At 39.1% G+C, this 121,896-nt stretch overlaps 1 protein-coding gene across 8 annotated transcripts; it reads left to right on the forward strand.

The window, feature by feature from the left end:
* The first annotated feature begins 33,952 nt into the window (after positions 1-33,952).
* On the forward strand, positions 33,953-121,626 carry lrrc7 (leucine rich repeat containing 7). 8 transcript variants are annotated; one of them, XM_030083290.1, is made up of 33 exons: positions 33,953-34,185; positions 73,855-74,057; positions 76,225-76,342; positions 77,096-77,174; positions 78,112-78,201; positions 79,511-79,567; positions 80,490-80,553; positions 82,032-82,106; positions 82,234-82,378; positions 82,625-82,697; positions 82,979-82,996; positions 85,334-85,463; positions 86,016-86,131; positions 86,689-86,758; positions 92,598-92,697; positions 93,401-93,525; positions 94,123-94,341; positions 94,882-95,004; positions 98,933-99,044; positions 100,886-101,099; positions 101,935-102,441; positions 105,587-105,811; positions 105,929-106,151; positions 106,359-106,712; positions 107,255-107,500; positions 110,538-110,750; positions 112,229-112,396; positions 113,426-113,545; positions 113,738-113,942; positions 114,435-114,709; positions 116,008-116,100; positions 120,052-120,126; positions 121,516-121,626. In XM_030083290.1, exons 1-33 carry the CDS (start codon positions 34,161-34,163, stop codon positions 121,624-121,626), a joined length of 4,971 nt encoding a protein of 1,656 aa, XP_029939150.1. In that variant the 5' UTR covers positions 33,953-34,160. The 8 variants fall into 8 exon arrangements, with proteins under 8 accessions (XP_029939150.1, XP_029939151.1, XP_029939152.1 ...); XM_030083291.1 differs by having other exon boundaries at positions 93,401-93,519; XM_030083292.1 differs by lacking the exon at positions 82,979-82,996.
* The last annotated feature ends 270 nt before the right edge of the window (positions 121,627-121,896 follow it).

A 121,896-nucleotide genomic window follows, 5' to 3' on the forward strand; every position in this document is an offset into this window, starting at 1 on the left:
TACCACTACTATTATTACTATTACTACTATTACTACTACTACTACTGCTGCTACTGGTACTACTACTAATAATAGTATTAATAATAACAAAAACAATAACTGACTACTTCTTATAAATATGTTATTTTTAAAGCAGTACAGATAATAAAGTATGCCCCAGTTTTAGTTGTTGTGTGAACATGTATTCTGAATGTAAAAATGTGCTTCTTCTGATTTCTACTCACATTTTAGCAACGTAACAAACATTTTTTCTGTGATGTTGCAGAGAGAAATGCATTTAAGAACAGAGGTGTTTATATTGTGTGTTTGTGTGTGTGTGTGTGTGTGTGTGTGTGTGTGTGTGTGTGTGTGTGTGTGTGAATGCGTGGGCAGATTGATTATCACATGTCATATCAAGTGGATCATGCTCTGCAGTCTTCACTAAAACAATTCCTCTGAGAACTGAATGCTCTTCAATCAGACAGGTTTACAAGCGATGCCCACCTCAGACCCTCTGAGAATGATTTAAAGAATACAGTATTGGCTTGAGCCAAGTTTAATGTAACAGTCATTGGGTGACTTTCTCTGCTTACTGTCCTTCCATTTCTCCTCTTCTTCCTCATTTTTCACTCTCTTACTGTCTGCCGTTACCATGGAAACCCATCCTACTCATCTCAATGTGCTGAGTCAGGAAACAGAGGGCATAGTTTGACTGGGGTGGCAAAATCACTAGGTGGCATCTCAGACCCATTAAAAAACCCTGAGTTAAGCCGCTCATCACAGTTTGGAGATATCAGAGGACGTCTCTGCTTTTGGCAGAAATTCACTGACATCTCAATTACTCCTGCAGCTCCCACTGTTTCCCATCTCTTTTTCTTCTTCCAAAAATGGAAAAATCAAGAAAGCTTCTGGTTTAGATTGCAGGAAGGAAATACTTTAAAAGCTCTGCCTTGCTCCCACATTTTCTAATTTCAATAACTTTTACACACCTCAAATTAAATTAAAAAAAAAAAAAAAAAAAACTTAACCATTAGTAAATTTGGAGAAGTAATTTGCAACTTTCATTCCATAAGCAAGCACGAATACGAAAGCCTTTATTTATGCTGAAAACATGGGCAGCAAGTCTCGAAAATGACTGGACTGGAAAGTTCATTTGATGAGTGATTAGCAAAGTTGTCAGGTGCCAGATACCAGTATGAGGCCATGTGTATCTGCCACCTTTATTTCACACTCAACACTTTGATCAAAGTGTTTGCAAAGCAATGGCTACAGCAAGAAAATAAAACTCCAATTTGCTGCTCTAATTTTGTTCTTTCCTGTCAATGAGGGAAGCTGTTTCCTGCCTTCTTTATCAGTAAAAATGAGCTTTTACTGGCTCCAGACATGCAATTAACAGAGTGCAGAAAATGATTATTTGCACATCTGAATAGTAACTTAACTGGAATGGGAAGATGACTGAAAAATTGGTGTTCAATACAATGCTGTTCCACTGCTGTAATTGTTCTCTGTATAAGCTCTGTCATTCAGCGATACTCATGTAAAAGTGTAAACTGTTTATACATGTTTCACAAAGTATTTCATGATTTTATCACATTTGATTGCATTGTGAAAATTACAAAAAAATAGCTTCATTAATTCAGAACAAAAAGTTTGAGTCTTAAATTGTGGGTATATTTAGTAGTTTATTTTATATTTTCAAAAAACTGTCTCTCATTGGTGAGAAGACGTTGTATCTACCCTTGAAATGAGCCCTGTCACAAGCTGAAGGAACACAAAGTATAATTTAGCTTCATTGTTAAAATTTCTGATCTAAGATAGATATGTTCATTTTGTTTCACTTACGGAGTGTAACATCGTTTTGATGTTTTTAATTGTTTAAAGCAATTTTCCTGTCAGAAATAAACCCCTAAAACTTATACTTATAAGGGAAAGTGTTATAAGGCACAGTTTTGTTGGCTAACCACCACACCATTCATACAAAAGAAACTCGCACACAGGATGAAATTGATATTTTCATCAGTTTATAAGTAAATACAATTTTATGAAAGTTCAGCATATTTCAGAGAAGGTTTTCAAAGACAATAGGATATTTTTCTCTGGAGAATACAGTACAGAGGGTTCTCCATTCTGTAGATTTTTGTTTTTTGTTTTGTATTTGTGGTTCATATTGTGGCTTCTGATCTGTTTCAGAAACTATTTCAAAGAGTTTGTTCTGTTTGGAAAATCAAACTGAAGTCATTCAAAGCAGAGAATTGTATTGGTGGTTAAATCGAAATTTTAAGTGCAACTCACTCCGGTAAAATAAAACAAACAAACTCCGTCAGTCCGTGATGTCCATGAAATTATGTACATAGTCAGTAGGGAACGCTTAATTTTTAAAATGTATCCCATGGTTGTAATTTGAGCCATGAATGACCACTGTGGTTGTTTGAGTTGGAGGACTCTTTGTGCACACTCTTGGACTAGCCCTCAAAGTCGGCCATGTGAAGACTAAATCAGGACATTCAATTCTGAAAAAGCAGAAAGACAGCTCAGATAACAAGGCTAGGAAGACTGGATGTAATCATCCCAGGGCACAAGATGGTAAAAGTGGTCTGGGGTCAACTCAACAAAATTAAAGATGCAATATGTACTGTAACATAAACTGACACTATGGCCTGTGGATTGTTTCAGTTCTGATGCAAGCAAGACTGATGATGATAAACCACAAAACACAAATGTACTGGGTGATTATTTATCACAAAACAAAAGTGAGCCTGAAAAACTCCACACTTTGGGGTCCACCTGCTGATCTTTCCCACCTTAAAACAGAGCAGCGATGCAAAATGAATGCTTTTTTATTAGGTATGTTTGGAAAATTTGACTTTCTAGATGTATTGCTGATGTGCATATGAAAATATTTTTTGAGGTGGACATCCCAGTAATGAAAACTTGAAATATAATCTCCATCCTTTAAATGAGGGGTAAACAACAAATAAAAAGCAAACTACTAAGCAAAGGATGGATTGCATTCACAAAAATATTAATTTTAATCCTAATAGAGAGTTACTCTAATAGAGAGAGGCTCCCTTTGGCATATACTTTCAGCTAAATGAAAAGAAACACTACTGGTAACCATGATAGAATCCTTGAGGAAATCCATAGTTCACAATGCTTGACAACGGCAAATTTTTTATTGTTTTTTGTTTAAATTTTATTATTAGAATTTTTGTTTAATTGTGCATAGACTACAGTCATTAAGTGGGGATTATTTGAGGCTGATTTATAACAATACATTGAGGGCTATCTTGCAGAATGCAGAGTTAAGGTTTGTCTTGATAATAGCATAACAGTGCTAGAATAATTACAGTTTAAAAGGCTAACAGGGTGACGAAGTGATGAAGTTAAAATCGCTAAAAAACATTTACTCAACAGCTCAGGTAATCAAGGAGAACATTCCAAATCGTCGGGTCAGCAGAGGAGAGGCTTGGTCCTCCGTGCAGTGGAAGTTGGTTCTAGAGCAAGGGTCTCCAACTCCAGTCCTTGAGGGCCGCAAAGCTGCATGTTTTACATGTCTCCCTGCTTCAACACAGCTGATTGCAATGAGGCTGGTTAACAGGCTTTCTGCTGGACTTGGTGATGAGATTCAGGTGTGTTGAAGCAGGGAGACATGGAAAACATGCAGGTTTGCGGCCCTCGAGGACTGGAGTTTGAGACCCCTGTTCTAGAGCCTCGAAAGGTGTTTGTAGCTGCAGAACACAGAGTGTGAGAAGAGTTCTGGGGAACGAGGAGTTCCTGAAGAGCAAGGCGGGCATGACCATGGAAGCACTGGTGGGTGAGGAGGGAGACCTTGCACTCAATTCTGAGTTGGACAGGGAGCCAATGAAGACATTTCTGGATGTGACTGTGTTTACGTACCTTCATCAGGATGCTGGCAGCACTGTCCTAGATGTTGGATGATTTCTAGTCTCTGTAGGCCAGGGATCCCAATGAGGACTGTGTAACAGTAGTCCAAACTGAAGGAAATAAAGGTATGGACAAGCTTCTCTGAATCTGCCAGAGTGAGTGTTGGGCACAGTATGGCGATGTTCCTGAGGTGGGAAAATGACGTCTTGCAGATGTGTTTAATGTGGGTGTCAAAAGAGAGTTGAGGGTCAATTTTAACACCCAGGTTAGTGACAGATGTGGAGAAGGCAATGTTTTGGCCTGAGAAGGTGATGCTGGTGGTGGTGTAAGAGCGGAGCCAGTGCGGTGTGCCAACAAGGATGGCTTCAGTTTTTGGAATTGTTCTGTCTGCAGGAAGTTGAGCTTGATCCACACCTCTATCTCCTCCAGACAGGTGGTCATCCTGTGTGGCATTGGAGAAGGAGCAGAGGACAATCTGGACAATCTCTGTATTGTTGATAATTGATTAATAAAAACTGGACCGTGCATTCCTCATAGCTTCTGCATATACCATCCTTTGGTGTTTTCTGGTGTTCAATATTGACCTTCATGTGTGTAATATAATGAAAGCACCTCAGCGACAAAAGAACCATGCTATCAAAATCAGAGGAAAAAAAGGTGTTTTTTCAAAGTGAAATTTGTTTCTTTGGGTGGGTCATTTCATAGAGCACTGAATGAACCCAAAAAAGCTTAAAGTTCAAGCTCTGAAAAATCACAAGCAGAGGCAGTTAGGGAGGTTTCCTAAGCTATTTCAGATAATTTCTTTCTAATAATTCAAGGGTTGCTTAACCTGTTTATGAGTTACTGTCCTATAAAACAACAGATAAGAAACAAAAAGGAAGAATGTGACTGTCATTCTTCTCAGCCTGTGAACTGAACAGCAATGAATTGGTGTTTTAATGAAGTGTTAATGAGACCATTTTCCACACTGTGAGATCCTCCTTTAATGGCATACCCTGACCTTGAAAAGCAATTTATGCACCATGTTTATGTGTCAAGGAAACATTGTGGAGCAGTTTCATATCAGCAATTCTGAGGAGTTCTGTCTGATTCAACAGAGATTGAGAACATAAATTCTGTTTGGAGAAGCTTCATTCTTGATACCAAAGTGAACTACATTTGTTTATCTCATACTGCTCAGTTCATCGTTCAAAGCAATAATAACCTGCTGATATGTTTAACGAAGACATCTGAAGTTAATGATGAGGTCTGAAGTTAATGATGAGGTGTGACAATTACAGAACTTAAGCTGCACCCAGAAATATCATCCTGAAAGTTTTGACCAAAATTTTGACTTTAATCAAGACAACTAGCAAAATGGGCATTTATGATCATCTGGATGTGTGCAGCTAGATCACTACAACTGATCACTACAGTGATCAGATTGCTATTATGAAAGGTTATGAAAATGGTATAAGAAAGTTGTACTGGGTCAGTGTTTTTTTTTTCTTTCTTTCTTTTTGGTGCAACTGTAAACACAGCTACTACTGTTACGCTGGCATAGCATGCTTCCTCATTCTAAGCTTTTTTTTTTTTTTTTTTTTGATAGGCAATCCCCAAGAGGTTGCTTAACTTTCTCACCAAAGCATCAAGGTTGTATAGAGGATTTTCCATGGAGAGAGAAATCCAGTGACACTTAGTCCTTTTTGAAATGCTGCGCATGCGTGACCCACACCCCCTCCTCCCCTGCTCTCTCCGGAGGACTGCCTCCTCCTTACGCAAAAAATGTCATGTAGCAACTTAGCATCATTGCGCTAACACATAGCTATCAACGTGTCCTTTTGAACAACACAAACACAGCGAATATGAGTAAAATCCTGTACTTGCGCCAAATCCTGTCCCTGAGCCGTCCCTGCTCTCGTTGGATCAGAGGAGGACGGGGAGGTTTGTGTGGAGCTGCATGACTGGAGCAGACGCTTGGAGCTCACAGCTGATCTGTGTGTGCGCTGCAGCATGCAGGCGTAAACAAACTCCCCCTCCTCCTCTCACTCGCCGGACTTTTTCATGCAAGTCTTGTTTTAGGATTAAAACATACATTTTCGCCAAATGGCAAGCACGTTGCAGCTATGATTAAGAAAAATTGTCTCAAGTCTACAGGTGAAAAGGTGTTGATTGCGGCAGCAGAGCTTAGCATGGGGGAGTGTTGTGCCGACAACAGGAGGGGGGGTACGTAAAGTGCGTAGGAGCATGACAGTTACGCTAAAAATGTAGAGAGGTTGATTGACACGTTAGAAAACCAATAGATAACAAGGCTACCTCGTTATTGATTGGCTAAAGTAATGTTGATTTTACAACCTCCAGAGTTGATTAATTTTTATTTTATTTTTTTTATCATGATAAAAACAAGGCTGCTACAGCTTAGTAACACCATTTTTTTTTTTAGCTTTAATTCATTTTTGTTAGTAATAAAGATCTTGTATACAACCTTCAAACAAGAACACTTCTTCAAACCACAGCAACATTCACCACTTCTGAAATAGTGGACATGGACTATTCACAACTAAGGACAAGGAAAGGTGTCATTATGAGAAGTGAATACTTTGCAAACTTTACAAAGTCTTGTGCAGCCTCAAATAAGTGTGACAAACCAGCTGCACAAAAAATGTCATTGTTTAGTTTTAAGATTTGGATTATTTGCTCATTGGCCAGGGAGTAAATTTGAAAACGAATTATTCAGGAAAGTATAAACGATATGTGGTATTCTCTGTAGCGGTCTCTTTTATCAGCTCTCTAGAACAACTCCGGATAATTCTCAATCATACTGAACAATTTAATAACATAACTTTGTTGAGTATGCTCCGGACACTGGAGGAAAACACGGAAATAGCAGGGGTCAATGCAAGACGCTTACAACATTGCAAATGATAATATGTATAAAAAAGCAGATGAACAAGGGCAACTGCAATACAACAAAGGAACAAGGAGCTTTTTCCTTGAAAATAGTGACCTTGTTCAAATTCAAAGATATCAGAGAGAGGAGGACCACAGAAAAACACATGCTCACTGCAAGAATATATGGAAAATATATTTTGCAAAACCTCTGGATGGGAATGCTATAGAAAGAACACTTGAGCAAAAACACAATTACCATTGACTTTGCTTGTTGATGGACAGAGAACCAAATACCTAAAAGCTGCATACTCAAAAATACAATTTGAATACAGTTTCAGAGATCTGAAATAATGTTCTTGCTGTGTCCATTGAGAAAGAACATGTTATTCAGAAATGTCTTCTCAACCATCAAGCTTTACCCTTCAAACCAACAAGGAGACAGCATTGTGCAGTAAAAACTCTGGCTGAAAGATCCAAGCTCCAATATTCACAGGACACATTGTGGAACAGAAACATGGGGGATACACAAGACATAAAAAGCATAACATCAATCAAGATGAAAAACTACATTCTGAGGAAGTCCAAGATCCAGAAGCCCAAGTGCAGGAAGTGTATGGAGGTTCTTCAGAGGAAGAGTTTGAACGCAAGATAAACAGATGGTCTTTGAAGGCCATGTGGCTACAGAAACAGAAATGGCAGAAATAATTGGTTACTGTAAGTAATAGGACTACATGATGGGGCATCTGCAATGTCAGTATACATTAAAAAGTTAAAGTGATAGATTGTGCCATATGTGACTCAGTGAACAGTGTGCATGCATGTGTGCATACTGCATATGTGTATGTGCATGTGCATGTGTGTGTGTGTGTGTACACTGTAGTTCTTTGTCTTGCTGTGTTTGCCCTACGATGGACTGGTGACCTGTGAAGTGTACCCCCTACCTTTGCTCATAGTTAGACAAGTGCCAGTTGTGGCACCAGTGACTTAAACAATACACAGATAACACAATAAGACTGGAAAATAAATAAGGGTCCTCATAATGTCTTTGTCGAGCAATGGGTTGTGTTTGTTTCTGTAGCTATAAAATGAGCATCTATCTGTCAGCTATCTAATGAAGAAGTGTTTTAAATATATCAACACTTGTATACCCAGAGAAATATTAGCATAAAGACAATGAAAGACAAAAAAAAAAAACATGTTTGTAATGGTTCATTTTAGGGTGCCACATTTATGTTATGCCCTTTTCATTTAAGCATAAGTGAAAGTGCACCCTTAAAAAAAGGACTTAATGACAGATATTTACAGTCAAAGTCTTCCACACTTGCAGATAGCTTTCCATCTCAGCATGGCATTGAAGGATTTCTAGAAAAACCTACAATTCATTATAAACTTGTAAAAACAGGGGCCATTTATTTTAAAATAAACCAAAAATTTAAAGCCAAAAGAAGAAATTGACTCAGAGCTGCAAACCATATGCTCTCTCATCTAATTTAATCCAGAAATCAGGAACTTTTCTTGATATCAAAGGTTTGCGACCTCCATGTGACCAATCAGTAACTGAGCACAATGTAGTCAAGAACAAAGCCTGAAGGAAATTCGTTTGAATCAATAGGTTTGAGTGAAATCCAGAAAGCTTTCATGTTACAATTTCTACAGACATGAGGATTATTAAAAAATGTCGTTGTAGGTTTTTTTTTTTGTTTTTGTTTTTTTTATTACCAAAAAACAATGTAGTAAACCAGGCAGCTGTGTCTGCAGGCTATGATTTAATTGACTACAATGGCTTTTTACTGTTTACATTGCCACAGAAATAAACACAAGCACACCACTACCTCATCTCCTGGGAGCTATGTTTTTCTCGCTGATTCCCCCGCAGACTCAGTGGGGGTCTCACCAACATGACTGAGCTGTAATTAACACAATGACAGGAGTTGAATGGACTGTGGACTGCATGAGTCAGGTGTGCACGATGTGAAAATCGAAGCATTTTTTTTAATGTTGAGACACAGTAGAACAAGAAACAGCGAAGGGCAATAAGCCCTATTTTAATGTTACATTTACAATTAAAGTGTTTTCGGTATTGAAAAAAAATATTAATTTCTGAAGATACCCCAATCAAATTATAACAGGCCAAACAGCTTGTAAAGTGAAATGTGGTTAATAATGTCAAAATGTTTTAACTTCTTTTTTTAAATGGACAACAAAATTTCAGTGTTTGAAATGTTTGCAGCTGAAAGTAAAGTATCCAGAGAGTGGTTATCAGTTACCACCACTCGGGATCAATTGCATTGATTCACAGGCTTCAAAATAGTCAAATGTGAAGCACAACGAATGGGTGTACATGATTTTAATAATTTTATGCATGCATACTGATTTTTGTTTTTACAGTCAGCATTTTGAACCCTAGGGTTTTTGGAGGCAAGGTTTGCCTAAAAATGCCGATCCATTTTAAATTAACAATATCTCCACAATTATTGGAACGATATGTATGATATTGGTCTGAATTGATAGCTAAGACCTTACAGAATATAGTTCCAGTGTCAGAAACACTGTGAATTTTAACATGCCTCAGCAAATTATGATAAAGTAGAGGGAAAAAAATGAAATTTCTACCATCGCCTAATTTTTTTTTCAGATTCCACATTGAAAAACACCATGACAACAATGAAGCCAGCCATATTGATGCACGGACTGCATTCAGCAACTCCTTGACTACAACTGTACCAAGTTTCATAAGAATAGCACAAAGCACATAGATTTTATAGGGTTCAGTTTGGATAGTACCAGGCGAATCCTCCATTTGGCCACTTGGAGACCAACCTGTGGACCACAGGGATAACTGGCTTGTGGCAGCCAAGCGTTCATAGCAACGTCGCTTTTTGATCCTTCGATGTCGGCTCTTCCTATCATTGTGAAGCAGAATTCACCAAGCTTTGGATTGTTCACCCACTAATAAGGAACGTGAGCTGGGATTAGACCGTCATGAGACAGGTTAGTTTTACCCTACTGGTGATGTGTTGTTGCAATAGTAATAGTAATAGTAATAGGATTACTATTGCAACAACACATCATTAGTAGGGTAAAACTAATCTATCTCGCGATGGTCATAAGCCAGCTCACGTTCCCTATTAGTGGGTGAACAATCCAACGCTTGGTGAATCTGCTTCACAATGAAAGGAAGAGCCGACAGCCCACTACAGGGGTCTGTATATATGCAATGCACCCTTTGGTTCTGACATTTAGCCACTATAAGTTTCTGCACAGCTTTTGTGCAGAAACTTATAATTGTGCACAGTGTTGTGTACAGTATAAAATACCTTTTTATAAATGACTGAACATAACGTTTAGTTTCCAACTGAAATATATTCATAATAATATATTCAATACAAAAATAGCCAATTATATCACAGGGAAAAAAAATCCCCTTTGAAATCTGTAAACAATAAAATATGCAAAATGCACATCAAGAAAAAAAACAAAAAAACAACATACATTGAGCTGTAGAAAAGCACAATGAAGAGAAATGTGCATGTTTCAGAATCAAAAAATTGGCAAAAATATCAGAAACAATCCATCCGTCTCAGTTCAGAGGGGACGGAGCATTCTCTACGGGCCCTTATGATAGTAATTTTATCATTCAAACAATACCTCATGCTACCATCAAACAACACACTAATGCTCACTTTTATTGAGCCAAGCAAACCTATATGCCTCAGAAAGGAGAATAAAGTCAAACCAGTTCACAAACTTGTTCTGAAGAACAAATACACAAACACACACACACACACACACACACACACACACACACACACACACACATACACACAAATGCAGCTGCAGGTGTCAATGTCAGAGCGTCCGCTGTCCATGGTGCTGAAAACTCAAATAAAAAATCACTGGCTAAATCTGTACCATCTTTGATACAGCTTGAATATAAAATGAACACAGCTGGTCTAAAATTACACAATCTATTCAGATGGATATAGACTCAGCTATCTATATCTTTTGGAATTCACGTATATTAGAGAAAAAAAATAGAGTCTGCCGTCTCTTATAGTTGAGAGCAACACAAGGTACATTCAAATAGGCAGGTGTTTAAGACCACAGCATTCTGATAAAGATAATATTTTTGAAGGTTTCACTGACTCACCAGTGGCTCCGATGTTAGGTTTTGGGTAGTACCGCTAGCGGCTAGCATAGTGTTTAGCATACTGTTTAACTTCCCTCCAAAGAGTTCAGATCAATTGCAAAGAAAAAACTTGTTAATGCCGCACAGCCAATCAGCGCTGGCTTACAGCTCTGATGCATTCAAGGACAGTCGTAATGTAAGAATTGGCAAATTGGAGCCCACAATCATATGCGTATACCTTCTCGGACACACTGCACATTTTATTATAATAATTTATTTACGAGTAAATATGAACACATCACATGAAACGGGGCCCTATGACCTTGTGGGCCCTGGAGCGACCGCCCCCTTGCCCCCACTCTGCCATTCGCGTCCGTCTTGCTCTGCAGTGCGCACCAGCACATCTGAGATCCAAGATGGCGGCGATGCTCGTGTGGTTATGCTCGAAGATGTCTCCCAGCTGGATGAAGCCTCAGTCACGTCCGACATATTGTTCGAAGGCTCGAGAGACGTAGAACACCAACAAATGTGATTTGAGCTCTCAGGGTTAATGACAAGCCCACAGGATGGCTACAAGAGCCAGCACATAAACATTGTGGCGCATGATGCTCTTTCACTATTCTAGAGAATTATGAAGTTAATTTTGGTCAGAGGAGAGCGTGAAATGGTGGAAAATGACCACAAAATGGTAAGGAAATGAAATATTTTGTGTTTGGTATGAATAGTTTTGAGATTTGGTGAAGAAGTGTGTGAGAAACATGAAATCTGAGGTGTTGGCTGTGAAATCTGAAGATCGGTTCTCTGGGTTTTTTTGCCCCTGAAGGGAGGTGGTCGACTCAGAGAATATTTTGCCTGGAGTCACCTTGAAGTACAGCTTTTCTAGTTTCATATGATATCCAATATGTTGGGATGGAGCAGACGGACCGTGCGTTCTGTAGCGTTTTGTGTCGGCAGGTGCGGGTGAGGGGGGGGCGTGTCGAATTGTTGCATATGGATTTTAAAGTTGTTATAAAACAAACACTCGGTCATCAAAGTGCAGCTGGAGTGTTCAGTTAGTGAGATTAAGGCTTTGTGTTTGAGATACAATTGAAAGAAATCATCCTCACAGCATTGTAGTCACTTTTTACACATGTTGAAGTGGAGCATACAGCTGTTGGACCCAGTACCGGTCCGTCGTGCCGAAAGGGTTGAAGTGTTTTGTATAGTAGTTGAAGTGATGTAGTTTTCCCAATGTCTACCTGTTATGTGAGCACTGTGTTAGTAAAATTAATGTATAAAAAAAATCTTCTCCAATTTCTAAATTGTGAGCAACATTTGGCACAATAGATTGTTTTGTTAATGTCTTCTATGTCTTCTTCGTTTTTTTTTTTTTTTTGTCTGCGAAGAGAAGGATGGCAGAGCAATGAAGAACTGTGGAGCAAATCCAAAGTAATTGAAGCAAATGCTAATGAATCCCATGAGCAAGAACCTTCAGTCTGAGCTGAACTGAACAGACTTAATGGCTTTTCCAAACATCTCCTGAGGCCACATTATAGGAACATTCAAATAACAAAATCCCATCTTAATCTCACTTAAGGAAGCAATTTAGAATTTCTCACAGAAAAAGATAGAGTTTTGGAATACAATGACAATCATGGTGAACTTCACCAGCCTATAAATCACCATCAGTCCTGTATTCATCCTTTCACCCATATTCTATTCAAATTTTTTCAAGGTATCTTAGTGAGGAATGCAGACTGTCTGAGCTGATAGAGATTCAAAGGAACAAAGTACCCAATGAACAGGTCACTCTCTCTGACCAGTTCACAAGCTGTCTGTTACTTCGGGTATTTTCAAATGTGTTCATTTGCTCTGTTGCAATTTCACTAAACTAAAAAAAAAGGCACTTCATAAATCACAAAGCAGCCCACATGTGCTGGCAGCAATAAGATGGAATTTCAACAGCAAATAGTATCAACAATAATCTTTATTCACATTAACTGTGATGTGTCAACAGTGTCAAAAGCAATTGTGCGCTTTTATTAATTGTCATTAGTTCATAACTCTCTCAAGGACTGAAAACATCAATGTTCAAAAAATATTTTTTTTTTTTGTTTCAACATAAAGATCCTGCAGCTGAACCTAGAGTAAACTGAATGAGCCATGAGATTGACTCATAGTTCTGATATGTTTCACTTCTGTAATAAACTGTAATTTTTTGTTACTGCACAACAAAAACTCCTAATTGAAGTGGTTAAAATTTCGTATATATATATATATATATATATATATATATATATATATATATATATATATATATATATATATATATATATATATACATAAAATGTCATAATATCTGAAAAAAAGTCATTGTGGTTACTATGTGTAACCTGTTCATATAGGGCGAACACCTGCAGACTTGGCACAGAAGCATTCAAAAGGCGTATCTCATCGGACTGCAGACGACTAATGTGTACGCATGGAGATTAAAAAAACTGGAAGAGAAATCTTTGAGAAGAGAGAAGAGAGAGTGAGGACTTACTACTACCACATATTTTTGGCTTAACTGGGATCATTTGGGGAATTCCCTCTTTGGCCAGAATACAGGAAACTGGTGCCATTTGGAATGGTGCACTGGTCCAAGTTTTTTTTTTTTCTTTTTTCTTTTTTTTTTTCTCTTGATTCTCATGTATTTGATAGTTGGCATGAAAGCTGCATTGATCATTGGAGGTGTTTCCTGGAGACCCTGTCTGAGCTTTTGCTGTTGACCTTGTGTCACCATTTGAAGGGGCCATTAGAGAAACTTACCAGAGCAATCTTTCAGGTATGGAGGAGGAACTATACTGCAAGATTTCAGGGAAAAATGCCACTCCTGCTATTTTGATTTGATTTCTGTGTTGTCAATGCTTTACATTTGCAGTTCTGATTAGTCTTATCAATTCAAACTATAGATTAATCCATATGTTTAAATGACGTTAATTTATGTGACAAATGACAAGAAACTTGTCTAAATAGTAACTGTTGCTATATAATCTTGTCGTTTTCAGCCACACCAGAGAATTCAATTATTCTGAATTTTGAGGTTTCATTGGGAACGTCTGTCAGTTTTCCTGACATTATGTATATTTACTAAGAAGTAAATCAATAATAATAAAAAAGAAAAATTATAGGGGAATCCCCAAAGAAATTCTAAAAATATTTGCACTCTTTCTTCTTGCCCTAGGTGAAAGTGAACTGCTATCTGTCACTATTTCTGGTGTTTTTCAAATAAATATGTACTTTGATGTTATAGAGGAGTGGTTTTACTGTGGCCTCACTGCCCCAAAAAATTCCAGATTTGATTCAATGAATGGATAATTTGATTGGCTGTTCAGTTCCATTTAAGGCCTTCAAGATAAAATAGGAAAAGTTTCCTTACCAGTATGAAGGAATGAAAGTTGCATTGATTCTCTCATCTATGGCTGGCAGTTGAGCTGGTTCAGGATACAAGTTTAAATACATTATAGCACTTAGTTTTTTAGTTCATTACACAGACAAAAATATGTTAGCCTCACTTCCCTCTGTCACTCCAATATCAGTATCATATTCGGTCAGCTGTTTAATTCTGGTGTGATTTTTGAAACCAAGAAACTTGTTATTTTGAAGAATATAAAATTGTTTTCATGTAGAGTATAATTTGTAGATTTTCCAAACAAAGCATGGGTTAATGTTTTGTTTTTGTTTTTGTTTTTTTTAATACAAATGATGGCTTGTTGAGACAGCCTCACTACTGCTTTGCAGGATCAACATACAAATGAAGTGAATACATTGCAAGCATATTATGTGCACTTGCATGGCCAGTGTGGACAGCTGTATTGATTGAAAATAGAAGTGTAACTTCTGTCACACCCACATGTGATTAATGATGGAAAAATTAAACAGATGTACTGTTTTATTTATATTTCCTCCCCATTTTTGATCTATTGAAAGTTACAGTTTTGCTTCTTCTTGTTGTTACTGCTTTTTTAGTTTCATATGACTGAACTTTGGAACTGCGTCCCTCTGCTGACAGATTTGTAATCGCACATGTTATGGTCTTTTCTGAAAGAGTCTCTTGGTATCTCATTTAACTTTTAGCGTGAGTGCAAACATCTCAAAATGTCCATCAATCCAATTAATGATTCATCGACGGTTGCCTTATTGCTCATGTAGCCTTGATTCTAGACATGAATGTATTCATCCTTCTCTTCTCTCTTTATCTGTTTGCTCCTCAGCTGACTTCGCTTCCTCACGTCAGGTATCTATTCCCTCTCAGCAATGGCAGAAATGGTCGCCATAGAAACAGAGAGCCTACGGTACTGTGAAAGAGAGTGAGAAGGAAGAGAAAGGAAAAAGGACCGAGAGAGATAGAGTCAGGGTAGAGAAAGGGGAGGGCTGACGTTAAATTCAGCTCTTCATTCCGACTTGCAGCACCACTATCTACATCGCTTCCTTGATTTTTCTTTCTGGAGAATCTCAAGCATTTATTTCCTTTTATTCATTTATTCAACGTGGTTTCCCATCTCACTGTGTTTGCCACTATGTACTTAAAGGGGACGAATACAACTCTTATGAATTTTTTTGTTCACAACTTTTGTTCTTTGAAAATTAACTAATACAAAATTGAGAGTGAGGAATGTTTAGGATCTAATGGAAGAACTATTTCACAATCACAAAATCTTTTTCACAATGGTGCAGAAGCCATTTTTAAAGTACCTTTTCACAGAGTCAAGTACAAAATGAGAAAGATTCTTTTCCAGTGTCGATGTTGAAGAATATTATAATGGATTTGTTCTTAGGCTGTTTTAATCTGACCAAAGTTCTTTTTTACCTGTATCAAAATACGACTCCTATTTTTATCTTGACCAGCAAACTTCACTTTTCCAAAATACTCAAGCAAGTTCATCAACCAAGAGCATTGGATATTTACTGAAGATGAAAACAGAGTAAATCATGTTTCCGCTTTCATTATTCTAAAGACAGGGAAAGTGTCTCCAGCAGTCCACTAGATATTGAATTCCTTTTTAATGTCAGTTGATGCTGTGCTCCACACACAGAGCAACAATAATACAAACACACACACGCACGCACGCACGCACGCACGCCCAGTCTTGTATTTCTATCCTCGTGGGGACCGTCCATTGACTCCCATTCATGTCTAGCCCCTAACCCTGACCCTTACCCTAACCCTAACCCACACCACAACACAGCCTAACCCTAAAGAAATGTTTTTGCACTTTTACTTTTTTCAGTAACAACAACATGGTCAAGAAAACACTGTTTCTCCTACTTAGGACCGGAAAAAGGTCCCCACAAGGCACGTCGTTCCACGTTTTGCTATCCTTGTGGGGACATTTGGCCCCGACAAGGATAGAAATACGAGAACGCACGCACGCACACACACACACACACACACACACACACACACACACACACACACACACACACACACACACACACAGGGTACATGTGCACGCAGTATGTGCAAGCCTGGCTTTCAATATTGTAAACAAGGATGGTTCTTGCTTGAGGAAAAACTGCTTGTTAGCTGAGTTATTTACTTGTTGCCGTAGACGCTGGGTTGATTTAAGGCAAGAAATCAAAGTCGCACAGTATTTCTCCTGACTGACTGGAAGGCTGCCTTATTATTAGACACTTTCACTCAGCAAGTCTTAAAAAATAAACACTGTCTTTTTCATTTCATTGTAACCTAAAATAGCAACACCCAAGTGGATGCATCGATGAAAACATAAGCGCTAACATGTTAATGTCCTACCATAGTGTAAGGTCTGTACAGAAGTGGGAGAGGAGGGGTGCCTATTTGTGTGTGTGTGTGTCTTGCTGTGTTTTAATCTCATTCATATATTCATCAGCAGGCAGAAGCGCTGACGTAAGTGAGAAGGAAAGGCACCGGGAGAGTGAGAGGCAGAGTGAGATAAAGTGAGGAGGAGAAAGAAATCCATAAATACATACATGCATCTCTCTGTCCATCTAAAGCACTGTGTTTTTTTAATAATATACATTAAATATTACAGAAAGTGTGCTAAATTGGAGTGAAATAGGCAGAAAGAGAAGCAACAACACGAAAGGGAAATGTCCTGGAAAGATGGGGACATTTAGAGTAGAGAACAGGGAAAATCAATTAGCTTCTCTCTTCTCTTCTCTTCTCTTCTCTTCTCTTCTCTTCTCTTCTCTTCTCTTCCAGCAAATCACTGGTGACTAAATTTTTTTTCGCACAAGATATTACAGATGGCAATTAAATCTTTAAAGCCAAACTGAGATTAAATTAATATAAACAGAAACTCTTAGAAAAACATCCTTCCATCAGTTTGAAAATTTAATCTATTTGTCTCTGTCACTTCTACATTTGTTGTGCATTTGTTTTAACAAAATAAAAATAAAGTTTACTAGAACTACATACTTCAAATAAAGATAAACATGACATATTAGTTGAAAAATTTTGAAAATACTATATCGGAATCATGTGATAGTTGATAATTGCAGTGTGACAGAAGGAGGAATGTGAAGATGCATATCTGATAATGGGTCCTGCCTGTGCCACAGTTCATCGTCATACTTACAGCAGCTTGCTGCATCAAAACAGCCAACCAGGTGTGACGTGTTGTCTTTGCTTTAGCAGCAACAATAAATTATCTGATGTGTAGTCACTAAACATGACAGAGAATATGCGTGACTATCATTTAAAGATAAGTCATTCTACTAAAGAACAGCATTTGCTGTGTTTTCTGGGACAATAAAAAAAGGAGATTATCTTAGTGATTATGTGTATGAAATGAAAAAGTGCAAAATTGCAGGCATCTGCAAAGATTAACACCAAGAAGCATACTTTCAGCATGTAGCATATATGTTTTTATGGGTCATATCAATCAATATCAGTTGTAGACGTTAGCCCCGTTTACATGGGTCCAAAAATCCACCTTATAATGACACTGTGAGGCAAGAGTGATGCCTCATATAAACACCTGAAGACAGTGGATCGTGTTACATGGGAGGATTATTCCTTATGCACATACAGTACCCTCTCTCGTACATAGAGTCACATGATGGTGTGCTCAGGAAACGGGAAGCAGGAGTTTGAAAAGTCATAATCAAAACAAGCACAAAAAGTGGACAGTGATTGAGAAAAAGTTTTTGATAGAAACCCAGACCCAGAGAGAGCAAAAAAATTACTGAGAGGTGAGATGACCAACAGTTGCGCTACATCGAGTTATTTAAACAGCTCTGTGATAGGTAGCAGGCAGCGCCCCTCTACTGGAGAGGTGTATTACGAAGCTAAAGATCAGAACCTGAAAAGTGGGAGAGAGACCTTTTGCGCATGTCAGAGATACTGTATAATCTGTTTCAGCTGGGATCTGCATATATGAGGAGTGAAAGTGGATCACTTTATGTGGCGTCCATGTATACAGATGCTTTTAATACCATTGTTTTTAATCAGGTAAAAAAAAAAAAAAAAAAAAAAAAAAACCTATGTAAACGGGGCCACTGTTTTGAAAACAAAATGGGGGTGGGAGTGTCAATAAGAATAAAATCTAAACTAAAGCAAAGAGGGTGATGTGGCTGCTTGAGAGGAGAATTTGTTTTTCAGTTTATATTTTGAAGAATCTGGATCTCAACAGGTGATGTCCAGGTTGGGAGGCTGGGATCCTCTAAAATCCAGCTGGCCTCCTTTTGGAGCATGTCATTGTAAATGTCCCTGATGGTGCGGTAGTGGTCTGTTTATGATGTGCTCTGCCAACCTCGTCGCCTTTCGCAGATCTGGCCTGGCTTCCACTGTGCATCTGGGAAACCACACACAGTGCAGCAGTATGGCACGAGGCTCTCAGTGACTGACCGATAGAAAACAATCCGGAGGAGAGAACAGAGGCAGACTTACTTCTGCTTTCCTTTGATGCACAGTTCATGCTGATCTTTCCTCCCCTGATGGGAATTGTATAGTCCACGAGAAGTCAGCTGAGATACAGACACCAGAAAACAATGTAAAGCTCTTCACTGTCATCTTCTTGACTTTTAAAGCAGCGTGCTTGAAGTGATGTTTCGGTTCTGTGGTTTTGGTGGCGTTAATGTGTTTGTTTCTCTCAGAACATCAGCTTGTCACATGTAGAGTTATTGTGTGGATGTGGGTTATTTCATTGTTGTTTTTGGATGTCCTATTTTGATGCAGTACTCAACTAAATCATGAGGTAGTTTGAAATATCTGAAGTGTCTGTAGCAAAGGAAAATCAAAGTGAAGTTAATATAATTCATCATGTTTCATCAAGACTTTTATTTTTTTTTAAATCAGTAGGTATTTAACACAACTGCATTGCTTCTCCATCCTTCTAATATTGCTTCAGGGCTTTAAAAAAAGAATTGTAGACGCTGGGCTCACTTTGACACTGAATAAAGGACTCAATACACCTTGTATCACACGTTAACCATTTGGCCAATACAGTGAAGGACTCATATTTAGGAATAATTTAGATTCATATATTTATCTGACAGGTATGATGTACGAAGAACTTGCTAATGGCATGTTTAACTGCAAACCCATGCAAATTAATTGTGCTTTCAGTTTGAAAGCAACTTGGATGTGATTTATGACTTAAATACAGTTCAAATGACGGTTTTGCATGCATTAGGCTCTGTTTACATACAAATGATGTGATGGAAACAGTATTGCTTCATTTTTTTTCTTCTTTTGTTAATCGAAATTTGAGGTTCTGTGAGGAACACAAACTATTTTATGACAAAAGTGTGGAAGTCAAAGGTTTGTTGCTTTACCATACTGATGAAGTTACGGCCTAAAGCAGTAACTACAGTCTTTCTTTTTGTAATCCTGGATGAAAAGTTACAATGAGAGTGACAATGAGGACAACTACACATCCTGTTCAGACTTACTGCACCCAGTTTCAGTTCAGTTGGAAAGATCAAAAGCGGCCTTCCTCTCTCGCCTTTCCACATTGAGGAGGAGGAAACTACATCTCAAGTCCTTCAGAACTTGAATCAGCAGCTCCACATGCCACACCGGTTGATTTCAGGCACTGAACATTTTTGTCTTGCTGTGTGCTGTAAGGTGGTGAGAAAGCTGTTCACAGTTGAGTGGCTTCACTAAGTTACACCAAGCTGTGTACGTATGACACCTCTGCTTTGAGCCTGCAGGTGTTTTCAGACTTGGCAAACCTAAGGAAATGTTTTCACAGAGTTATGGGATGTTAAACTACTGCCTCACTCAGGGTGTTAGAGGAAAATATGTGCCAAGTCTCTCATCCACAAAACAGTCGTCTGCACGTTGAACCTTTAAGCCCAGTGAAAGGGAGTCACTGATGGTAGCATATCACCACTTTAAAATGACATACTCTTATTTACAAAGACTGTGCACAGTAATTTAACTGCTTTTAAATACGGATATAGCTTACATACCCCCTGATACTGTGTGAAAACAGAAGACATGGTCACATTTCCTGTGATTTTTACAGCCAACAGGAAAGCTCAGAATCATAATTCACAGTTCAACCTCAAAAATGCTTTTCTCTAAAGAAAATGGAAAACAATGAGTCATAATAGATACAAAATGAAGATGAAATGTACTGAACTCATACTGCAATTCTTCTATAGACTGCAAGTTTTTTAAGAATTCTGAACTCTCACTTTCAGTTCTCTTTTGTTTGGCACATGGAAGGACAGAGAATCTTTCTCAAAGTCCCCCGTTTGAAATGCTAAGCAAAGAAAAACTATTTACTTTGGTCACTTGGTCAATTACGTGATAAGGCTTTAAATTTGAAGCCACACATTGGTCAACATGTAAAACCAGGAACTAATGATCTGCTTGATGGTGTAGTTCCGCAGTTATTTATTTCAATTTATCCTTTATGAGACAGTTTTGCTTGGTCTGGTTGAAAATGTGTAAATTTATTTCTCAACAGGGGGCAGTGTAAATGGTTCGTCCTGAATTACTCCTAGGGTCGACGATCTTGGAAAACTAGCATGTAGCACGAATGTAGCATCTCCCCAAGGCTCCGCCCAGCTCCCACCCCATTGGAGGAGCTCCCGTTGGGAGCGAACGCACTGGACGTGGAAGCGCCACGCGCAGGGAGTTTGTGATCGCCTCCAATGTTATTAACCTTTCTGACTGCCCGCACACAACGCGCATAGGAGCGCAGCGCGCCCGCTCCTATGCGTCTTCTATTTTTCACGTGAGCCGCGAGCGCCGAGAGCTCCTTGGCAACGCGCGCTGAACCAGGGCCAGTGCACGCCATTGAAATGTACGCGCAGGGGGCTGGTAGAACGGCGAAGGGATTTGATTGGTTTCTTAAGAGCGGTCCACGCCTTACGATTGGTTGGAGTTTTTACTGTCCTTTGGCCGCTACAGTTGTCAGATTTTTTCCGCACCTTTTTCCGTCCACATAAAGTATTGACTTCTCCCAGAGGGCAAGGAGCATTTCACTCAGTATGACAAAAAGTGCTTTTGGACAACATCGTCTACCCTAGCTTAAAGGGGCCGAATGATCGACCTTAGCTTCTAAACTGAAATTAAATTTTCAAACTTTGAAGCATCAAAATATGAAGTGAAATCAAAGATTAACAGACACTCAATTTGCTTTGCAAATGGACATATATTACGTAAAACAAAGTAAATTGAACATTAGACACTGTGCAGTGACAGCCTGTAATGACAGCTGATTAATTTGTTGCGTTATTATTGGGAAAGGAGACAGAAGGGCAAAACAGAGAGAAGGTAAATTAAGATTAGTTATGCAGCACAATTTGCGCTATTTCAGAACCATGTACAGCGCCATGGATTGATAACCGACCTGCAGAGAATCCAGCATCACAACTACAGATGGGCGATTTCAGCACCATGGACAGCGCCACAGACTTGACCAACAATGAGCTCAAACCTGGCCCAGGTCAGATAAAGGTTAAAAAGTAAAGCAAACTAAACCAACTGAGTGGGAAACAAAGGCAAGGAGCATTTCACTCAGTATGACAAGAAGTGCTTTTGGACAACATCGTCTACCCTAGCTTTAATTTCGGTGGATCGAGAGGAAATTTCAGTAGGTCACAGAGAATTGTACATGTGTGTGTATGAGTGTGATCAGTGACAATTTGTCTGTATACTCCCTGTCAACTGTCCTTCACAAATAAAAATGGCCTTTATTTATATATATATAGTTTACCAACTTACAAGTTGTAGGCACTATCACCATTCTGAGTGATGTTGTTGTGGATACAGAACTTGAGCTTCTCTTTCAGACATAGACTTGTGGTCTCAAACATGTGGTGGGCTTTTTCTTCTGGAATTCACTCTGTACTCAGTTTGATAATATAGTTTGTGCAAACCCATCACTCGGGCTTAATTATTTGTTGGTCTGCCTGGTAAATATGGCCCTTCAGTTTATGTATTCTTGTCCCAATTTTACATTTTTCTTTTGGTGATTTTTTTTTCCTTTTTTGCTGCAAGCTGCAGCTACTGTTTACAAAATACTGCGAAAAAAAAAAAAAGAATTTCTTCCTTTTTCGTTTACATTTTGTTTTAGTAAAGAACAAATTTGTTCTCTGTAAATTGTGAACTCACTAACTCAAAATATCCCTTACATAGAAATGAAAAAGAAGCAAATTAATGACAAAAATAAATTTTACTTCAAATAAGCGATAACTGCAAGCAAAACAAAGCAATGTTGATTAAATAAATAATTCATCAGCAGGCCAAGACGCTCCACTCAGCCAAAAATCAAAAAGAAAGAAGAAGGGGAAAAAAGTGAATTTGATTTCAGGGAGAACATATTATTATTGAATTATTGATCCATACAACAAAATTTAAATGATTAAGAAAATATGAAGACTTTAAAATACAATGATTTCTGAGATAATAAGCCTTCAGCTAGCCTTAAGCTTTCAGATAATATGGATATATAACATCAAATCTCAGTGGACAAATGAAGCATCTGAAATGTAAACCACATGCAGCTGGAAATTGATTATCACATTATCATGGATTCAGAACCAGCAGTTTGCAGAAGGTTGTGGGCAGATACTGCTGCTGATCGTGTTACTGTGACAGCAGATGGACAGTTCAGTCCCAAACCAAATAAATAGTTCATTTGTACTGTATCCTCTGATCCAGGTCACTGAACCTTGCAGAGGATCATGATTAGTTCCCCATCAAACTTCCACTTTGCAGAATCTATTCACTTCAGTCTAATCTTATAGTCTAGTCTTCAAGACCATCATTAGAAACAAACTTTGGTTTGTCTAACAGACTTTGATCTAATCAGTAGTTCACTCATATTGCCCTGTCTTATTAATATGAAGTTGTTCATTTACGTCAAATACTGTACTGAAGATCCGCTGTAGGATAAGCTTTAAATGTCTTCCTTTTCCAACACACATGATGTGATGATTGTTTAGATTAGTTTCTTTAGATTCAGTTGTTTCGGAACAGTGAGACATTGAAAACATCCAGCACTGTGGTCATGTAGGACAAGGATTGGAAACAAAGGACAATGATGTCCAGTTTAGATGTCTGCTCAAAAGGAGCTCAGTGTAAAATATGAGTCTTCCTCGGGCTTGTAGAAAGTCAGATAATGAGACAGTCTTTTCAGCCATCTAAAGCACGGTAAAGGATTACACTCTGCTGATATAACACAAGGCATTCTTCTTCCTCACAGCAACACACGTCATAATTTTATATCATCAACAGAAATGTCAAATGCCATCTTTCCAAAGATTTAAAAACCACAAAGCCTAATTAACATGTAATTCTCCCACATATCTTTGTAGATGCAGTGTTCAAAATAGAAATTTGTTTTAAACCCAACTCATTCTAAATACAAGAATCAAGCTGTCACGCTTTACTGCACTCCAGTTACCTAGCAACACCCATTCACAAAATACCATATAAGGCGTAATGCAGTATGGAGACAGAATGTATTCTGAGATTCACAGAGCCAGGCACGGTGAAGACGATACAGAGAGATGTGGCTTTTCAGAGTAAATAATGAACCAGGGAAAATCTTTTTCTGCACGATGGAGGTTTTGCGGAGAGAAAATAAGAGCTGGTTTTTCATACGAGAAATTTCCACAATATTGACAGCAAAGTGGAGTTTGTTTGACTCATGCTTCGTTATTTTATGTATCAATAAGTCCAATTATAAATGCATTTAATCGCTCATCTCCAGTCTAAATGAACTACTAAATAGCAACCAGAGGTGTGCAAATCCTCAGTAATAGTACTTAAGGTCAGATATATCAGTAGTTACTGAAAAGCAGTAATACATTGAAAAGTTAGCAAAGAAACTTGCGTTAATTCAAATGGTCTAACACGGGTATCGAATGAAACTGATTCAAGAACTTATGACACTGAGACGACGCAGCATCACAGCTATTGTGCATACGGGCTTATATTACCCTTTTTAATTGTTAATACAATATTACCAACACTGATGCTCAGTTTTGTTGTCGTTGGGCTTATTTATGAGTGATATACACAATACAGTTCTGCTGTCATGTTTGATCAGAGCTATAATACTAATTTCCTCCCATCATGATATCTGGTGTATTTCCTGTCTCTCCGTTTTCAGTAAGATTTGTTGAGCCAGCAATGACTAAATAAAATAAAAAGACAGAGCCAGTCAATTACTCATCTCAGTAGGAGTTACTAAAACTTGATCTCCTCCTTCACCTAATGTTCAACAGATCACGAGGCTTACAACGCAGTCAGTAGCAGGTCATCTGCACAAGAACACTTTATCTTCAGGGAGATTTAATTGGTTTAACTGTTTCTGCAGCAGATCTTTAATATTATTCTGAAGAAAATTCTGCTCTCATGTTTTTCTTTTTCGATAATTTTGTACTAGGCATCACACTGGCTTATTCCACTTTGTTTATGATGGTTACCTACATGTGCACCAACATCTAATTAAAAAATATCAGTCTTTAAGTGACGAAAACATCATTTATGGCCGCTCTGACTCTATTATAATGGTAGTTATTGTAAAATCTAAAAGAAAGCGATGGATTTCATTGATATGAGGTTTCAATACATGCTACTGTGTTTTCTAATTATGGACAATCAAAGGGTCCAGTATCTTGTGTCAACTTTGACACTTTGACCATAGTGCTCCAATATCAGTTTCTGGCAGCTTGACATCAAGTGGGATCAGCCTCTCTGCAGGTAAGCTATTCAGGAAAGGAGTAATAATGTTAGCTGCATGGTGATACTTTAGGCCATGAGGGGCGGACAGCCTTTTTAATGTAGAGTGTCAGTTTGAAATTGAAATTTAAAAATGAGACTGAAATAGTTCAAGGGCTGAATTCAATAATTTAATGTTGATTAATGAATTACATAAGGAAATGTTTAGATATTTAGATGTGTAAGTGTATTTAAATGTGTTGTTTAGAATTTGTTCCCCAAATTCAAATAAGGAAAAAAAAAACAATTTGTAATTTTTTTTTTTTTTTTGCCTGTTCTCACGCTGACCCCAATGCAAATTTAGACAACTGTTAAATCAAGGAGGCAGTGAGAGGCTTACATCCAGTATCAGTTCCTTCATTCAGTCAGTGTGACTACATAGTGGTTGCAAAATAACAACTTTAATATCCAAAGTAAATTGAGTTTGTTTTGTTTAGGGTTTTTTACTTCTTCTTTTGGTCCTTTCCATAAAATATCTTGAAAAAAAAAACCAAACTTGTGTATACTTTCACACGTGGGATACAAAAAGCTTTTAATCTTGAAGCAGTCGTATTGATATATTTAATTTTTGCAGGTTTAAGGAGGAAATCCGGTGGATTTGTGGATTGTACGTGGTTTATGGAAGGAGCTAGGGACAGCTGGAGAAAAATCTGTTCAATAACTCACTGCCATTTATCGTTTTTGAAATGTTTGCTCTGTTCTCAAATGCAAGGATGTTGTGTGTGTGTTCGTTTGTCCACATGCGTGAGTAAACCGAGTCACATGAAAGAAACAAATGAAAGAAACAAGAAAGACTCATCAATTCTTGGAGATAATGGTAACTCAAACTTCCTATTGATGTTAAAAAATGTTATTACTGAAAAAAAATACTCATAGAATATGCTAATCAGTACTGGATTATTGATGCAAATTGTTGTGTTGTGCCTTGTAACAATTATTGTAACAATTATTCAAAAATAGAGATACAGTATCTTTTTCAAGTTTCTGCATGTACAATGTTGGCATGCAGGCAGATTTTACTTCTGGTAGAACCAGCAAACCTATTTCAGTATAGAAAATCTTTACATGTCTCTTAGACTTTCTATTTTTGATTGTTGCAAAGATTTTTTACCAGCTTCACATTAATGCCAACAAACATGTTTTTTTTGTTTTGTTTTTTTTACGCAAAATGTGACCTGCAATACTCTGTTTGCAAACATTTGCTGTACAAAACTGAACCTGGCTCAGAACGAGTCCACAAGACAAATATTTGGTCTTGTTGATTATAATGTTAGTCTGAAATCCTATAGCAAAATATCATTGGAGATCTGAATCCACCAATACTTTCTACTCTCTGTTTTTCTACATATAAATTATCTTTGCCATTGTACAGAGGCCACCTTTTACTGGGTGAAACTGTATTTGTTGTGTGGTAGCATTACCTCTGTGGACGTCTTAACAGGAAGCAACTATTCAGGCTTCAGTGATTTGATGACACAAGTGTTGTTGGCTCTGCACCAGGCTGTCAATTCACTGTGTGTCATCCTACTATCTGCAGGGTCCCTTCTCATACTCCTGTTGTATTGTCTTGCTGCGATGCAATTGTGCATGGAGTGGCGCCTGCATGTACATGTTGAAATTTTCCCAATCTGAGTGTCACACGTACAGATGCATGCACATACAGACACACACATGCACACATCTATTTGATAGAAATATCAACAAACAAAAGTTGTCTCAGCTGGCTGACTCAAGTAATATACTTCCATCGAGGGTGATTTATGAGCCAGAGCTTGGCATCTGCTGGTAATTGTGCTCTATCCGCAAATCTGGGAATTCTGCCATTAAGTTATTATGAGCATCTTTGTATTGTTTGCTAATGACAGTCACCAGATACACACAGTTGTTGAAGAAGCTTTAATTTGGTGACACCAAAAAAACAAAAGCCAAACTAAATTTAAACACACACACACACACACACACACACACACACACACACACACACACACACACACACACACACACACACACACACACACACAATTGTTTAGAACCTTTTGATCTATGCTTTCCATACTGGCTCTGTAAACCAGAGTTGTCCAAAATAGGACCTGTGGGCAAAATCTGTGGAAGTCAGGGTTTCCTGAAATAGGATCTGTGGGCAAAACTTGGCTGTGAGATTTTTTCTGGCCCTCCAAAGTGTTACACTGAGATTTTTTTACATCCAAGTTCTACCACATCTCATCTACACCTGGAGGATATTAAGCATCATGTGCTTCTGAACATGGTGTTCAGAAACAAAATAATTCCTCTTGAATTAGTTGAGAGAAAAGCCGAACATTATTTCTACACGCAGATGACAATACAAGCACAACCACATCTGTTTCAACTGTTATTCTTGCAAATGTAAAAGTCAGTTGGCTCTGATGAATTGCATTTTTGTCACTAAAATTAAAATACTAAACAGATGTAAATCATCACAGTCAATGAAGTTCAATGTGGGTGTCCAGTTCAGATATTCATGATCACCTATAAGACTATCGTCTGTCAGTATTAAATGTTAGCAAGATGTTGGATTTATTCACCAAGATTAAAAAAAATTATATCTGATGTGTTTGAGAGTGGTGATTGAATAGTAATCAAAAATGCCAAATAATAATTTTATTCTCACCCCCCCAAAAAAAAGAAAGAAGAAAAAAAACAAGATTGTTAGTGTATTTTTATCACAATGCAGCCTCATTGCTGCCACAAAGCCCACAGACAGAAGTCCCTCACAAAGACACATGACATCGAGCCCTGTAAACCCTCTTTGTATTGATTTTAAATCACTGAAGAGCATGGTGTTTCATAAAAGAAAAAGGCTCTATAACATAACAGTTAAGAGTACAATGCGACCAAAAACCTGATGAGGGATTGACATGCTTATCCAGCAAATGTTCAAGGATTTGTGGTTTGACATCTTGACCTTGCTTAGGAAATAAAATACAAAGTGAAAAAAAAACACCTTTTCATGACATCGTCACTTTAATTTAAGTATTGAAGATGCACAATAAATATATAATCCTTAAACAAAATGCTACAATTACTTATCTAGCAATCTATTTGGTTCTCTCTCCCTCTCACCTTCTCACTTTGTGTGTGTGTGTGTGTGTGTGTGTGTGTGTGTGTGTGTGTGTGTGTGTGTGTGTGTGTGTGTGTGTGTGTGTGTTTCTTTCTTGCTGTTAGTCCTGGCAGCCTATGCAGACTTGTTTTTCTGAGGAAGTGGGGCTCCAAATCTCCCTGTACCACCTTCATTTTTACCAATGACAATAACTTCTGAGAATGACTTCCCAGATGCATCTGTGATCATCTATCGGTTCAGTAGCAAAGTTCAAGTGGACACAGCATTCAAACACGGCATGAAAGCGAACCAGAAGAGAAGGCTCAGTCGATGAGTGACAGAGTGATGGGCTGGCAGGCTTCCTGGTTTCTCACAGACTGTTGTCAAACTCAGTCAATCCCAGTGCTGCTGTCTGGGTTTAACTGGAGCTTCGTCCCGGCACAGCCAACTGGCACAGATGGCCTTCGAATGTTATATCACTCTTTTCGGTACAGTTGAGTACAATAGATTGAAGAAAAAGCTGCAATGTCAAAGGTTAGTTTCAATTAGGACAGAAACAACAGTAGCAAGAAATGTATATTTCACATGACAAACAGAACATTACTCACGTAGTTATTAATGTAATCACATTTCTGTCATTGTGTTGACCTTCCACAGTGTGTGGGAATTCATAAATTTGCACACGCTAAATTGACTGAAAACATGTCTTGACTGAGATCGCCCAATAGAAATAAACCTCCACATGAAAAATGTGATGAGTAAGAATACAAGACAGCTAATAAATAGTCTCACCCTGAAAAATCTGTTTTATATCATTGAGGAAATTACAAAATAGGATGATTGTTTTGTTTAATTGTCTTTTGTCTTGTGATTTTAAAAACTAAGCAAAATATTTGATTTTGATCTCTTTCTAGAAAATGGCGAGCTTCTTGAACACTTGAGTTTTCAGCAGTTGTCATACATTGCTCACTTACTGTGAAAATTACCCAAATGGCATTAATAGTGATTATGTTGGGAAGTGAATGTGGTTTTGTTGTGGTTGGCACTCTTGAGGAATGGTTTTACACTTTTTGTGTGGGATGTTTTCCCTGTGCCTTCATATATAAATTGGGATGTGCACTTCAAACGTGGCCTGACAACACGATCTTCATCCTCCCACGCCCCCTTAACCTTGACATGGAATTTACATCAGGCAGAGGTCAGTGCATTTTAGAGTAGTATAATATCGATGACAACCAACATTCCCAACTGTTTTTCTAGCTTCTTTGTCCCCATGCCCAGGCAAAGTAAAACCAAACATTTGCTTGTATCCAGGCACATATTTGCACAGTCTTCACTTAAGGTGATTCGCCATTGCTGTTGTCTTCCAAATGTTTGTCTTCTTTGTTCCTTCGCTTGTTTGAAAAGCACAATACTGCATAACACTGGACAATGGTCATTATTCCTCTGCTTTCTATGCATCCGAATCACCAAATTCCATACTTCATCAATGCAGAAGACAGACTGACACAGATCGTCCCTATCAGTGTCAAGCATATTTGGCCCTTAAAGCTAGGGTTGGTGATCTTGGAAAACTAGCATGTATTCGAATGTAGCATCTCCCCAAGGCTCCGCCTAGCTCCATCCAGCTCCCACTCCATTGGAGGAGCTCCCGCTGTTACGGGGGAACGCACTGGATGCGGAAGCGCCACGCACGGAGTTTCTGATCGCCTCCCATGTTAACCTATCTGTAGGGCTGTCACAATTATTACAATAATCGTCAATCATGATTATTTTACATATTCGTGAATATTTTTCATATTCGCGATTACCATGAATTATCTATTTTATCCACAAAGTTGCATAAAACTCAGAATCTGACGTCATGGTGGAGCGCCATGCAGCAGCAGCCGCAGCCGCATGCAGCGTCGCAGTCTCACTCACCCTGCCGTTTCCCTCTCGTCTTGGCTGGAGGGTTAGCGAGACTAGGCTAATAACACGGAGGGTGAGGAGGACCTGGCTCCGAAGGCACGTATCAGGGCACCGCTGTGGATGCATTTCAGTTTTCAGCCCAACTAAGGGAGCCCAGTGACGTAGAGGAAGCGATGTGTCAATTTTGCTGTAAAACAGTGCCGGTCAAAAGCGCTAACATGCTAATGCTAATATTATAATACTACAGCAATCATCAACTGGCGGCCCGCGGGCCAAATCCGGCTCAACGAACTGTCCAGGCAGACCCGCGACTAGATTCCAACACACGCACACACAACAACAACACACGCGCACACATGCGCGCACCTCCCAGGCCCACCGCGACCGCGACCACCCCCCAATATATTCGTCAATCGTGATTTTTTTTCCCTGACAATTAATCGTCTCCAAAAATTCCTAATCGTGACAGCCCTACCTATCTGACTGCCTGCACAAAACGTGCAGGGGAGCGCTGCGGCTCGGTGCTGCGCACTATGCAGCACGCCCGCTCCGCTTTGTTCAATTTTTCACGCGAGGGGGTGGGGTGATTGGTTTCTTAAGAGCGGTCCGTGCCTTACGATTGGCTGTAGTTTTTACTGTCTTTTGGCCGCTACAGTTGTCAGACTTTTTCCGCACCTTTTCCGTACACATTATGTATTGACTTCTCCCAGGGGGCAAGGAGCATTTCACTCAGTATGACAAAAAGTGACATTTGGACAACATCGCCTACCCTATCTTTAAGTCACACACCTGGGTTTTAAGCTTCATAACTTAAAAATGTGTCATGAAAACAAATAAAACATATACTGTATGTAGCATTAGTGTATGAGATTTACTTATTTTTCCAAGCCCAGCTGTAACTACACCACTGATAAGCCTCAGCCAGCAGCTTGCTGGCTCATCTGTGAATTGGTTTCTCCAGCTCGAGCAGATTAGCCTTCTTTGTTTAAGGCATCACGGTAACAATTTCTCTCTGCTTCTCTCCAGTTCCTCACAAGTTGCCACACACTCTGTTCCTGTTTTTTTTTTACTCTCTCTTGTATCATTTTTAGTTTAACTTCTGCTGTGTCGCATTTTCTATTCCATGACATTTAGCTTCCACCATGTGGTCCTTTTGGTGGTCCTGCAGCATCGTTTTGTTAACATCTAGTGGTACCAGGTGATATGTACCAGCATCTTTTGAGATTTAACCCACTTCTGAAAATACATTCCAAGACCAGATAAACGACTAAAACACGTGTGATCCAAGCCCTGTGTACGCGACAACGATCAACTCAAAACGGAAGCTTTTTTGTGATTTCAGTTCAGACAAGTTTCGCCTTTAGATGACATTTTGAAAATGATTGCTGCACACCTGTGATGACATGACAACAAAAACTTCATATGCTCATGAGTCTTAAATGGTCAAAGCCCCTGCTTTGATGCATCTAGTGAACTATAGATTAAAGGTGCATTAAGGAGTTTTACAACCTTAAAAATACTTATTTTCCACCATAAATATGTTACACATTTTTAATGCCGTGTACAATGTGCCCTGACATATTCATTACAAGTACCTCTAACAGCGCTAAATTGTCACTTGAAAGTTGCAGTGCCGGTCCGGCACCAGCATTTTTTTGGGGAGAATTTGAAAGGAATGATGTAATGCACGCTCCGGCTAGTTAGGTTTCATTATGTCCGCCATTACTCCGCCAGATGCTTAGTGAGCAACAACTGAGCAGGATCTTCCAGAAAGTAAGAAAAGACTGGCTTCTAGCACTGCCACAGCTCCAGCACAGACTCCACCAGGTAGAAGAAACTTAAATCTTACTTGAGCGCTTCTAAACGAGCAAAGACGCAATTCCCCTCTTCCGAGCACGCGAGCCACAGGGACGAGTTTTTCACTAAGCTGCGTTACGCCCAAGGCCTGCAGGGGATGCTGTTTCACATAAAACGTGCAAACTCCTTAATGTACCTTTAATATTTCCGATATTGATATTTTTTATATTAAATGTTTGTGTTCTAAAATTAGTTCTTTGTGTTATAAGATCAACATTTATATTCTGTACACTCTAGGTCAGTATGTTGTAGTTCTTTTATCTCAGAAGAAAGTAATTCTATTTCTCTATTATTATCCTCTTACGTTTATATTCACTGTTTCTTCTGGCTGTGTAAATTCTCCGGTCAAAAACTGCACTGTTTTCTTTTTTAAAGCACTGAAAAGAGCAACAAGTGTATTCATGAAATATTTGGAATTTGATGGGTAAACCACAAGGCACGGAGACATATTTACCCCCATCCCTCTTCAACACATTACACCCAACTCCTATACGTGATGGTGTTCTGGGGATATATGTCAGTGATAAGTCAGTTTCACCATTCAGAAAAAATATTTTCACACATTTGTTGGTCAAAGCAAGAAACACAAGGAGAAGAATTATGTTTATTTGGAGTATGTCAATGAAATATTTAAATCAATTTCTTCATTGAATTAATCGTTTATTGATTGAATTAACTGACTCTGAAAATACAACCTTTAGAAAATGGCTCTAAATGTAGAACTTTCTGAAAGCGCTCCTACTCCAGCCTGAGGAAACGGCGGGAGAGCTACTACTGCAAATACACACCACTGTTAGTTAATTTGCTCAAGCTGGAGTTGACAGACAAAGTGAAACATGGTGGCCTCCAGAGTGGCATGATTCCATGATCATATTCTATCGTCTATTTTGGTGATTTTATAGCTGAGATTCGCCCTTAATAGCATCCAGTTCAACATCAGTCATTATGGATGTCATGTATTTTCCATTGTTAATGTTCATAATGTTCTCTGCACGCATATGTGTGGTTTCACTACAAAAACGACCAACAGTGCCAACTGGTGACCATGTGAACCTGAAACGTTTCAGAAACAGAAGTACAAAATCAAAGCATTCTCACTTGAAACTTTGTTGTTTAGAGCCCAAAATTATCTGTATCCCGTGTATAAATAAGCACTACCCCTGTGTTCCTCACCAGTTCGTGCAAAAATTGTGCAAATAGCTTAAACTAATTTATTGATGTAAAATAACTTTACCAGTACTTTCAGTTTTGATGATCCTCAAAAATATCTTTATTTATTTAATTAATTGTTTTTAATTAATTGTTTACTGAAATGGGGTTATCATCTTACCTGAACTGAATTTTGCAAGAATGGACTTATAAATAAATAAATAAATAAATATTCCAGATATTCTCCCTTATCAATTTATTTATTTATTTTTGTAACACAAGCTAAGCTATTTTCGTCTTTGAAACATATCTCCAGAATAATGGGAGGCAGCATGGCAACAGCCAAACTTCACGTGCTTATACGATTGCGCGCGCGCGTTGTGACACAATGAGATAAAAGACGAGTTACTCTCTCTTCCTTTCTCTCGACACACACACACACACAAACACACACGTATGCACGTTAACAAAACACTGTGGCACACACGTGCACGTCCTTGCGCACGCGTAAACGGCACCTTCCCTGGCGTCCTCGTTCCATCTTCATCCATCTCTCCTCGCCCCTCTCGCGCTCTCCCCTCTCTTTCTCTCCACGGGGGACAGATGGGAGGAGACGCTCCTGCTGAATGCATTTTCCTGCAGCGGGCTTTACGGTACCGGAGAAGAAGGAGAAGCGCACCGCATCGCTCCGGTGGTCACGTCTCCGTATCTCCGGTGTGATTTTCACAGTCGTATGCTGCTGGCCTTTTCTCTCTCTCTCTCTCTCTTTTTTTTTCGTGGTGCCCGCATCTTTGCTTCACCTCTACATCTTTCTTTTCCGTCTTAATTTGCATGGAGAAGAGTGACAACAGTGTGTAGTGTAGCCGGCTTGGACGTAAACCTTGCACAAAGATGAATCACGCAGCTCCGGTTGTCGCGCGCATCGTCTCATCCGTTTTCTGGCTCCGGGGGGACTAAAAATGCCGCTGGTGGCGCGGGTACCTGTCCTGGTTTCACACCGGTCCGGTTCGTCCCGGTAGACTCATCCTACCCGGTGCTGCGGTGTCCAAAGGGGGCCACCAGAGTGATTTTCTATTTCCAAAGCGGATCCTCCACCAACAGCCTGACAGATGGATAACTACTCCACTTTACAACGTAAGGCAACACCGACAGACACATACCTGCTGCAGTGCTGCTCGTGCAAAGTGCGGTGATGGTGGGCATTCCTTAATCATTATCCACATTAAAATCGGCAGCGGGGGGACTCTGGAGCAATAGATGTGACCTTATTGTCCAAAATTCCATTTTAAAATCCAATTATGTACAAACCATCCCGTGAAAATAAGAGGTTTATAAGGCATTTCTTGATTTGCCCATGACCATATGTATTTTTTCAGAAGACACTTTGAATGGCTTTATTCTGATTCTGTGTAAGTGTTGTTACTGAACAACAGCATTGTGTAAATGTGTACAATTTTCTATTCATTCAATTCTAACAGAAAAAGAAAAAAAAACATCTTTATAGACCTTGATCCACTGGCATTTCCAGATCTGTGATGAGCTACTAAAAGAGCCATGACTGCAGGAAGGAGATGAGTCTCTCTCTCTCTCTCTCTCTCTCTCTCTCTCTCTCTCTCTCTCTCTCTCTCTCTCTCTCTCTCTCTCTCTCTCTCTCTCTCTCCTCTGTGTGTGTGTGTGTGTGTGTGTGTGTGTGTGTGTGTGTGAAAGAGAGAGAGAGAGAGAGAGAGAGAGATGATATATGATGCAGTGTCACATACCCTATCTTGACATGCAGCCCCCAGCTGTTCTGCCATCACAGCTTCATGCATTTGTGTACCACATTACCTTGCACACACGCACACACACACACACACACACACACACACACACACACACACACACACACACACACACACACACACAAGTGCACCTGTTAATTCCACCAGCCTGAGGTATTGTAGCTTATTAGCCTATCTTGCCCATTGTTTAGCTGTATCAGTATGTCACGCTTGTTAAAAGCTTGTAATGACAAAGGCTAGTTAACCATGTGGCTAAATGGTTCATTGCTGCAGTTAAACACCTGTAAAAGGTTAAATCTGTTCAATCTGCATCATATTTCTTTCTCCTGTGAGTGCTGTGAATTGATGCTCAGTCTTTGCTTCATGGAGATCTCCTCCTGACTTGCAGCACACTGAAACAACATGCAAAAATAGCTTTTTGTAATCAAAGGGAATGTTTAATTACAATCCTCAATGCAACATATTTCAAAGCATCTGTGTCAGTGGTGCTGCTAAGATACTGTTATTGATTTTTTTCTTCAGCAAGACAGTCACTGCTAATTGGCATATTCTGTATAACTTTCAAACCAGGTCATTATTTTCAGTATAAGTCTCTTTCATTGTCTGCATTGAGCAACACAATCAAGTTTCTCATTGAGTACAGATTTTCAGCTAAATAGTATAAAGTGATATTTGGTGAAGGAATTGCAGAGGCCACTGCACCAAATTTAAAAAATGTGGTATCAGTGTGGCAGTGACAGTGATGGAATCCGCTGCTTTTACTCAAATACTATGCATTTTTATGTTTTTTACTCATTTTCATCTTGCACTACTTTCCATAAAACTACATTCAACATTTGCCTCAAGTATTTGTCATTGATGACTTTGCTTGCTAGAAATCTTCATGCATCTGAAGACTGTTTTAGGCAGAAACACTAATCTTCTTTTGCCATTTTAGTCTCAGAGTGAATCCATTATTCATGAAAAGTGTCATAGCAATGCTTGCACCAATTTAAACAAAGATAATTTTCTCAGGGAACAGTTTTCAAATGATTTTTGTAGCTGAAACGCAATCACTTTTTGGCTTGAATCAAGAAACTGGCAGTTATTTTTGAAACATACATCAAACAAGTTTGTTTAAATGACTGCAAATACTTGCTGTTCCAAGAAATAAGGGTCACAAGGAAGAGGTTTTTGAGGACTAATTTCCAAGTGAAAAGACTACCTATGGGACAACTTATTTTGTATACTTTGTTGATTATACATCTCTTTTCTTAACTGGCCAATAGTAAGAGTTATATTTTATAGATAAAGTCAAGATTGTTTGAAAGCACTGGTCGTGGTTGAAAGCATTGGTTGTGTTTGAAAGCCTCAGTCAGCTTTTGGTTGCTGCCATATTAGCCCAATAATTTTATGGACAGTTGTCAGAATAGTAGCTCATTTTATAGTAATCCCATGATTGATTTGTTAATTTTTTTTTTTATATATACAAAGTGAAAGTAAACTATTGCCCAATTTGCAAAACTTTTTTTTCTGTATATTATCTCGCTAAGTGGGTAAATAGGAACCACATGAATCAACTGAACTGAATGCTAAAGAAATTACAGTGTACCTGTGTTGCCCATCAGAGTTGCTGTGTCAGGGATGTGTATAAATTGCTTAAACAGCTTCAGAAAGGTATGTTGTGGTCATCAATAGGTCTACTGCTTTGATAAAAGAAAGGCAGTATCTTTGCCTGAAATTAGTTAGTGAGGTAAATAATGTCATGTTACAAATCATAAACATTATGTTGATTGGGATTTATCTATCACATTCATTTCCTGGTTGATGGGCCTGCTTTTGCTCTCTTATATGAAGCTTTTCAACTGGCTGTCTCATTTAGGCTTGCATTTTTTTTTTTATTAAGCCCTCTCATGCATACAATAAACATATGTAAATGCAGCTCTTCCCTACTATTGCTGAAAACTCAAATATAACTTTTCTTATGTATAACAACAACCCCAAAGCAACAATAGATATAATACATATCATAGATGTGTGTGCGTGTGTGTGTGTGTGTGTGTGTGTGCGTGTGTGTGTAAAACTATTGAACAAAGTAAAACATTCCTGTCAGTGTGTATGCATTCTGTTTTTTTTTTTTTTTTTTCATTTAGTCTTCATTCTATGGCAATTTCTGTTTCGTTTGGGGCCATTGACTTGCAGCTTTCATGTTAATGTGGTGTTCTGTTTATGTACATCTAAATTAAGCAACCATTGTGTTGAGTGCAATGTCGATTGCTTCAAACAGAAATGAAATGCATTTGCATGTCTTCTTCAAATAGCAAAGTTGCATGTGGAGAGAGGAGGAAGGTTGGCTCCGGCTCTTGCTGCTGATCCACTGTAGCTCTGTCAGGACTCTGCTGCTCCTGCTGCTACTGCCACTGCTGCTGCTGATGCTGCCGGTTGCCTAGTGACTGTATCCATGGAACCGGCTCCCATCGTCATGGTGATGGGCCACGAGAGAGAGAGAGAGAGAAAGAGAGAGAGAGCGAGAGAGAGAGAGAGACCTAGGGAGGGAAGGGGGACACAGATACCAGTGCATCTGCAGTGTGTGCTGTCGTGATGAGGATGAATAGGGATATTATCATCATTTTCATGACAATGAAGATTATACTATTTATTATGACAGCGAACAACTGAAATATATGACTTTGATTATCTCGTTATCATAGCACCTCTTCGTCAGTGGGACATGTCATGCAGCAATGGCACATTTTGACCTCGAATTTGATGTGCAAGAAGCAGACAGATGAAAAATTTGAGCAGATTTTACAAGGTATGGATTGTCAAGACATCTCTTAACTGTAGCTTTTCTACTATGTTCCTAGTTTGCAGAGGTTAGTATCTATGCTCATCCAGTGAAGGAAAAGTAGTAAATTGATGACAGTCATGAGCAACCAAAGCTTCAGACAACTTCGAAACCTACCCACATTAGCGAATTAGCTTTGAAACGGTTTATCAATCTGAGGCAGTTTGCTTTCCTTTGAGCATTAAAAAGACAGACAGACATTACAGTGTTTTGCTAACACCACCAAATCCATGTTAGGAAGTATTTGCAGGATATTAGAGAAGCAGAGTGGAGAGTGGAATAGAGTAGAAGGAGGGGGCAGAAGAAACAGAAACATTATCCTCTTCGTCACAGCACGTTTTGTACTGTAGGTTCACATGGGCTGCATGAAATGGTCCAAACTGGTCTCTCAGTGGATTCATCTCATTCGTTTGGTTCATTTATATGGTTTAATGCGATTTCTTTCTTTTTTTTCTTTAGCCAGCGCGAGTACAGATTCATATGGGAGCATCCTTTCTGTCCCTTTCCCAGTCTCCATGACAGTGTTGCGATGGTTGCATCATTCAGTTTTCTCTCAAGGATGACATCATTACTTGGCTCCAATTCCAGTTTCTGAATCCCTCACAGTCTATCAGGAAAATTAAAGTTGCTGTTAACAGCAGTGATTTTTCTCCAGGTTGTTTTCAAACATATTAGTCTTTGGTTTGAGTGTGGGTTTTGCCTCATCTCTTAGGAGTTAACATGCTCTCACTGTCCTTGTGTGGGTTTTCTCCAGGGACTCTCACTTCCTACTACAGTCCAAAAAGAAAGATGTCAGGATAATTGTTGAATGTAGATTGCCTAATAACCGAGAAGGAGTCTGTCTGTGATTGTTTGCACTATGATGGACACTGCTTGTCCCCATAAGGGCTGTTGTGACTGGTTGTAGTGCTCTGGGAGTTTGACTTCCATAAAGTTGCATAGAAGGTGGATGGATGTGATCTCTGGTTCAGCCTCGTCAAAAGTGGCAGATTTCTCCATTTGAAATTTTAATTAAGCAACACAGTACAAAATGAAAACTGTATCAATCCATGAAGTACATGAAATGAACAAATTCAGTTCAAATTTTGTATATTTGCAAATATGTCACTGGCTGTATGAACATAATAAAATTTAAAGCCATTTTTTATTGATAAGAAATCAAATGGACCCTAGAATATCGTCTTAAAGCATAGCTCAATGTACAGATTCTTTTTCTACTGTGCTGCATTTTAAAGCAGAACTATGAAAGTTTTTTACCTCAATAAATGTTTTTCAGAATCCCTGTGGTAAACAAAGACTTGTCACGGTGATTCGCCGGCCCCTCCACTCCCCCCGGGGTCTGTGTCCTGAAAACAGCGCTTGCAACTTTCAGAGGAGCGGACCCGACTACATCTCGCGAGAACAAACCTGCTTTACGGCACTCAGACGGGATTACAAGTATAAAAGCGCATAAAACAAACATGAAACCCTAGCTAGCATTAGCAACCCCACCCTTAGGTGCGCACGGAAGGTAGAACCAAAAAGACAGAAAAAAACTTTGTGTGACGAGCAGAAAAAAAGGAAACAGGAGTGGGACGGTCTCTGCACGCGGGGGTGGGGGTGGGGGCTGGGGGGTGAAGCGGAGAACGTTTACGACAGTGAGCTTTCACAGGAGACCAGTAGGGGGAGCGCGAGAGCAAAAGTTGCTTAATACTCCTTTAAGAAAACTTGAAGGTGTAATATACGATGTTCTATTTGCTTTGAGTTCCGGGTGGATCATCAAAATAACTGGTGGGTCTGTTTGTCAATCATTCTGACGAGCTGCCTTCGTAAGACCATTCGCAGTAAGGTTCTCCCTTTTGCGCATGCGCATTCAGAGTACTTATGTAGCCGGTGAGCTTCGATTTCAGCTTGTACTTACTGATGGCGAGTCTGACATAATGAAACTGTAACTGTTTCGGAAAATAAGCAGAAACTGTAAAAAGAGCTGTGCACGCCCAGAGAAGATGAGGTCGTGCTCGCACGCTTCCGCCATTGATAGGCGTTTCCTGGGAGAAGCAGGAGAGCAGGGTGGATGGTCTGGCACATGCACATTTTTCAAAAAGTGAGTAACAGATGTTTGGCTTCGTCTTTTCAAGAAAATCCTGTATTACACCTTTAAGAATAGCTCACACATTGAGATTTCTTATTTTTGACAAAGCCTATCATGGTTCTGTTGTGTACAGAAGAAGAAGCAATATTGCACATGAAAGTGCAACCGACCACATTGCAGTAGAGTCATGCAACTGTAACTTGCCAGGGTTCACTTTAACATCCAGTGTCTGCAGCAGTGATCCTCCATGCAGCATCGCTTTTGTAATACTTGAATGGGACAGGCTGAGTAGCCTCTGCTATTTTTTCTGTATTCTCAAAAAAAAATAAAAAATAAATAAATAAATAAATAAAATAATAATAAAATCTCCTCTCATCTATTGTGACAGCTACAAGAACACTCCAGAAGATGAACTGTCACTGACAAAGAGAGAGTGAGCCAAGAGTATTTCAGCTGAGATCGGCAGAGTTAGAGTTAGTTTCATTTGAGATGGGGTTGGGTTTTTTGGTGCACAACAACTAGTTTACATTTATAAAAAAAATAAATAAAAATATTGAGATAGCAGTAATACAACATTGTCACACTGTATATTTTTTTTCCCCCACAGATGAGCAATTTGCCACAAACTGTAGGTGACCATGCCGTTATTAAATAGCCCGACAAGGTGTTTCACACTGCCCTCAGCTCAGTGTGTGTGTGCATGTGTATCTGTGTGTGTGCGTGTGAATAACTCTTTCACACTTGACCAATATGTCTCATGGTGTGACCCTGTGTTTCTGCTGAATCTGCTGTGTTTTGTGTGTTTGTCCCTGTGTGTGACTGCCTCCATGTTGTTTCCGTGTTGCTGGCCTGCTCGGTTTCGTTCTCCGCAGAAATGGCCTTGCACTAATCCGACTGTTTTATTACAAATCATTATGAACTTAAAACAACAGTTTGCTATGATCACGTTTTTGCACCTTAATTTGACCTCAGTTGCATTTTTTACTGTTAACACTGCATTTTTTTTAACACTGACATTGGCCCTTTGCCCAGAGTTAGATGAGAATGGGTCCTGCACCTTCAACAGGATAGAGTGGCACAGGAGTGGATGAACTGATAGATAACAGGAGATCATGTAAAATGTGTATTTGAGAGGTCGTGGAGCAGAACAACAACTGAATTTGCATGTTGTGAGTTGTCAAAATTCAAGTTTTTTCATGTACAGACACTTGCACAAGTGACATCAATAACAGAAAACATTGTAAAAGTCTGTTTGACAGCAAACTTAGAAACTCATCAATGAAGAGAAACCCAATTCGCATTTTAGACAATGATACCATTTCTTTTTCAGGGCAATTAACAAATTCACTTGAACCTTTTTAACTGGAAATTTATTACAGATTCTCAGAAACACATACACAAATAAGGTGAACAATTAATTGGAGTAAATCACAAAAGCAAAACTAACCGTCCTTTGTGACTATAAATGAAAAATTATGTGAACGAATGAATGGATGAATGAATGGATGAATGATAAAAAGGACTCAAAGGATCAGCTGAGACACCCCAGATTCCTTATTTTATTTGTGAAAAAACACATCAAATGTGATATTTGAGAAGAGGCTGTTTCAGCCAAAGTGAAGAGGAGTATGCATTTTTCCTATATGAGCTGGTCCAGAGTTACGCAGCAATTATGGCATGGCAGTTTGCCTACACAACAGATTATATCTCATATCGTTTTACCAGATAGATCATTTACAGAAACAGTAATGATGTGCATGTACCAATGGGATTCAAAAAGTTATGCATTTGCAAAACTATGAGGAAGATGCTGTGATCACGCTAGAAAGTCATAGGAGTAGTCAAGCTTTTCCTGAGGCTGTGGCCGAACTTCAGTCTCCTCTTAGCCTAACAAAAAACCAGAGTACGTCAAGATGCTTGAATGTGAGAGAGACAGAGAGAAGAGAGAGCAACCCTAAGGCCTCTATTAGAGTCTTTAAAATCCTCTCATCCGTTTCAGACGCATGGCATTGAACAGGGAGGTAATTTGAACCCGTTGAGTCTTTTAATAAGTGGTATTTTATTATAGCAAACAAAAAAAAAGAAATGATGAGATGAAATAAAAGCAGTTCAAAGACAGAGTAGAAGGAGAAGAGGAGGAGGAAGAACAAGAAATGTATACCTGCAATCAACTTGTTATTAGGGTGACAAGCGACCTCAATTATGTATTTTTGTGCCACATCAGAGAGAGTTGAGAGAGGAACTTTTGAAAAGCAGTCGAGTGGAGAAGGGAGAGAAAGATGGGTGAAGGAGGGCGTAATCTCTCTAAGTCGACAGCATCTGCTGGCTGTCTTGCTCTGTCTGTCTCAGCTCAACTGTCATGACTATCAGACAGGAAGAGACTGAGCGATTGCTTGTCCCTGGGTTCGCTCGGGTTTATCGCTCTTTGGCATTTTATAATTTCTTTGGGACAGATTTTTTTCCCCTTGCAATTACTGTTTCTCTATGCCTATATGTGTGGTAGATGTTTGGTAGAATATTGGAACTTTTTTTTTTTTTTTTTTTTAATTTAGCGTTGTTTCTGTGACTTAGTCTCAAAATAAATCCCAAAAAAACAGTGATTATTTGGCCAGCTTCCCCCATCTGTCTCTTGTTTTTTCATATTCAGTCTGTTGTTTCTTTCTGGAAAACTAAAATCTTCATTAAGTAAACGTCACACTCCTGCAGCTTGGCACTGTGGTCCCCTGCAAAAATCTCTCAGTTTCACTTTCTTTGAGTTTTATATTTGGTTTATCCAAGAAAAAAATCTTTAGTAGATAATAGTTTATAATAGTTTAAAGGTGCATTAAGGAGTTTTACAACCTTAAAAATACTTATTTTCCACCATGAATATGTTACACATTTTTAATGATGTGTACAGTGTGCCCTGACATATTCATTACAAGTACCTCTAACAGCGCTAAATTGTCACTTGAAAGTTGCAGTGCCGGTCCGGCACCAGCATTTTTTTGGGGAGAATTTGAAAGGAATGACGTAGTTAGGCTAGGTTTAATTTTGTCCGCCATTACTCCGCCAGATGCTTAGTGAGCAACAACTGAGCAGGATCTTCCAGAAAGTAAGAAAAGACTGGCTTCTAGCACTGCCACAGCTCCAGCACAGACTCCACCAGGTAAAAGACACTTAAATCTTACTTGAGCGCTACTAAACGAGCGAAGACGAAGTTCCCCTCTTCCGTGCACGCGAGCCACAGGGACGAGTTTTTCACTAAGCTGCATTACGCCCAAGGCCTGCAGGGGGCGCTGTATCGCATAAAACGTGCAAACTCCTTAATGCACCTTTAATAAATCAGCTTGAAAATTGGCAAAATAACATATTGTGTGTCTGTATGTCATGTTTAAAAATTATGCATATAATTCTCCCAACTTTTTATGTTGTGAAGAACATAAGTGCAGATTTCACCGTAATGCTCAATATAGTTTCCCAGAATTGTCCATGCTCTTATAGGTCAAGTTCCTAGGTAGTACTAATCCTCCACTGATTAGTATGTTGCAAGAAGCAGTGGGAATATCACGTTTCAAAGAACTAAATTGCTCTCACAAGGTTCAGTGGGAGTGGAGATTTTGATTGATCCCTGTCCCAATAATGCCCCCCCCCCAAAAAAAAAAAAAAAAAAAAAAAAAAATCTAGAAGACATGCCTGGTGAGAGGTGTTTTGGGGGTGGGGGGTTGCTTCAGACTGTAGCCTTTCTACTACCCATGTGAGAGCTGTGTCCTGATACCTGGCATTACGTCGGATTTGTTAAAGTAAAGCGTTGCACTCTGCCAAGGTTGTACTTTATGTCTTCTTTTATTTGTGATCTTCATTTAAAGCACCCAAGGTCTGGCAAAAACATGGTTAACTTTTTTACTTTCTGTGCTAGTCCTCTTTGTTCTCATTTAAAAAGTCAATTGGTGATTTATCTCTGTGGATGATTCAAATAATAAAAAAAAAGAATCCTACAACAGCTGTGATAGCATTTTCTAAATCATGCCTGTCAAAAAAAAAAGCTTATATATGATTTTGCTAAGTATAAATCCTTAGTAAAGCTGGACTTTTAGATGTCTGTTAATTCCTTCTGATCAGAAAGCTACCCAATCTGTGTGTCATAATAAAACTCCCTGTACTATGCCTTCATTAAAAAAAAATAATAATAATAACTCTTGTCTCAGTTGCACCCCCAAAAGATTAAGTGCAATATGGTATTTTTTTTTTTTTTTTTTTTTTTTGCTTAAAAACATGCTGGCACAAAAGATGTGTGATAATGACTGAATTGCAACTGAATAATCTGTTAAGCTTGTAGTTCCAGCTGTGGTTTTCTTTGAGCACTATGTGTGTACTGGGAGAAAGTGTTTTAAAATCAAAAGTCAAAAAAATGTGAGAGAGATCAGGCATTGTAATAATCCATGACATTTTAGTGACATTTTAGACACCAACTAATTTTGACTGGTTTGTGGCACAGAATATAAACGCAGAATATAAATGTCTTGTTTAATTCAGTCATGCAAGCATGTCTGACATTTATTCATGTAATATCACAGAGACAGTAATTGCAAAAACAAACTGCTGTTGGAGCCCGTTTTGAGACGGTCTCTCGAATGACTTTGGTCATTGATGAGCTCATCTTTGTCATGAAATGTGGTGTGGTAATTTTGTTTGACAGTGTTTTTTCTTTACGTTTCAGCAAAGTCCCCAGGCTTACTATATGCACCCATGTGTGGAGAATGTTAATAGACCTCTCAACTCCACGTGACTCAGGGAAGACCTCAGACCAGTGTGTGTGTGTGTGTGTGTGTGTGTGTGTGTGTGTGTGTGTGTGTGTGTGCGTGCGTGCGTGCGTGCGTGCGTGCGTGCGTGCGTGCGCAATGTGTCACTCTCTACTCTTATGAGTACCCATCCATGCACGTATGAGTGTACTGAGTGTGCGGAGCTGCATGTGACTATATAAATTGCATGTGAGAAACAGAAAGAAGGATTGCTGACTATTTTTCTCGTTAGTTGAAAGAACTAGAAAGTTTTGTTTATAAATTAATCACTGTTGGTGATTTACTAAAAACATTTTTTTTTACATTTTCATGCAGCATGATAGCATCTCCTATCATCACAATTATCCATAATAATAATGTGAAAATCCTAAATGAATTGATTACCAGGGTTCTCTCAGAAGAGACAAGGCACTGACCCATACAGCTACTAGAAAACTTAAAGAGCACACATTATATAACAGTCCACATATACTTTCCTGGACATATTTTCTCGCAGAGACATCTAGTGTTGATTGAATTAATATCTAAACAAACATTAAATTGGAGCTTGTCAAGTTGAGGGGCTATAGCTAATTAGCTTCTCAGCTGCAGCTCATTAAATAGCACCTGCTCATGGTTTAAGAGTTTTAGGAACCGTGAAAGACCTATTTCATCTTTTTGATATTAAAAAAACAACAAAATCACAAGCCGCTGGCATTATGTTGATAAATTCAAGTACATATTAAGACTTTTGCTAAATTTTAAACTTTACACTCCCACATTTTTCTTATGTTTTGGAGACTAAAAAGCATTCTTGCATGCTTATAATAACATCTATTTAAGAATTTCATTGTGTTCACAAAACGATGGAAGGCGAGAGAGCTGCAGTTGTTGGGCAACCAACTATTGTAGAATATGTATATAAGGTAAAAGCCACAAAAGTATCACTTTGAAACCCCCTTTAGTCATAAAGTTGAGATGTTTAAGAGGCTGGACTGCATTTTGTCATTGAGTATATCCACAAGTAGGGTTGCACGAGCTTGAAGCAGATGTAAAATAGAGTAGGTTTGTTGGAACATGTTTAGGTCTACTGAGTTTGGTTAATATGACATTGTATTGTACAAGGTTCCTTTCATTGGTGTATGTCTTTGTTTCTTGTTTTGCAACCATTGAAAAACACACTTTACAATACAACACACACTGTCATGAGGGGGTGCATGTGTGTGTGGCACCGTATTAATAACGACATGTGCAAATTCACTTTATTTTCCGTTTAATTTTCTGACGACACGAAGCAACTCTGCTTAAGAAGTTGAAAACAAACGTATGTGATATCTCTGGGTTACAAAGCACCAATTTGATTAAAAAAAAAAACAAAAAAAAAAAGGAAAAAAAGAGTATTAAGAATATGCCTTTGCTGCCGAGGCAGCCGGTGTTGTGCGGCGGAATCCTGGCCCCCCACTGGTGTAAGACCGTTGGCATGGGCAGAACGACTCCGTCACTGACGCCACCTCCTCTCCTCAAGGGGAGCATCAACGGAGGAAACGGTGTGGCGTCTCCATTTAGTATTCTGTGCTTTGCACGTATGGCACTTTATGGAATCAAAAGCAGAAGTTAGCGCCCTGCGTACATAGTAGCCTCAAGGCAGAGAATTTTGCCTTGTTGCACTTTAATAATCAAATTACTTGTGGAATCATTTCATTCCTATTCTGGTTTAACTATCATTCTTTCTACACGCTTTCCAAACACTCAACAGCAAGCGGGCTCCACAAAATCATGTGCTGTGAAGACACTTTACTGTTGGTTTCAGGAGAAGTCAGCGGTGATGCTGTGTTGAAAAAAAATCTAGGAGGAAAATAACTGCATTTGTTTGTAATTGCAGCTCATGATGTAAAATGCTTCAGAATCGCCGTGTGTAGAAATGAGATCACGTGTAGATGTGAATCGACATCAAGGTGTTTTTTTGTTTTTTTTTTTAACAGTTTGTCATGTAGACGTACTCACAAGCATAAAGAAACAGACTGGAAGTGAGACTCAAAGCTTGGCTTCTTAATGCATCATTGGCTCTCTCTTTCACTCTCTCCCTCCCCTCTCTCTCTCTCTCTCTCTCTCTTCATCCATCCCTCTCTCTCTCTCTCTCTCTCTCTCTTCCTCTCTCTCTCTCTCTCTCTCTCTCTCTCTCTCTATCTTCCTCTGTCCCTCTCTCTCTCTCTCTCTCTCTCTCTCTCTCTATCTGCATCCGTCTCTCTCTCTCTCTCTCTCTCTCTCTCTCTCTCTCTCTCTCTCTCTCTCTCTCTCTCTCTCTCTCTCTCTCTCTCCCCCTGTTATATGCAGTATATCAAGGAATGTGGGCCAGCTCCCACAGGTCTTATGGGCTCCATAGGTGCCCATAAGAATGCCTGAAAAGCAGCTGTAGCATGACAATATCGTAGATCTAAGTGAGGTTATTTTTCTTTATGCCACTGTGCGTCCTATACTTTTAAGCATGAAGTGTTTGGCTTGTGTCAACTAATGAGGGTGTATTTCAGTTATTAGAATCAGAATCAGATTTTTTTATATATATTATGTTATATATTTCTTTAATGAATATAACATATATTTGTGTTAAGAATATAAGCATTCATTTAAACAGTGTCTTTGGATTTAGAATTTTTGAAACTTAGGGAAATTTTTCTGTCCCTTTAAGAAGGATTTATAAAAGTCACATAATGACCTCACTGTTACAAACCATTTGGATATAATGTCAATTTAAGTAGTAGGCCATACCCCCTTGCTGATATCAGATCTCAGAAGTTAAGTTGGGTAGGGCCTGGTCAGTACCTGGATGGGAGGCTGTGAGGGAACACCATGAATGCAGTACAAGGGTGAGTGCAGATTGGCAGCCTTTCCTCCGTCAGTCTACCTCAGAGTAGCTGTGGCGACAGATGTAGCTTACCACCATCAAGTATGGAATGAAGAGATATTGCAATTGTAAGTGACTTTGAGTTCCCAGAAAAAAGTGCTATGTAAAAGCAATGCTTTATTTTTATTATTATTATTGTCAACTATAAGTGCTGTTTATGTCCCCATTTACAAAGTGAAAAAAAAAAAAATCCTGTTTTTTGCTTCTTTTTCTTCATTAGAAGTGCTATGTACTTGGATGGCAACATTTTGAAAATGATGCCCATTTTTGGCTGAAACACTGAAAACATTGGGGTTTTTTTAAATGCTGTTTTTTTATATTCAAACCCACCTATGTATGCATGAAGGGAATGGTACACTGCCAATATTGAAGCCATTTCTAAACTGTTTTGTTCTCCTTTTTCCTCACTCAGCATATTCAGCATAAAATGTGTCTCCACTTGTGATCCAGATGAGGGTGTAGTAAATCAGAATCAGAATACTCTTTATTGTCATCGCAACAAGTTACTGAAGTTACGAGTTACAACGAAATGCACGCTTTATTGGAAATGTGTGTTAAATTCAATGAGCAGAACTTTTTTTTTCTTACAGTAAATTGTGCACATATACAGCAGCAACATTTCAGAAAAGTTGCATTTTCTGCATTTACTCTGAGGTAGAGTTGAGGTGTATTCAAAAAGTTGGATTTTCACCGTACGGGTACAGTTGTGTAAACGGACATCCAAATCCCCCAAAAACTTTTTTCCTCTTTCACTTGAAAAGTTTTCATGTAAACAGGGCCTTAGTATTGATTGACTCTATTTTTTTTTTTTTTTTTTTTTTTTTTTTTTTTTAAAGATGTGGACATATTCAGTCAGTTTGTTGGTTAGCCTAGATGAGCTAAAGTTACACAGTTGATCACAGCTGTCATTTTTTGTTGGTGACAGTCAGGTATATTTTATGTGTTATGTGGGGAAACTGATTTCATTCAGGAATGGATACGTCTCCTTCTGTAGAAAACAGTAACGCAGTGAGAAAGGGACCCACCATGATGGAGAATCACTTGCTGCTAAAGCTTACCTTGATGACAAAACTGAAGAAAAACACACTAACAATAGCTGTTTTACTCATTTCCTGATAGTAATCACATAGTGATGAATTAGTGGAATCGACAGAGGATGGAAGGGTGGTGAGACAAAGGGAGGATAGAGTCTTTGTTTCTTCCATAGAAATGTGTGGCAGTGGTGTATTATTTGGCAGCGTTCTTGTATGTATGCAGCTCAAGTGTTAAGATTCACATTAAAAGAACTGCAAATAAACTGTCACTTAACTCCTCATTCGTGCCTTGAAAATGTTCCACCGGGTAATGCATTATTAGTGCAAATATATCTTCAAAGTGTTATGAATCGTGATGGCGAGGATTGATGGTGTGCAGATATGTGGGAGTAAAGTGTCTAACCCTTGACTGACTGGAATGAATTTGCCTTATGATGCCCACGTTGACTTGGAGATGGCATCGTGTTGAGACATTTTCCACCATGACTTTTGTGTCGTGACTAGTGGGCTTCACAACAGTGCGTTCTCACAAAGCTGCCTCCTCACTCTGACTGTTCTCCTCCTGTCTCTCTGTCCAGACAGCGACGCTGTCTGCAGTTTCTCTTGCTCTGCAGTGAGGTGTGTCTGCTGGATATTGATAGTAAGCAGTGGTGATATGTTGGTGCAGAGACAGATAACATCCTCATAGTGAAGCACGCAATAATCAGTGATAAAGTACATCACTGCATTGAGTTTACTGAATATAATGTGTATGCGATTGCTTTGGTTCTGCCGGCTTTTTCTTTAACTCTGTCAGGTGAGGGAAGTGGCTTTGCATCTCTTGTACGCAATGTTGCAGATTGTTGTTTGGTTTAGTTTTTTTTGTTTTTTTTTGTTCTGCAGAATAATGGAAAACAAAACCCATGTGTCCTGGGAATGTGTATGTCATACATAAGTATCTTGTATTTGTTACTGACTATTGGCTAAACTGTGAAGGCTGCACCTGTTGAAATTATACAGATCTTTTCTATTCAACATTGTATGTCTGCTTGAAAACATAATGAAATACTCCAGAAAAAAACAACTACATGGAAATCAGAGAGTGAGTCTTGCTTTTATATCTTCTTTGACATTTTCAACCGCTTAGATAAATAAGAACATAAAACTCATTGCATGTTAGCAATACATAGTGAGCATGAAATTACCATCTATATCTACATCAGGCCCTGTAAATTCACACACTGCAATCATTAACTTTTCGTGCTGTTGATATTCCATACCAGCACCGCTGTTTTACAGCTGTGAGCTGCTGAAAGCAGAGTGGGAAAGCTTCATAGCTCAAAGAGGTAGACATCGCCATGCAAGTTTTCTTTTGTTGCACTATTCAAATGAAATATTTGTGAGTCTCACAGAGCATAATTTTGATCATTCGTAGTTGACTAGGGTTGATACTGTTGGCTGCCAATTTACTAAATGCAGCAGTAACTTAAACCCCATTTACACAATGTTTTGTGTGAAAACACATGTTCGTGTTTTTTGTTTCAGAAAAGTTTTGCTCTTGGATTGAAAACGATGTCCATTTACATGGAAATGGCAGAAACCCTGAAGACGATGTTGTTTTGTTGTTGGACCACCCGCAACTTTTTTTTTTTAAATGGGGTAAAACCATCTGTATTCACACAGACAGCAGCACAATGTAAATATCGAAGCCCCTTTACAATGAATTTCTTCTTTGCTTTGGCCCACGTAGTGCCTGTATGAAAGACATAAGTTGTGTCCCCACATGTGCTCCAGATGATGGTGCAGTAATTGTCCACCTTATTGGAGAAGCACAGCGAAATGAAGAGCAAACACCTCATTTCCAGTTATAAGTAGAACTTTATTGTGCAAGCGCAACACTATTTTCAAAGATGCACATGTGCAGCAGCATTTTCTTGGTGACAAAGCCATAGATGGATCATTTTCAAGAATGTCCACCTTGGAAGCTGTTTTCAAGAAGTTTGTTTGAAGAGACTATAACAGTTATTACTGTCATTATGTTTCATCGCCACACGGTGGCATCTCATTAATTTGCTATATTCTGTAGCTCTGTCTCTTTTTCGACCCTTTTTTTGTTTGTTTGTTGTGTATTACACTAGTGTCGTGGACGCGGCCATGTGTACGTGGACCGCCGTGCTCACTTCAGCAATGTGTGGTAGAGTTGATCTTATTGTTCCTGACGTAAAAATATATATGTGTGAGAACCAGCAAGTCTGTGCTCATTGATTCATCAGGCAGCACGCATGCGTAGACAGGGTTTCTTAGCCGACACCACTACTCATTACATGACCAAATAAAAATGTCAGAAGGTTTCCTCAGTACCATGACACCTTGCTATACGTCATGGTACTGAGGAAACCTTCTGACATTTTAATGTGGAGTTCCCTGTATAGAAACCACACTAGATCTAATTAATGACTCTCATCATTTTACATATGAAGTGTGTGTGTTTGTTACGTTAGTATGGATGCATTGTTTTGTAACTGTTTGAGATTTGACATTGGGAAGTTTATTCCCAAGCTCCAACTGGTCTGTAATGCTGCTGTCTGTCTTATCACCAGGATTTATCAATCACCACGCACCTGTTCTTCAGCACCTTTGCTGAATTCACACCAAATGCCTGATTGACTTCAAAATTTATCTTAGTTGTCCCCCATATGACTACTCTCATTCAGAATGTCAGGTCAGCTTCGTTTGAGTACTGCAATATTCAGTCCAGAGTCTCCAGTTGGTCAGGCACAGTTCAGGGTTGTGAGTTGCTGTCGTGAACCCCAGCAGAGCTGGCTGAGGGCTTGGTACACCCTGAACAGGTTGGCAGTCCATCACAGAACAAACACAGACAGACAGGCAATCACACACAGACATTCACATTCACAATACTGGGCATTTGGAGAGTCACCTATTAATCTCAACCTCCTGTTTTTGGACTGCTGGATGAAATGGAGTGCCAGGAGAAAAAACATGCACACACAGGGTTAATGTGCAAACTTCTCACACACAGCCCTTAAGCCTGGAGTCAAATTATAGGTAAGGGTAGGTAAAACAGGGCTGCCAGCTATTATATATGGAGATTCAAACATGCTTATAACTATACTCACACTACATCCTGTATCATGTCAAGTATACATTATTATTGGATGATACCTGATTTCCCAGCTTTTCAATTGAAAAATTGTTGCTATTGATTGATGTGATTCACAGTTTGAAGAATTGTTCAGAATGCAGTTTAAGAAATAGCTAGGGGTGAAACATGCAAATCCATATTGGAATTGGTGCACATTTTACAGCAATAGGTTTGGGGTTTCTAGTTTTCTTCATTGCTTTAGAAATCTTCTCAGTTTGTAGATGAAAGATTTAAAAAATGAATAGAAATATTCGTACAGTATCGATATACATATCAATGCTGTTGTCCTTCTGGTTAAATATCCTGCTTTTTTGTTTTTGTTGTTATTTTGATTCCTGGTTTAGTCCTATTCTTTGTATTAGTCTTATTGCCATTTTTATCAGCATTACCAGTACATTACTGCTAGCATTACCAATAATATAATACAACAAGTTCAATCATATCTGTGTTACTGATATGCCCTAAATTTATTGATTAGTGTTTATTATCATCAAATAAATCATATTTTAAAGGTGCATTAAGGAGTTTTTCAACTTTAAAAATACCTATTTTCCACCATAAATATGTTACACATTTTTAATGATGTGTACAATGTGCCCTGACATATTCATTACAAGTACCTCTAACAGCGTTAAATTGTCACTTGAAAGTTGCAGTGCCGGTTCGGCACCAGCATTTTTTGGGGGAGAATTTGAAAGGAATGATGTAATGCGCGCTCTGGCTGGCCTGATTTAGTTAAGTTTCGTTTTGTCCGCCATTACTCCGCCAGATGCTTAGTGAGCAACAACTGAGCAGGAGCTTCCAGAAAGTAAGAAAAGACTGGCTTTTGGCACTGCCACAACTCCCGCACAGACTCCACCAGGCAAAAGAAACTTAAATTTTACATGAGCGCAACTAAAAGAGCGAAGAAGGAGTTCCCCTCTTCCGTGCACGCAAGCCACAGGCACGGGTGTTTCACTAAGCTGCATTACGCCCAAGGCCTGCAGGGGGCGCTGTTTTGCATAAAACGCGCAAACTCCTTAATGCACCTTTAAGTTAAACTTTTCCATTTGGATAAAATTTACAATTGAGGATTTGCTGTTAGTTCATAAGAGCTTAGGTAGAACACACTTGAATTGTTCCATTTTTTAGCTTAAAAATATCTAGCACATGTTATCTATTTTTAAATATTCATAAAGACGTTTATTAAAAACAAAGATGTTCGGCATCGGCATCATTGGAATGTATTGCAAAGCATGCGACTCGGACTCCTTAGCTGTGTCAACTTAAATTCTCTTTGATAGAAAGTCTTGCTAAAGATGTAATGGTGGTCAAATTTGTGAGAATTGTTTTAAAGTGTTGGAATTTTTTTTATCTGGTGGAATATTAGACCAACCCTATAAATTCGTAGTGCAATATGCAAACCTCAGCTCCTATGTGCATTTTTTCCCCTGATGGATACACCTAAGCTTGTGTATACTGAGCTTATATTTAGTCTAAAATAACCCATTATAAAATTGGCTGAAATTACTTTGATTCCGAGTTCATTTTGTGTTCCTGAGGGACTGGTTAGGCAGTGTTGCATACAGCTTGTCAAAATGGTTCTCTTTAGCTGGGGCTTTTTAATTAAAGTTTTATGGTAATTTTAGGCAATTGAGTCCCTGGTTACCATAGCAACCGCTTGATTTGCTGTTTTTCATGGACTGTAAAAGGGAAAGCTTGAGGGATAGAACTTACTAAAGGGTCTTTATGCAAATGTAGAAAAGCAGTCAAGCGCTTGGCAATGTATGTACAGTTTACAGGACAAACTTCCTGCAGCCGACCGTGAGCATCATCACTGGAGGTAACATAATCTGCCAGGTTCAAGCAATGACTGTGTAAGCCTAAAGACATCAATGCCAAGATGAGAAAGCATGGCATATTATCTATTTTCATTCAGAGAAGGGGGCAAAAAGCCGGGAGGAAAGGACCAAGGAGTGACAGAGGCAGCAGCAGGTGATAGATGTAGTGAACGCATGAATAGAGATCCAGACAGTCATGCACAGCTATCAGCTGGCAGTAAAAAAGAGAGATTGACTCCCGGCCAGAGCAAGAGAGAGAGAGAAAGAGAGAGAGATGACAGGAAGATGGAGAACTTGTTCCAGATAGCAGCAGGTCTCTCAGTGTGTACAGAGAGAGTTTTTCAGGTGAAGGTGAACTGTTCCTTTGCAATAAGCACTTTGTGTTGTGTATTTGTCATGTCGGTGGCAGATAAAACGACACAAAGCCACATATGGGGGCTCAGTGATGTATCTCAGAGCACAGATTGCAAGATAACTGATTTTAAAGTTGGTTTTAGATTTTTTTCGGTTTTAAATTCACAATTGAATCATGTCTCTGTTAAGATCTGTGAACAAGTACTGCATTTTCTTTTGTCTGTTGAGTCTTTAATATCTTTTGTTCTGTTTAACAAGGTTAATTTTTCTGCAAAATAAAAAAAGACAGAAATGTATACTATCCAATCAGCAGCAATCAGCATACAAACGGCTGAAGTTGAATATTTAACGGAATTCAAAATGCTGCATTCTCCTTCTGATCAGTAGAATCTTGTTGTTTAACTTGTGAAAACATATTTGTGCATTTGTACATTTATAATTTTAATGAATAGATTTTTGTTTATAGGACGAATATTTATTTTACACAAAAATAATTCTTTATCATGCCAAAAGGTATCAGTTGTACCAAAGGTCTGCTAAAGTTGTGTCTTTCAGATAGCTTTCAGGTGTCCGAGGCGGAGAAACAACATTTAATTTGAAAAAATAAATAAAACAAAATAGTGGTCTAAAATATGACAGCAATCCTGAAATTGAAATCACTACATTGTTTCATTTAAATGGCGGCAATGATGTGCAGAGATCAGGGCATGGTGTGCTCGAGCATTGTAATATGACCCAGGGTTCATATCTAGTTACATCGAATTAACCTAAAAGTTTTAATAACAAGTGCCGCCTGGTTCTTTACACAATCTATGAATAGTTCAGAGTTTCTAGGTCATAGCAGGATCGTGTGTGTGTGTGTGTGTGTGTGTGTGTGTGTGTGTGTGTGTGTGTGTGTGTGTGTGTGTGTCTTCCTTCTATGTCTTTCTGGCTCATAGCGTTGGATTAGCTGCTTGGACAACAGTATTGCAAGGTGACCTTAAATAAACAGCGAACGAGGGAAGAAATAAGCACACTGGTATCTCCATCAAAACACATAGATACACTTTCACAGACATCAAGAATTTTTACTGTTGTTGTACAAGTCCTTTTTTTAGGATTCACCATGATATCTCAGCATTATAACATCACATACCCTCATATAGGTCTTCTTATAAATTTATCAAAATTTATCAGCAAGTTTATGTATATAGAAATTCTTGAAATCAAATATTTCTAATGCACCAATTAAAGTTGCAAAGATCTTAAATGGGTGATCATCATACCAGCTCTAAATTTTGAGTACAAACATGAACTCAGTCGATACGGCATTTAAGGTGGAGTACCGTAGAGGCCCGAGGCCGGTTCACCTCGATTACTCGCTCATCTTCTGTACTGCTTGTCCTTTTCAGGGTCGTGAGGCGCTGAAGCCAATCCCAGCTACTTATGGGCGAAAGCAGGGTAAACCCTGGACAGTTGGCCGGCGTAATGCAGGACCTACACATAGACAGAGAGCCACACACACTTATTCAGGGCAATTTAGGACTTCCAATGAACCACACATGCATGTTTTTGGACTGACAATTTTAGATGTGTGACAGTTTTAGAATGTTTTCGAGTTTTAGAGTGTTTGACAGTGATAAAATGTTAGGCCGTGTGAGTTTTAGTAGAATGAATGAGAGTTTTTTTCAATGTTTCACATAGATGAATCGAATATGGCACGCAGTTATGAGTCATCCAGCTTGTGACTTGGCGCTGGATGGTATCCTCTGCCCAGGCCACTTCAGGCACTGTGTCTTTGCAGAACCCCAAGCGTGGATGTTGGTGTTTCTTTCCATAGTTTCTCTGAAAAATTGGAAAGAGTGCATTGCTTGGACCAGCTCATTCTTTTGTCCACAAAAGCGCTGAGCACTGATGACGTGTATGTCTCACTTATGTTGGATTTTTCTGCTACGCTGCAGCACGGGCATGCATTTGCGACACATGAATGGTCACACTACAAAATGTTTGTGGTCACATGCATCTCAGACCACCTTGGGAAGTGGTTTGAGTAAAAGCATTGTTTGTACCTTTTCACACTTGTCTTTTGTCTTCATCCCTTGTGAACTGATCACCCGAAATGCACGTGAATGCCTGGTATGAATGGGCCCTTCAATCCAGAATTGTATTTATCATAAAAAAAATATGTATCTAGAGTTATATAATATATCCTCATTCTTAGAGAAAACAAAAATCGAGACGTGAATTTTGGGCCATGTCGCCCAGTCTTACTTGACAATATTATTAGGGCTTCTACCTGACATCAACATTATGCACAATTATCAAGATTTGTCTCACGGCCCACATTAACCTGTCAAACATCAGTGTGATTCTAAATAAATTATGTTCAAAATACCAATTAATTAAATGTAATTATTGATAGAATAAATTTAGAGGAATGAGCAAAACTGACGCTAAAGCTGGTGTTTTGTGCATTAACAACAGATTAAACGTCTGAATTCACTCTGTAATGCTGAAGATGACGCTGTTTGCATTTTTTTTAGTGGAGACTACAAGCTCATTAAATTCCTGTGAAGACCTGAAAGCTGCTTGTGTTGATGTGTGTGCATGTTTCTCAGTCACAAGATGACGAGTTTATCTTCCCTATGAGTCACCTCGTGGAATTTAAAAAGAATTTCAATTGAGACGCTTCTTTAGAGAAGGAGACAAGAAGTCCTCGGTGTAAGATGGCTCCCTTTTCTGCCTCTTTGTGTGTGGCGGGATGGGAAGAGAAACTAAAAGTTAAACACTGACAGAAGGATGAGGAGTGTTGAGATAAAGATAAACAAAGGCACAGAGTGAGGGAAGAGAGTGAGAGAGGGAGGCCTGCGAGGGGGGAAAAAAAGAGAAGACATCGGAGATGTGCTGGGGCGTCTCAGGCAGAAAGAACTGGGCCAATGAGCATAACCCTGGAAGAACAGAGGAGGTATAAAAAAAAGAAGAAGAAAAGACTTGCCTGGGAAAAAAAAAAAAAAACTGGAATTAAAGTGCAAAATGACAGAAGAGACTCTTTACAGATACTATAGGTCACAGTTGAATGAGGGGAGCCTTGAGACGGAAAACCAAATAAGTCAGTCTGGAAATGTGTTTTAACAGCAAGTCACTTAATGATGTCAGATTTTATTATTGTTTCACAATCTTACCTCCTGCCTTTGAAAGATGATTACAACTTTGATGCACTTGCTTTTTTTGGGTGGCTTTGAACACAATTTCTGTTATTGTAGACATAAATAAATGTTTGAGGTTTGACTAAGCAGCAACATCACAAAAAGAGATTTCATGTGGCAATGAACAAAACCGTAACACAATCCTATAAATCAGGAACATCATGAAACAGAATGTATAGTTTTTCATCAACACAGATGTTTTCAGATCAAGTGAATCACACTGCGCATTGTTAGATAATATATCATCAGAAATTCGTCTGAATATTTTGCATGATCTTACCAATCATACAGCAGAAAACCTAAAATAAGCTCCATTAACGGTTTTAGTAGAAACCACACTGGAATGATAAGGAAACTGAGTCAGAGCACATCCAAAACTGCAGCTCTTGTAGTGTGTTAGTAATCTGCAGTAGTCAGGATCTGTCAGGCGAGCAAATGAAGGAAACGAGTTGAACGGGCAACAGGCTGAACAGGTTGGGAGTGGAGGCTGACCCTGTGGTTCCTGCCACAAAGGTGACTCTGTTTCAAATGCAAAGCCTAATAATGTGCACATTTCAAAATTGATATCTTGCGTCAAATCTGATTCTGTTGTGATGCAAGGTCAAGGGCTCATTTGCTTTTGAGAAATTTAACCCTTTTAATTGCAGAAATAAAATACCTTGCATTTGTTTGCAAGTCTTTTATTTAAAGCATTTTAACCTTGTTTTCTTATTTGTCCATTTTGGGGTCTCTTCATTAAAGACAAAAAAACTGACTTCACCGCATTGTGTCACTTTACTCCAGACAATTTTTGTCCAGCAGAGAACTTTTGTTTGCTGTTTGTACAGCGGGTTGTCCAAAAAGCTCAGGAAACAGTTTTCCACTGAGACTTCCCTCTGAATTCATCTTAATGCCCTCAGGCCACTATTGAGAACAAACTGTCTTTTTAAGTCATTTGTTCATTCAGCCATTAGGCGGTTGAACTTTGTTAGATTTGCACAGAACAGATGAGGTATCTTGCTTTTGGAATATTTTGAATGCTATGTGGTTGTGCCTCTGTTAACACGCTTATTACGTTTTGTTTTGTTTTTTTTTCTCAGCTAAGCTGGATAGACTCTTGAACCACCCCAATTGGGATTAACAGAGTTGTTTGAGTTTGATTCTGAATAAAGACCTGAAACCAATAAACCAATTTGAAAAAGGGAAAAAAAAAGAAAAGAAAAGAAAATATTAGGCTGTGGCCAGTTGTGATGCAGAAGTGATGATAAACAACCGTCCACTTGTCCGAGGTTTGTCAACCTTTCAGTCTTCACTCTGCAGTATGTCATTCAGAAACACACACACATTTACACAACAATCTTCTCAAGCTAATAAAAAAAAGAGCAGTGTCAATGTGAAAATGTTTTTAGAATATTTTTGAGCAAACAAAACAACAACACACAATCTATTTTGTATTTTCTTCGCATCCATTATATAAAAATGTAGTTAATTTGTTATTTGTGTCCATCACATTCTGGATCTCACCAACAGGGTGAGCTGGATTTGGCCTTTAGCCTATAATTTTGAGGCACTGTTTTACAGGGTCAACATTTTAATTCACTCTTAGAATGTCTTTAAATTATGTTTTAAATCGAAATGCAGTATTTATTTCATTTTTACCTCAGAAAAGTTTTGCATTCAGATGAGAACCTTTTTTAAACAATGTCCATTTACACAGAAATGAAAAATGTTGAAAATGATGTAGTTCTCCTATAGAGCCACTAGTGGGTAGGGTTGGGCGGTATGAACAAAATCTTATATCACGGTATCAGAAATTTCATATCACGGTAACGATATATATCACGGTATGTATTTTCCCCTGTAAATTCAAATAATTGCTTAAAAATAACCAAACTGTCACATTTGCTCATTTTCCTCTTTTATTTTTTTAAACTCCAGTTTATATAACTTCAATTATTTAAAAAAAAAAAAAAATCACAACATGAAAGAAAAAAAAGACCTGAGTTTTTAGTGTCTCTGCGTCCACCATTACGGCTCCCACCTCTCCTGGCTACGCTGGTGTTGTTCGCGAGCGCACCCTGTGCCGACCTGACCAATGAAACACAACGAACAAACTCCGCACAACGTCAGGACACACTGTGAAAATGCACAAACGCACCTAAAATATTGCGCTCCGGCTGTCCTGTTAGCGAGTGCAGACGACTGTCCACTGACTCAGAGAGATGCAGCTGACATCTGCTCTCTCTCCGGTATAAACGGCATGGCAGAATTTCAACCGGTATACACTTTTACACCGTCACACGGTATTATACCGTCATACCGCTCAGCCCTACTAGTGGGTGTTGTTCACATGGAAAAAAAAAACATGCCTGTAAACACACAGGTAACAGTTTGCTGTAAACATTGAAGCCCCTGTTAAATGTCTTTCTGTTAACTGTCTTTCTTTGTAATTTTTTCCAACCAAGTATTTGTTCGTAAGAAATGTGTCCACATATGATCCAGATGAAGATGGTGTAGAAAATGTATGTTTTATTGGAGAATCTAAGTTAAATTCAAGAGTGAATGGCACATGCCACATTCATCAGAATGAATGACTCCTTGTTACAATCGAAAAATTGCATTTTCGCTGTTGACACAGAGATGCAGTTAGAGTGTCTTCAAAAAGATTGTACCATAGAAGCCTTTTCCAGTTACTCAGTTGGCCGCTGTCGCGCAAACGGACACCCAAGACACAATGAACATTTTTAGTTGTCACTTGAAAATGTTCTTTGTGTAAATGGGCACTTAATTTGTATTATCCTTTTGCTTTAAGTGTGCACACAGAGAAAAAAAAAAAAAACATCGAACGCGTTCTCTGACTGTATAACCAACATAACGCTTGATTCTGTTAAAATAGTTACATCATTTCAAGTACTACTACTCTTAATTTCTTAAATTTGTTAATTTATTCTTAATTGTTGACAAATATAATTTGTCACAGTTATTTTTAGATTTTTTAAATCCTGATTAATGATTAATTATATGATGTTAGTGTCCTCCTTTTGAAATCTGTAAAAGTTCATATTTAAGCAATTTTCACCTTCAGATATCAACATTCCTATTTTTTTTTTTTTTTTTTTTTTTTTTGCTGCCATGCCATTTTGCCTGTTTGTGTGATTATTACAGTCAGTATGAAGTGTTTGTACACATGCGATATTACAGCTTGAAGAATCAATGATCAAGAGCACTTATCCTATAAGTATGGCTTACTATTAATCTATTTCACTGATGGTTATACCCAACCCATCTCATAGTGCTCTCATTCAATTTGTGAATTAAATAATTCAACAGTGACCATTATTCAATGTAATCTGTTGTTGTAAATGTGTGCGATGTAACTGCTCCAGGCTTGATCGATCCTGTGGGGCTTGTTGTTCTTTATCCCTATCTCTTCTCTCTCCACATGCTTCATATCTGTATCAGTGCTGTTAAAGTATCGTATGACATAATTAAAAATTCAAAATATTTTACAAGGATGCGATATAACAACCGAGAAGTCATATTTGCCAGGTGGTATGGGAATCTGGTGTCTGTGGTGTATGTGAATGACTGAATTAAAAACCCTGTCAGTTATTTGTTGATCGGCTGATTGATAAACAGTGTTATTGTGACATGGAAAAATGCTGTATGGTACTCAATCCCTGCAGTAACCCAGATATGTTCTTCTCTAACAGCACAACTCTGCTGTTTCTGTCACCTTGCTTTTCTCTGTCTGGTTGCTTGTTTATCTCTCTTTATTGCAGTCTATTTATATACCCCACCGTTTGTCAGTCTAACTTTCACTCTGTCTCTCGTCACTGAGTGCAGGCGCATCCAAAACTATTTTCATGCAGTAGTAAGAATGGGTACCTTTTATCAATTCAGACCACGTTTTTCTTGCAATTATTCTTGTGGCAGGAGCCTCTGTGTGAAAAACAACGATTTGGCCCATCTGGTGCATTTGTGGATTTGTTCACTCGTGCATCTGAGCATAATTGATAGCCACATTTTGGATGCAGGTGAATCGTCAGCTGCTCTGTGTTTTGTCGTGTCCGCTGATTGTTATTTTTAGTGTCAGCAATGTAAGGGTCATTGAGTCTTACAGACGTGCCAGCTGGAGCCACAGTTACAGGCAGATCGGACTGGCTGCAAGTGTGAAAAAAACCCAGAGAATGATTCAGCTAGACTTTTTAGTGATGTCTTAAAACTTTGTCATAATCAGAAAGGTAAACACATGAAATTGTGTTGGGACACAGACCATTCCCAAAAATATATTTCAAAAGTGGAGAACTTCTAAGGCTCCGTCAGTTAGTTTTTTTATTTGTTTTATGTTGCAGTTTTGATATTCTAGTCCTTGGGTTTGGTGAGCGGTCAAACCTTATTTGGCTGCAGGAACTTCAATCAGGTGTTTGTGACCCCTGCTGAGGGGCAAATTTGAACCAGTCTTTACTACAGAAGCTCTTCAGCTCATGTATATTTTCTACTTATACTTACTACTTATAGACTGTTAATGCGTAAAACAGTTTCCTCAAGGTGTCACACTTTTTCTTGCCACCGCATACTGATTCAAAATACATGGACATGGGTCACCTGGAAAACACTTTACATATATTTTAATGAGCATTTGTAGTAACTGAAGAAATTTTCTTTAATGCAAAACTTTTTTTTTTAAATTCTGGGCAATTATATGATTCTTAGGATAGTTTTTAGGTTCTTACCTTTATTGAATTCCCATATACGTTGATATGCAATAATGATATAATGAAAGGTATAGGCTTTAAAGGGCTGTTTTTTTTAATTAATTCTTTTATTTATTTATTTATATTTTCATTTATGGAAAATGAAAAATCACTCATCATCAGGTTTTGCTCAGTGATACAAGTTGCCCATTTTCATATTTAGTGAATTAATTCATGCCAGGGTCTTGGACACTCTGACTTACCCATAAAACCTCCAGAAAAATATCCAAACTTTTGTATTCTTGCACTAAGGCTTCCCTTCAAGGTGTACAGGTTCAATGCTGAAAAGTGAGGGGCAGCACAAGGAAATTAAGATGGTGGTTTTCTGTGAAAGTAATGGTCATTTACTGTGTCCTAAATATGCTATTTTAGGCCTTTTTCACATTCAGTAAATGATTTTAGTTGATATCAGTAAATCATGCCACCGGGTTGACATATCGCCCAGTGTCAAATGATGTAGACCAGAAATGTCAAACATAAGGCTCATGGGCAAGAGCCTCCAGTCATTTCAGCCAAACCACCAAGCAAATAGTAAAAATTTCAAAGAAAATATTGATTTTTTTTTTTTTTTTTATTTCTCAAGAGCAACTCAAGCTGAGATTTCAGTGATGCTGCCATAAAAACCACCCTCTTCATTGCTAATGAACTCGCAATAGCCTCAAAGCCATGCTGTAAAGGAGAGTTCGTAAAAACATTCCCAATCCAACAGAGGAGAATGTCTTTTGGATATTTCTCTGTAATTTGCACCTGAAGGTATTATTAAGATGGAATTTATGGTGAAATTGACGTGTTTTTGGTTAGTAATTGTTTGATTTTCCCCAAAAAAAGGGAAAAAATTCCTCATGCTTTGTGCCGCAACAAAACAAAGTTTAAATTTAAAGGTAGAATGGCATGATTTTACATGTCAAGATGAAATTGGGTTGTGCGTGGCATCTGAAAATGTGTTTGACACCACTGTTGTAGACAAAAGCTGGTTCACGGAGTAGAAATAACATTTGAGTTTGCTGTATTCTTGCACTAAGGCTTCCCTTTAAGGTGCACAGGTATAAATATGCAGCTATGTACACATAGTTCAGGTTCCAACATTATTTCATCATTCTTGTGTGAACAGAGCGGCTCCTCGCAGCACCATAATGCAGCACAGTTCTGCTGATCTCTGCTTCGTAAAAGCAGGGCTCTTCAGACAGAGCATTTACAAATGAGTAAGTTCATGGCCTGGAAACAAAAGACAAACAAATCTGTGTGTGTGTGCGTGTGCTGGTGCAGGTAACTGCTCAACGTGGTTATTTAATGAATGTAAGAAAGACAGAACAAGCTGTTCCTGGCTGCTGGTTAGCTAACTGCCTCCCACATGTACAGTCTCACACATAGACACACTCACACAAACATACATACTTGCTGCTGAGGGATTTGCTTGACAATGTGGTGTACTCGGATGTGAAACAGTAGCTTTCATTGTTCTCTCAGTGTTACAAGTAATCACAAAGTAAATGGCTGTATGAAAGTGTGTATCTGGTGTATCTGGAGTCTCTGCTTTGGTCGCATTATTCATGCAGTTGTCCTTGAGAGTTAACATTCACAGACTGTGACAACCACAAAGGTGAGGCGCCCATTGCCATACTCGAAAATATGCAGTTAATTAACACATCAAGCAGATCATACCACTTGTCCAAATCAGCTGTGTTAATTCAGCCTCTTTTATTTCTTTAAATATGGGCATCATATGAATATTACCTGAAATATTTTTGTAAAATCAATTTCATATTTTGCCACTTTCATGCTACCCCATTCATCATCACATTAGCACATGGATCAATTTATGCTAAGCATAGACCTGTGGCATTGTACTGTGGTGTGTATAGACTCAAATTATTCTGACAATGCTAAAATTATATTTCCTTATCAATGAAAAAGCATGAAGTATTCTTTCCAAAAACTAATAAAACTCTTGGTGTTACTTTTTATTTGCATTTGATTGTATTGTCAATTGTAGTCCGTTCCATTTGGGCCGTGTGTTTAAAACATCCTATTAAAAAATACCAAAATAAATCATAAAGACAATTTACAATTTAAGACAATTTTTGAACAAATGAGCATCTTTTTTAAGACCTTGATGGCTGCAAAAAGTGCTGATCAGAAACAAGTAATTTCAATTCAAATTGTGGGAATACATTACAATTTAAAAAGGAGGGAGGACATGAGCTACTGGAGAAAAATGCAAGGACACAGAATATTATTTTATGACAGTAATATAGATGTTTATGGATAGTTCTACCTCTGCTTGATACTTCACCACTTTCTTCCACAGACAATTCTCATCAAAAGAAGAAAATTTTTTTAATGAAGCCCACTCAGATGAATAGCACGTTTCTGTAAAGACACAGATTCATCAGTGGCTTGAAAATCATAATGAGTAGTGACTTGGCCTTTCCAATCCAGTTAGTAGACTGCAGCCCATACACGCTCTACCAACGTTGCTGCGTGTGCAACACTGTCACCTGCTGTTTGAAGCCACATAATCCACTAGTGATCATTCTTCTTCAAGAAAGCCTTGGGGGATTTTAGATTAGTGATTGGACATAAGTGTGTTTCTTATAGACCTTTTCAATGACGAATTTTGCAGAGTGTGAGACTCACGCCTTCATAAGAGACAGAAAGACACATGGGGATGCGATTTTGTAGCTCTTAGTCAGGTGCTATGAAGATGTCTCATATATCCTAGTCTACGTTCAGCGTCGCCAAATGTGGAGCGATCGCCCACTGAGTGCAGCATGTTCTGTTTCATGACAGTGAGAAAGAGAACGAGAGCTAGAGAGCGAGTATAAATACACCCAGATTCTGGGAGACGGTCTCTATGGCAGCGGTTACTATGGTGATGGCAAGGCTGCACGTGAAGTGACGACTGTCATGGCGCCCCGGGGAATTCACCCTCTTGAGCTGCTGGAAGACACACACACACACACACACACACACACACACACACACACACACACACACACACACACACACACACACACACACACACACACACACGCACACGCACACACACAGGCAATCTTCAATGAAGAGCAGTGGGACATGAGGAGAAAAGAGACTACTTGAGGTGACATTCAGAGAGAGAAGTGGCAGTATGCTGACCTCTTGCCAGCAGTAGTGAGGAGCAACTTTAAAAAAATAATCAATCGATTATTGTTTGTATTATGCCTCACATAACATAACCATAGTACTATACATTGGAAGAGAATAGATTCAACATATCGGACCTGCTGTGATGCACATACCTCTAACAGAACAGGACTCAGAGGTAGAGAACATGTGCTTCAATTGGTCTGAGTGAGGGACTGGTCAAAGAAAATAGAACGGGACAGAGAGAACAATGACCATAAAGTGAAAAAGTCACTTGGCAAGAAGTGTACCTGGCATTGATAATACTGGTTTATCAGTGTATAGATACTTTGAGAGTGACGATCAATTTCAATCAATCAATCAATTTATTTTTGTATAGCCCAGTATCACAACAACAGTTGCCTCAGAGGGCTTCAAGATGTTACATTTGTCGGTAAAAGTAAAAACAGTGAATAAGCATAATGGTAATATGTCAATATTTACAGTAACGAGACAGAACGAAGCAACCACCGCCTTCGACCCTCACATCCGGCAAGAAAAAACTCCAAAAACCCAGTGGGAAAAGAAGAAATCTTGGGGAGAACCACAGTATGGAGGGATCCCTCTCCCAGGGACGGACAGCTTTGGCAACAGCTAGCATGAGACAATAAGAAGTAAAGCCTAGGACAATGTTGAGGACAGTTCGTTGGACGGTCCAGCACAAGAACCACGGATCCCAGCAGTAGAACCGAAGCCAGTCCACGGGCAGGACCGACAGGGGTGTCCTCCCGGTCCGGACGGAGCTTGTTCATAGGCCTTCGTAATAGTGGAGTCAGCAACTGAAACTGGAGAAGACTCCCCCTCGAAGGGGGGGACAGCAGGTGAAAAGCAATGAACGGACTAAAGGGAATAACATTCAGACATTAGAGGACAGGGCTCAGTGCACCGTACTTCCCACAGCATTCTAGCTCCTGGGGCAGCTTTGTGGATACTTAACTGTTTAAACTAGTATTTAGTTAGTATAGTTTAGTTTAGTTTAATTTAGTTTGGTTTAGTTTAATTTTGTTTAGTGTAATTTGGTTTGGTTTAGTTTAATTTAATTTAGTTTAGTTTAGTTTAGTTTGGTTTGGTTTAGTTTGGTTTAGTTTGGTTTACTGTAGTTTGGTTTACTGTAGTTTGGTTTGGTTTACTTTAGTTTGGTTTGTTTTAGTTTAGTTTAGTTTAGTTTGGTTTAGTTTGGTTTACTGTAGTTTGGTTTGGTTTGTTTTAGTTTAGTTTAGTTTAGTTTGGTTTACTTTAGTTTGGTTTGGTTTGTTTTAGTTTAGTTTAGTTTAGTTTAGTTTAGTTTAGTTTAGTTTAGTTTAGTTTAGTTTAGTTTAGTTTAGAATCCCTAGCTGACCTGATCATAGGCTGCATCGAAGAGAAACGTCTTGAGCCTAACCTTAAATGTGGAGACTGTGTCTGCCTCTTTGACACCACTTGGAAGCTGGTTCCATAAAAATGGTGCCTGATAGCTAAAGGCTCTTCCACCTAGTGTCCATTTAGAGACTCTAGGAGTCACCAGTAACCCTGCATTTTGAGAGCGAAGTGCTCTGATTGGTTGATAAGGCGTTAAAGCATCTTGGAGATAGGTTGGAGCCATCCCATTTAGGATTTTGTAAGTGAGGAGAAGGATTTTAAATCTAACTCTAAACTCGACTGGAAGCCAGTGAAGAGATTTTAGAACGGGAGTAATGTGTTCACGTCTTCTAGTTCCAGTTAATAATCTGGCGGCTGCATTTTGAACCAACTGAAAGTTTTTTAATACACGAGAGCCTTGCTGTCTTACAGAAGGTCTCCCATCAGTCTCAGCTCACAGTGGCATAAGTAAAATAAGGCTCCAGGATGACCAAAGCTATAGACCCATGTTTTGCTGGGTTTTTTTTTTTGTTTTTTTTTTTTTTTTGGTATGTTTGTTTTGTGTTTTTTTTTTTTTTTTTCCCAAATGGGAAAGTTTTAAAGTTGATTCTAAAAGTAGAAACCATGTGTTTGTCTCTCAAAGTGAAAATGTGAGCTGGTTTCCCAGGAGAGGAGCCTGATCGTTGCCGCCTATTCTACATTTAGAAACTGTAGGAACCTCCAGTAAGCAGCACTGTGAGAACAAATTGTTCTGATGAGACAATACCGTAATAAACACACTCCAACAACCCATGAAGATGGATTCTGAAGTGCTTTAGTTATTAGCAGAAAAATTAAAAATTTTGCTGAGATTTTAACCTAATGCCAGTAAAAGAAAACCATTATTAGAGAAACATCCCTCTTGCTGGTTCTTGTCCGTACTTCCATTTCAGCATTTTGAATCAGCTGATGACTCCTTAAAAAGTTGCTCAGACACCATGATAAGGAATTACAACAATCTTTTCTGAATGAAACAATTACACGGAGAGTATTTCTATTTTATATTTCTGTATACCGTAACTCTGCTGTGCTGCATTACAGATTGACATATTTGAGAAGTTTTGCGTGCTTTCTTTCACACCATCTCTCTTATTGTTCATCTCCTTCATTGTCATGTCTTTCTGCCTCTTTTAGTTGGCCACGATTAGTTTTGATTGAAAGGAGAAATCACATTTGCTTGCACTTATATCAAAATATCTTTAGAGTAAACAATGCAGATCTAGTTACATAGCAGCTTTGCTGTCTTCTGAGGTGACTATGTGAACGCAAGTTGTGCTTTGGGAAAGATGAAGTGTAATATGTATGGACACACTTATGATATTAGTCAGGTCCAGTTCACGGTTTCATTGCCTTCCACAAAATCGTGGCTCATCTTCTTATCAGGAACTTCAGCAAAGACAGACAAATATAAAGAACATTGCGTTCGATTAATTATTTAGTGTTTGAAATCATCAAATGAAGCAAAAGACCAAACAACTTAAATGGAAAAATCTGGTAAGATTCTCCTGAAGATAAATTATTAAATACAGAGTTTTACTCAACACGACCTGAGTCACGCGGCGCGTGTGCGTGCTTCAGTGCATGTGTGTGTATGTGTGCACAGTTGTGGCTGTGGGTATACATTACAACAGCAGTTTTTGTAAAACTTCTCACGGCTTTCATCATTTTGTTATTTTTTTTTCTTTTTATGTCAGAATTGTTGCACTAATACAAGTAAAGCTACATAACTCAAGTGTGTGCGTGCGTGTGTGTGTGCGTGTGTGTGTGTGTGTGTGTGTGTGTGTGTGTGTGTGTGTGTGTGTGAGGACTGATCCACATGTAACGTTGCCTCTGCAGAGTCAGTCTGCTCTGTCATGCTGTTTCCATAGCAGCAGCAGGAGCCAATACAGCCAACCACACTCACTTCCTCGTTTGTCCCGATTGGTGCCAGCTCACTCTGACACTCTTCCTACTTTTTTTTTGGCTTCATGCTCTGTGGCAGTCTAGGCAAGAGTGGATACACTTCACTGCTCCCCTTACTTTCATTCATTCAGGCTGAGGTTGACCAGAGAGCTACAAGTTTTTAGTTTTTCTTTTTTTGTCCATCTTATTAATGCTATCTACAAACGGCTTTGCAGCCAGATGTTAATATGCAGAATTAGTCATCTTGTGGCATCTTTATCTGCATTATTTATTATAGTGTGAAGCTCATTTTGCATAGTGAATTTGAATAAACCCAGTTGCAGATAACAAGCCCTCTTAGCATCTTTTCTGGTCTTGTTCTTGCACAAACCCATCTGTGATGGTTTGCGTGTTATAAAAATGACTGCCCAGAGTTGTGTGTCATTGTTAATCAAGTAAACAATTGCCAATTTGTTCCTGATATTTGTCCCTTGTGTTGTTGTACCTGCCTCATTCTAGCGATCAACATCAGCTTCTCTCTTTCTCCCTCTGTTCTCCTGACAAAAAGCTGTTATTTTTAGTCTGCACTGTCGTTGCATATTTAGCTGTTACCACAATGGAGTGCGAGGGCATAATCAAGCAGCTGCATTATTAAGAGCTGAGAAAAACAGATTGTTTAGCAGACTGTGTTCAGATGTTGGCCCATTGATTCAGCCAAATCGTTAAACAGAGGACTTATCAGGGCTTCTACTTTGTGTAGTTATAGAAGATCTAAAAATCAAAATGTAATTCAGAATGAAATCACCATATGTAAGACATAAGGACCATTTATTAAGCTCAAAATCAGGTTGAGTGAAACTTTAAGCCTTTCAAATTCAGCAATAGTCCTACAGGCAGGATTCAAATAGAACAGATCAGTCCAATACAACTCCAGAAAATGAGTGACAGCCACAAACTGGTACCTAACGGCAATCAAGTTACTTCTTCCTCATCTTTTCATGACCTCTATGAAGCTGTGCAACTACAAATGTCAATTAGTGTGTGTTTTCTACTGGGTGGACACATTTGGTGATATGCATGACCAGTTTTTTTGTAGTCAGAGCTCCCACATCATGAAACTAGAATGGCAGGTGTCGTTTTGGTCATGGTATAAATAAATGTATTTTGCTACTTAGATCAAATGAATTCACACTCCACTGTAATGTTTTCATTGTCTGAGATTAGATTTGAACTAGTGAACATCTAAAAACTGGACACAAACTTGATGTTATATGTGGAAGCCGATTTTTCTATAGAAAGCACAGAAGATCAGGTCTGAGAGTTTTTCCTAAATATGGAATATCGGGCAACTGCACAACTCCTTTCAAAAATGTTTCTAGTGCCCTTGGAACAAGAATTGTTGTTTTTGTTGGCATTTTTGTTCTTTATGTGTTTTTACTCTAGCTCTTCTATTATTCTTGATTCAGGTGAGTATATAAATCATAATGCCAAAGTGCAAGACAGAGCACTTTCTCCAAAGTGTTTTTTTTATTGCTCTGAACTTGTCAAGAGTCAAAAATGAGAGTATACTTTGTACTACATTATCCATTATTGTACGGAACAAATTTGCTCTTTATTTGTAGTATTTCTATTCTAGAGGTTTTCCTCTTTTTTTTGGTCAAAATAATTATTATATTTATTTTTGAGAACAAAGCATTCCAAAGAGTTTTCCAAAAGCACATTTCTAGAAGAGATGGAATAAGCTTTAGCACAAACTCATAATCACAATAGAAATTCCTGCCAGTGTAGAAAAATGTGAGGAAAAAAGAATCAAACATTAGGAATCTTAACATTAGACCATCATTTAATTCCTGGTGTGGATCACAGCATGTGCAGAGTGAAAGTTGATGGGGCACAATGAAGATAAAGCTGCCTGAGCACTGGCTTAACCTCCATGATTAATTTTTTAGGAATATTTTTCCATTCCCGTTCATTAATGCGATATTTTTCTTTGTTTTCTGATGAGTATAGAGCATGTAGGAGAAGTGTTTCATGCTGCATAGTCCTTGTTAAATTCTCTCTAGTTCACCTATGTTTAACAAACCCTGGGTCATTAGCTGTAAGAGTAAGCGTTAGAAAGAATCAAGTGGTCTAAGGTGTGAGTGCCATGAAAAGCATGGACTGGTTTACACGTGCTGTAGACAAAACAGTAAATCCCAGCTGGGCTCATTACACCCGCTCTGAGCCTGACTGTGGATAAGAATGTATTGATTTTAATGGTCCGGCCCTTTTAGATAAACAGTCCTGGAGGATCTGAGGCCCTCTTATCAGATTTCGCAAGGCGTGCAACAACCCTGAGCAGATAAGAGTATGTACTCACAATGCTCAAGATCACACTGTCTGTTGTCCGCTCATCCGCTCTTGGTGTGGAGCTGGACATGTGTGTTCGTGTTTATAGATAGATAAAGCTGCAGGTCTTATCTCTGGGCCTCCTGGTGTCTTCAGTTGTCAACCCTTTCTTATTTTTTTCTTTTACTCTTCTTCTTTTTTCTCCTCTTCATCCCTTTTTGACTCCAATCTCTTCTCATTCATTGTATTCCAGCTGTACTCTTATTCCACTACTTTTCTTGTTGTTTTCCTCCTCTTTCCACGCCGCAGTCACTGATCAGACAGAAAATTAAAACATCTTAACAGCTGAAAATCATCTCTTTGTTTTCTCTGACAGTAGGTTTCAAACCCAAAATTTCTGTCTTTTGGGTATGAAATGATAAAACTGAGGGATGAATCCTCACTTAAGGATATTAAGACTGATTGTAAGCCCACTGATACCATTCAGCCTTATTTACCCCATTCAGATTTATTTATTTTTTTAAGGTTTGAAATGGAATGATGTCGTCACAGATATCAGAAAGGAGTCGGTCTAATTATACGGCAACAGGCTTGTTGTCTGAAAAGATTCAGTGTGTTAAGCCTTGGCCTCGGTTAAGCCGGGTAACTGCTGGTGGGTGCGTTATGACGGCATTATGCATCTGCCCATCAGTTTACACCTGGCAGCAAGGAAATTGCAGGAACAGACAGCGGCCCAGTTTACATGGGTGTTTTTTCAATCCGATTGAAAGCAATTGTGTTAAACGTATTTGTATACTTGGACGGCATACAAAGCGATCCACGATGAATCCTCTTTTACAAGGGCCCTGGATGAAGTGGATTATATGGCGTCCTGTGACATGCGCACAAAGTCTCTCGTGGAACTTTCAGATCTTTAGCTCTGCAGCAACACTCCTCAGTGCCGAGCAGAGTTTTTTTATCTGCTGGATATCTGCTCAAAAAAATGTTCCAACATCTCCATGAAGTGCTGCCCCGGCCGGAGTCCCTTAGAGTCTTTTGTGAGTCTTTTTTAACATCTGCTGTTACCAGCATGTGTTTAGAGAAATCCATCACTCGTTTAGTGGGAACCAGTTAATCCAAAACACCGGCCGGGCTGTCCGCTGGTAGTCTGACACGAAGCTCTTTGAGCAACTCGTTGTTTCGCGATGTGCGGCCATGTCGCCTCTCCGGTGTTTGTTCTCTTTGGGTTTTTATTTGAAAAAAAAAAAAAAAAAAGTGTTTCTCAACCACCGTCAAAATCTTCTGCTTGTTTTTGACTTTCCTGTTTTCTGTTTACTGAGCACATCATCATGTCACTACGTACGAGGGAACGCATGCGCGGAACAAATAATCCCCCGTTTAATCTGCTCCGCTGTCAAACACCGTATATGAGACATGAAGCGGATTATCGATCGTCGTAGACGACGTTGGACAATCTGATCCGAAATGCAATCCACTCCGAGTGAAGAGGATCCACTAGGGTGTTTATACAGTGTGACACATTTACAATCCGCTTCACTTTACAATCCGATTATACGGAGGATTTTTGGGTCCATGTAAACGTGGCCAGTGAGTGTAACATGAGTGATCATTTAAACAAAAAAAGAAGGATATGTCACAGACTTACAGTGTCACTCCCATGAACATTTAGGTGAACTACAACATTTGGGGTTCAGTTTTAGAATGTTGTACTGAAGGAAAAGCAGTGTTTAACTTGTAACTGCACCACAACGCAAAACCGAATGACATTTCCATCATATCCAAGTACTAAAAAGGATTTAGCAATTCAACATGCCAGTCCAGATGTTACCACCACCCCTATTTCCTCAGAGTAGTCTATAAAGCAAACAGTTTTTTTGGGGGGTTTTTTTCCATCGTGTTTTTTTGAAATATTTTATTTTGGTTTCAAATGCACAACAAATGTACAACAGATGACAAAGAAAATACTTTTAAATTTATCCCCACAACTCCCACCCACCCCTGCTCACTCTGAAAACAAACAGTTTTAATGGGGCTCCATTGTTGTGGTGCATGCGTTTAACTCTGGGTAAATCTGCTCCGATTTGAACAACCTAACTCAAATCACCTGTTCTGAAACCAAAACCTCAGAGATTCTCTCTCAGAGCAGGTCAGCACAGAGTTCAGGGACGGACTCAGAGATTGTTGAACCTGCTTTATGAAACGGACCTCTGGTCAAAATGTTGCTACGTGGATATTATGTTGAGCAATGTGATGGAAGGACAGCCTGTGTTGGCTGAATTGGGCCAAAACCTCAAACAAATTCAATAAATCTGGGATTTATTTATCTCTATTTGAGAATTCTAGCATGAAATTATACAAATGTCTCCTTTTTAATAGTGTATCATGAACGCTTTCATGCAATACAAAAAGACTAAATCTGATTTTGAAAATAAATCTTTCCACTTGCATAACAAGTGTGTTTGTTGTCGTATTCATCGATGTGTTTCACACATATAACAATGAGTGTGTTTCTCTGTTCAGAATTTAGTTGCTATCAGTTAGTTACACACACATGTATCTAAGATTCAGTTCCTCAGTAAATTTAGATTTTCTTTATAATGGCACTTTGGAGTGTTCTGTGACTGTAATTGTTTATGTCTTGTGTTGACTTAGAGGGTCATTTTACCAGTTGTGCATCGGCAGACCATTTAGTAGTGGCACAAAGCACTGTGCGCCATATCCCACAACCAATATTTTAGTTTTTAATCGATAACTGGCCATCAAAGGCTGCACAGACTGTGTAGTTTGTATCATGAAAACCTCAATGCTGCTGCTTGATCCATAAAAGTGAAACAATGGGACAGTATTCCTTTTGTCAGATTCAGGGAGTAAAATTGGACACGTGGCCGGTAGTTGATGAGTGATCACTGATGAGCTATTTGGTGTCTGATCTGAGTGAAAATTTACCAATGATGGACATGGAGGCACATCAGCCCTGTCACTTTTACACGCTCATACTGAAACTGATGCTTACACATTTTCTCAGCTTGTTATGAAATTCTTTGCAGTCAGTGTTTAATGCAAAAACGTGTTCTTTTGTGTGTTTATTTATGCTGTTACTCATTAAAAGTATCAAAACTGGTCACCATTCAGAAATGCAGCTAGCTGTAATTCCACTTTTCACAGATCCAGCTTGAATTGTTTTGGTAAAAAGCCTGCTCGTTCATTTGGATGATGATGGCAGATGTATTGTTTGTCTTTTTAAAATATTTTTTGCCTGTTAGGTATCTTTGATAAAATATATGTCTCAGTAAATCCTTCAATGATTCAGCTTGGTCTTGTAGAGGATTATCTCAATCAGGAATTTCATACACACTGACTACATCAGACTTCATGATGAGTCACAGACGCTCTGAAATGAATTCAGCTTTCACACTTGCCTTCTCTTCTTTTCTTCATTACAGTGCAGTGTCTGGAAATGACCACTAAGCGGAAGCTGATTGGCCGGCTGGTGCCGTGCCGTTGTTTCCGTGGTGAAGAGGAGGTGATCTCAGTGTTGGACTACTCCCACTGCAGCCTTCAGCAGGTCCCGAAGGAGATCTTCAGCTTTGAGAGAACTCTGGAGGAGCTTTACCTAGACGCCAACCAGATTGAGGAATTACCCAAGGTAGCTCTGACTCATACATTAACCCTTTACTCTTCAAATTTTAAACTTTTTGTCTCACCACTCTTTTTAGATTTTGTTGAAGGTTGCTCAGCTTCTCAAGTCCAAGATGAATATTGGTACAACACGGTCCATGCTAAATTTGTTTTTCACTTCAAGAGGGGTCATGAAAGTACAAGCAACTCTGTTCAATATTTCCATATTCATTTCAAATTCAAAAAAAGTTTTAACTCCTGTATGATTCTCTTATTTTAGATGCAGGTAATTTATTTTGTGTTTATAAATGATTTTTTTTTTTTGTTAAATTAAAATGGAGTTCAAAAATGTCCTGAAGTTTATGTATTTTCAATAAATTAAAACGAGAAGATTTCTCCATTTGTATTTTGAGCAAGGCCACAAAGTTAGTGGCACCAGCCTTGCTGTTTTATATATATATATATATATATATATATATATATATATATATATATATATATATATATATATATATATATATATATATATATATATATATGTATATATATATATATATATATATATATACACACACACACATATGTGTTTGGCTGACTTGTCAGCAGTCAATCCCTCAGGGAACATAGTTTGAAGAGTCTTGACCAAGGCAAGAACAAGATACAAGAAGACGTTTTGTGAGCTTAGGAAGGCAGAGAAGCATCTTAAGCCATTTGACAGTTTAAGAAAACCTCACATATGGCTACTGCCGAGCAGAAATGCCCTTCTAATATTCCAAGGAGGATTACAGATGCTGTTTATAAGAGAGCTGTCACGTTTTATTGATATCCTGTCCTGGTTTCAATGACAAAGATGTTGAATTGGATTTCTAAATATAGCACATATGAATGGAAACAGTCTGAGAAGGCTGTGTGAGAGGCTGGGCCTTAGATTCAGCTGCCAAACAAAATCTGATCTGCCTTTAAAATGTGTCATTGTGTGTGCCAAGATTGTATCAAATTGAATGATTGGCCTTTATGCAAGTTGGACAGCATGTTATGTATGGAGGTCCCCTTGTGTTTGGCCTGTTGCACTCCTGCTCATATAAAAGCACTTTTTTTTTAACTCTTCAATTTTTCCACATGGTTTTCATCAACCATTTTAAAAATAATGTTTAAAATACTTAGAAAATGTACACATCAAGCCTGGGCTGTATCAAAGAATGGCTTGAACTTTTTTTTAACCTTTAGTGATACCTTTTATCACCATTAGGTGTATAAAAATTATGCTGTTAGACTTCATGCTTTTTAAACAGTATAAATAGGATCAGTTTTTCACTTTATGCCTAAAAGGTTGTGCAACCCTCTTGTCACTTTCTATGCAAATTTGAGTGCTTACAGTCCGACAGTATGATGGGTTATGAGCAACAAGCCACATAATATATGACTCACTGAATACATTGGGTATGTTTTTTAAAGTGGAGACATGCCATTTTCAGGTTTTTGTGAATTGTTTATTTGAAAATGTCATAATTTTCTTTTTTCTTCAGCTTTTATTTTCAAGTGACATAGGTCAGGTAGCTGTCCTGGTACTCTAACACAGACAAATGCTCTGTCAACACGAGGAGGCAAAGTAAAAAAGTGCAACACTTTTTTTAATAAACAGATATGCGAATTACTGTTAAGATGTTTTCCCTAATTTTGGAAAACACTTGAACATGTATTACAATATTGAAGTCAAAAAGTTAAGTGTGTTCTGAATTTCATAACCTTCCCATTGCTATTTTAGAAGAGTCACAGCAGATAAAGAAATTACCAAACACACATAAGTCTTTCTTGATTAAGACTACAAAAAAACTTTGACAAGTTTCAGTATCAGTTCAGGGGAAAAAAATAAAATACAGAATGGATAATGTTGAATCAAATTTTGCTCAATCACTGTTGTCTGTTTTTAGCACTTTAATGCAGTCTTGTTCTTTTTTTCTGAATGTTTTTAGTTTTCATGCCAGGATGTTTTTGTCCTTAGGGGATACTGTATTGAGGATGATCTGCATTATTCATAGAACGATGCAGTTAAAATAGCATTGGTTTTCCACAACATTAAGTGATGCATGCCTCCAGCTGTATCTCCACACTAAATCCTTTTGTGCTTCTCTATTTAAAGTTTCAACAATATTGCCAACAGACTATATTTCTTTGTCATATCTCTGCTCCCATAGCAACTTTTCAACTGCCAGGCCTTGAAGAAGCTGAGCATGCCAGATAACGACCTGTCCAACCTGCCTACCACCATCGCCAGCCTGGTTAACCTCAAAGAGCTAGACATCAGCAAAAATGGTGAGCAAGAAACGTGATCTGAACCCTAACAAACCTGCTGAAAAGAGAGTAAACACAGTGAAAATCTGCTGAGAACCTGTTGGCTGTCTAATATTCTAGAGGTATGGATATAATTGAGCCCTTGGTGCATAAAACCCAATTCCTAAAATGTTGGAACAATGTGGAGCATGTAAAGCAAGAAGCAGTGATTTATAAATTTCCGTAACATCACACCTTATGTGTGAAGTGTCTAAGACGTGGAATGGAGGACAGTTTGCAATGTAATAATAAAATACATGTGATCTTTTTAAATTTGATAACATCCTCACATCTCAAAATCTGCAACAAATTTGGAAAATGTGAATACCAACAACAACTTTGCATCCTCATACCTTGCAAAACCTTTTAAGAAGGAAACATGGATATAATATCATTGATTGGTAAGTAATTGTTTGAAAGATTGGAGAGCTATTTTGGGGGAAAAAAATGTTATTCTTTGCAAAAATGCACAAACTGTAGTGAACAACAACATAGCAGAACTAGCATTATACAAGGTAAAATTTTGTTTTTGAGGTACATTCCTGCCGTCAAAAATTAGGATGGGCTAAACAAATTTTATTGAAAAAACAAAGTATCTGCTTTCTGTTTTTTTTTTTTTGTTTGTTCTTTTTACACTTCATGTAAACTGAAATGTGCACAGAATACTGTTACTGAATCATTTGTATGTCCATCAGAATCTTGTTGCTTCATCATATTCTTGTGTCTCTCCATCAGGAATCCAGGAGTTTCCAGACAATATAAAATGCTGTAAAGGCCTGTCTGTGGTGGAAGCCAGTGTCAACCCCATCACCAAGTAAGACATAAACCAGCACTGCAGACTGAAACCTGAAACAAGTTGTTGGATAGTTCTTGTGAAAGAACTTTAAATGCTGGTTTGCAGCAGGAGGAGCTGGATTTAATCATTATTTAATTAAAACCCAGCATTATCTCTAGTTTTGATAAAATGTGATGTGGCAATCGCGAATTTGAAACAAAGACACGTGCAGGGTTGTACAAACTGGTAGATTTGGATCAATGGAAATTAATATAGTTTCTGCTACCACATGCATCAAAACACACTTCCTCATTTTTTTGAGAAGCAAAGAAATCCCTCTGCAGATACTTAGTGGACTTAAAGAATACAAACATCTGTCAGAATAAGGAAAACCTCAGTATATGATAATGTTTTGACGAAGCTACTGTTTGCATCCGGACTGCAAGCAAGTTGTGATCCAAATGTTTATCAGTGCATGTTATCATGCATAACAACAAGAGGTCTGCATAACTGACTTCAGATCAGTTGGTCAGTGTGGCACAATTCCTTTTAGATGTAGATGTAGAATTTTTTTCCCCCTGTACATTCATGCTGCTTTTGTCTTCTTATCCTGTCAGTATACTATTGTTGGTCAGTAGAGGATGACTCCCCTGTCCAGCTGCCTTTGGTGTTGTTTGCTGTTTTGCTTTGAACATCAGGTGCTATATTGTAATTGGGGTTTGTCTTGCAGCAATGTAGTAACCAGCAAAACTAGGCAAAGCCAGACAGTATGCTGCAAACATGCTCCTTGTACTTCTTGCATGTGTGAGTGTGTGCGTGCAGCAGATGAGTCATCTGCAGGGTAACAGCAGCTACTTCTGCAGGGGTTGTTATGGAAACATTGTGCGTATTTTATTCCACCGAGGCCATTCAAGGACAACCTTTCTAACTTTCTTTCCTTCCTTCCTTCCTTCTTTCCTATCTTCCTTCTTTCTAGACTCCCAGAGGGTTTCACACAGCTCCTGAATCTGACCCAGCTCTTCTTAAATGATGCCTTCCTTGAGTATCTGCCGGCTAACTTTGGCAGGTAAACTGATGCATGTGTTGGACACAATCGCATGTGTTATTTATCTTTTTAGAAAGCAAATCCCTTAATTATGTGCCTCTTTTAACTTTTCTTTTTTAAAACAATACACCCATGGTGAAACACTTTTTGGGGCCTTTAATTGTTTTAATCAAAATTCGTTATTTTAAATGTGCCAGTTTATGCTTTTTTGTATGTTAGCTACAATGTGAGGTTACAAAAAAAATCCACAAACGTTAATTGTAGGTATGTGTCCTGTTTTACAGTATGCACTAAAAAGACTATATGGATAGTTATTCATCCTTGTTTCCAATTAATGGATCATAAGTACTCATGAACATAAATAATATACAATTTTTATTATCCGTTTATCCAGTCTATGGATATGTTTTGTGTATTTTATCTGCTTTGTTTTAAAATTCCGGTGTTTTGTAAGACGGCAACTATCACTGGACACTTCTTGACACTTCCATGCTTTGAGTGTCCGAAACGATCACATGATTGTTCAATGACTGAAATCGGGTGGAAATGATTGGATTTAACCTCACAAAACAAAACAACAAGCACAATCATGATCACATTTTGAATTCATCCTGAGGTACACAGCGGTTGTCAAACGTAATGACATTGACTGCTTAGATTGTTTCGGGCTGGTTGCGCCTGCTGGTGACGTCACCCTACGACAACTCCACTCAGACCAACTACAAAAAGCCCCTCACTGTTTGCTTTACTTCCATTTGTTCATTCAATTCAGCTTTCTTTGTAAAAGAAAAAGCATTTTTCTCAGAAGAAATGCAATCCCATGAAACCTAATGCTGCTTTAAACCTAATCCTGTGAAGACTACTTCCATAATTTGTCCAGACCAACCTCCAATTTTTCCGTCGTCCATCCAGTCAGTGTCTTCAGCAGTCACAGGACCATGAGCTGATATGACCACTGAGTACATCTGGTATCTACACCCGCCTACACTCACAGCCATATAAAAATATCAGATCAGGACTCAGTATCAGCAGATACCCTAAATCAAATGACTCGTTCTCTGACTTGGCAGCAGAAAAATGTGATTGGGACATCCCTAACAATACATGCTTTCTTAATGTGTGAGTATCATAAGAAAACTCATTCTTCCCAGGGACGCCGCACAAACTGAACATTGAAAGGCCTTGTCCTATAATCAAACCATGACATTTCTTTCTGAGAGTGCTGGCCACTTTACATTTGTGCCATCCTGTTGATGATTCAGTCATGAAGGCTTTTGTTACTACCATCAGTTGATGAACCACTACTACATGTAGTTATTCTGTTTTTCAGACTCTCCAAACTACGGATCCTGGAGCTTAGAGAGAACCACCTGAAAACCATGCCAAAGTGAGAGAGAGAGAGAGAGAGAGAGAGAGAGAGAGAGAGAGAGAGAGAGAGAGAGAGAGAGAGAGTGTGTGTGTGTGTGTGTGTGTGTGTGCGCGCGCATGCACATGAACATGCCTACATGTGTGCATGTGTGTGTTTCTCTGTTTCAGTGAGAACAGTTTTTTTAATTCTACAGCTCACACATAAGCAGACGGTTTATGATATTACAGAGCGCTATCTTGCCTTCCCAGGTGTCCAGATTAAAACTATATTTATCCCGTGCAGATGTTCTTGAATACTGATGAGGTCTGTTATAACAGGAATACATCAGTCTTAATGTTTTAAGTGTTCCCTTTTCAACATATTGCTGCTGAATTTAGCCTTCTGGTCATATGGTGATGAAAGAGGTCTCTGCCAGAGTGTCAATTATTTCATTTAATGATTCCTATTGTTTTTATTTTTGTCCTCAGTGTAAATTGTAAATTGAGATTGTCCTGTAAGATTTTAAAAGCTGCAGACAAATTACACCATTAGCTTGCAACTGTCCAAAAAAAAAATAGCTTTACTGAAATTATCTAATTATGTTAGTATTTTGAACTCCATTCAGACATTTTAAGTACAGCAGTAAGGCAGCAATAGTTAGCATAGACTTTATAAAGTCACAATTTAAAAAGAAACCCTTTTGATCAAGACTGTTAAAGATAGTGCTAATGCTAAGTAACAGTGGATACACTGAGGAGGGTTCTGTTGCAGTTTTCTCCTGGCTGTTTTAATGGCTTTTATTCAATTATTGGCCGTAGCTTTGTTTTTTTTGTTTTTTTCAGGATAGGGTACTGATATTTGGTAAAATATTATTCGGCCTACATATACAACAGTATAGTATAACAATGTCATTACTTTTCAATTGTGAATCGTGCACATGCTTTCCTTTTTGTCATCTCAGGTCCATCCACAGACTGACACAGCTGGAGAGGCTCGATCTGGGTAGCAATGAATTCTCTGAACTGGTGAGAATGATGCTGTTGTGTGTTTTACAAATTAATATGATCACTGTATAAAGGTGCATTCAAAAATAGACATCACTTTTGGAATTAAATATAACTCCATGCTAATGTTAGACCATTAAAGAGAGGGAGGGCTCAATGATAATGGCTTCTCAGTTTTATTTGCTAATTGTCAAATCAAGTTTGTGAATGTGGGACAGTGTCATTCGTATAGCTGGCATTCATTTAGTTGCTGAGGATAGTTACATAATGAAGAATCTGACTCCATGTTTGTGATTGTTGCCATGTTGTAAAATGCATTTGCGACTGATAAGGCATCTCCCGGATGTTGCTGTGAAACAGATGAGACTCTGAAAACTCAAAGAGCCTTTTCCTGTTTCCAGGAACATGCGACACATATGCAAGTTTAGCTTGTTTTGTCTGTACTTAAAGACTGAATTACACTTCACCACACACACACACACACACACACACACACACACACACACACACACACACACACACACACACACACACACACACACACACAAAGTGACAGAAAGTCAGGTAATCAAGGAGCATCAAGCATCTGCTCAGCTTAATAAATGTAAATGAAACATCTGATACAGACTGATTATTGTTCAACAAATTTGGAAATAGCAACGATAGATAGAAATTCCAGAATTAAAGAAGAATTTGTGTTTAACTCCAACTTAAGAATATTAGGGGTATATGTGGGTCTTTATTGGATATCACTTGCAAATGTCTACACTTACTACAGTTACTGCTACAAAACTGGCACAAAAGACAGAGAAAGAAATAATTAAAGAGGCTGAATTACTGACGTGGGCAAGTAGTAGTTCCTCATAGATCACATGAAGCTTGTGTGCTCATACCTAAACAATTAATGTGCAATTCACACTCAGCATATCTGTATTTGTAAGAAAAAATATGAATTTAAACATGGCAAAAAGGAACCAGAGCAAAGACAGCAACACTGGTTCTGTGTATCATCTAAGAAGGACTCCATCTACAAAGTTCATGTGTTAAGATCTAGTAAAGCATATGGTGAACCCTCTGAAGGGCACCTCATTTCGGAGTGAGGCACAATTTTAGCTGGACCCTAAAATGGGACACAAGGACAGAAAGGCAGGCGGAGGAAGGAACTACACAGACCCTGACAGCACGTGGCATGAAGGTCAGACAAAAATTTGTCCGTGACATGACGAGGTTGGCTCTTCATTCTGCCTCCTGCCAAGACACTCAGCAATGAAGACAGTGACTGCCAGGCATCCACACTCTGCCAGATTTTTATTTCTTTCTCTGTGCCAAAGGTTTTGGAAAGACACACATAAGAACATTGTTGGATCTCTGCTTACATATTTTGCTAGTGCTGAGACTGTGTGAATAATAATTGCTTTTCATAATATCTGCACAACTGCATATTTGTAGGTTCACCTGTTGTGCAGATGAGAATGTAGATTCTTCTGTTTGCATGCTAGCCTGAGGTGTTGGAACAAATCCATAACCTGAAGGAGTTATGGCTGGATAACAACTCTCTACAATCTATACCAGGGGTAAGAAGACTTCCAGACTTCACAATGAAAACTAACAAAACACCAAACATAACATATGATGAAAATTAATTGCAATTAATGTTTTTGTTTGTTTGTTTTATTTTTTATTTTTCTCTCCCCACCACAGTCAATAGGAAAGCTTCGTCAGTTGCGATACTTAGACTTGGCCAAGAATCGTATTGAGACGTTGGACACGGACATTTCAGGCTGTGAGGCTTTAGAAGACTTGCTGCTATCATCCAACATGCTGCAGCACCTCCCTGATTCTATAGGTACATGCAAATGTGAACATTCTTTAGGAAAACTACTAAAGTTTGATTTTTAACATGTATCCCTCTGTGCACTTGTTTTTATGTTTCAAGCCTGAAGTAGGCTCTTTACATCCAAAGCAACACAACAGTTATGTGGTCATTTGTTTCAGGCGCTGGAGTGGCAGTTTACCGGTATTCCAGATGTCACGATTATTTCCTACAGAAAGTGATTTTTTTAATCCTTATGTGTATTTGCATGTGATAAAGGAATGTTGAAGAAGCTGACAACCCTGAAGGTAGATGACAACCAGCTGACCTCACTGCCTAACACCATTGGGAGGTAAGGAACACACACAGACACATATACACAGACACACACACACATAAACACACACATGCACGCACGCACGCATGCACACATGAGCACATGAACACATGCACACACTGTTTTGTTAAATTTACCTACTCCACCAGAATCTTTTGTTAGCTCAGATGATCTCAGCAGGGGATCATTTATCTTTGGAGGGTTGTTGTTTTCCTATTTTTATTACTGTGCTGTTATGCTGGCTGATGATTGGGGGGGTTCTGTGTGTTGTGTTCGCTGCGTTGCTGTGGCATTAGTGCGAAGCCGAAGCAAGGGTGAGTAACATTAGCCTGATGGATCCAGGGATGTGTTCAGAGACAGACAGATGTTCAACAGCGTAACAGATACAAAGAAACCTAGTGGTCAATGTGGCAAACATCTTATTTTCTCTCAAATTACATGCAAACATGAAAAAGAGTTCATTTTCTTCATGCTTGGTCACAATGTTTGAAAATATCCTCTTTTTGAAAAATGTACAAACCCGGTGCAGTTGCAGGGTTAAGATGGAAAATGATTGCATGTAAGACCATTACAGTAACATACAAATGGAAATCGTCATTATTATTAATTACAGTCTATACTCAGCAGTCACATTCAACACTAAAAGATGAATAAGTGCTGAAATAAACAGTTGTTATTTGTGGGGAAATATTAACTTAAATGCATTTTGAGGAAAAACCTTCTAAATAAGACCCACAAGAGCTGACAAACATGAGACAGCATTAAATTGGTCAACATCATTTACCTTTTCTTAATTAATATTTTTTTAACATTTGATTTAGGAATATAACTATTTGCAACTTTTGTATCTGAACACATTGAAAGCATTTTGTCTTCCTGAACAAGTCCCAGGCTTTAGCTTCAATAAGTAGTATTATAGATTCATTTTCCTTCAAAGGTCCCTTACCCTTCTAATGTTGTGTTTCAGTTTTTTTTCCTACTAATGACAGATGTGATCCTCTTTTGACTCTCCTGTTTCTGCATAAATTACGTTTAGATGAATAACTTTGTTATTTACATGAGATCTATGTGCAGTGTATCACAGTGACTATTGCAGTGTATTCACTTTTAAGCTACATAATGCAACAGGGTTCTGAATATCGCTTTAAGGTTGAACATATGCACATATGCATATGCACATATGTATGCAAACCATATTAACCAACATATGAATAGGTCCTCCTCGGAATTTCACAATATTATATTCAAATGTTTTATGTCCATCAAAGTGTCTATCTATATTAGAATAGCTGTAGTTTGTTTTTGATCCATGTGATTCTGCCCCATTGTGCATGACTGATGTCAAAGACTGAGCATTCTGCTCAAAACCTGCAGGGAACTTATAGTGAGCAGTCCCATTACATGGTGCAATCTTCTTACCAAAGACATGCTCAATACGCAAAGCCCATTTAAATAGATGGATCTTGTTATATAAATATGATAAATCATATTTTAGGCATTTACTAGCTTAATATTTCAAGCATAAAAGAGAGAGGTGTTTTTATTTGGAAACAGGATTACTAACGCTAAGAACTATATAAGTTTTTTTTCTAAGTTTCATGTATGAAACTCCACTCCTCTCCTCTCCTCTCCTCTCCTCTCTTCTCCTCTCCTGTCAGACCGTATGGTGGCCCAGATGGTCCAGTCCATTGGGAATAATAAGAGCAGACTAATGCAATGTTAACAGTGACAGTACATTAATGTAAAACTGTTGTCTCATTAGCATTAGCCTGCTGTTTGCGTCATGCTAGGCCAGCAAAAGCAGTCAAAGAGGGGGGAGGGTCACGGTGTCCTGTCAAGGGCCTGCTATGGATGTTGCTGTATATTTGAGTGGAGCGGAGACGTTGAGATAAAGGATGACTAATTTCACACATCAACTCCCCCAAAGACTCTGAAAGCAGTGAATTCAGTGAAAGGGCAAATTGACTGATTGATTCTTCATTGTGCTGATCTTCTCCTTCTCTCAACTGTCTCCCCTCATAAGCTGTTGTAAATATTCCTTTTCATCATGACATGCTAACAGATACGGCTGGTGTCAGTGTTTATTTATATCTCTGTCAACAAATCCCATAAAAGCTTTGAAAGTGTCCAATGTCACCACATGTCTGTGATGTTTAATCAAATTCAGTGCTTTTTTTTTTTAATTGTACATTTTGTAAAAAGAGATTGATATATTTCTTTAATTGCATGAAAAATTCAACTTAAACTTTTTTTCATGAATATATTCAACTGTATCATAATCTTTATTTCGTCTATAAGAACAACTGGAGAAAAATATGATGATGTAAAGAGGTGTAAAAACAGGAGTGCAATTATATGGATTTTTTAATATGGATTACAACAAAGCTCAATGTCACAAACATGATTATATTATAGATTTTTTTTTTTATAAAGAATCAATTCATTCCATGTTTTGTTTTTTTGTTTTTTTATAGGATTTGTTGACTTTTGTAAAAACAATGAATGTCGCTTCTCTTATCCTTTAAAGCCCGCGCCAAAGTAATCTGTCATTGCAGCAGAGATTGTGTCTCCTTTATGTCACAATATTTTCATTTCTTTTTCCTTCATGCTCTCTCAATGTCCTGCTTCCCACCCCTTTTCATTTTATTCAGTCTGTCTCTGTTGGAGGAGTTGGACTGTAGTTGTAATGAGTTGGAGTCGTTGCCTCCCACCATTGGCTACTTGCACAGTCTGAGGACCTTCGCTGCTGATGAAAACTTCCTCACAGAGCTGCCCCGGGAGGTATCAAGATTATAACTGGATTAACTTCTCTATTACACCCAGAGTCTTGTATTACTTATAAGAAGCATAGCATTGGTTTGGAATCATGAGTAAACTACACAAAGCTCAAGCATTTAATTTCTGTTTCCAATCTATTGCTGACATTCTTTAAAATAACTGACATCTTTGTAGTATCTGATTATTGTGATGGCCATTTCCAACATTTTTCCTTCTTCAAACTAAGTAGTTGTCCAAATAATACTTTAGTTAGTCTGTGTTGCTACGTATGACACTCTGCATTTAATTATGGTAATCAGTTCTCTGGAAATATCGTTCAAGGACTTTAAAATGTGAATAAGAGAGAACAATGACGATTCATGTTTTGTTGTATGATACTGTATCATGTGGTAAATGTCAGATTGTAAATGAAATGCTCACTAATTTCAACAACATCAAACCTTGCAGTAGCCTAAGTAAAGCAGCTGATTTAAATGATTAATTCGTACAGCCTCTCAAGTAATTTTAGGAGATTTGATGGGTTGGTTTGTGTTTCTGTTTGTGTATCTGCCTCAGATTGGAAACTGTAAGAATGTGACAGTAATGTCACTACGTTCCAACAAACTAGAGTTTCTACCTGATGAGATTGGACAGATGACCAAACTACGAGTCCTTAACCTCAGTGACAACAGGTATACACACACACACACACACACACACACACACACACACACACACACACACACACACACACACACACACACACACACACACACACACACACACACACACACACACACACAATGTCAATATCCTGTAAACTAATTCAAACTACTACTTACCTAACCCAAACTACAACATAACCCTAGTGGCTTACCCTAAAACTAAATAAGGGCAGTATTTTGTGGGTTTTGAGTGTGTTTTAACCCATTCGCCCTCACATAAACCATAACTAATGAAAATCCATGACTTCTCTTGACCCTAACCTAACTGTAACCTTAACATTCGAATGTGAACCCACAAATGTAGTGTGCGCTCAGTTTTTGGGCGCTACACAGGATCACTTGCAGGTGACACTTTCTGAAAAGGCCCTTTTGCAGCCCTTCTGTGGCTGCATGTGGTTTCCATGGAAATAGGTGAGTGTGTTGCTATCTTGCAGGATGCACAGTGCGTGGGCAAGTTAAAGATCTCATTCCTTTTCTTTCTCAATCTCCTCTTCCCTGTTTCCCTCTTCTTCCTTTTCACTCAGGTTGAAGAATCTCCCATTTACCTTCACTAAGCTGAAAGACCTGGCAGCTTTGTGGCTCTCTGACAATCAGGTATCTCTTTCCATCATTCTGCACTGTCTAAAAGATCAACCGAGCTGACACAACACACAGACATCAACATATGAATCAAATTCATTAAATGTTACATTACAAAAAAAGGTTACATTACAATTTGTTTTGTTCTATTATTCAATCCATTAGGCATTGTGATATGTTAGATGTCATGATATCTATTTAAAAACATAATAAAGAGCAGTGAACCTTTACAAAATAGTGCAAAGGAATGAATGAATCTATGAAAAAAAAAACAACAACAAACAAAAACTTTATTTCTAACAAAGATTTAATAATAACACACAATGATAATATGAAAACAGTGTACTCCTCCCAATGTTATTGATTGTTTTTAGATTAAAAAGGCCATGTGTAGATGAGTGTGGTCAGGGCATAAATCTAGATTAGGTTCAAACTGACAGCAATGTTTATTAGTTGCAGTGGGACCTCACACAAAAGGTGCAGGAAGAAGTTCAAAGAAGAGCATGATTGCATGATAGATGAAATTGAAAGCCTTCGAGATCTAGAATGAAATGAAAAGGTGAATCAGTGATAAAATTGGACAGCAGGACATTAAACAGGCTAAAAAGACAGACCTACAAAGACGTATGGACAGACTCAGACCTGTGTTTACACACCAGTACGTAAAATCTTAAAAAGAGATAGCTGTGAGTAATCAAAACCAACATAAGGTAAGGCATATGAAGGTTAATTCAATAAAACACAAAAGATGAACAGAGATAAGATAAATATGTACATAGAAACATGAAACCAAATGAAAACTTGAAAAAAAGTACTTTCTGGCAATTTGACACATGACATGTGCCAAGTTGCTAGAAACATAATGTGCATCTTTGCATGACTCAAAAAAGTCAAATAGAAGAAGTGATGAAACGCAAAGACATCTGGAACAATAAGGGAACAGTGAGCAACATGTTAAGAAAAGACAAAATTCACATCAAAAAACAAGATAACAGGAACTCAAAACATCCAAATTGAGCTGGGTGGGAGGGGAGGGATGTAGATTAGGGATCAAAGTCAAGACAAATAAAAAGCATTAAACAATGACCAAAGTCTCTTAAAAATAGTATAGTATCCGGGGGCATTTGGGAGGAAGACCCACTAACAGGGCGAGCACACTGATGGAACAGGGAACGCTAACTGGCAACCCTAGATGGTGGCCTGGAAGCAAAGCAAGCATGCCTTGCTTGCCTTTCCTGAAGGTGGAATGGTAAAAGGACAAGAGGTGGGCAACGCCCCAATGGTGCGCCAAAACGGATGCCGACAGTGTCAAAGCCAAAGTCCCTCCGGGGACCGGGCAGAGGGCAGAAGGGGTCGAAGGCAAAACCCCTCCCGTGGCTGTACAGGAGTTGCAGGGGCATCAAAGGCACAACCCCCTACCAGGGCAGACTGGGAGACCAAGGGCGTTTACGTGCCTCCCCGGGGGCCAAGTGGAAAGTGGGGCACATTGAAAGCAAAACCTCTCCAAGGGCCGTGTTGGAGGTTGATGGAGCTGATGGCAGATCTTGTCCAGGGCAAAACGTGGGCCGACAACAATGGGAGAATAACCCCTCTGGAGGCTTGAGCGGAAGGCCGACACTATCGATGGCAATTCACCTTTAAGGGCTAAGCAAGTAGTCAATGGCAATGCAAGCATAGCCCTTCTAGGTGCCAAGAAGGTGGCTGAGCAGCGAAGGCAAAACTTGTTGGTTGTCAACCTTAAGACCAAGGGCGTTAAAAAGCAGATCCCCTCTGGGGGTCAAGCAGGGAGCCAAGGGCACAAACCCACCCAGGGGCTGAGCGGAAGACAAACAACATTGAAGGCAGATCCCTGCCAGGGGTCAAGCAGGAGGCCAATGTCTTCAAATAATAGATCCACTTTGGTGGCTGGGAGAGCACAATAGCATCTTGGGAAGACCCCTTAAGAGGTCTGCACATGAGGATCTTGGCTTACAGGCCAGACTTCAGTTGTGGTCAGAGATGCAGGCCTATGGTTTCAAAGACAGATCATTTCCTTTGGCTGAACAAGAGACCATCTGTGTGCAAAATAGAACTTATTAGGGATTAAATAAGTCCAGGATATCAAAGGTAAAGTTCCTCAATTGGTTTTGACATCCTGGTTGTCCTGCTTACACAGATGAAGCTCTTCCTCTGACACCATTAGCTGATTCTCTCCAGTGGATAAGCTGGAGGCTAACAGCACTAAATATTCAAAGATAGATTCTCTCTGTTGGTGAAGCAGAGGGCCAATGACATTAATTGCAGATCTCTTTTGGGGACAGACCAGAAGGTGGCCAGGCCCAAGGCTAGCAGCATCAAAGATATCAGAACAAAATCAGGATCCAAGCAGAAGAGCGACTCTGAAAGCAAAGTCACCACTGTTGCTGAGTAGGTAACCAAAGACTTTGAAGGAGGTATTTCATACTCTAGGTTCCTACCTGGTATCCTACTCAGTCACTTGGTCAGGATCTGCTTTTGACATCAATCTCATGAAGGCTGAACCCCTCCAAGCAAATAAAATCCATGGGTGTCAAAGACAGATCCTCAGGGCCTGTGTTGTCTAAGTCAAGATACCTCTGGGTATCAGGTAAGCAGGAGGCCAAGGGCGTCAAGGGCAGCATGCTCCTGGGAGCAAAGCAGGAGGGCAAAGGTACTGAAAGCAAAACCCCAACAGATGTCAAGCAGGAGGCAAAGGGCATCAAATGCAGGTCCACTCTGAGGGCTGAACAAGGGGTCAGTGGCATTGAAGGCAGAGCCCCTGTTGGAGTTGAGCAAGAAGCAAAGGGGCATCTAAAGCAGAGTCCATCTGGGGACCAAGGGCATCAAAGACAAATCCTCTCAAAATGGCAAGCGTGCAGTCGAAGGTCTTAAAGGCATAAGAAATTCCAAAGCAAAATGGCAATAGCATTTAAGGGGCCGAGAGGAAAATGATGGCGTCAAAGGCATCGAAAGCAGAGCCTCTCTGTGGGCCAAACGGGTGGTCATGGGCTTTGAAGGGATAGTCCTCTGAGGGCCAAGCAGAAGGCTGAGGGCATCTAAGGCAGAGCCCCTGTGGCTACTAAGGGCATCAAAAGCATCGTCACAGTGGCTATGAAGTAGGAGGTTGGGAGCGTGAAATGCAAAGCCCCTCTGGGGGGCAAAACAGAAGGCCGACTGATTTTAGGGCACATCTCTGTCATCTGCCCTAGAAGGAGGGTCAGAGAGTTGAAAGCAGGATCCCTCAGGTGGCTAAGCAGAAGGTCAATTATTTTGATGGCTTATTCCCTGCAGGGCCAAGCAGAAGGCTATAACTTTGAGGGTACATCCCCTCTACTTGCCGAGCATGAATCCTATGGCATATGGCAGAAATGTAAGGGATTTTTTTTCACAAGTGTGAGGCAAGAGACCAATTTTGACATGGGCAGAGTGTTGAAAAGGATTTACGGTCACTGAGATAAGTGCAAGAGAATGGGCACATGTGGAGGTATGTCATTCAGAACCCCATCAGAGAATGACAGAGGACCTAAAGAAGGCAGATTGTCAGAGAAGTTGACAGAGGTGGGTCCTGTTGAAGCAGATGGGAGCAAACCCTACAAGACCCCCTCAAAGACAAGCAAAGGTACAGCTGGAGAGAGGACCTCCAGGGAATGAGGGACTGGCAGAGGCAGCCCACCATACTCCAATGCACAGATAAGCAGAGGACCCGGCTATCCACCCACCCACCCTCATTGGAACACTGACATCCCTCGGAATCATGGCATGAGGCAGTGTTGACACCAACACAGCCAAACTTTGGTACTGCCACAGCAGTGATGCACCCCGGCAGCGAAGAGACATGGGGCTGCGTTGAGGATGACTCGGCTGAAGACATATGCAGGCTTCAAGCTGTGAGTTTTGGCAGGCTTGGCACTCGTCATCTTGGGAATGGAAGGCTTGGTGATTGCAGGCTTGAGACTTGTAAACAAAAGGCTAGCATGTCTGACCTCGGTCATCTCTTTCATAGCTTTATGGCTAGTCATGTTCCATTGAAAGAAGGCCATGTTTGCTGGCTGGCCAAAACTGTCGCCTGTGGCTCTGCCGAGGAGTGGGGGTCGGTGGAACAATCTCTTTGATTGTCCCTTACAACAAAAGAAAGTCCAAAAAAGAACCAGCCTCTGCTGAGTCAGTGTTGTGATTGGTGGATCATGTACAAATGACTCAAATACAGATTAGTTTAAAATTAAATGCTGTCTTTATTAGATGGTGCAAAATCCAGAAAACCAAAACCAAGCAAGCAGTGGGATCCAAAACAGAAGTCGCAACAGGGAGTCCAGACAGGGGCAGGAACACACAGATGATGCAGGAAACAGAACCAAAGCTAGGACTAAATGGAGAGTTCAAAAGGTAATGAGACTGGAGACAAGGACATTGAATGCAGCTAAACAGACAAACTAACCAATGCACATAGACAGACTGAAACCTTCAAACACCTCAGGAGCAGAGGTGTCAAGAAAGTACTTTCCCATGCCATGTTTTTGTTGTGCCCAGTCAGTTAACAAAGGGCTGGGCTGATTTGAATCACCTGCAACAAACAGTTCTGGGCCCAGGTGATCACAATCAGCCCAGCTCTTCGAGAACTGACTGGGTACATGGAAAACATGGCATGGGAAAGTACTTTCTTGACACCTCTGCTCAGGAGATAGGGCTTGACTAGACTCAGGTGGAAACAATCAAGGTCAACATTTTGGTGAGGAAAATTAAACTTGGAACAACAAGGTAACGATGCGAGGAGAGAAAGTTCTCATGAATAGAAACCTGAAACCTGAACTAAATACAGATCCTGAAGAAAATGTTAGCCATATTATGGACCATACAAATGTGAAACACCCAGATACCAGGTACCAAAATGAAATACAGTAAAAACAAGTTAAGATATCAGTGACAAAAAATTATTGATGAAAAAATAAGAAAATACAACCAAAAGCTAAAGAAAATAAACAGGGTAATAACACTATAAAATAGAGCTGTGACTGGTTTATCTTATGGTTATGTTGGGAGATTTGTGGTGCATTAATCATTCCAGGCATAATTCTACAGTTCTGTAGCAAATAATCTTAACCTCAGCATGTGCATGCTTAATGGAGTAAGCTCAGAGTCCCGTAATCAGTTTCCACATTATTTTGTTCTCAGTCACACTTTGATCGAGAAAAAGTGATTTCAATTTAAATTATATAAAATGTAATCAAAGCTTTGTGTTCTCAAACGTCTTGTTCTTTTTTACCTACCAGTAAAAGAAGCAAGTCTAAAATTCAAATGCAATTTGTGAAATGGCAGAGCCATGCAATATTTGCATATAAAATTGACACTGAGGCATCTGTGTCATGGATAAAAATTCTGTTTATGATTCATTCATCCCATTAGAGTTGATAATTATGTTAGTTTGAAATGAAAGCTTCAAACATTATCAATGGAATTATATTTGTCGGAAAGATTTAAAAGTCTATCTCAATAGCTGTGTCTGCAAACAAATATAATGAAATAACAGTGGATGTGATTGGTTAATCACATACATATATGAAGGACCATAAAGAGAAACATGTTATTCTAAAACAGATCAACCTGGAATTAAAATGTAATGCCCAATCAATTTTTGTTTTTGATAAATGTTTTTAGCTTACTTTTTTCAAATGATATAAATGCCCACCCTACAGTTTTAGTTTCAAGGCAAAGTGTTACTGTCTTTAGGGAGATTTGAATTAATTAAACATTCAATATATTTTTTAACTACAAGTAAAATTTGGTTAAAATCAGCAATCAAATGATCAGTGCCGTCCATAAGAATGCTAAACATAATGTTTGTGTGCATCTTTTTTTACAGTCCAAGGCTCTGATCCCACTGCAGACAGAAGCCCACCCTGAGACCAAACAGAAGGTTTTGACCAACTACATGTTTCCTCAGCAACCACGACACGATGAGGGTACACATTGTTTGTCTGTACTTTGCAAAATGGTACTTCGGGACGTTTGAAAAAGAACATTCAGGGTCTCATTTGTTTGGGTGCACTGAGTAAAACTAAAATGTTATAATAATTGGATATTTTATACAGTAGAAGTTCTCAACTAGAGTTCTGTGACTCCTTTGACATGGCATCAAAGATCACAGGCAGCGACCAGAAGCTTTGCCTGCTCTGAGATTATTAAAATTTGATTTGCACATGCCAAAAGTGCAGTCTGAATTTGGCTCAACAGAGAATGGACATAGGGCCCACTGCCTTTTTTTAGCAACAATCTGGGGGACCTTTGGGGGTGAAAAAAACTTGAGAACTACTGATGTAATGAATGTGTGTTGACCTGTAAGTTGTGGCAATGACTGCCAGTTTATAAACTGTTTCTTTGCTCTGCAGTTTAGCATGCATGTGAACTCTAACGTAAAAATAGCGTCATTTGTGATTATTTTGTGGTATTACTGTTTGAGGTATTAATTACTTGAAAGCATGGGGTGAAGCACATCTTGCCTTTGATGAAAATTAAAAAAAATCAACCTGGAGGAAGAGGTCTGCATACTATACTGTAATTATGCAAAAGAAGACACGTAATGTTTGATTGTGACTGTGCTGTTTGGTTTGTCACATACTCAAAGTGTTCTAATGGCTGATTACTAAGGCAAACATGTGTGTGCAGATTACCAGTCGGATAGTGACAGCTTTAATCCTACTCTGTGGGAGGAGCAGAGACAGCAGAGGATGACTGTGGCCTTTGACTTTGAGGACAAGAAAGAAGACGAAGACAGCTCTGGGAAGGTCAAGGTTGGCTCGGCCTTTCTTTTTTCCATCCGTCACACCAATTGTGCAAGAGGTTCATTTCAGGCAAATTATTTTTGTTGTGTATTAATTTCAACAGCAGCACTAAACTGAGACTAACATAAGGCTTCATAATGCAATCAAACAGAAATCCAAGATACAGAAAAAAATCTGTTTCAATGACATTAATCTGGTATTAAATCTATGGATCATCTCTATGAAGTATAAATTATGTGCTAGAATTTTAATAACAATAAATTTGGTGCACGTTTGTCACATAAGTGTTGTGAATATGAGTGAAAAACCATTATATTGAACTGGGTCTGATGTATTTACTGTACATCTATTGCCATATTTGGGATAATTAAGAATACAATTTACCTCACAACACTGCTTTTACAGAGAATGAAAATTATACATCACTCGCCCCTCTCTGTATCACATCACATGTATAGCAGAATTTGGGTGCATTAATCAGGAATTCCTCACCACCACATCATTATTAAAGCTGGCTTTGCATTAAATAATCCAATACACAGTCCTTGTTACAATGGTGGTATTTAATTTTGACTGATTCCCAATCCTTTTCAACTCTATTTGTAGGTGGAGATAAATTTAAAGCGCTACCCAACGCCCTATCCTGAGGACCTTAAGAACATGGTTAAATCTGTGCAAAGTCTTGTAGGGAAAAGCGTACATGCTGGACACATGCACCAGCACCAGTTGAGCACCGGCACCGCCACCTCAGCGGGAACCAACATGGAGCATACACACCTCAGCAAAGATGCGTATGAGCCACCTTGGCCACTCCCTCCCAAAGAGGTAGGAAAGACATAAGTTGTACAGACATGAACTACAATGTATGCTCATGTTTTTTGTTTTGTTTTGTTTTGTTTTTTTTGTTTCTTTTTTAATAAACCAACTCACATGTATTCAAAGCTTCATTTGAAAGCCAGACCACAGACAATATGTTGGTCTTGGAGCCAAGTGACAAGAAAATGAAACAGTCAGGCACGCTATGTGAGCTGAGTATCACAGAGTTACCATGACTCTTATTTAGTAAGCAAAAGGCCATCTATATTCAATGTCGCTCAAAGTGACTTTTATCTCATTGTAAATGTGATGTAGTCTCTTTAATGGTTTTTAAATACACAGGTGAAAACTACCGAACCGCCGCCCACCGTCATATTCACAGATACTCAAAGATGTTATTAAATTCAATCGTGTCTGTAGCTGTGAGGTCTTTAATCATTGCAATAAAAGACATAGAGCTAAGAATATCAAATGATCTCTTCATCTTTGTGTTTGCTCTCTCGATGCAAATACCAGCGCCTGACTGCAGAAAACAAACTTGTTTTCCAGGTGACAGACAGAGAAATGCAGGAATTCTCTCAGGCTCAGTTAATGGATCAGGGATCAATGCATAACTCTGGTATCGACATTCCCAAGAGGAAGGACAAAGAAGACTTGACAGAGAGCTCTGAGGTTTGTCACAGTGTGTGCTCACGCTCCATATTCAAATAAGTGAAACAGATTTGTGAAAAAGTCATTTTTGATGGATTTTTGTCAGTTTTAAGGGCAGCCACAGATGTTTTATTTATTAATTTGTTGCCTCAAGTTCATACTTTGGATGAGGTTAATAGCTGCCTAAACTGGTGACTTGAGAATGTATTCTTTGCTACGGTTGTTGTGAAAACAGTTATTTAATCACACCTCTAAATTTAAACAATTTGCTACAAAGTGTTAGATGTGAGGTTCCAGAGACTGTAACCAGAAGAGAGGACTCCAGACTGGAGACTTAAAGCTAGGGTAGACGATGTTGTCCAAAAGCACTTTTTGTCATACTGAGTGAAATGCTCCTTGCCCCCTGGGGGTCTAAGGCGGTGGTTGCTTCGTTTTGTCTCGTTACTGTGAATTTGACATATTAACATTATGCTTATTCACTGTTTTTATTTTTACCAACCAATGTAACATCTTGAAGCCCGCTGAGGCAACTGTTGTTGTGATACTGGGCTATACAAAAATAAATTGATTGATTGATTGAATACATTATGTGTACGGAAAAAGGTGTGGAAAAAATCTGACAACTGTAGCGGCCAAAGGAAAGTAAAAACTCCGACCAATCGTAAGGCGCGGACCGCTCTTAAGAAACCAATCAAATCCCTTCGCCGTTCTACCAGCCCTCTGCGCATACATTTCAATGGCGTGCACTGGCCCTGGTTCAGTGCATGCGCGCGTTGCCAAGGTGCTCTCGGCGCTCGCGGCTCACGTGAAAAATAGAACGAAGCGGAGCGGGCGCGGAGCGGGCGCGGAGTGGGCGCGCCGCGCTCCTATGCGCATTGTGTGCGGGCAGTCAGAAAGGTTAATAACATTGGAGGCGATCGCAAACTCTGTGCGCCTGGCGCTTCCGCGTGCGTGCGCGCGGCGCTTCCGCGTCCAGTGCGTTCGCTCCCAACGGGAGCTCCTCCAATGGGGTGGGAGCTGGGCGGAGCCTTGGGGAGATGCTACATTCGTGCAACATGCTAGTTTTCCAAGATCGTCGACCCTAGATTTAAAGGTAGGGTAGGCGATGTTGTTCAACAGCACTTTTTGTCATTTTGCGTGAAATGCTCCTTGCTCCCTGGGAGAAGTCAATACATTATGTGTACGGAAAAAGGTGCAGAAAAAAATCTGACAACTGTAGCGGCCACAGGACTGTAAAAACTCCGACCAATCGTAAGGCGCGGACCGCTCTCAAGAAACCAATCAGATGCCGTGCTCCGCTGTCTGAACAGCCCCGCCTGCTCCACTCCGTCTGTGTGTGTGTGTGTGCGTGTGTGTGTGTGTGTGTGTGTGTGTGTGTGTGTGTGTGTGTGTGTGAACGCGCGGCGCAGATCAGCTCACAAGACCGCCTCTCGGTAATTACGTCGTGCAACAAAGTATCATAGTATTGTGTGCAAAGCGCTGGTCAATTTACGGTTATGTGCTATGAGAAACAGTGAACCCCGGACATTTCCTTGAATTTAAAAAAACCCGCCCGGACGCCCCGGACAGGACGTAAAAAGTGGACATGTCCGGGACACGGTCACGGCGCGGTCACGTTCGTGGGGTGTGTGGCATTGGGCCAAGCACTGATTGGGGTAGGAGGAGCTTAGAGGGGATGGGTTGAGGTGTGCCACTTTCAGATCTTGCAGGCTCTTCAACATCGTCTACCCTAGCTTTAAAGCATCATCCATGAAACCGAAAAAGCTCACAGGGGAGAAATGTTGAATTTTGCTCCGTGAAGGCTACATTCCTGCACATTTTTGATATTTCCATGAGTCCATCATCACATGACAAATTGATTTGAATCAGGTGCCTTAGCGAAGACAGATGTGGCATGCCTCAATAATTTACTACTCCCTTCCCAGTGTTGTGCAGGTGACAGACAATGTATAAATGATTGCAATTATTAGTTACTCATAGTATTTTTCCATTTATTATTACTAAGAGAAAAATGACCATTCTTTTGGAAAATCGACATGTTTGTTGCTTTTTGTTGCCTCTCTAATTTGGATTTGGTTTTCCTAACAATATGTAGTGTTACAGCTTGTAAATCATCATAATGATGACAGTTACCTCATTCAGTTCAACTGAGGTTTGAAGATTTTTTTTGTTATATTATTTTGATCAGATTGAGTTCATAAGTCATCAAAATACTTTTGTGCATAGGATTATGAAATACATAACAAACAAAATTTAAAAAAAAAAACATTAGTAACACATGATTTGTTTTTCCTGGCTTATACATTTTCATTGTTGTTGTTACACAACATTGCAGAACAATACGAGTCAAGACAAATTCTGTTATGAGGTTTTTTTTTTTAATTATTGATAAATATTTTAGAACCAATAACATACTGACATGTTTTCGGTTTTTATATTCATGCACAACGTAATTATATAAGCAAATATTTTTATTCAATGTTAAATACTTTACTTTGTCTGAAGAAAAGAATATTAAATTATATAAACAATCCACAGCTTTCTGTTGCTCTGCCATCTCTTGTCAGTCCACAATTTCTAGCCTCCTCTACAAAGCTTGAAGGGATGAGAGGTGGTTTAATTAGTGACCATCTTGTGGATGCTACTTCTCATGATGCATTGCAGTGTGTGACTTATATAGGGGATGTGTTTACTCAATATATATTTAAACAACACTGCAAAATGAAGAGTGTAGTATATAGTTCGTGACTGAAAACAAAAAAAAAAAATAAAAACTTGACAGACAGGAACCCATAAAACACAGGATACAAACCTTATATTGAATGGTGTGGTTATGTGCAGGAACTCCCAAATGTGTTCCCATCAGGTGGACATTCATCTTGCAAGAAAATCTTGCACAAATGTTTAAATTATGACAGATCGTATCAAAGTAACCATTAAAGTAATATATATCTATCATCCGTAACACTGTATGCAACTCAGAATTGTGTCAGGCTGGAGTCACAGGATACATCCTAGACAGGTCACATGCCTATCACAGCACAGTAACGTGAGCGTTGACCCAGAAGTTCTTTATTGGTTTAAATATTAAAGGTATAATGGCCGATTTTCTCGAAAAAGTCTAAGCCAAACGTCTGTTACTCGCTTTTTGAAAACGTGCATGCGCCAGACCATCCTACCTGCTCTGCTGCTCCTATGAGCGCGCTTGACGGTGTGACGCAAGCATTTCTTCAGCGTGATTGACATGTCGGAGGACCAATAGTTGACGCTCACATCACTCCATTCATTGGATAAAACATCGTCCATTATACCTTTAACCTCAAGGCCTTCAATACTTTCAGTTAGACCAAGCCCCACAGTTCTTTGCATATTAGTATGCAGTTGATTTGCCGACAAGTATATCAGCAACCTGAAATTACTTCTTTCCAAGTCCTTTATTGACTAGCGGCACCAACAATAAATCCTGGAAGAGAGGGGTATAAAAAAAGAAAAGAAAATAACCAGCAGATTTTTGATTGACGTTAACCCTAAGAAAAAGGGTAGAGAGAAAACAGATTGATGCAGCCTAATAAATAAACATGCTAATGTTGGGGTCTGCAGACGAAGTGAAAGGCAAGAAAGACAATCTAACCAAAGTAAACAAAACACAACTGTGTGTAAAGGTTTAAAATCTGCAATGAATCATAAGGCAGCATGATAGAAAGTGTCACACTAGCTCTGTCTTTCTGATCTCACTTTCTCAGTCATCCAAGTAAAACTGATTTGCTTTTGTATTTGTTTGTTGGTGTTCCACTCCATTTTGACTAACATACAGTTCTTAGACCGACTCTAATTCCTCATCATCTGCCAAATTCTCTGTCCAAGGCTTTCCTGCGGTGCTGATACCTGATGTCCAACTGTGTGTTTTTTTTTTTGTTTGTTTGTTTTGTTTTTTTTCCCATCCCTTCAGGACTCAATGGGCGGCTCTCCTAATGACATCCGTATCTCTGACATGCGACCCACGCTGGTGGAGCCACCAATGTACAAACCAAAGGTGGTGCTGCTGGGAAAGGATAAGAAAGGTAATGTGAAGCTGAAAGAAATGTGCTGCCATGTGGAGTCATGCTGAGCTAAACATACATGTAGACAAAAGGTTGCACACAATTATGTAGTCTTTTTCAAAGAGCTTTGGGGCATGTTGTAATAGAGTTAATTAGTCATGGTGGCACGCACCATTAATTTGAGGACATAACTGAGAGAGGGAGGGAAGCCAATGAAGCTCTCACTGTGAATGCTGGTTCCATTGAGGCGTATGCTGCTTACTTTGACCCGTTTACTTGTTTTTCCCTGCAGGCTGCAGTTATATCCATAGGAATCAAAGCTGATTTTACTGTTTTACCAGCCATCAGCTTAAGGTTTTTCTGTGATGAACTGTATTTACTGCTCTGGTTTCCAGCATGAGATCCTGCCATGGTGAGGTTGCTGGTTTCCTGTAATCTTCCTCTCTGTGTTGCCACTGTTTGATTTCATGTTGACTTCCTTCCAGACCTCATTTGAAAAGAGGCATTACCCATGTTTTAAAACCAGGGCATATCTTTATCAATGCAGTGGACTAAATATTGTCCAGATGAGAGCACCGTTGGAGTCTGGACTAAGAAATCAAACAAAAAGTGAAGGAATCACATGTTTCTTCTACCTCGTAAATAGTTGTGACACTGACCTCTGAGGCCTGTGTATCTTATGTACCCTCCAGCCAATCAATTTACCTTTTGATTTGGAAAAGCAAAAACAATCCAATTTCCATTTTCTGTTTTGATGGTGGAATAGACAGGAAACAAATCATCTCCCTTTTCTGGTTTGGAAATTGGAAATCGAAAAATCTGACGACAAGCCTTTATCTGATTACTATTGTGTGTTTATTTAACACAAGTCGGAAAATGAAATACAACCATAGTTTCTTAACTCAAGCTTGCTATGCCGTAAAAACCAAGATGTTGTTCATCTCCATTTAAAGTGGCAGAGTAAAGTGAGGGGTGTTGTTTTGTGGGTAATTGAAGTCATTTCAGACATATACATAGTCAAACAATGGGCCTGGGGCACATACAATGGCGTTATGAGGAATTCCGAAAGGATAAAGCATCAAAAAAACACCACAGCCTCCTTTTCACTGTTTGAGTTCATTCGCTCAGCTTAGCAGTAACTAATGTTGTAACTAATGACTAATGTTTTCTTGACTCTAACATGTATTTATCCTGTGATTTTTGTTGCATATAAAATGGTGCTATTTGTAATATGTGTAAAGGGTGATTTTTGCAATGCTGAGTCTTTTTGACAGGTATTCGACTGCAGTTTTATCCTCAATGTGTTCTTGGTGTTTTATAAACATGCAAATGATAGACCACACAGTTTTAATGGAATTTAACTTATTATGGTGATATTGTCATGATGCTTCTTTTGCTGCCAGGATACTTGGTATATGGGTAAAAAAAAAAGTATTAAAAGTATTATAAAAGTATTTTAAAAGTGATAAAAAATTGTATCGTTTGCCGTCAATAGATATAATTCATACATTAAAGCATGTTTGTTTCATGGAATGATGTTCAGGTTTTTGTATGAATAATTTAAGTAGTTTTGAGATAAGAAAGAAGCTACTATACCTACTAACTTGCATTATTTGAGTTTATTTTCATATTTAGACCATTTCTTTTAATTTTCATCACTCCTACTTTTGTTACTCTTAGTTGTTATTGCCAAGCATCCCCAATAACTAACTTTATCCAAAAATTATGTCCATTTATTTATTTATTTTAATTTTTGCATATTCACATTTAAAGCTGTCCAACAGGAGTCTACCAGTTGTCTGAAAGAAGACAATTCAACATTTTTACTGAACAGAGCTGTCTGTCTGTCTTTGTCTTTTCAGAGTCTACCGATGAAGAGGTGGATAAACTGCACTGTTTGAACCACAGCGGCTCCTCTGCAACCTACTCTGACTACTCACCCTCGCAGGGCTCCTCAGGGTCTTCCAACCCACCTGCCAACGCGCACCCACACGCTCTCTCTCATGGTCACCCGCACACTCCTGCCCTGCCAGCCCCCAACAAGGACCAAGCCCCTCAGACACACTGGACCAACAGGTACAATTGCTCAGTTTCATTATTGGTCCTTCTGCCTCAATTGTCATCCCTACTGCTTTTTCTAATTCCCACCCCTACTTCTTTCTTCTCCATCTATCATTTTTCCACTCGTCTGTTCAGGCACTGCATTCATCCTCTCCTTCTTTTCTCCCATCTCTGTGTTTGCTCTGTCAAGGTCAGAGAGGCTCGTTAAGATGCTGCAGTTTTCTGTTACTCAGCTCTCCTCCCCTCAGCTTCCGTCCTGTTCTTCTCTGGTCATTCAGAATCGTTGCTACTGGGGTTGAAACAAAATGCAATCAAAAGCTCTACGATCCACCAATTTGCTTGCAGCACAATTGCAGTGTCCTTAAAATGTTTTTATTTACATTCGGAAATGTCAGCGTGTCAATGTGACACGATGAAGTAGAGGTTAGCACAGTCTTTCCAAGGCAAGAAGCTGGGCTCTATTATGAAGGAATTTTGCATTTTATTCCTGATCTTGAATGGACCGATGACTTCCAAAGCATACTTAATATGTTAAATGATGATGATTGCGTGGTTTGGTGATTGTGTGTCTCTTTTTGTTGGCGCTGCATGATCTGTTCAGAGTAGAACCTCCTTAGTTTACCAGAGTGAGATACATATCTCAATCAGCTGACTGTGTAATTATGAAACTTTTTATTTCCAAACTGGAAGTGACAGTGAGTGTGCTTAAAGGCATACAACCACAATCAACAACTAACTCAGTTGTTTGCCTGACTGATGACTCAGAGAGATGTGTTGTCTGGGTCTGAATTCAACACATTTTAATACATTAGCATTATCTACTTCTAATTCAAATGTTCTGTTTCTATAGAATTGCCCAGTCATTTCCCAAGCCCATTGACTCCAAGCCCTTGCTGTCTCAAAGAGAACCCCCGTCATCGGGAACCCTGCAACAGCGAGGGGATCGGCGTCCCCTAAGCGAGCCATTCGATTGGGCTGAGGCCCCCCACTATGACAACACAGGGTTTGATGCTGAAGAGTCTCCTCTGGATGGTCCGTCATCAACTGCAAGTCAGGGAAACCCACCACTGGGCTCCAAACCTCGTAGCCAGTCAACCCATGGCCGCCGCCCTCTCCTGAGGCAAGAGCGAATTGTAGGAGTCCCTCTGGAGCTGGACACACAGACACTTCCCTATCATGGCAACCAACGATCCACCCCTGACAATGACCCACAATCCTCCGGACACCCTCCCCAAAACCCATGGCAGAACTGGACAAGGACTCCCAGCCCACTGGAAGACAGGACGGCTTTTCCCTCTAAGCTCGACCTGACGCCCTCCTCCAGTCCAAATCCTGACCGCAAAGACCTGGACCCAAGGTAAATGACTTCTGATTTCCCACAATGACCACTGAACTGTGTGTTGCTTTGTAAAGAACCTGACAACAACCAAATTTTATAAGTCATCATATAAGTTTTTGTAAGGTTCACACAACCCATTACTCTTTGGATATGATGTTCATGTACCAGGTTTCGAAACTATTGTGTTGTTGTCCTCTGTTATGAAACCTTTCCGGCTTGAGCTGATTTTGTCTAAGATATTTTTTGAGTTATGACTTCATTCAGTGAAAAGACAATCAACCAGTGAAGGGCCATCCATGCTTGTTTCGAAGATCCAGCTTCTTAAAACGTGACTGTATAATTTTCTAATTTTTGTAGCTTTATAAGCAGCTGAGGGGAGTAAAAACATTTATCTCTTTATATTCACTTAACCATTTACAAAATGTGTGAGTATCCTTATTCTATATGGCCTGAAAGCTGGTTTTCAAAAGTGCTGACAGCCACTATATATTTTCTTTGCTTTTAAAGTGTCGTAAGTCAAAAGAATAAAAGAATAGGCCTGCAGGAACAAGGACTATCACACCAGCCTCTGGTTGGGACAGAGAAGGGAGGTCAAAAAAGACTGTGGTCTGTATACTACAACACAGGCTCAAGCCCTTCTTAAATGTCAAACTGCTGTAACAAACACACAAGGACCAACATGTCTTCATGATTAACAGAGTAGTTTATGTGGTGTTTGTGAAACCTCCTGGAGAAAAAAAAGATCACAAATTATTTGATGTCATTTTCATCTTGTGGGACTACTCAAAAGGAGCATGGTGTTCTTCACCTGTGTGTCAGCAAGCAATATCAGCTAATACTGTGGCTTCTGTTGCCATCTTAACCTTCTGCTCATTAGATGGAAATTCTCTCGGGTGACAAGTATTAAACAGTTTTAGTACCATCAATTTACACAGGCCATCAAAATTATAACTCATGTTACTTTTATTCACCCTTTCTCCATGCTCTAAAATGCAGTCTCTGTGCCTCAGCAAGCAATTCATCTGCCTTTACCTCATCAGTTTTAACTTAGTCATACATTCCACTGCCTAATGCAGACAATGATGCGAAAGTACTGATACACAATATTATTGCAGTGTGTACTGAGGGGCTGAGCTCAGGTGGCTTTTGCATCCTGAGCTCACCCCCGTCTGTACACACTGCACCAATATTGTGCATTCACAGTCAGCCAAACCGCTTGCTCTGGCTACATCTTCAAACAAGCAGAAACATGTTTCAATCTCACGTTTATGAAATCTAGACACTAAACTGGATACTACTCAAAATATCCCAAGCATGGTCGCTACCTGATCCCAACTCATTTTTCATTTCACAAAGCTTACAAGTCTCTTTCAATTTATTATTTTCACTCTCCATAGCTGGCTTCCCCATTTGAACTCACTGTCTCAATTTTTCTAGCAACAATGCTTTATCCAAATCATCTTGCTGTCTGAGCCTGTGCGACTCCAGTTCCTTCTCTTTTTCTAACTGCTTGTGCAGGCAAAACAGCTCTTTCTGCTGTTCAAAGCTGACACTCCAATGGCTATGAGCAAGGCCCACATTGGTTTCAAAGTGATTCCTAGCATTCAGGGCATTTAAAAAAATATTCAGTTCAAGCAGGTTCGCCTTTTCAATAGCCCTGACATTCTCCTGTCACCAGCAAAAATTTTATATTGCTCAGTCATTTTAGTTAACTCAACTAGCATGCAGGGATGTATTATGAAAATAACTTGAAATGAATAAAATGTTTGTCATTGAGGATTTATGCAAAATAAAGAAAATATCTACATGTCTGACATATTTTGTGATGATTGATACTACTATGAAATGCAGCTACAAGTTCTGCAGTTTCAACACTAGAAGAGTGACTGCTTAAGCATAGTTTCTTCTGCTCGCTGGGTGCAACATAAGCAGCATGTTTCATCTTTGGAACAAGTACCTTTAAAGTGTAACGGTTCATGATGAACGGTTCATGAACGATTCATATTTTGAGGAATGCATTGCATGTTATTGTGACCCTTGTTCTGTTTTCACTGCCTCTTGTCAGTTCACCTGTGAGACTAAACACCCTCTCAGCCAAAGCCCACAAAGCTGCCATAGCCACAAAGTCTAATATAAACGGTTTTAAGCCGTGATCGAAAGTGTTCTTCCTACTGCTGCTTGATGAGGGCCTATGTTGAGGCTTTGAACATCATTATGAAAGAAACTTGAAGACTGGTTGCTGCCTCTATTGCCCCAGTTATTTTCTCCTCTCCACCATCATCACACTTACCCTGATATTCTGAATGTGACCAAGTGGAATTGACCAACAAGCTTTACAAAGCACGCAGCTGCAGAGAGTGGTGTGAGCTTTACAGCAGTAGGATACAAGAGCCCAGCAAAATACTGGTTCAGAATTCTTCTCTTTTTGACAAAAGGCTACAAGTAGTTTTCTTCAAAATCAGGAAGCTGACTGACAAAATCAAAGTGCAGGAAGACAGACAAAGGCATGGACATGGTATCATTCTTAAGCGTTTGATTATGTTCCACAAAACTCAGCAGATATCCATGCAGTGCACACAGACCTAGTATAGGGCCCTGGGACCGTAACAACTGGGAGTATAAGTAAGTTATCATACTTGACCTGATGGCATTGATGGTGACAGTTCTGCACAAAAAAGAAGATTAATTTAAAAGAAAATACAGTATAAATGGCAATGATTTCCTATTGTGCCTGTGCTAATTGTAGCACTTACTTCAAAATTGCCAGAAATCTACCAACTTTGTAATGTCACTGATAAGTGCTGTAAGTGCTGTAGATTATCTATTGTCAATTTATTAATCAAACATTTTTATTTGTAGTAGGGAAATAAAAGTATTTTTTTGGTTCTACAAATTATTGACTTCTTCTCTCATTATTTCAGACAATAAGCTACTTCCAGACCTCTGAATTTCACAGCCTATTTCATTAATTGTTAAATAGGGATAAATAACTGTGCAGAAATGAAATGGCTCAGTCTTATAAGTAGGTCATAATGATACTTTTTCACTTTGCCACAAAAATACAGATGTAGCTTTGCCTGTTGTAAAAGCTTACATTATTATAGTACTATTCAACACTATGGAAACATTGTCTGCATTTTATTTTTGTTTGTTTTGATGCAAGGTTGGAGGAAGGCACAGGGCCTTTGCCTGGCAGCTGGACGTATCACAACAACAAGGGAGAGCCAAACAGGAAGGATCAGCTCACTGTCAGTGGAGGAAACAAGGTGACCGTGGTGATGAGTAAAAGCTCAGACCGCCTGTCCCCCATGATGAAAGAGACAAGATCAAAGTTCAAGAAGTCACAGAGCATAGATGAGATTGATATTGGCTCCTACAAAGTCTACAGGTGGGTTTTCTTCACCTACCATTTTCAATATATATTGTCATGATGTGATATAAAGTTTTCTTGCACATTTTGGAAGATTGTCTATTTTTTTTCAAATATTCTTATCTCTGTGTTCAGTATTCCCATGGACAGCTATAGTTCATCCATTGAGCAGCAGACTAGTTTGGACCGTCAAGAGCTTCCTGGTTCTATGGAGCAGACCAACATGTCGCGGTCGCAGTCTGCCCCAATGTTGGACGATGAGTTGGGCTTCCCAGGACATGGAGTTGGTAACCAGAACCACCAGAAACCTGCCATCCCACAAAAGGCCTACCACTTTGACCAGAACTACAACCCCCAGGTTGGCTGAAGTTTTTGATCAGTGACAGAGCCAAACAAAAAGTATTTGTAGCAATTTATAGGCGATATTGTTATTTCTCATAAATTACATTTGGGAGTGAATATGGTAAACAAATGGAAGCACCCATCTCTTGGACACTATGTATGACAATAGCATGCTTGAAAACTTTACTGTGCCTAACATTTATCTCCAACTCTAACCAATCAGGTAACCATCGATCGCAGAGTACCTCCCCCGTTCCCCAACACACCAGATTATGTCAACCATTCATCGAAGGTTTTGGAGTATATAAATCAACCAGGGAAGACATTACCCAAGGAGCTTGTGAGCCCACGGTATCGTGCGTATCCACCACTGGAGATGTTTTCTTTCCCACAATCACCAATTGGTCAGGATGGCCCACCCAACCAGCAACAGCAGCAGCCAATCCCAACACAGCGCTCCAGGCCAGGATTTCTTAGGAGAGCTGATTCATTGGTGAGCTCCACCGAGCTTGCTTTGTTTCGCCGAGTCCATGAAGCCCAGCAGGAGGCTCTGCAGGAAGCTCAATACAGACAACAGGTAGGGTAGTACATGGTACATTTTTAATTATATGTATTAATTTATATATTTTTTTCAGAAACCTAGCAGATTTCAAAAGGGAGTTGCTATTTCATTTATGTGAAAAACAATTTACCACTTTCTGTGATGAAAAAAAAGCGGGTGGTGCCGAACAGTGAGATAAAATTAAAATATGTGGATTTGCCCTCTGTCCGTTACATATCAGTACATATATTTCATGTTTTTGGGGCTATTTTTCATGTTTGTAGGCTTAGAAGTGTATAAAGCATAGTGCTGTCTATCTTTACTGTATGGTGTGGTAAAAGTTAGACCTCAGCCCAGGCTGTGTCCTGCCTTTGGACATGGTTAGGGATTGACTGACCCTGAACAGTACAACGCATCATAGAAGATGGATGGATGGATGGATGAATGGATGGATGGATAGAAGAATGGATGAATGGTTGGACAGACAAATGGATGATTCTTGGAGTGTTCTTTCATATAGTCTAACATGTAATTTTGTTAATAATGAAGAAGCTCCTTTTCGCATCTCGTATCTTCAGGCAGACCCCCCTCATTACGCTCGGGCTCTTGCCTACTCATCCCCAATGGATCAAACAGGCGGCGCCAACATGGCTGACAGCCAGAGTCAGATGATGCACAACAAGAGAAATGGCCGCTACGATGACGACTATCCCACTTACCAGGAGCAAAAAAAGCCCATGATTGGTTATCCTACGAAGAGCCTGACTCAACGTCGCCCTTTGTCTGCCAGGAGCTATAGCACTGAGACCTACGGAGCATCTCAGGTATACTAACATGTTTCTCACAAGAGTTCCTGATTTAGATTACGTTAAAGCTGTGGTTTAAAGTTATAGTGCGTAACTTTAAATGTCTATGAATGTCCGTTTTAGCCAAGCCACTACTAGTGGAGATGACAAAATGCAGATTAAGCCAATCGGCTCTTCTAACATCTCGCGGGATTTTTCAATATATATAATTCTTGCTTTGCTTGCTTTGACAACATTCAAGCGCTGGCGCGCAGGAAATTACGCATTTTACGTCACAACAAGAAGGGAGGGGGAGGACACGCGGAGGGTTTCATAGCAACAGGCAGAGCTACGGCCGAGAAAGAGTCCTGAAGTGGATCCTACCACCAAAAAAAGCCTGGACGGTCGGCAGAAGGATTACTGGCAAAGAAGGAAAGTGACCGACGGAGCAGGCACCTTGTCTCCCGTTTCTAATAAGCTATTTGTGTTTCTGTGGCAAAAAAAGAAAACAATAATTACCTCTTTGGAAGAGTCCATCTTTTTTTCACCAGCTGTCCTTATTCACACAGAATAAAAATCGTTTCCAGTGGTGATTCGTGCTGTGGAAACGCAAATCACCGTAGCAGCGGTTGGGGGGAGAGTGGGAGGGGGGGGACACCTGGACACCTGGGCGTACGTCATGTGGAAGCGCCGGCTTTATTGTTGTAAGAACGCAGAATTACGATAGAGTTTGACCGAAGTTACATACTATAGCTTTAAAGGGATACTTAAACAATTTGGCAAATTGGCCCATTAAGCGCAATTCCTTAGTCATTTCGAGCAGCATGCTTACTTTTTTTGTGAGGGCTAGCTGTTGTTTATCCAGAGGTGAGTCGGGGAAGGTTTTCGGGACGGACACAATGGAAGTGAATGGTATTTTTTAAATATTAATGCAAAATTACCAGATTGAGTTGTTTATGTGAAGATTGCTAAGCCGGAACTACTTACTAAACATGGCATCTGGGCGTAGTGATTTCAAAAGAAAAAGTAGTTCCCAGTATTTACTTCAGTGTCGTAATGCTACAATATTATTTGTTGGTGTTCCACAGCGTAGTGAATGTGCGGATTATAACGTGTCCACCAAAGTGTTTTGGGGATGTTGGATTTTGTATTTGATGAGTTTGACGAGGGGAACCAAAAATACCATCCACTTCCATTGTGTCCGCTGCGAAGCCCTTCCCCAACTCACCTCTGAATAAACAGTAGCTCGCCCTCACAAAAAAAGTAAGTATGCTGTTTGAAATGACTAAGGAATTGCGCTAAATGGGCCAATTTGCCAAAATGTTGAAGTGTCCCTTTAATTTAACTCATTCATTACTTGCTACACGTTACTTTCAAGGCAATTATAACCACTTGAAATGTGTAAGCAAAACATTTATTCATTCAAGCCCTTTGTTGTTCAAAGTAATTTAGTGTAGATTGCACTCACAATATTATACATAGGATATTCATTTTTTAATATATATCAAACGTCAGTTTAATGTTGGCACAACAATAGCTTAAAACAAACAAGTGTAAACAGAAGATATTAGAAACAGTGCTCTATTTCTGGATGACAGGCATTTTTCAAAAATGGCAGCATTTGCTGTTTCCTCAAAATGTCACAATGTCACAGAGCAACTTTGACTTTGAAGACTCCTTGAAATTCCTCTGCAGAAGTTAGGTTTATCTTTAGTGTAGCCACTGTCTTTTCAAGAAAAACTTTCAGTTGATTTTGTTTTCTAAAAAAGATACCGTGACAGATAAAATTCAACATGATAGCTTTTTCAATTTTTCCATTTCCCACCCATTGTTCAGCTCTACATTTTTCCTAATAGTAGACTGAACAGAGTGGTGCAGGTGCCCTTAGCCTCAGAGATATTCCAGATCCTAAGGCAATCCCATGTCCATAAATAATCCCCATCAGGATGTTCTGGGATTGCCTTAAGTCAGACTTTCCCAAAATAGTCACAGGAGGTGTCCAGCAGCATACTGATGAGATGCACGAAGCACTTCATCTTGCACCTTTCAGCATGAGGAAGCAGGGCACCCGAAGAAAGCCAAGTGTAAGCATTTACTGCAGTCTTTCCTCTTTGTGCTACCATTCTCTTGTTTCATATAAAATGGAACTGCTAGCTATTGTGCTTCTCAGTAGCTGCTTCCACGTCCAAATTTGTATAAATGTTTCCAGTCTCATTGCTCTGTACACCACACTTGCTTGAACTGCAATATGCAAACAACTGCTGGATTTATTGTGCACAATTGTACACTTTGTTGAATTGTCCACTAATCAAGCAAAAGTCACATTAGTCCTGAACTTTCTAAGTACCTTCTAAACTAATAACATTCAGTCAGCATCACATGCACTTCAGGCTGATTTGCAAGCTCTAGGATGCAAGTAATGCATCTAGGATGTAAGATGTAAGATAGTATCCATCCATCCATAGATGGATGGATGAATGGATGGATGGATGCATGGATGGATGGATGGATGGATGGATGGATGGATAATATGTTTACATTCAACATTAGACTGCTAATTCACTACATGCAGTGGTACTTTCATTTTTCAACTCATAACATTGCACTGCTTGTCAGTATGTCTATAGAGAGCCCAGCCATCACAGCTGAAGACAATGAGCTTAATTAACTCCTTTTATATTATAACTGTTATATTTTTTGGAAGGCAAAGGAAAATTTAGTAAACATCAGAAAAATCCTGTATAAAAATGGTTTTTATTTATGGGGGCTTGCCAGCATGGGGAGCTCCCAGCATGATTTTTCCTTCTTGCTCAAAAATTGAGATCAAAGACTTAAGTCTTTGCATGTTTTATTTGTCCATTAGATGAACAATATTGACATTTATGCTGTTTTTTTGTTCTTGGAAGGTCAGTTTGAATGAAAAAAAGACAAAAAAGGAAGAAATAAATCACTACATATTTTACCTCTGCTTTCATCTCCACCAGATTTCCAGGAAAGTTGTTGCATTACAGCTAATAAATGTGCTCACTGACTTGTCTGTTATTGTATGTTCACACCTCTTTCCTCTTGTGTTTAGGCCCGCCCAGTGTCTGCTCGTCCTACAATGGCTGCTCTGCTGGAAAAAATGCCTCCGGACTACGCCCTTGCAACCTGCCCTGAGAAAGCACCTGATGACACCATTAAAGTAAGACCAGTCGTCCCACAGAAACCTGAAGACATCACCTCAAAGATGCCTGCTGATTGGAGGCAACAGCTACTCAGGCACATCGAGGCCAAGCGATTGGACCGGGTACGTCAGTGCATAGCAGACAGTCAAAAAGTACAGAAAAACACACGTAAATACACAGACACACACATTCAGGTATAGCATTTAGAGGCCCTCCCTGTCTGTATCTGTCTAAGTCTGTGTTGTAAGGTTGACCAGATTTGTGTCCGGCTGCATGTGTCCACTCCACACTGTCACTGTGCCTAGCCGACCACACTCACTACTGAATAACAGCGGTAAAACATCTTAATCGTTTTGTATAACCACATTCAGTTTTAAGTCTCTTTAGTGCCTGAAACCAACATTATAAGACATTTTATTTTATGATACAGCCTTTATTTTAAGTCCACTCTTGAAACATAACTCCACATGTCCATATTGAATGCTTGGCAATCAACATTTTATCTTTATTTAAAAAACTTGTTGTAAACATCTCAGAACTAATCCAATGAGAAGTGCCATATTTGAGGAACAGTACGTGAAAAGCCTGGTCTGTATAAACATTTTATAAAAGTAACAGGCTCCAGTCAATATTTGCTTTTTTTAATACAGCAAGATGTACTTAACTTTTATGAGAAGAAAGTATTTTACTTTTCAATTGATCAGACAAAAAAAAATACATTGAATTTGAATACATTGTTTTAAAGTGGCTTGTAAACACTTTATATTTTTTCTTTAGACAAAGGCAGAGTCGTCCATGTCATTAGTTTTTTGTTTTTTTTTTTTGTCTTTCTTCCAACTTCATGTTTACTGCTCAGACATGAGAATGCTCCTGGTTCTGTCACCTTTCACTGAAAAATCAAGTTAATAAATATTCCAAAATGTCAATGTAATTATTTAAAGCAATTTTTTCATCAGTTAGAACAATCAGACCTGGTTGGAAGGAGGTGTGATCCGCAAGTTATATATCATAATCAAAAAGAAACAAGAACGATAAGAAAAATATGTCCTTAAATAAAATGTGAAATTTAAAAAAAAAAAAAAAAGGCATTGATATTTACCACATTATATGGTGCAAAAAAACATTCATACTACTGAACTATAATTTTTTTGGTATTAGTGGTGTTGCAGCATTGGATGTCATCATTCCCTTTACATAAGTGAAATATGTCATAATAATACGGGTTTTTATTCAGGGCTTTGAATTGTCTATTGAAACAGCCATACATGTTAGAAGATAACTAATCTTATAATTAACAGACTAATCTTGGAATGAAGTGATCCACTTGTTGCTTGTATGACACAATGTTCTATGTGTATTTTCCAATCACGAGCTAACATTTCTCTGTGCTTTTAGCAATTATGCACTGTTGTTGTTGTTGTTGTTGTTGTTGTTGTTGTTTGAACAGTGTTATTGTTTGTGTGTTTCTTTGTTTGTTTGTTTGTTTCTTTGGTTGTGGAGCTCACAGTGTGTTGTCGCCACGCTGCAGCCCGCTGTATTGGCTCCGCCTCCCTTCCCTCCACATTCACCCATGTCGTGTGATGTTGTCTTCTCCAATCAGAGTGGTGTCCTAAAGCACAACACGCTCACGCTGGGCATGCTCTGTCAGGGCGGGGGTCACGGCCAGGGGCGCAGCAGCACTTTGAACTTTAACCTTTACAATAACACTAAGCATGAGCCCCCTGCTGGCCGCTGGCTGCCACTACCTCCTCCTCCGTCTGCTAACACTGTGAGTATACCGATAAGAACAATGGATCCCTTGTACTGCTGTTATTACCGCATACATGGGAAATTGCAACGAACTGCAGTCTTAGGAACCATCAAACTGCGAATACCGTGAACTCAGATGTAACATCTGAATTACTCAGATGTTTGCTGTGTAATAGTTTAATTTAGTTTAACTACCTTATTTACATTGTGAGTCAATTAAATGAGTCGGGTAAGTCTTATTTTTTAAACTTTCAAATTTTGTTAATGTCGCATTTGTTTGAATTCTGCCATACAAACTTTGACCCACACCAAAATAACAGAAAAAGATGAAGGGGTAAAACCAAGTTCACTTTCAAGCAAACAGAGTACAAACCAGTGTAAATAAATCTCTCAATGGCTATGATTTCAATCAGAACTGCTATACTTGCAGCAAATCTGCTTCTGTTTTGTCTTTATGTACATTTTACGCACTTGAAAATCATTCTGTTGTGTTTTTATGGATGTTACCAACATTGTCTTGCATTTTTTGTACATAATATGATCTTTGTTTGCTTCTGTCAGTCAAGGGCTCCATAAAATGCATGTTAGAGTGATGCTTGATTAGATAAACCTACATGTTTCTGTGGAAATGCAAAATGGTTCATCAGATTATTGTCAGTGTTTTATGGCAAGAGACATCATGCAAATATAATGTGGAAGGAACTCCGGCAATATTTGTTTAACAGTTATTTGGGACAGATCAGAATATCAAAATTGGAGGAAAAAAATATAATTTTCAATACATGCTGGTGTGAACACAAAGCAAACCCAAACTGATGTTCAGTGTTTTTCTTTTATAGTTGAGTTTTCAATATCCACAGTGAAATTGATAACTTAACTGATCTTGATCCGAGTTTTTTTTAAATCTTGTTATCAGAAGAACTTGTTCACAACTAAAAATGACAGACTCTGGCAGAAAAATGAAACCCAAGCAGACAGACAAAAGACAAAGCCCAATTTGTGTTTTGGTAACAGTCGCTTTCTTTCTCTCTGTCTCATCCTCTTTTAGACCCCATCCCAGCAGGCTGCCATGCTGGACAACGACCAGGAGGGATTATCAGGGAGCAACCAATGGGCTCCGTACTCTCTTGGCAGGAGGGATGTTCCACCTGACAACCTCATGAAAAAGGTGACAGCTATTGTCCATCTCACCTCTTCTTCTAACCTACTTTGGTATTTTGGGGGCTCTTATTTATTTAGAGACATCTTTTCAAAATTACAATGTCAAGACCTGGACTAACAAAAGTAAATTTAAAAAAAAAAAAAAAAAAGAAAAGAAAACTAACAACAGAAACAGAATAATCTCCTCATCGTTCCACAGAGTGCACATTCACACAATCCTTCCCACCAATCACACAACACCATGATCGTCACCTCCTCTTCCTCCTCCTCGGCCACTACGCCTCATCGTGTGGTTGTGCAGCAGGGCTACGACGGGATGGTGAACAAGGGGGGTCAATACCAACCAGGGATGCCCCTGTCTGTAGTACCCGCTGTAGGCCAGTACCAAGGCAACATGTCTCAAGGTAAAGAAGAATGACAACAAGCAGTTGTATCCTTTTATGCATGTACAGATTTATTAGCAATTAGTAGTAAATTTTGGGCTTTTTTTTTTTTTTTTTTTTTTTTTTTACATTTTAACAAATCACACAACAAGTTTGTTTTGTGTTTTGGTTGATTGGTTTGCTCATCCATCAGTTGATTACTTAATATTACTTAGTACTCATTCCAGGTTTGTAACCGAACAAATACAAATATTGTTGATCAGGAAGTCCTACACCTACCACAAAGTGCTACTTGATATCTGACCAAAGTATACTGGGCTACTTGCTACTTGTCTCTCACCTGACAAATCACATGCCGCATGCACATAAATGTATGAATATCAATTCAAAAAAAAAAAAAAAAAAAAAAAGAAGCATAAAATGTATCATATTTCACACCAAAACTATGTGAACAATAAATGATTATGTAGCTTCAACTTCAGCAGCTAGCAGCCTCTTTTTCACTCTGTACAGGCCATCCTAACCCTGGCCAGGCTTACCCAAGTTCTGGTCTGCCCATGGCCCTGTCCCCATCTGGAAACCAGCCCCAGTATCATGGCAACCCCCATACTTCCCACTCCTCCCATCAGCCCGCCCTGCCTGCCACAAACCCACAGTATCATGGCAACCAGGGCATGGTCCACAGTAACCAGGTTGTGATGACCACCCACACCAACCCAAGGCCTCAGAGCGCCCGCTGCCTCCTTCAGACTAAAGGCCAGAAGAGCACGGATGGTTTCCAGGAGCAGGTACCTGTCTGTCTGTCTGTCTGTCTGTCTGTCTGTCTCTCTGTTTGTGTCTCTGTCTGTTTGTCTGTCTGTCTGTTGTTCCATCTGTCAGCCTGCTGCAGCCACATCACAGGTTATATTGGAGGTCTGTTTAAAAATATGCTTTAAAAAAAACAAACAAAAAAACTAATACTGTAATCACTAGGTTGTAAATCACTTTTTTTTTTTTTTGCTGTAATCCCATTTAGTCACACAAACTGAACATAATATTGGTGCAGCTCCCAACATTTTATGACTTTCTTAAAAAATACCGAAACCTGACTTACAATCACAAACCAATCCTTGATATACAAAAAACATTCCTCAATGTAAATTTAGACTTTAGAGAGAAACCGTCTTAAAAAAATATTTAAATCAACATTAACGTATGATTAATTCAACCTCATGTCTTTCATTTGCTGCAATACATGCATTGATCCTGCAAAAACAGCAACTGTAAGCCATCGTGCTACTGCATATTGGCTTCTTCTTATTGATTCATGGAATCATGAAAGACAACAAACAAACAGCCCAGATTTAATGAGATCCTGTTCATATAAATAGATTGCTATTTTAGTTTTATTTGCACTTTGTAGATGAACAACTAAGAATAAGACCATGACTAACGTCACAAGCAAACACTGAGCGATAGGATGGAGCACATACTCAAATCTGATGCCACGAAGTTTGACGTGTTGGTGGAAGACATTATAGCAGCAGTAAAATGAAATAAAATCATTCAGTGTAGGTGTAAACAGAGGAAAACTAAAATTCTTAGTCTGAAGACCTACTGTATGTCATTTGATGACGACAAGGTGGCTTTAGATTGGATGGGACAAAGATTTATAATAATAATACTGAGACAAAATATCAGAGACATAAGTTGTCAAAATACAATTCACAAAGCCTGCTGGTAATCTCAACAAAGTCAGAGATGTCATCACTGTTTAATGAGTTTAACTTATTTGCATCATTGTTCCACCACAGAAGGACATGTAAGGTCATTTCTATCATTACCAGCGAATTTTTTTGCCTGCCTGCATTAACTAATCAAACACACACAAAAAAGCAGTAATAATTGTTGCTCAATTGTTTGCTGCCAAAAGCTGACGACCTCCAATATAACTGCCAAAGTGTGTTGCACATCACAGGAAAGCACTCGTCCACGTGTTGTTTTTGTGTTTGCGCAGTGATTTTCACGATTTTCATGTTTCACTTTCAGTTGTCTTTCTTCCTTCTTTTTTCTGTTCTTTTTTTCCCTCTCCCTTCTCTCTCTGTAGTTGTGTGTGAGAATAGAGAAGAACCCTGGTCTTGGTTTCAGTATATCTGGCGGCATCAGCGGCCAGGGGAACCCCTTCAAACCCTCCGACATGGTACGACCTGACCCGGCCCACCAGCCAATCACAGCCTCCCCGGCTTTACCTCAGAGTTGCCATGGAAACTGCTGCTCGCTACCGCAGTGCCTTCTCTATCTATCTATCTGTCTGTCTCTCTGTCGATCTGTCTGTGGGGCAGCAGTTCACCTGGTTAACTTTGAGTCTGTGATGTTAGCATCCCTTTTGATAATTATTTAAATATAAATCATGATTTAAAAAAAAAACGGAGGATAAATCAATGTTTATTTCATGAAAACACGACTGTGAACTGCATGCCATGAAAAATAAAAAGAAAGAGGGAATTGAAATTATAATCTGAGTTTATAATGCAACATCATGCTTGCAACAGGTGCAATGGATGCAGTGTATTTCACCCGATCACAACTTTCAAAATAAAGCCCTACTGTAATTATTTTAAGATCAGAAATATATTTTAATATATGTGGATCTTCAAAGCCAAGAGGTAACAATAATACTCTTTATTTAATCACACCCTGCATGGATCCACATATTCTGGGGTATGCAAGAGTAATCATATCTATATATGGTAAGCTATTGGTCTGCCTCTTTTGATCAATATGATACTTGAATATGACATATCACTTTCAGGCTTTTCATAGCCTCGCACAACCAGCTTTTAAATTTTCTGTGTCTGAAACATGTATTAAGCACGATAAACCTAGACGTCTGCACCGACATGAACATGCATTTCAACACATGGCAGTAGTCTCATTTCTGCTCCTGAGTTTGACTGGCCATGTCGGTGAGTGCCTGTATTGATAGCCTGTTGGGGTTGCAGCTCCCTCAGGCTTGCTGCACATGGCTGTCTGTCCTAGAAACACGCCGCTACATTCAGTCTAAAAGAGCAAGCCTGCTCACCGAGCTCTGACTGCTATTTTAAGAAGCTCTGCTTAGTTCTGGGACACCGTGGGTGATTTTAGATGTTCAACACTTTGATCTGGGGATGGGGAGGTATGACAGACTTTACTGACTGTTATTCTTAGTTGCTGATGAGACAGGCGTCTATAAATGGAAAGCCCACAAGAAAAAGAATTCTTCAAACATTCAGCCTCTGTGACAAACTGCAAAGTTTATTCAAGTTGGGAATTAGACAGATCGCACTGAAACTGTCAATTCATCTTTTTTTTTTTTTACGCAGACAACTGGTGATACAGTTGCTGACGCTTGCAGTTATTTTATCATTCCCTTCACGACTTGTATCCATAAGGCCTCCACCAGCTGCAGTTTGTACATTATTAATACGCTGTTACACAGGCAGAAAAGGGAGTCAATGCAGATGAACAGTTCCTCAAAGGATGCTGTTGATTTTTTTCAAGTGATTACAGTATACTGACAGTATGTGTGGGCCGAGGTATTGATTAAGAAGAACATACCTTATTTACCAGTTTGTCAGTATAGAATGATTTACCTCATTTGACTTTAGCGTTTATTGAAACTATACATACTGGAGCTTTTGCCAACCTCACTGTGAATGCTTAACATTGCCTGTCAGTCACTGCTGATCTTCTGGGTTTCTCCAGCGATGTCAGCTCATGTCAGCATTTCCACAGAGTCATGAACTTGCAGTATGTATGGTATAACCGTTCTGGAGTGAAAAGGACAACATCTACAGCACAGAAGTCATCCATATGGACCCACAGGGTCCAGAGGGATGATTTTTGACATCTGTCAAAGAGATAGTACCACCACAAAGCAGAAGCTTCTGTTCTTCTGTTTCCTCGTCTGTCTCTCTTTTGTGGAGGTTCCACCCTCATGTGAAGCATGAAGGATTCAAAATAATAAGAAATACAATAAAACTCATGTATTTTGGGTACATGCCTCAATTTGTGACTAATTTTATCTAAGAGCTGCATTTGAATATAGTTTGATCATCTTTTGTGACCTATTTCTGAAACCGTATCTGGGTTGTTTGGGCTCTTTGCACAGATACGTCTGTGACTATTTTAGTCAAAAGAAGACTGTATCAGTTTTAAGGCTAAACTGACTCAACGCCTGAATAGTTAAAAAGGACTCTGTTTGAAAACAGCTTGACTACTGAATTATACATCTATGGTTTTGATCCTTCCAAGCCAACTACAGCCAGAACTGTTTCACTAGATTGTGGCTCCCCTTGGTGGCTGGTTAGTAATTTGCTTTTGTGGATTATAATATCCACAAGGAACCAACAACACATGCAACACTTACATATAGTTCGTGAGCACATGCATTGGCTGGGCATATACTGCATTTTAGTTGTGTTCTATGTCATTTTTTTCTTTCTTTTTTTTTTTTTCCAGTTATAATTTTCTTTTTCTGTTCGAAAAATTTCTTGAACGTAATGCAAAATGTACTTCTCAGAGCAGCGTTTCCTGATCTTGTTGATCGGCGCATTTTTTATTCACTGAACTCTAAAATATATGAAATGACTATCTAACATGTAAGCTTAGCCACAAGGACTAAGTGAAAATGTGGATTTAGGCCTCAGCAAGTACAAATTGTAGCTCCATCCTTGTGTTATCAGAACTATGTTCTTTCTTTTTTTTTTCCTCTTTTTTTTTAACCCTGATCCAGCTAAGGAACATTAAATGAGGGTTTTAAGGAAACAGGGTTTTCTGCTTAAATTTGGGGTTTGAATGTTGGGAGACCCAGTTTTTTGTTGGTGTGTTTGTTACATATGGTGCTGTTGCACACTGAGCTGCCATTAATAACTAATTTATCAACTCTATATGTTATCACTAGACTGCAAAAAGCTTTCTCAGAATTGTCCTTTTGTGTAAAAACAAGTTTTTCTTTTTTTCTTTTTTTAACTACAATTGGAGGAGCATATTGAAGATGGAAGGTTTTTGCCAGATGTGGCAGCTTTGTGTGAAACTGTTTTAATGTAGAAATAACTGTGACTAACACTATGCTGTTTCAGCTGCTTACAAACTGATTTGTGATATGCAGTGAGCTCCATATGAAATCAAAGAAGACTTGGTTTTAACTTCAACATTTTGTGAATGACACAAACTGCCAAAAGCAAAAAAAAAAAAAAGAAATTAAATATGTAAGTGGAAATACAGAAATAAGCCTGTCTATAGATGCATATGAGGCTCACTCTATTAATGCCGATGTTGCCGCAAGCAGTAACTGAACTAATACCTCGAATGCACACTTCTGAAACCTGCGATTTATGTGTTTGTTTCTGCATTCACTCACAGACTGTAGTGCGTAGTTGCTGCTGCACTATCACTACCACATTGTACTGTTCTTGGTTAACTGGTGTCACTTTTATATGGCACATTTATCTGTTCAGTTCACTCCCGTGTGTTCAACATGTACGCCACCTGTTGAACCATGAAGACACAACTGCATTGTCCCACACTTTCTGTGTTCGAAAACATCTTTCAGCTCTTGGTGAAAAGATGTTGGTGTTTTTACAATCTCTGCCTTGGGTTACTAAGGGAAAATACAGGGGATGAAATCTCTTCTGCCCACCCTACTTCTTTCCTCTTGATAAAAGTCATCTCACATCTATACTCCTTCCTGCATTCTTTATATATTTGATCTATTCCTAATTTTCTCTCTCTCTGAACTCATATCTGTACAAATCCATATCTATATGAATAGCTGAAAACCCATTTTGACATGTCTTTTGGGAGGAATGTATAACTCAGGCATTAGAAATTTGAAGATAACGAATGCAACACAACAAAGCACAACTACTGAAGTGCTATATTTATCAGCAACTCGCAGTTTCATTGTCAATAGCATATTTGCATCCTTTGCATGCCTCTCCAAATTTAAAACAAAGAAATTGTTGAAAAGATTGGTTGACTTGCCATATAATTTTGGCAGAAATGTGATTTGTTTTGGGGGCGGGGGTACTGAGATGAGAATGAGAAAGGCAAAGATTCTAAACCATCGTGTCCCTGTGTTGTCCTAACGGTGTATCATTTTGACTTATAGGGTATCTTTGTTACTAGGGTACAGCATGATGGGCCCGCAGCCTCTGCCCTGCAGCCCGGAGACAAGATACTGAAGGTAACACACTCATGGAAACACAAACACCCCCACTCCTCCTCATTCTCTCCCAACCATTCCCATCGTCTTTAAATAGTGATGCAGGACATTCAGCAGGAAAGACAAGTCCTAGCATTCACCTTAAAAGCATGTTTATCTTGACATCGTGTTACTAAGGCCTCCCAGCTGATGCACAAAGTCCCAGATAAGCCGCAATGCTGATCATTGTTCAGCTCATGTTTTCATGTGTTGGCTTTATTTGTACTGAGGATGAGTGTAGAAAGCTTAACTTCCCCCCCGTTGTATATTACACATCTTGTGTTTATATTATTCAGAAATTTGGCATGATTCTCTGCTACATTTATTTGTATTTAGTCAATAGCAATAGACACACATATATTACAGTCATAAGTGACTGTAACTCGTGTGAAGCTACAATGGTGGTAATTCAGTCAACTAATCTGATGCTACAGAATAATACTGACAGATTTGATATCCATTATTATCATGAAGCATTTTGATTGAAAGACGTTTAGGGATGTGCGAAGAACTGAACATAAAATGCAGATGCATAAAATATAATGCACAGATAGATAGATAGATAGATAGATAGATAGATAGATAGATAGATAGATAGATAGATATTATTCACAAAGGAATGTAGATACCATTTCAGATTCCCAAAGCAAGACGTATTCATATTTTTTGTGAAACCAGTACTGCTTTCGTACATTTAGATTAATGTTAGGTTTGTCAAGAGGTTAATGAAATGACAAGGTACAGAAAGAGCATTCATGAAAAAGCAAAGTTTCTCAGAAGTAAATATAGTCAACGGCTCACAAATGAGCAGAAAGTTTAAGATATTTTAGACTTTAAGGATTAACCAAATAAACACTTTATTTGTACCCTCCCTTTTTGGAAATGGTGTTGCCTGTAAAAGTGGTAAGAAATTGTAGTATATTGGTCACACCTCTCATTCTCTAATATTAATAAAAACAGAAAAGGATTGTGTTTAGAGCTCAAACTTGATACGTCAGCACTTTTGCTATGACAGAAATAACCCGTCTCCCCTTTGTGCCTCTTTCCTCTCATGTGTTCCTCCCCTTTCATCTTCTCTCCACAGATGTACAGTTTAGTCGGATGAACTCATCTAAAAGCCCTTTTTTGTCTTTACCCCTTCTCTTTCTACAGCATGACTGTGTAGCTCCTCCTCTTCTCTCTCTTTTCCCCAACAGTGATGTGTTACTGAGATAGTGATGGCAGTGACCCTCCATCCTTCCACAAACACTAACACATAAACATGTGTATGGAAAAAAACAAAAGAAAAAATACTGCAGCACACATACCTCTCTCTATACATACATGCACACACACACACGCTGTTGACTGTGCTGCATGTTTGCCTTGCAGGCTAATGGACATAGTTTTTTACACATGGAGCATGAGACAGCCGTCTCTCTGCTGAAGAGTTTCCAGCGGACTGTGGACTTGGTGGTTCTGCGAGACAGCAGCACGCGCTAAAAAAAAAAAACAAAAAAAGTTGCTTTTTTTTTTTTTTTTTTTTTAACAAACAAAAAAATCAATACAACAACGCTTCTCTTCTCTGCTCATCGTCATCCCACGCCACCAAGTTGTGGAACTGGAAAAGAAAAAAAGCTGCCTTTTTTTTTTTCAAACTTCTTTTTGAGGGAATATAGAAACATTCATTTGCCTATTGCTGGAACAAAGGCAAATTCCCGTGCCAAATGTACCACAGAAAACATATCGGCTCTTCTGCCTACCGGCGATCAG

The sequence above is a fragment of the Salarias fasciatus genome, chromosome 23, assembly GCF_902148845.1.
Source record: "Salarias fasciatus chromosome 23, fSalaFa1.1, whole genome shotgun sequence".
In the NCBI taxonomy this organism is placed as follows: domain Eukaryota; kingdom Metazoa; phylum Chordata; class Actinopteri; order Blenniiformes; family Blenniidae; genus Salarias; species Salarias fasciatus.

Coding starts and splice junctions, on each gene's coding strand:
- lrrc7 (XM_030083290.1), top strand. CDS start 34,161: ATGGATAACTACTCCACTTTACAAC. Junction 34,186..73,854: donor TAACTACTCCACTTTACAAC/GTAAGGCAACAC, acceptor TCTTCATTACAG/TGCAGTGTCTGGAAATGACC. Junction 76,343..77,095: donor GCTAGACATCAGCAAAAATG/GTGAGCAAGAAA, acceptor TCTCTCCATCAG/GAATCCAGGAGTTTCCAGAC.